Source organism: Pholcus phalangioides, unplaced genomic scaffold (genome assembly GCF_987345545.1).
Source record: "Pholcus phalangioides strain wild (caught in Gottingen) unplaced genomic scaffold, Ppha-v1.0 ptg000022l_1, whole genome shotgun sequence".
In the NCBI taxonomy this organism is placed as follows: Eukaryota; Metazoa; Arthropoda; class Arachnida; order Araneae; family Pholcidae; genus Pholcus; species Pholcus phalangioides.
In genome coordinates this window covers 25658889-25787259 of record NW_028301615.1, presented here as the reverse complement: position 1 = coordinate 25787259, position 128371 = coordinate 25658889, and the positions used below count along the sequence as shown (strand labels likewise).

At 37.9% G+C, this 128371-nt stretch overlaps 5 protein-coding genes across 7 annotated transcripts; 2 read left to right on the top strand and 3 right to left on the bottom strand.

Moving 5' to 3' along the window:
- Positions 1 to 11533: 11533 nt before the first annotated feature.
- Positions 11534 to 32212, bottom strand: LOC149070083 (uncharacterized). Of its 2 annotated transcripts, none has more exons than XM_089249909.1 (4): positions 32100 to 32212; positions 24257 to 24474; positions 23332 to 23443; positions 11534 to 12384 (listed from the first exon to the last, which is right to left on the bottom strand). In XM_089249909.1, the coding sequence occupies exons 2-4, from the start codon at positions 24416 to 24418 to the stop codon at positions 12191 to 12193; spliced, it is 468 nt and encodes a 155-aa protein (XP_089106035.1). In that variant the 5' UTR covers positions 24419 to 24474; positions 32100 to 32212; the 3' UTR covers positions 11534 to 12190. The 2 variants fall into 2 exon arrangements, with proteins under 2 accessions (XP_089106035.1, XP_089106036.1); XM_089249910.1 differs by lacking the exon at positions 32100 to 32212 and adding an exon at positions 27688 to 27939.
- A 6319-nt stretch (positions 32213 to 38531) lies between these two features.
- On the top strand, positions 38532 to 42496 carry LOC149070082 (uncharacterized). Its single transcript, XM_089249686.1, has 2 exons — positions 38532 to 40169; positions 41702 to 42496. Exons 1-2 carry the CDS (start codon positions 38670 to 38672, stop codon positions 42368 to 42370), a joined length of 2169 nt encoding a protein of 722 aa, XP_089105812.1. The 5' UTR covers positions 38532 to 38669; the 3' UTR covers positions 42371 to 42496.
- A 1703-nt stretch (positions 42497 to 44199) lies between these two features.
- LOC149070081 (DDB1- and CUL4-associated factor 7-like) lies at positions 44200 to 73921 on the bottom strand. Of its 2 annotated transcripts, XM_089249687.1 has the most exons (9): positions 73394 to 73893; positions 71359 to 71528; positions 69660 to 69860; positions 67486 to 67599; positions 67102 to 67234; positions 65978 to 66129; positions 61517 to 61634; positions 61225 to 61391; positions 44200 to 46199 (listed from the first exon to the last, which is right to left on the bottom strand). In XM_089249687.1, exons 1-9 carry the CDS (start codon positions 73434 to 73436, stop codon positions 46194 to 46196), a joined length of 1104 nt encoding a protein of 367 aa, XP_089105813.1. In that variant the 5' UTR covers positions 73437 to 73893; the 3' UTR covers positions 44200 to 46193. The 2 variants fall into 2 exon arrangements, with proteins under 2 accessions (XP_089105813.1, XP_089105814.1); XM_089249688.1 differs by lacking the exon at positions 44200 to 46199 and having other exon boundaries at positions 60944 to 61391; positions 73394 to 73921.
- Positions 73922 to 76110: 2189 nt separating this feature from the next.
- Positions 76111 to 94894, top strand: wap (DDB1 and CUL4 associated factor wap). Its single transcript, XM_089249468.1, has 8 exons — positions 76111 to 76692; positions 78896 to 79096; positions 80072 to 80185; positions 83156 to 83285; positions 84625 to 84776; positions 89859 to 89976; positions 91418 to 91626; positions 92877 to 94894. Exons 1-7 carry the CDS (start codon positions 76546 to 76548, stop codon positions 91588 to 91590), a joined length of 1035 nt encoding a protein of 344 aa, XP_089105594.1. The 5' UTR covers positions 76111 to 76545; the 3' UTR covers positions 91591 to 91626; positions 92877 to 94894.
- A 6619-nt stretch (positions 94895 to 101513) lies between these two features.
- Positions 101514 to 124164, bottom strand: LOC149070079 (uncharacterized). Its single transcript, XM_089249588.1, has 2 exons — positions 123768 to 124164; positions 101514 to 102739 (listed from the first exon to the last, which is right to left on the bottom strand). The coding sequence occupies exons 1-2, from the start codon at positions 124119 to 124121 to the stop codon at positions 101741 to 101743; spliced, it is 1353 nt and encodes a 450-aa protein (XP_089105714.1). The 5' UTR covers positions 124122 to 124164; the 3' UTR covers positions 101514 to 101740.
- Between the last annotated feature and the right edge of the window lie 4207 nt (positions 124165 to 128371).

Here is a 128371-nt window from a genome sequence, read left to right as displayed (position 1 = left end):
AAAAGGCCCCTCGGTCATAGGAGAGCCGCGGTCCGAGTGTATTGTCACCAAAAATGTAGTTGTGATTCGCCGGTACGATAACATTTATCAAGGAATCTTCTTTTATACAGAATTGTAGTAATGTAGTTGTCTGAGTTACGAGTGCTTTATGTTTGGCTGGTGCTGCCATCTGTCTTCCATATTTCCGACATGATACAAAATGGTGTCCTGCTTGCTTGTAACGGATGTCTGTAAATCAGTGTGTGTGTGTGGTTCCCAACCATTTTTCCTTCCCTCACCTTCAGAGCAACGCGACTTACTTTCCCGCACCCCCTTGGATAATACGTTTTTTTATCTGTTAGAAAATTCGGGTTTATTTCTTTCTGTAACTCATTACATTAATATTATCCAATGATTAATTAATTTCTATGAATTATTTTACTTATTGTTTACTATATTTTCGGCTATGGATAATATTTAATTTTGACTTCATTTTTTTCAAATTAATTCAAAACGAAACTAAAAAGTAATGACTATTTTTTAACATTTGGAAAAAAAAAAAGATTCATTGAACAGTCCTTCACTTATCGATTCCAGACGTAACAACTGTAAAGTAATGTTTCTTCGACGTTTTTCGTTAGTCATGTGTGTTCACGACAGTATCAAATTTAAGCACAACATGCTAATAACACGAGGGACCAATGTAAAACATACCACGAAATAGTTTAGGCAAATAATTGTATTTTTTTCTCAACCGAAATGGAAAACAAGTACGATCACTAATCGAAAAAGACTTTAACAGCGAAAAATTCATACGACACATTTCTGCCAATCACACGTCAGAAGAGGAGGCGCCAAAAATGAAGATGATGTCACTCTACGCTATCCATACAAAGGTTTTTAACAGCTTTAAAACGCGAAGATACATTTTGGAAAGAGAAAGAAAATTCAACTGCCCCTGCGAGGAACGCACACACGTTCTTTAGGACGTGGGTTCGATTCCCCGCAGGGGCGCAGTTGAATTTTCTCTCTTTCCAAAATATATCTTCGCATCAGCCAGCTGTTAAAAACCTTTGTATATATGTATGATTCATAATTTTTTAAAGAATTGTGAAAAATTGAATTTTTATCATCATTTCAATTTTCCCGAATAAACAGTTGAGTTTCAATATTTTTTCCCCGCCTCGCACCCCCAAAAATGCTCTCCCGCACTCTCCCGGTTGGGAACCACTGCTGTAAACAGTACGTATGTGAAAAATTACGAACGCATGGGCTTTAAGAAAGATGTATCTGAGCGGTCTTTGAGAATTTGAATTTTCTAGATGTTATAGAATATTTGGAAAGAAGTGATTTGTCTCCCCCGGGAATCGAAACCCGAGCCTCTCCTTGCATACCGGGCAAGTGCGCTAACTAATACACCAGTGACACTTTTTCAATTTTTTATAACACACATTATTAGCATGCAGCGCTGAGTGAAGACATCGCAGCTTCCCTTAACCACATCAATTCTTGCTCCAGGTGGTGTTTCGTAATATTAGATGATGTCTTTTTGGCCCGAAATATACGATTCCCGGATGAGAGAAATTACTTTTCTTCCCAAATATTCGTTTCAGCATAACATCCAGAAAATTTAAATTCTCAGTATGTTTCGGGCCGAAAAAGCATCATCTCTCAATACAAAACACCACCTGGGGCAAGAATTGCTGTAGTTAAGAGAGTCTGCAATGTCTTCACTCAGCGCTTCACGATAATAATGCGCGTTGTAAGGAATTGAAAAGTGTGTCTCTGGTTAGCACATCCGCCCGGTATGCAAGGGGACTCGGGTTCCGATTCCCGAAACAGACAAATCACTTTTCTTTTCAAATACTGTATTCGTTTCGGCATAACATCCATAAAATTAAAATTTTCAGTATATTTCGTGCCTCAAAATTTTCTTCTCTTAAACGGTCCAAGCTTGAATAATTTCCATCGTATATTCTTAAAAGGGGGAAATACCGGCATTTCATGTATTTTCGTATGGTCGGTACCCCCCTGCGATTCCAGTGATGACAGGACATTGGAATGGTTAGCAGATGTCGGGGGAGATATGGTCCCGTGGCTTTTCGGTCACGGGTTTTTAATTCGATGAGAGGGGGACCCAAACCTTGTAATTTCCGGCAGATTTTCTTTTCTAATCAGGCCCCGAAGTTTGTTCGTGGTTCATGGACAAAGAGCGATGTCGCGTGGCACGACGACGCGGCGGGACGGTGTTGTTCAAGTCACTATCATCATCATCATCATCGCACCCACAATGTTACCATACGGGATCGATTTCCCTCGCAATACGGGAAAAACCTATAAGAAGAAAGAATTTCTCTAGAAAATTTTTTGTTTCTGTTCCGGATGGTGATTTCGAGTGGCAATACGTCATGTGGGGAGGTTGAATAATTCGACGCGGCACAGAATAATTGCCCCAACAGGAAAGGTTACAACTGGCAAGCGTATATAAGAGAGTATCGTACCGAATCACCCTCCTTAATTTGTCTGTATCAGCGGAGGCCTTGATCCAACCTCGACATAGCGGAAGTTGCAACATTGCAATGCATTAGCACCACCTATGAATATCACAGCACCTGGTGTGCAATAATAATGATACCAGTAAATGCAATATGACATTAAAACGGTATGTTTTTGGTTTGAAAACGAGCCGATCGCATCCGGGTCTCAGTTGAAAGTCACCAGCTAGTAACCACAAGGATGATATCTTGTTGCCAGAGTTTATCGCTTTTTTCTCTTGCGATACTCCCATTATCAACTATTTATACATAACAAGAGAATATAATTAATTTATTGGAACATAAAGGCACATATTATGGGCAAAACTACCGCGATCTTGCATTCAAATAATCAAGAGCATTATTGCGAGACTTTTATTCAATCCACCAACTATAAGAGACGGAACATTCTATCAGGGGCGTAAGCAAGATCAACCATTGATGGCGGCACAACGGCTGGGGGGGGGGGGGATTTTCAGTTACCAACCTTCAAAAGACATTCTAAATTTATGTCTTTGTCCATTTTTTTTAAACTACTCTTTGCTCGAATTTATCACCCTGTGCTATAACCTGCTTGCTCCTTCCCCCCCCCCCCGATTTCTGCAAGTACACTTGCGTCTTTAAGGCACTCTTTCGGTTCACTATCATGCTCACACACTCTCTAAGTCACCCATTTAGTAATTCACATGCTTGCGCACTGTTTTGGCCACTCACATGCTTGCACACGCTCTAGGCAGAGGCGGATTTAACGGTGGGTGCACCGAGTGCGAGACCGGGACCCGGACTTCTAAAGGGCCCCGAAAAACACAAACTTTACACTTTTTTCTAATTTGGGGGGGGGGGCCCAATATTTTATTTTTCGCCCGGGGCCCCAACCAACTTTAATACACCACTGGATCTAGGTCACTCACATACTTGCACACACTCTAGGTCACTCACATATTTGCTCACACTCTAGGTCACTCACATACTTGCACACACTCTAGGTCACTCTTTTGGTCACTCACCGACATGATATTCCTTTCTTTATTATCTTCTTTTGATCATTTCCACGTTTACAGATGCTCTAGGTGACCTGGACAAGGCTATTCTTTGTTTTGGTCATTCACATGCTTTCACACGCTCTAATTCACTATTTTGGTCATTCACATGCTTGCATTTATTTGGTCATTCATATGGTACTCGGTCACTCACTGACCTCATCCCTCAATCTGTGGGCTACTCTTTTGCTCACTCACGTGCTTGCAAACTTTCTAGGTTACTCTTTTGGTAACTCACTCACCAAGTCCCCTACTGTCTCTGCAGAGGCGGATTTATTTAGGGTTATACCAATTTCACCGCCCTTCTTCCATTATAATAATTTTCTCGGCCAGTTATTCCTCAAATCTGCCGCGCTTCTGAACTTACCGCTCAGGGCTATAGTCCGCTAAGGCCCCCCCCCCCCACGTAAATACGCCGCTTTTAAATACCATCCCCCGTAAATACCTGCGCTAATCTCTGCGTTCAACATCAAATCAGTCACAGTCCAATAAAAAAAATATCACTTCAGAACACCTATAAAACAACAATTTTATTCATATCTCCTTTCGATACATAACAAATAAGAACGGCGCCGGAATCTTACGGCTCTCGAAGCACTACTCTCATTGGCATTGCTCAATAATACATTGCAAAACGATAATATCCCTACCGCGAAAGAGTTCAAGAACTTTAATACAAAAAACAGAAAAGAAACAACAAGGAGTTCACACACAAACGAGAGAACTTCTTGGAGAAGAAACGTCGTTATACTTCCGGCTTTTTTTTGAATACATTTTCGTGGTATTCAGTTCAAGTTAAAGAAGAAAAAGGGGAAAAAAAGGGGTAAAGGAGGGAAACCCTACACATGACCTAGCAGACGACAGCACATAATCTGCAAAACGAATCGGCCATCTGTTTATCGTCGATCCTCGCAGAAATACCCCCACGTGCATTTTCTTTCTTTTGGCTTCAGTTCAGTTCAATTTATTCCTTGTTGTGTGTGTGTGTGTGTGATTGGAGTGTGGGCATCATAATCTAGGCAAATTTCATGCAACAGCCCCCGAACGAAACTCGATCTGTGGGTGGACGCAATTGAAATGGCCGACGAGGAAATAATCATTACCTTTCGGTGAGTTTTCCCCCTTCTTTTAGTCTTAAGAAAATAAAAAATAGCAACTCTCTTATCCTTTTCACGAGCCTCTTCACAGAAAAGCTTCACATACCTATCATTTACATTTCTGTGGATACGAAACATGGACACGGAGGGGATGATGATACCTAATCATCAATCATCTTATTCGACATCTAGGGTGGAATGATGAATGATGGTTATTATTACCGATGCTCTCTTCTAAAAAGAAATCTGCATTTCATTTTCTTCTTGAATATTCTTCTTTGAAGTAATGATAATATAGCAAGGATAATAAAACTTGTCTTTTTTCTTCTTTTTTTCAGAGAAATTTTTTTTCTCGTTGAGAGCTTTTTATAGAATGAAAAATAGCATTTGGGATGATTCATTCAACAACAATCGATTTGGAGTTAAATGTCGCTGCTGCTGTTTCTTGTGGACTTAGTGTGAATTAGTCTCCAGTGAAACTTGAAAAGGAGGAGAAAATTTCTGTGCTCAAATGGTAAAATGTCATAAGTAACTTTTCACAAAAAAATTAGTTGTCCGCATTCTGGGGTCTCATTCGTCAAAATTTTAGAAGGTGGCAAAATTTGTTTTTTTTTCTCTTTCAGCTTATGAGGAAACAACGGGGAGAAATTGTAATTCGTCAAAAAGCCACAACATCGCATTTTGGCAAAATATTGTTCACAAATTCGCGAAATTTTGAAAAAATGACTTATGACATTTTGCCATCTCAGCACAGATCTGTAGGAACGTCCTAACGATATCATTGGGCACGGGGTTCGAGCATTTTCTTTGTATCCTTCGATTTCCCACTTGTATATGCTTATTAATAAAAGTCTTCAGTATTTTGGAGGTGTGCTGTTCGACTCGGAGCCCGTTGGCCCATACGTTACTACACCGCCTTAATTTGCAGATAAGATTAAGGGTATGATCGTGGTATTCGTTCTAAATGGCCTGGTGACAATTTACAAAAAAATGCCAATTTTCGATTAGTATGCGGGCTTACTGCCTAACCGTACATACACTTCCTAAACATTCCTTTAGAGCAGCTGTGGTTCTCAAACTTTTGTCACTCACGTCCCCCTTGCGCAATTCATGGTTTATTTGAGACTACCCTATATTAGTTTACTTTATAAATTAAACTTTTACTTTATAAACTAAATATTTTCACTTATAAAAGGAACACTTCGAAGCATAAAGAGGAACAGAAATCAATATCTGTAGTTCACCGCGACACCTTTGACGAAGGTTGGCGACGCCACTAAGAGCCACGACGCAAACTTTGAGAACTACTGCTCTAGAGTCTAGAGAATTTTGAATTTGTGCATTCAGGAGCTTCTTGTAAGAGGTGAACGTTGTTGCACACATATACGTGGCCCTAGCGTATTTACGCTGTCAGAATTATGTTCGTTTCATTTAATACTAGTACTGTTATCTGGCTTCAATATTTGGAAGTGGAAATATGAAGGCTTACTGCAAACCTTAGAAGAAATGCAATTTTGATCCGAGTTGTTACGGCAGGTGAATCTGTCAGCTGAATCTTTCAGCATAGTTGATGAAGAAAATTTTCCCATGAATGTACATTTTCTTCCATGACGAGTCAAATAATGCCCAGATACATTTAACTTTGAATGAAAGAACGCCAGGACTGTGCCACCGGACATATTCCGTTGACGAGATATCTTTCAACCTGGCTTCTTGGCACAGTCTGGAACAAAGCGTGAGTAACAAACAGTCTGAGTGCATATATGGTGATATTTGGTTTCTCGGTGCTGCCATCTATACTTTGTGCCGTTGTAGGCCTGTGGATCTCTGTGGCGAGACTTTTTAACAGAGAGTGTCTTGCGCCTCGAAGTTGAAAACCAGAGAAAAATGAAACTTTGTGAAAACTCGCTGAAAATGCATTATAAATAGAGGCACTAATAACTAATAAAGACCCTTCTAGGAATCATTAAAACAATTGAATCGGCTTTCAACTAACATCCCTATATCTATACAAGCCCAATCAACAGCCTATAAATTTTATTAGAGAGCAAATGAGAAATCATTCGTTCCTTTCCTGATCCACCAAGGATATTGATGAAATAACGATGCAAATAAGGTTGGAAAGAAGCGTTTCGATATTGTATGACTTCATGAAAGCAACTAATGCGAGCTGTAATTAGTGTTATAGGTGTTCAAAAATGCATTAGAGAACATTCTAGAACGGTGTGTCGTATCACTCAAGGATTCCATGAGTTCGCTCAGGGGGTAGCGCAAAAATTTCCATAATGAAATTACCTCGAACGTAGTAATATTGGCTTAGTGTGCTCTGATTTGAAATCAATGGGTCACTGAAATTTACAGTGAAATCCAAGTGTCTCGAGATGATAAGGACGTAAAAAATCCAGGACGAATCAAGTCCCGGGAATTTGAAGGATCACTTTGGGAGAACGCGGAGAGATATTTTTAAGAATGAACCTCCCCCACTCCGAGCATTCTATTTGATTTTTTTACCCACAGCTGAACAATGTTCAGAAAGCATAAAGACGCTCGTCAATGATAATTCCCAAATCGGTGACTCTAGATGCATCCGGGTTAGTAATACCGTTCAAATCGTAAGTGAAAGGTGGGTTGTTTGAATTAAAATGACCGACTATGCACTTATCAACACTAAACGTCATGCTCCATTCATTCGCCCGCGCTGCAATCATATTCAAGTTTGTCTGGAGCGTCTCCCTTCGATTCCTGACTCTCAGCATTAGCTTCACGTCATCTGCGAATTCGCTAACAATCCCGTCTCTGCCCTGGTAGAGTTTATCGGTAAAAGTGAAAAAGGTATTGGTCATCCCAATCACACAAGCTCACACAAAGTTCAAAAGCATTCTGGTGAAAAGTTCGGCGGACCAGCGATTGAAGAACACCGGTCTAGATGAAGGGCGTCGAATCCATACTTTTTGCCGGCTGTGAATGCTGTCTTTTCAAAAACTAAACTAACATAAAAAATTTAATGATATTTTTTCACCAGTGTTCGATGGACATTACACGTGCCTTTCGCAATTAAAGAGCAGCGAAAATATTTAGGCTCATTCTATTTGGCTTTAAGGCATTTCCAACAGTAGTTGAAATAAGGCAAAATTATGCATTTCGAGAATTCTTCTCGCACATACATCATTATATCTACTATTTAAAAATCGATATTTTCAAATTCATTCATTAAATAGCATTTTAAACATTCACGTGTTGATGGGCAGCTTATTTTTTCCTCATACCTTATTTGGAGAGTAGACGGTTATTGCCAAATTCTCTTCCTAGTCCTTAGAGTGGAAGAAAAAAAAAACCCGTAAATGCAAATAAGAAAAGCGTAAATTAGCCAAAAAACAAGCAAAAAAGAGAAAGAAAATTTCCAGTAATAATACTTATAGATATTCTTTTTTTTTTCCTTTCGTTCAAACTAAACGCCTTCTCAGAAAGAAACCCGCTGCATGAACACCTGTTCTTGGTAACCTTTGCATTTGTTGTTTTTTTTTGGAGAATCCATATCAAATTACCGTCCATTAACGTCGTGGAAAAAATAGAAAAACCTCTTCAGGAAAAGCTTCCGCGTGTACGTTTGTGGATTACCAGTTTATAAGGACAAAGAAAACCGCGTTTCTAACGATCACGGTGCGCGGGCGGTTCTTCTGAAGTGACGGCCAATCAAACATCGTCTTTTATTTGCAACCGACAAGATTCGGTATATAAGATCTTCTTTGGTTGGGAAACGCGTCTAGAGTAGGTCTGATTTTTGACGTTTTTCTTTTTTCCCCATGAGAGTAGGCGGATCTAAGTACGAAAAAGAGACGATACACACCTGTCTATTCTAATTACGATTTTTTGTGTTGCCTACCCTACAATTTCGGCTCCTTATAGAGAGAATGGTGGTGTCCCTTTTAATCTCAATCCATTTAACTGACGCAATAGTGAAAATAACGTTATAAGGGGGTGCGCCTACTTATATATTTTCGACCGCCGCCGCCGGTAGAAAATGAAATTAGACTTGGTAGCGAGTGAAGTTTTTTCTTATATTATTTAGAAAAGGATGATTATGGTGCGGAAGTTTTTACTAACGTCACTTAAACGAGCCGCGTTTGTGAAGCTATAATTTTGTGAAAGTGCATGATGCTATATATGGGGACTATAGGCCAGTGACTCCCAACCTATGATACGCGGGAAATAATTAGCAATGACGTTGAGAAAACGGGTAGAATAGTAAAAAAAGGAGTTTTTAGTTATGGCGTAATATATAACGGAGGTGAGCAAACCTACTTCGTGTTTCTAATGGTATATTAGCCTGAAACTTATGTCAAGGGTCTGAGGACCATGGCTGAGGGGTAAGCAAGCCTCGTACACATTCCTTCGCGCACGCAAAACGTGCCTTTCTCGTATTCTCAAAGATATATATACGATTTTAATATATTGTAGATGGGGAGTGGAGTACGCAATGCCGGTCTCTTACGCATTTCTAGTGAAAGCCTCCTAAATATTTCAAGGGTATGAACCTTGTGAGTTTTTCTACGGGTAAGTAAGTCTTTCACGTAAATTACTGGTGTGGATGCGGCGGAGGGGGGGATAAGCAAACCTCTTACGCATGTCTAGAGCAATGGTTCTCAACCTTTTCAAACCCGCGGCCCGGTATCATTCATTTTTGTGAGTCGAAGGCCCGGTCAAACACACGACCAACGGAAAATGAATGAGAAAAAATGAAACGGCTAGTCACTCGCGGCACGGTGTGAATGATATCAGGACCCGGCGGTTGAGAAACACTGGTCTAGAGAAGGGCAAGACATATATTCCTAGGGTTCTTTCTCCGAATCGTATTTCCAGGGATACATAAGTAAGGTAAGGTAAGGTAACATACTAAGGTATTCGCAGCATTTCCAGGGAGACATGAGCCTCCAACGAATTTCTAGGAATACGCTAAGTACACTTCGCATTTCAAAGGATTACACAAAATGTGTAAGGAACAACTCATGTCCTTACACATTTCCAGGGAGCAAGCAAGGCCCCCCACACATTTCAAGGGGTGGGCAAAGCTCCTCTCACGCATTCCTAAGGGTATTATCAAATACTCCTAGACAAAGAGATCGTAGTACGCAAGAGCTTTCTGTTCATTTATTAGGGGGTACGTTTCTATTAGAGCAAATTTCAGCCCGTTACTATGGGCTAAAAATTTCTATCAGTGCTCTATCTCTCTCTCTGTTCTATCGTCTTGATAAATGGTCGGGGACACTCGGAAAGATTTAAATACACATGAAACCAATGATATGAGAAGATAATATTTATTTACAGATTTTTTAAGAATAAGAAAAGGTTTATTAAATATACATCACGGGGAAATTCGTGGCAAAAAATAGCACGTGGAATGAATCTTGACATCCACCAGCGAAAATAGCGCTAGAAGAGAAACCACTCTACTGTAACTTTTTATATACAACCTGTACTTTATGTTGCACTGAAAGTTCTGAGCGTTTTTGGTATAGGAGTATGTTTCAGACACTGCTGGGGGCCATTGTGAGAAAACGAGCATCTTGGGCAATACGGGAATTAAAGGTCCACCGAGATTCAGTACAGCCGAATCCCGTTATAACCAACTCCAAGAGACCGGAGAAATCACTTCGCTATAACGAAATTTCGTTATAAAGGAATTTCAGGTTCTTGCATTGTGCATGTGGAAATTTATGTGGGAGATTAGGAAAGTGTTCGTTAGAACGAGATTTTTGCTATAACGGTATTCGTTAGAACGGGATTCGACTGTATTTACCGTGATCGGTGTTCGTTCAATATTTATACAGAATGTTCAGTATGGCCGGGATTACACTATAAAAAGTTTAGTAAAAGATCTTAACTTGAAAACAACAACCAATAAGCCTATTGATTACATTCGCTCGAATTTAACCGATACGCTTATTGGTTGAATTTCTCAAGTTTTACAAAAGAACTTTTTAAAACTTTAGAGTGTAATACCGGCCTTTGATCGAAAGTTGAATTTCAACAATTAATGCTGTTAGGCCGGGGGAATCACACTATAAAAGTATTATAAGAGCTCTTTCATAAAATTTGAAAAATGTACCAATCAGCGTATCGGTTACATTCGAGCGAATGTGAGCAAAAGGCTTATTTGGTTGTTTTTTTTTTCAAATTTTATAAAAGAACTTTTATTAAACTATAGTGCAGCGGTTCTCAACCGGTGCTCCGCGTAGCCCTTGGGGCTCCGTGTGCACTTCCCAGGGGCTCCGCGGCCACTCGAGGATAATAAAATAAATCAATACATTTGATAAACAAACAAAAAAAAAGAGGCCTAAAGGGTAGGCCTAAATAGCCATATAAATAACATACTTAAAAGGGCTCCTCGAGTTAAACAGGGCTCCGCCATAGAAATTATACACTAAAAAGGGCTCCGTGAGTCAGAAAATGTTGAGAACCGCTGCTATAGTGTAATAACGGGTTTATTAATTAAAAAATGAAGGTAATGTTACTCAAAGTTGTACGATTTATTCACGAGGTTTGTTTATGGAGATTGTACTACTTACGTGAATCAAGATAATTCGACAGTTTCGAAGGAAATTTTAACTTCGTGGGGGAGGGGATATATTTCAATCTAAGGCCGGCATTACACTATAAAAAAGTTATGAAAAAGCTCTTTAACAGAACTTGAAAAACGCAAACCAAAAAACTTGTCGGTTACATTCGAATTTCTTTAAGGACCTTTATGAGCAGTACAATTCGAAATGGATTTTTCAAAAAATGATTTTTCATTCTTTCTATACGTGCCAGTAACTACGGGAGAGTAATTTTTTATATCCCTGGAGGGACAGAGACTGGGTCGTGACTGGTTTGTCGGAGTAACTACGGGAAAAATTATCAGCTCTAAAAAAAACAAAAACATGCATTTAAGGTCCTAAGGCATCTAAGTCCATAACCACGAAATTTTTAAATCGACCGAAAAATAACTTGAAATTTGTGTAAAAAAAAAAATGGAATACACATACACACTTGAATGAATAAAAGGTCTTGAATTTCTTTTCTTTGCCCAAAAACTCTTATGAGAAAAACATTCAGAACTTTCGGGAGGACAAAATATTATACCATAATCAGCGCAGTTTGGTGTTCGCTATAATTACACTCAGCAACTAATTAAACATAGTCGAAAATAATTCAATATATGTACAAGCATATTTAAATACAGAAATTCACAAATCACCGAGTATGGACACCAGATTTAAATTCATAGGTATGAGCGTTCATATAGCATATGAACTGTGCATATTTGATTCCAGAATCTCCGGCAAATGAAATGAAAACATAACACAGTAGTTATCTTACATAGTAAACATTTCGCAGTATGAGTCACGGCTACTTGAACTGAACCGCCCGCAAGTAAAACCAAATACCGTTTCATATGCTTGAAGTAGAAGTCGAAAATTCATCTAGAAACTTATGCACGTAAGTCACGATTGCCGCAGACTATGGACAGTTTCCATGATATGTGAGATACACACTCGCTTCAACTTTCAAGTGATTGTCGACTACATTGAGGATTCTGATGGGTCCTCACCCTGAGTGAATAGCACGAGTTAATTGCTCCGTCTTCTTGATTTCTCCTTGTGCTGGAAGTGAATCGGTCGTCGATCAGTCTCAGAAAATAAGTCACATTCCTTCTCGGCTCGTCATTCGAAGGATCGGGAACGTTCGAGGAATCTGGAAAACGATATCATCATTAAACATGTGAAGAATGTATAAATAGCGTAATACAGCGTTTCTCAACCTTATCGAAATGGCATAGGTGGTCCACCGGCAGACTTGAAAGTTTAATCCAAACTGAATGAAAAATTATTAAGCAATTTCGATTGATATTAGTACATAGTAACGAGTATCATTAGTAGATATTAGTACATAGTAACGAGTACCATTAGTAGATATTAGTACATATTACCATTAGTAACGAGACATTGGGTTCAAATAAAAATTACACTTTTATACTTAGGTCATTGAAGAAAATGCGATCTTAAATACGGGATATATTACAAAATTGTGACGAAAAATGCAATTTATTGCCTTAAATGCAATTCGGTAATTACCATTGCTAAAATTGCTGAAGGGTGGGCAAATAAAGAACTGCTGCAAACCGCAATAAAAAAAATGTATTTCACGAAAAATATATTCATATGATCAAATGACCGTATTTCACTGGGGAAAAATACGGTAAACTCTGGGATCTAAAATAGGATAAAATACGGGACATGGTCAATTGTGTGATCAAATACATTTCCAGAAGTATGAACAATCATTGTCATTGAAATTTCTGAAAAATTGTAGAAAAAAACGTTGAACCCCATAAATATTTGAAATGAATATTTATTTTTTTTGCCATAATTATCATAATATAATCTATATACAGGGTGTTTCAAAAAGAATCATCCGATTTAAAAAAATCATAACTATTCAGCTTTTTTAATCCGTTTTGATTGAATAATGTATTGGTAGAAAGAGGGAATCTCAAGTTTCACGCAGTTGCCAACACGTCTCGCTAACGCTTTTGCTTCGGCCGCCACTTCAGTGTTTGTCAATATTGGCTTTTCCCACACTTAGAAACCGATTCGTATGACTTCATTTTCCAGCAGGACGGGGCACCACCACACTAGAGCTTGGACGTTCGAGAATTTTTGCACAATCGCATTCCTCAACAATGGATCGGCCGTACAGTTAAACATCACTGGCCTACAAGATCGCTGGACATCGCAGGGTGCGATTTCTTCTTGTGGGAGGTTTATAAAAGACTGCGTTTATGTGCCTCCCCTTAATAGCAGCAGTGGATGCAAACATGCTCGCAAAAGTTTGGGACGAATTTGACTACCGTATATAGACATATGCCGTGCATCCCAAGGTAAACATATTGAGCACCTTTAATTTGGTTTTTAAAAAACTTTGATTAGCCATGTAATATAAAATTAATCTTAAGTGTCTCTGTTCAATATTTTTCGTAATACAGTATACGCATTTCAAATCTGGTGATTCTTTTTGAAACATCCTGTATTATGAAAAACACTGTATTCACGATAAAAAGTAAATATTAATAATCCAAATAAACGTGAAACACGGGACAAATGTATGAAAAAAATCGAAACAACCAAAATTATAAGAATGTGGGGCAGAAGTGGTCCGTCAAACTGTTTCAGATATTTTACTGGTCCTTGTTTCCAGAAAGGTTGAGAAACGCTGGCGCAGAGAGTGCAATACTAGTCCAGTGACGTAACGCCGTCTTTATACACTACCCCAGAAATTTGAAATGTAACACCTTGAACGCGTTGCGCTAGATGTTTGAAATTTTTACTAGAGATACTAAACATGTAGATGAGAAAATGATCACAAAATCAAAAGAAAATATGTTTCATTTCATGTTTTACAGAGGGCTCATTCCATAACAAATACACCAAAAATATTGAAAGTCAGTTGTATGCCGACTTGAATTGTCTTCAAATTTGATACCCGTACTAGAGTGTTACCGAGGTATGAAAAAAAACAAAACCCAAATTTTCGACCACCTGCGACTACAAAATTAAAATTCAGTGGCAAAAACAAAACTATTGAAAAAAACCGATTTTTTTTTGTTTTTGTTATAAAATTGAAAAATTCACGTAGCTCCACAAATACGCGGAGCAGATCTTTGAAAATTTGGGTATTTTCCTACACCGGCAGTACCTCTGTAGGTGTACCGAATTTAAAGAAAACCCGAGTCGGTCACACGCAACTAGCTTTTAATAATTTTTGGTCGATTTGTTATGGAATGAGACCCCTGTAAAACATGAAATAAAATATATTCCCTTTTGATTTTTGTGATCATTTACTCGTCTATACACACGGTTTCTATCTCTGGTAAAAATTTCAGAAATATAGCCCAACGCGTTCCCAAGGGGTGGTGTTGCATTTTTAATTTTTAGTAGGTTAGTTTAAGTTTCGTTGTCAAACGAAATAATGGATATGATTGAGACATTTCTTTGGGCAAAACGAAGCTTTGGATTGAACCGCGTATAGTATAAGCACAGGGTGATTATAATTAAAGTTCCTTTACTCTGTGTAAGTTGCTATCCGAAAAAGTTTTAGGATATCTTGACGAGACCGTGGGAGAGTCATTTGTGAAATAAAAAAAATTAGTTTAATTTTCGAGCACTAGGTGAAAAAGTGACGCTTTCTTGCTACATTTTACATTTTCCCATGGACCACACATACCAAGGTTAATTTTATTTTAACCAATGGAATACGTCCTACAGAAAAGGCGCTACGTAGGTCGGAGTAGTGTCAGTATACTCAGACCTATATAATGTCCGTTCTGGTAGACGCATTCCATTGAAACTCTGTATATACGATACACGAACCATGGGGAAAATGTAACATGCAATAAAAAAAGCGCCACTTTCTTCACCTGGTGGTAAAAAATTGTATTTTTTAAATCGCATATAAATCTCTCTCCTATGGTTTCATTATGATACCCTAAAAATTTGGCTGTATTCGGATAAGCAGTTTTTGAGCAAAAGCTACTCAGAGTACGGGAACTTTAATTATAATCACCCTGTACCTATAAAACTAGTGGCTATGCCGGCAATTTTAACATGGGGGGAAAAAAAGTCAGTTTTTTTTTTCGATTACCAATTACAAAAGGAAGCTTTATGTTAGACTTTGACAACATATAGCGGGAGTTTAAACGAGGAAAACCCATCTTTTTGATGTCCGTATCGCGCTCAACATCATCAAAAATGAAGTGCCGACTGCCTGAAGCATATTTAAGACTTTTTTGGATACTTTTCTTTTCTCACATCAAGTATTTTTTTTAGATCTCTTATCTTCAAAGTTAACGAGAAAAAAAACTGCCCCGGGGTAATTTCTACCAACTTTGAATCTTCCTCCGTATCAAGATTCAATCAGAAAGAAAAACGGCCGTCTTGTGAAAAAGGAAAATTCATCTAATGAATGTCGACATTTTTCGGTGCGTTTTTTTGTTTTTTTTTTAGCCATCGTTACGTGAATATGAACATGGTGACATTTGGCACACTGATGTCGTGTCTTTCTTGAATAATGTCGGAAGGAATGGCACAATCAATCTGCGCTCAGAGGGTGACCAGATTGTAATTTCACTAAACCAGGGGGTCGTCAACCTGTCAGACATTGCGGACTAAATCAAACTTCCTACGAACCCCGCGGGCCACCAAGTCACACCGTGGTATTCTCGGTTATTGAACAGGGCTCTCCAGAGTAAATAGAAGTGTTTATTGAACACTTTTATTTACTCTGAATTTGTTTCTTTCATTAAATTTGTATTTTTAATTCCTTTTTAAATAATTTCCTTTCATTAATTTATTCTTTTATTCATTTTTAAATAATTTCCTTTCATTAATTAATTCTTTTTTATTCATTTTTAAATAATTTCCTTTCATTAATTAATTTTTTTAGTAAATTATTTCTTTTATTAAATCTGATATTTGTTCCGATAATTCTGAAATTATTTACATATATGATATATGATATCATGGAAAGAATTAAACGTCTAAAATGGAAATGGGCTGGATATATCGCAAGAGGACAGGCCAACAGATGGACCACAAGTATTCTAGTTTGGTACCCCCGTGGTATTAAACTTCCGAGAAGGCGTCCCGACGCTAGATGTATCGACGAGATCAGAAAAGTGGCTGGAGTCAACTGGATGGCAAAAGCATCAGGCAAAGCAAAATGGAAAAATTTAGACCTTCTCATCCAGCAGTGGATTGAGAATGGTTGTTGATGATGATGATGATATACGGTACACAGTAAGCGAATTGTTTAAAGCAATTTTAGTATAGATTTTCCATGACTGGATAAATAAACCTGTGAACCCGGTAAGCGGATATTATTCGGAGAAGAAGGGGGAGGTAATTCTTTTAGCGTAAAATTCCATGGAAGACTTTGAACTCGCAACTAAAGAAGCTCATTAATAAATCAAACAAGTTCGCTTTCTATTCTGTGGTTCAGTCACGGTAGGGCAAATTCACCAACGGGTTTGTAGGTACGCAAGCACGAGAAAAGAATCCGAAACTCGATTATTAGTTTAGAACGAATACAGTAATAATATACATTCAAAAAAAAATCCTTCATAACGAAAAACACGAGGTTCATTATACAAATGTTACGCTTTCGCCATTCCATTCTATGCTTGTATCGTGAGAAAGTGTTCGTCTACCACCTGTTGCTGGTGTTTCGCAGAGACTCGTGTATTGGAATCGGGATCTTTTAGATGATGATGATGATGTCCGTCCGTCCGTCCATTCACCCTCCGTCCGTAAAAAAAAAAAAATCGAGTTTATCGTCCTTGTCCAATTGATAAATAAAAAGAACTTTGGGCGGGTTACGCTTTCGTTAGCCGTTAAAAACATTATGAATACTAGAGCGAAGAAATTCTGATTTATGCTGCCCATATGCTGTTTCAGGGATTAATAAGAGCGCGTTAACCCTGCGAAAGCACGTAGGCTCACTCTGGTGAAGTCTTTCGAATTGGGGTTCTTCAAGCGCTGGTCCGCGGACCGGTGCCGGTCCCTGAGAATTTTTTGCCCCCCTGCGAAACATTTCGACTGATTTTCGTACAGCCGCTAAATGATTTTAGATTTATTTAAATATTATGCCGGCTCTATATTGGTTTTTATGTCTGTCTTAACCCTCAGCAGGATTATGAATTATAACTACAGTCGAATCCCGTTTTAACGAAAAAAAAAATCTCGTTTTAACGAACACTTTTCTAATCCCCCCAGATAAGTTTATATAGGGACAATGCTAAAACGTGGAATTCCTTTATAACGAAATTTCGTTATAACGAAGTGAATTCTCCGATCTCTTGGAGTTCGTTATAACGGAATTCGACTGTATTTGTTTTTGCGAGCCCGCAAATTATTTCTACCATTTACTTTCAACTTATTTCTCCAATTTGTTTATTTTTTTTGTCGGTCTTAAAATTATTTCTTTAATTAATTTTTTGTCGTACCTCAAATTATTTAATTAATTAATTATTTTTTTGTTCCTCAAATTATTTAATTAATTAATTATTTTTTTTGTCGGCGCTCAAATTATTTAATTAATTAATTATTTTTTGTCGTCCCTGAAATTATTTAATTAATTAATTAATTATTTTTTTGTTCCTCAAATTATTTAATTAATTAATTATTTTTTTGTTCCTCAAATTATTTAATTAATTAATTATTTTTTTTGTCGGCGCTCAAATTATTTAATTAATTAATTATTTTTTGTCGTCCCTGAAATTATTTAATTAATTAATTATTTTTTGTTCCTCAAATTATTTAATTAATTAATTATTTTTTTGTTCCTCAAATTATTTAATTAATTAATTATTTTTTTTGTCGGCGCTCAAATAATTTCTTTAATTAATTATTACTATTATTAGTATTTTTTTTTTTTGCCCTCAAATTATTTTTCCAATTTGTTCATTTTGTATCAATTCTCGTTTACCATCAGAAATGGGAGAAATAATTTGCAGACCGGCAAAAAAAAAAAAAAAAATGCAAGAAATCATTTACGGACCGGAAATAAATAAATAGGAGAAATATTTTGGGAACCGACAAAAAAATCAATGAATGGGAAAATTTGTTTGAGGACAGATAAAAAATAAATAAATTGGGGGAATAATTTTTTTGGGACCAGCAAAAACATGAATAATCGTGAAAAATAATTCAAGAACCAACAAAATATAAATAAATAGGAGAAATATTTAAAAAACCGCCAAAATACAGTCAAAACTCGTTAGTTCGTCACCCGGTTAACACGTCACTCCGCTTACCGGATCACTTTTTGGAAGTCCCAGTTGTCCTCATGTACGAATTTGCACAGCTATTTCTTACTCCGTTTAACGAGTCACTCCGATTACTAAGTCATATTTTTGCTCTTCCAAGAGTGACTCATTAACGAGGTTTGACTGTAATTCACGGAACCGACAAAAGAATAAATGAATGTGAGAAATAATTTGAGGACTGACGAGAGAAAAAATTAATAAACGGGAGAAATAATTCGCGAACCGGCAAAAAATAAATAATTCGAAAGAACCAACTAAATTTGAATAAGTAGGTATATACAGTCAAACCTCGTTAATAAGTCACTCTTGGAAGAGCAAAAATATGACTTAGTAAGCGGAGTGACTCGTTAAACGGAGTAAGACATAGCTGTGCCAATTCCTGCCTGAGGACAATTGGCACTTACAAAAAGTGACCCGGTAAGCGGAGTGACGTGTTAACCGGGTGACGCTCTAACGAGGGTTGACTGTATTGCATTCTAATTTGATAAATAAACACCTGATATAGCAGAAAGTAAAATTGATGATGGCATTGAATTAGGAATATATGATTATATATACATAATAATTTGTGGGCCGACAATTAATTCATTAATTGGAGAAAAATAATTTTGGGACTTTCAAAAAATAAATGAAAAGAACCCGATAATTCGCAGACCTGCTGACGACGAAGATCAAAATAAAAACCAATATGGAGACGGTATACAATATATAATATTTAATTGAAGCTGAAATTATGTATAGACTGTTTGAGCGGACCGGTCGCTGACCAGTGGTCAAAAACTCATCTAAATCACGTAGAGGTTAAAAACTTCACAGCCAACGTCGAAAACGCACTTTATTAAATTTATACTAAAATAAATATATTTCCAATGAGAGATTTTCCTCCGTGCATCTCTATAGAGAAACTCCCTTCATCTCTAGGGAGGGCCCCCCGCATGCATTCATTGATTTGCCCCAATTTCGGTTCATTCAAAACAATAAATACCATTGCTGACAGTTATTATGCCCTTTAAGAGTCCCTCCTAGTTTTTACCCTCAAGAAGGATGGGGGGGGGGGGCTCCTTTCGGTACCTTTACGAGACTCCTTATTAATATAAGGAGCCCTTTCAAAATGTTCAGTCACCTGTGATGAGAGAAGAATATGGTTTGGGGGGGGGGGGTTGCCTTGGAATAGAAATATTTGCTGCTGAGGATGATGATGATGATATTCACCTGCACACCTGTGCGTGAAAATCCATTTAGCAGTACAAAAGGAAAGACACGTTCATGCCTCAGGAACATTCTTTAGACAACGTGTGAGAAAATATGAGGATAAATTTGGGTAAATCATTGTTATAGTCACCTTTGTATTATTTATAATAATGTTGGGGGTAGGTATTTTTTGGGTCAAGGCTATCAGGTTTTTTATAGACTCAGTCTTTTTCCAGGTACCGATGCCTTGATACTTAAACATTAGCTGTGATTGGTAATTTTATTTTACTTATTTTTCTTACATTTAATTTAACACTGACTACTGTGTTTATCCAGAGAAATTTCATGACCACGATGTTTTAACAGGAGAAAATGTACAATGATAATCAGGAGTTGACGTCTCCTTCTAGTAATCTAGGTTCTTGGGCTACCTGTTTGTCGAATGCAGTTATTCTGAAACTTTGATGCTTCAAGTCGTCGTCCCCCCCACCTCCCCACGGGAAATGCGTAACTGGTTTGTGTGCCCTACCAACACCCACTAGAGAATTTTCGGGTTGATGTTATCTGTAAAAATAAATAGTAGTATGTGTGTGGTATGACCAGTCTGATTGTTTGCACAGCAGACATCTAAACGCAACCGTTGATTCTGCAGAAATATGCTTTCAATTACAGAAAGTTTTCAAATACCTGCGGTTACTCGAAATGTCTTGAATTTCCCAAGGGGTAATTTATATAAGTACAAAAATAGAAAGATTAAATTTTTATGTAGACACTGCACGCTAAAACTTCCAAACAGTGAAATGTCAATGTGGCTTCGAGAAGTCATTTACAAAAAATCGCACATATTTGAATGCAATGTTAACGGTGATATGGGACTTTGAATTTTCCAGTATTTATCACCAATGATTGAGGGCGTGGTTCTCACAAAATGCAAAACGTTAATTAAATTCAAAGCTGTACAAATTCTGTAATTGTCAAAATAATTATCAAAAAATTTTCATTGTGAATAGAACAATAAAATAGAGTTGAGTTCATTCTATTTGTGTACAATTCCTAAAAATTGCAACTTTAAAGCTAATGAAAACTTGCCAACAGAGCGATAAGTTGTTAAAACATCGTGAGATTTTATGTATTTAATACATAGGTTCCCAACCTTTTTTGTCCCATCGCCCCCTTCTTGAGAAATTTTTTTCTCCCATCGCCCCCAACGCAGTCTAACCCATAGGATCCTATGTTATACCCGTAGCTTCTACCGCCCCCCTGGGACTTTCATCGCCCCAAGGGGGCGTTAACACCTACGTTGGGAATCACTGATCTAATATCTTGATAAATATTGTATTTAAAAATATGAATTTTTTTGCAAGTGACTTTTCAAAGTAGAATGTACATCTCAAAAACTGGAAGTTTTAGCCCAAGGAGACTGTATAAAAAGTTAATTTCTTGATCTTTTCATATTTATATGACCCCTTCGGCAAATTTTGAGATTTTAAATAACTGCACGTCATTTGAAAACTTTTTTGCAAATTTTCCATGTTTGTTGTACGTTTCTCTACAGCAGGGGTTCTTTATCTATGGGTCGCGACCCAAAGTTGGGTCGCAAGGGGTGTCGGAAAAAGGGTCGCACAAATCCACTAACAGTCAGGGATTCTTTGATCATGAGCCAGACATGATTCATAATGCTTCTGAGATGGGTCGTACAAATTCACTTACAGTCCAGTTGTGAATGCACTTATTGAGTCGCTGGTATCACTAATTTCGAGAAACAAACAGTCCTTTGGGTCACTAAGCTGACCTTATTGTTGATTTTGTTTGACCTTATTGTTGATCGTGTTTTTTTTGCCGGTTCACACACACACACAAATTGCTTCTATTTTTTTGCAGGTCTGCAGTCATTTCTCTTATTTATTTTTGCTGGTCTGTAAATTATTTCCCCCATTTATGTATTTTTTGCCTTTCCACGAATTATTTCTCCTATTCCTATCTCCATTATTTTATTCTATTTATGTTCGGTCCACAAACAGTTGTCCCACTTATTCCTTCTTGTTGGTCGGATTACTTCTCCTATTTATATATTTTCTGCCGTTCCGCAAACTATTTCTCCTATTTATGTATTTAAGCGCGGTCAGCAAATTATTTCTTATATTTATGTTTTTATCGGTCAGCAAATTATTTCTCCAATTTCCGCCGGTTGTTCCCTTATGTCGGTAACTTTTCATGCGCCTTTTAACATCATACGTATCCCAGATGAACACCATAAGCAAGCCTACTACAAGTCTAATGAACAGTCCTATAGGATCTATTTGATACCACAGGCAATATATGTTTTTTTCCATCTCCTAAAAATTCACGTATTATTCCTCATGGAATATTTCCCCTGGCATAAAACCTATTTCTCTTGCGTCACACGCACACACACACTGTTCTTATCTCCTTTGCGATCGGAAAGGACATTCCATAATGTCATCTAATACCGAAGTTTCTCAAAGTAGGAGAGAGAAAGAAAGGAATCTTGAGGCTGACATCTCAGTCCCAGAATACGCGATGTCACTTTGCCGTGGATTTGAAAAAGAAAATGGAAGAATCTCATCGTTAGAGATAGAAATCACGTGAAATCATGACAAGGGAAGAGCGCATCAAGAAGAAAGTAAGGGCTTTATCGAGCAAAGTGTCGTATATCATTGAGGTCTGAAGTCGAGATTAGTTATCTGAATTTATCCCGGGGCCTTCATGCGGACGATGCAAAAGCCACATTTGAGTGTCATGGGTAGAGTCCGGATTATATGAGCAAAATATGCACTAAAAGACTGAAATATGCACCAAAAAACTCCGAAAAATGCACTAAAAAAACTTGCATCAGAAGAAGAATCTGAAATATGCGCTAAAAATGCTGAAATACGCACTATAAATAAAGATAAATCTGCATTTGCGTGTGTCGAGATATGCCATGGAATCAAAAATATGTGCGAAAAATGAAAACAAATCCATATCTAATAATGACAAAGTGTCACTAAAATGAAAAATATCCGGTTAGAACCCCGATACCCTCTTTGCCTACATCAATGCATCAGATGCACCCCTCAGACACCCCTCTTTTACGGCCAAATAATAATAAAATTATGCACTTTAAATCCCTGATTAACGGGCACCCTTCTTTTACGGACGAATCTTTTTGTCCCGCCGGTTAGGGCCGTCTTAAGAGCATCATCAGCTTCCGGATCAAGTGATTTTTCTGAGGCCCTTAAAGACAAATTCTCGAAAATTTCAATCAGATCTCATTTTTGTGAGGCCCCCTCGTATCTAGAGGCCTTCCGCTGCCTATCAAATAGCCTTTTTTTTCCCCTTGGCGTTCTGAATTTGAGGGATTCTAATCAATTTTCATGAATTTTCTTTACATATCGTTTATTTAAGCTTTAAGGAAGGAAAACGCCAGTCCTTTGTAGCCTAATGGTGGCGTACTCGCCCGGTCCGCGAGGGTCCAGTCTTTCGTACTGCGGTGTACTTCCTTTTGATCCAGTTAAAAAAAAAAATCAAATTTTTACTGAACGGCAGTGTCTGAAGTGAAGTGGCGTTAGTGCTACGAAAAATTCTGTAACAGAACCAAAACGGTAAGTTAGGAAACGGTCACTCACCGCTGGTGGCACTGGATAGCGTTTCCATTGGAATTTCTTTCGATCGAAGTTTCATCGCTACGGCTGCGTGAAGCTGATCGATGTACTTGACGGCTTCTTCGATGACGGTCACCTGAATTGAAACGCACATTAATGTTACATTAACTCGATGTTGAAACCTTTTCCGTATTGCACTTTTGAGCTGGGCCGCGAGGCAGAGACGGATTTATATGGTTTCGCCGCTTGTGGGCTATTCCAGTTTTACCACCTTTCTTTTATTTTAGCTCAATTTTCTTGAATTCCTCAAATTCGCCGCTTCTCCGAACTTGCTACCCTGGGCTATGCACCCCCCCCCTTATTCGCATGTTTTCATACTATTTGTTTCACTCACACGCTCATGCTTTCACACCGTTTCGTTCATTCACATGCTCATGCTTTCACACTGTTTCGGTCTATTCGTAACTTCTATGCTTGCAAAATCTGTAGTGGGGCCGGAACTAGAATGAGCGCGGGAGGGGGAAGGCAACTGTCCCGAGCGGCAGTTTTAGGTGGGAACAAAGAACACTGTTATAAAATTATCTAATTTTAAAGTTGTGAGGGGGGCGAAAATCCTAGAGAGCAGGGTCGTATCTAGCTTATTCTCTCGGTTGGTCTTGACCTGATCCACTTTTTTTGTCACTCATATGCTCGTACCCCGAGGTGGTCACTCACAACCTAGCCACCTCAGACTAAGGAAGGTGGATTCATGGTTTTTCCGCCTTTCCCCCATTCTAATCTAATTTTATTGGCCACTCTAATTTGCCGTCCCTCAGTACTTGCTGCCCTGGGCATATAGCCCACTTAGCCCCGTCTCCTATAAATGCACCTCTGCCGTGAGGTAAGTTTTCGTTGAAAAACACTAGGAAAAACGAATGGTACGTCACATCAATATGAAATGAATGAATACCTTAGAGACGTACGGCTTTCCAGCAATACAAGGCACCATGGTCCTCAGCTTCTGGTATTCTTTCATTTTCAGCACCTTCAGCTGGTGCCTCACCAACTGCTTCCGTCTGGACGAATGATCTCGCTTTGCTTTGCAGCATCCAAACGTTGAGTCCGCTTTCATTATCACTAATTGTATTTTGTCTCAGTCTCTCGTAATTATAATATAATTATAGTCCTCTGGAAAAAAATTAATGATAATCAGTTGAACGTAGGGCTGGAAACAACATAAAGGCATGGGCTCTAATCTATTTCATACAGCCTGTTGTGAAATAGATGAAAATATTGTAATGTGATTGATCATGTTGTCCCGATACTAAAGCGTCTGTCCATTATCGTCAGTCAGAGTTAAACAGGGTTCGAAACCAGCTCATACAGTGAAAGGGAAACTTCAAAGGGGAAACCAAAAGAACTTGAAGCATTCTTTTACTCAATAACAAACATATGGAGCTCTCAAAAACAAGCCCTCAAAATGGAAGGGGGGGGGGGGGGTTGAGTTTTCGACGTGTTCCCGTAACATGTCAGTTGCCCTCAGTCTCTGATTTTCGTCATTGCAGGTCAGTGGCTCTCAAACCTTTGTCACCCGCTGCTTCTCCTTGCTCTATTCATGGTTCGTCTGCGGCTCCCCAGAATAGTTAGTTGGTATTGTGCATTCATAAAAGAACCACTTCAAAACGTAAGTAGGCACACACGTACACATCAATATCTCCACTTGCTTGCCGCGACGCACACTTTGAGAAACACTGTTGTAGTTGATGGAGGTGTGGTGGGGTTTGAAACTTCTCAAACATGTTATTTAACCCTTTCAGACCCTGGAGTTACAAATGCATTGGGATTGTAGAATTTTTTTCTTTTGACTTCAGAAAGTTAAGCCCTGACTTATAAGATTGTGTAAGTTTTTAGTTGAAAATATGGTGAATATGAACTTTGAGAGGCTTTCATCTGAGGGCAGTACTTAAAATTGAGTAGGGGGGGGGGGTTTAAGATGGCTTCCAGGAGAAAGTGCCTCCGGGAAAAGTGATTTATTACATAAAATTTAGCAATAAAATTCTAGAAAAACTGCATGTGAAGATGAATATGCCCTGCATTATCTTAGCAGACAAAAATTTGAATAAATTGAATTTTTTTCACAAAAACAAATTAGAAAAAAATTTAACTGACATTTACATTTTTAATGTATTCTGTGAGCATCAAAAATGCAAAAACATTTCCAAAACTCCAAAAAATGAAATTGAGTGTTCGGGTCTGGAAGGGTTAAGTAACCATTAAGTAAAGTGATCATTTTTATAAAATTAAAATTATGTGCAATTTGGTTACGAAAAACTGATAAAAAAATTTATGTTTTTACTAGCGTCCTCTACTGTTGACTTAAAACATTAATTCCTGAATTGATGCATATTACAATGTTATGTTATTTTTTTTCTTTAGGACAAATTTATGTTGTAAGTTATTATTTCGAACAACAAGCTCGATGATATAGAAATTAGATGTAGCTTCGTCAATTTTTTTTGTGTTGGACAAATATTTATTCGTTTCAAGATAATTTCAGTTTCGATATTCAATGCGTACAAAAACAAAAATTAGTTTCGTTTTTCAGAGCCATCTACCATCAGACTTAAGATGACATCTCTTGATATTACACTTATATATTTTGGTGATATCTATATACTTCCTTTTACAGAAAAATCATTCCTCAATAATTTACACGATACTTGATTATATTGATAGGTAGCAGCACCCACGCTTGGTTACCGTGGTTCCCTAGCAATGCATTTCAGACGTGTATAACTGTATATGCCTTTACAATGGTTTGTCACTTCTTTAACGCTGCCAGTATATTTATAATAGTTTATGCCTTTACAATGATTTGCTACTTTTGCAATCCCCCCAGTAAGGAGGCTTTTTGAATAGACGTCATAATCATCATGAGGATCAGGCAAAGGGAAAAAGAAATCAGTGTCATAGAAAACCTCATAGAAATCAGTGTTAAAATTGCCGATTTTACTATGGAATGCGGAAATTTTGTGGGGTTTTCTGTCACATAAATAATTTTAAAAATTGTATAGAATTCTCGATTTTTGAAATATTGAGTTCGCTTAGAGATATACGAAGTCCAGGAGATTAAATATGAAGTAATTATCCGGACATACTTTTGAGTTGGATATTCGTGCAATAACATTGGTTTCTACTTTTTATTTATATCCTCTCAAGCATGAAAATTAATGTCTCCGTATTGTCTTTTGATATTAAACTGCATAAATTCATGTAGTTTAGGATGTTTTAAAACTAATTATGGGCCCGTGAAGTACATCGAACAAATTCCACAGCTTTAATTAAGCATTTTTGGAAGCTGAAATAGGCAGATGGATAAGTTCAGGGGGTAGGGGGGGGATCGAAATATTTAGCACCCCTTAAGAAAGGGGAAAAAAATATTTTCATTTCTACATTTCTTTAAATCTAGATTTGTTTATTTCTCGAAAGTCGCCATATTGGTGAACGTGGACACAGTTTGCATGTCCCTGAAAGAAAGAGGGAGATACCCCGTGATCCAAAAAGTCTTACTGAAGAAAAACCGGGCAACGCAGGGTATTATAGCTAGTGATTAATATAATATTAACGATTTAAGGAACCCGGTTACCTTGGAAACGTTATTTTGGAAGAAAATATTGATTTTAATTTTTATGAAATCTCTATTCTTTGTTGCGTTTTTTTACTTACAAAAGTAATATGGGAATAAAAACTTTTTAAACTTGTTTTACGAAGAATGATATTTTTGACATTTTACTTGAGTCTGAAACAAGATTTGTAAAAATCTATCGATTGTATCATTACGAAATTTTAATATGATATTTTGCTATATATTGTTGAGGTTTATGAACCAAAATCTAAGGTCTATCACATATATTTGCGTTATAATATTATATAGACGGTATGTGGGAAGAAATTTCAAAAAACTCACACGTACATTTGAGTGTAACTTTATGAGCATAAAATACAATTCTTTAACTTTTGGTTCATAACCTGCACCATCACATGCTGAAAGTACCAAGAAAATAACAAAATATTCCATTCATAGAATTTTTTGCAATCGTATTTGGAACACGAATTTTGCTTAAAGTTTGACGTTTTCATAGAAAATGACATAGGTAGTCTAAAATTTGTTGTTGCTTCCACCATTTTGGGACACTTTATATCAAAAAATATTATTGAAGTTCAGTCCAGTAGCATTTTGAAGGAAAAAGACAAGAAAGGTTTGTCGGATAACCTTAAACGAATAATATCATGCAGCATAAAATGCATTGAAAAAAACAATTAATCAAGTTAGAAATTAGTTAAATTTTAAGAATGACATTTTTTTTTTGCAAAGAAAAACCGAGAAGCAATCGAACTTACTTAGGAAATGCGTATCAAGGAAACAATTTGGCAAGCACAAAAAATAATAAATGTTCGGAGAATAGGCGTAAAGGTTATATATACGATTCGGGTTTGAGTCGTGGTGTTTGGATCCAGTCAGAACTAGTCCTTAAAAAAAAAACGCATCAAACGGATCCAGACAAACAGAACAAGTCCGATACTTCAATCGGGCCTAAATGGCTCTTAACGCCGTTTGAAGTAGGACCGTCGTAATGGCTTCCTACAAACTTACATACGCAAACGCACACACACACTTAAGAAATACAGTTAATAGTTATCTTACTTTTTTAAAAAACAAAAAACGAGCAGAGCTTCACAAATAGTCGGTTATTTTGTTGATGGAGGAAAGATCCGATTTCAAAAAAAGACTTTCGGGTGGGAAAAAAAGCCACATGTGGGCTCTGGACTGTATGTTGCAGATCCCACATGGCATGATATATCCATTTTCCCTTCTGCTTTAATCGCATGTGCCACATGGCCACTTTCACATGAACTAGATATTTTACTCTTCTGTAATTTTTTTTTTTTTTGTCACTCTTTACTTTTTTCTTTTAAGAATGTTTGATATGTTTGATACACAAGTACTGTATATGTAGTCGGTCGGTCGATTGAATGAGTCGTCGGCAACTGCATGACTCTTGACACTGGCAAATTTCAGGCCTATGCCGAAGACAGAGAGAGTAGAGTGTGGAGTTGGCCTTCTGGCTTTTGTTTGCTCTCACTTTTAACTGGAAAAGTCGGGCTCAAGTAGGCGTTGAAGTGGCCAATCCTTTCAAAGAAGTCCTTAGCATCAGAAGGACTCGAAAAAGGCATATGGCCAGCTCAGATGATATGAAAAAAAAAATTGCGATTAGAGAACGGAACTCGGGCTATTAATAAGATCTAGACGCAAAAGCGCGGATCCAGACGGAAGTGCATGGGACCATCGCCTCCCCCACAAGAGCCGGATAATAGGGGGGGGGGGTTTGTCTACCCTGTAAAATAAGGGATGATCCAATGCTTCTAAACAATAAGTCTCTTCTCCGACACATTGCCTTAGATCCACCAGCCTCCGCTTCATTCGCCTCTGGAAATGCCCACCTTTGCCCCCATTCGAAACTGGAGATATCTACCTCCACTCCTTTCACAGCTGAAGATGTCTGCCCCGGCTTCAATCGCTGATGAAGATGTCTGCCTTCTCTCAGGAGCGGATCTGGGGTTAGGGATGGGGTCAACAGAAACGATCGCCCCTCCCAAGAGTCGAATAATATGGGAAAAAATTTCTGTCCCGTAAAATACTGTCCAAATTTACGCAATTTACACAGCTCGCCCCTTCCAACCCATCGTCCTGGATTCTCACCTGCCTAGACGGCTCAGTCTAGGGGCTTAAGCTTTTGTGTTCCACGGGGACATTCCCAGATCACTCAAGTGAATCGCTGTATATTTATAAATCACTTGAGTAACCCGCGGCACATTTTCAGAGCATTTCAGTGATTCCCGGTGCATTTAGAGATCATTCAAGTGACTCGCGACATATTCAGAGACCACGTAAGTGACGTGTAGCACAGTTCAGTTCCAGAGACCTTAAGTGGCCCGCGGTGCAGCTCCACATCACTCAAATTACCCAAGGCACAGTTTTCAAGTGACTCACGACATATGTGGTCTAAACAACAGTTCCAGATCATTCAAGCGGCTCATGGCACATTTCCACATGACTTGACCATCCTGTGGCACAGTTTTAGAGCATTTATAAGTGATCCCTGGCACATTTACAGATCTCTCAAGTGGTCCGTTGCACGTTTCCCAACCACAGTGAATAATTGGCCCGCATTCTCCTAAAGGTTGGGCACCCTTGCTCTACAAGTATTCCTTCCTGGTTGAGAATCAATGGCCTATCAATCGGAGAAAGGGCCATCTTAACGCATGGACCTCAAGTATAGGGGAAGGAAGGGGCATGGTAATGTGATCTAAAAGCCAAACTTTTTGGTTGATACCTCCATCCTGGAATGCTGGGAGGAGGGAGCGGGTGCAGAATATCACTTGGACATTGGACCCATGAAGAGGCGTCGGAAAGTGTTTTGGACCCGTGGGAGCCCGACTTTTTTTTTATGCAAGAAATTTTTATTTCTAACTTAATTCTTGGGTGCTCAATACCGTACTACGAAATACTCTGGGTGCTTTAGCACCCACTGCACCCCCGGCTCCGACGCCACTGAGTCCATGAGCTTATTAAGACGACCCTGACCGTAACAACAAAGGCTACAGAGAATAGTCTGTAAATCACTGTGGTACTGTACTGTATTTCGAATTGCAAGATGTTTTCCAAATTCACAAGTAACGCTGCATATTTGCTACATTACCAAGTCAGTCTTAATAGGTTCGAGGGCTCCGGGAGCCTCAAACGCTTTTTTAGGGCCATACTCCTGATTTCATATATTTCAGAAGGGAAAAGGCCCTGATATATAGTATATACCGTATATAAGTATATACACACTAAAAAGATAATTATTTGGAAAAAAAATGAATACAAGAGAATTTTTATGGTGACCATACGTCCCGTATTTGCCGAGACAGTCCCGGTATTTTCTGTTTTTTTGGCTGTCCCGACTTTTTGGCAAAAGTGTCCCGGTTTTTCCCGTATTTTACACAAAGCCTACTTGGCATTTTATTCTTTATTGAAGTCAAAGATTGACACTATTTTTCAACTCATAAATTATTTATGATAATTACATCTATATATATGCGAATACTAATCTCCCACATTTGCCTTGGTGAACGTTTTTTTTTCAGTGTAATACATTTTAATCCACTGTAATTTGCAGTAATGCATCATTTCCCGCCATTGTGATTTTTCCGTAATTTCAACAATATTTGGCAACTTTGTTTAGTTTTGGCGATAATTGGCAATGTCCCGTATTTTCCCGTATTTGGAATCCCAATGTCCCGTATTTCTCTGGAGGAAATATGGACAGCCTAACCTATACAGTGGATCGTCATCGGGGGAACCCCATGCATGGTTAGAAAAGAGTAAGCTTTTCTGAAGGGTGTCTATGCCTGACTACATTAAAAATTCCAACCCTTGTTTTTAGGCATAGCCGCCTTTCAGAAACGCCTACTCTTTTCGAACCTTGCATGGGGTTCCCCCGATAACGACCAACTGCACAGGTTCTATTTCAAATACAAATACAAGTACAACGCCACAACAGGCAAAATGCCCAACGAGGTGGCTGAGAAGTCACCTTTGCGTTTCATGCTAGACCATGCATTCTTCGATGACAATTGTTTGTATTGGTGTATACTATCACCTCGTGAAGTTTTCCCCATCTTTTCTGGATTACCCTGTACATAGCAGCTGTATGCGACGAGAGGGGAAAAAAGAAATTTGAAAGAAAATATATAAAAATTATTATGATAGTTTTTTTGCTTGGGCTTGCACAATGTGGTGGGGCCCGTGTGCAAGCATGTTAATGGCCAAAAGAGTGTCATAGATAGTGTGTGATCATGAGCGCGACCTAGAGAGGTGTATGAGCATGAGAGTGACCAAAAGAAGGACTTGAAGACATGGTCATATTTACAAAAACTATATAGACATATAGTTTTTTTTTGCCAAATTTTGGAGAGAAAAAAATGATTACCGCATCATGACTGCGATCTGATTGGTTGCCATAACTAACGTGGACATAATTATCACGAAAAAATACGTTAACTTTACGATGATCCCCCGAATCATGTTTTTTTTGTTATCAGACTTTGGCTAGGGATCACCGGCCGACTTTGCGAACTGACCGGTCAACGTCCAAAATTCGGACACTGTCCGATCAGTTCGCAAAGTTGGCCGGTGATTCCCTAGTAGGACGTCAGTCGAAATTCGGACATTGTAAGGGTCAACATTTAACGAAATCGGCCATTTCGTGGCCAATTCACGAAATGGCCGACCCCGTTGCGTATTGGCCAATGTCGGGCTTTGGCAGTAACATATATACAGTATACACAGGGGCCCTCGTCGGAAGTGTTTTACACCTGTGGGTGCTCAGCTTGCAACTGGTGTAGAGAAATTGTGGATTTCTGAATAAACACTATTGGGGGTGGTCAAATCAGAGCTACCAAATACCGGTGCTGCTCGAGCACCCACAGCACTCCCGACTCCAAAACCAATGTGTATATATTTGGAAGTAATAATTAGTAAATTATTTGAACTTCTAGGTGCTATTTTTCAAATTGAATCTCTATTCCAGTGCTTTTCACTTAATAGGGGAATAATTAATATACATACTAAATATATTTAAGTTTAAAAAGAAAATCTTTTTTTTCGAAGCGAATTTAATTCATCTCATGTGAGAAATTCAAGATGATAATTTATTTAAAATTTTTTCCCAAAAAATATGAATCAAGTGAATGGAATCTCATCATACCTTTAGATTATCCCAGCATTGCACGTAATGAATGCGGCCGCTAAAGCAGTGATGACAGACTGACTGACTCACTCCTCTTGTTGTGGATTAAAGAATGATGAAAGTGCGCGTGTGGGGTGTGTGGTCCTTGTTTGTAAACTCCGCCACGCGCTCGCGCGTGACTTGCCACGCCATCTGTCGGTATAGCCTTGAAACTCGCCAGGTCCGGATATCGTCTTTTGAAGTAGCAGTAACAGTACCTGTAAGTGACGCATTTACAGGGGGGTCTTATAGCGGGCTATAGCCCAAGGCGGAAAGTTCGGAGGGGCGGCAAATTTTAGGTACGAGTGGCTAAGAAAATTAGTATATACTGAAGACTAGGTCAGTGAGTGACCTAGGGAGTTTTCAAGCATGTGAGTGAAAAATAGAATAACCTAGAGCAGTGTTTCTCAACCGCCGGGCCTCGGCCGGGTACTGGGCCCTGACATCATTCATACCGGGCCCCGTTTCATCATTTTTTCTCATTGATTATCCGTTAGTCTTGTGTTTCACCGGGCCTTCCACTCACAAAGTGAATGAAACCGGGCCGCGGGCTTGCCAAGGTTGAGAATCACTGACCTAAAGTGTGTGCGAGCATGTGAATGACTGAATCGTGTGCGAACATGTGCATGACTGAATCGTGTGCGAGCATGTGAATAACTGAATGAGTGGCGCGAAGCTTGTGGGGCAGGGCATGTCAATTACCAAAAGAGTGACCTAGAGCGTGTGAATGACTGAATCGTGTGCGAGCATATGAATGACTGGATTGTGGACGAGCATGTGAATGACTGGATTGTGTGCGAGCATGTGAATGACTGAATGGGTGACGCAAAGCTTGTGGGGTAGCGCATGTCAATTACCAAAAGAGTGACCTAAGGCGTGTGGTGACCAAAACAGTGTGCACGCATGTGAATGACCGTATGCAATTGTATGTAGAGTCACCGAAACAGCATACAAGCCAGTGACGTCTTAACGCATGGGCCCACCCGGTCACGGTCCGAGAGCTTCAGGAGAAAAGGACCTCACAAAATGTGATCCGGTTGAAATTTTCTAGAATTCACAAGGTAGGGCCTCTGAAAAACCACTTGGCCCGGGGGCCCATGATGCTCTTAAGACGGCTCTGGTGCAAGTATGTGGTGGCCAAAATGGTGTGCAAGCATGTTAATGGCCAAAGGAGTGTCATAGAGAGTGTGTGAACAAGAGAGTGACCAAAAGAAGGACTTAAAAGACATGGTCATATTTACAGGTGAGTGGCTAAGCGGGTTATAGCACAGGGTAGCGAATTCCAGGGATGAATGGTCAAGAAAATTAAATTACAATGAAAGAAAGGCGGCAAAATTCGGGTAGCCCGAATATTCGGTAGCCCAGGTGGCAAACCCATAAATACGCCTCTGGTAAAAGTATGCATATAGAGTATACTGTGTATACAGCAAGGGTGAACAACCTTTACGAGAATGCGAACCACTTCATTGATTTGCGAACGTGTCGCGGGCCACTTTAGTGATCTAGGAATGTACTGCAGGCATAGCTCTACATGTCAAAAGGGGGTGGCTGACGGGGCTCCAGTCCGAAAGCCCGTGACAATTACCATACTTTTTTTGTTTTTTTCCACGCTATAAATCCACCATAGAAGGGGCCCATGAAAGTCTGGCTCGAAGGACATTGTTATAGGTTGTGGGAGCCGTGGCCGCGTTCCACTTGAGTCATGTTGAAGTGATCGTCTTGAGTGATGTGGAACTATGCCGCGGGTAACGTAAGTCATATGGAACTGCACCACGGGCCGCTAATCTGCTCTGGAACCCTGCCACACGTCAGTGATTTGTAAATATGCCGCAGGTCACTCTGGTGGTCTGTAAATGTGCCGCGAATCTCTTAGGTGATCTGGAAATGCGTCACGGGCCCCTTGTTTAGTGCTCTGCAACTGTGTAGCGAGTCACTCAATGATTTGCAAATATGCCACGGGTCACTTAAATGATCTGTAAATGTGTGACTTAGTTATCTGATGTTGCCCGCGACCTCAAACCTAGTTTTGTTAAAATCAAGTCTAATATATATAAAAAAACGAATTAGCGGGACATTAAAAGACCACTTATGTGACTAGTGGCTCAGTTCCGCATCATTTAAGTGACCCGTGGCACATTTGCAGATCACCCAAGTGAGCCCCGGTGCAGTTCCTGATTGCTAAAATGACTCTTGGCAGGTACATTTATAGACACACTTAAGATTTAAGTGATCAGCGGTGCAATTCCATATTACTCAAATGGCCTGGGGCACATTCCCAGATCATTTGAGCGGTCTCCAAAAGGCGGCCCGGATTTCAACCTATTATTTTTAGATTTGATACATTTTTGAATTTTAAATATAAATTTGTTTGTACAGTTCATGCCTACAATTGTTTACTTAATACCCAACAACCAATCCCCATTTGTTACTAGGCAGAAATAATTGATAATTGATAAAAACTCATTACCACAAAACATTTCTGAAAACTCTATTGCAAGAAACATTGTTAGAAATGCATGGTTTGTGGAGGCAGTGTTTTGAAAGCCTATTGGAGCAAGAGTCATTGTTCAAAGTTCATTGTTGCATGTGAAGCATTGGCAAAAGTTTATTGTTGCATGTGAGGCATTGGCGAAAGTTTATTGTTGCAAGGACAATCATTAAAAGCATATTGTTGCAAGGACAATAATTAGAAGCATATTGTTGCAAGGACAATCATTAGAAGCATATTGTTGCAAGGACAATCATTAGAAGCATATTGTTGCAAGGACAATCATTAGAAGCATATTGTTGCAAGGACAATCATTAGAAGCATATTGTTGCAAAAATCACTATCGAAAACGTATTCGAAAGGAACGAAGATGTCTATCTTCGCTCCATCCCCATCCGAAGATATCTACTTCGACTTTATTTGCAGCTGAAGATGCCTGCATCCGCTCCATTGGAATCTGAAGATGTCTGCCTACGCTCCATTCACATCTGAAGATATTTATTTCAGTTTCATTTGCAGCTGAAGATGCCTGCATCCGCTCCATTGGAATCTGAAGATGTCTGCCTACGCTCCATTCACAGCTGAAGATATTTATTTCAGTTTCATTTGCAGCTGAAGACACCTTTCTTCACTCCATTCGAATCTGAAGGCTTTCGCACCTCAACAGCTGAAGATATTTACTTCAGCTTCATTTGCAGCTGAAGACACCTTTCTTCACTCCATTCGAATCTGAAGGCTTTCACACCTCAACAGTTGAAGATATTTACTTCAGCTTCATTTGCAGCTGAAGATATTTACTTCAGCTTCATTTGCAGCTGAAGGTATTTACTTCTGTTTCATTTGCAACTGAAGATGCCTGCTTCCACTTCACAGCTGAAGATATCTACTTCGGCTTCATTTGCAGCTGAAGATGCCTGCTTCCACTTCATTCACAGCTGAAGATATCTACTTCGGCTTCATTTGCAGCTGAAGATGCCTTCCTTCACTCCATTCGAATCTGAAGTTGTCTGCCTACGCTCCATTCACAGCTGAAGATATTTACTTCGGCTTCATTTGCTGAAGTTGCCTGCTTCCACTCCATTCACAGCTGAAGATATCTACTTCAGCTTTATTAGCAGCTAAAGATTCCGGCATCCGCCCCATTCGAATCTGAATATATCTGCCCACGCTCATAGGCGGAGATAGACTTAAAAGTCTGGGGGGGGGGCGGGCACGGTCATTATTGCTAGGGGGGCACGATGATGATGATGTCAATTCATATGTACATATTAGTCGACTCCACTTTTGACGCTGGGGGGGTCAATGCCCTCCCCCGCCCCCACCCTGTATCTCCGCCCATGCCTACGCTTCATTCACAGCTGAAGATGTCTGCCTTTACTCAAGCGAGGATCCGGGGGGGGGGAAGAGACAATTGCCCCTTCCAAGAGCGGTATAATATAGAAAAATTTGTCTGTCCCGTAAAATAGGGGATGATTCAAAGAATTTACACAAATAGCCCCTTCCCCCTTCAGCTTCGGCACATCGCCCTGGATCCGGGGAGTCTCTACTAATGAAAATTAATTCGATGACGATAACATGCATATTCATTTTAAAGGTACTGTACCCTTTGTACTAACCAACTTCTTGTTCAGTCGCATGTGAAGAAAGAGATCCGAAATGTTGGTTCAATTATTAAGTATTATTTTTTTTAGCGATAATCATCCCTGGATAAAACATAACAAGATGTTGCTCGTCTTGATACTCATTCAGACTCACGAAGCTGCTGGACAAACAGACTTCGTTGCTTTCTTTGTTGACGACAAATATCATATTTATTTGCAAGAAAATAGATTTACGTCAAACAGTTCGTATCCATTCAAAGGGAGGAAGAAGAAACTAATATCTCTAAGGATCAGTGGCTCTTAAACTATGGGTCACGTGGGTCGGTGGTTCTCAGCCTGGCGACATGTTGGGAGAGGACAACATATATGAGGGAAAGGAGCTTTGCCCGTTAGTTTTTCCTGTTCTTTCATAACGTTTCTCCGATTTTTGAATTTAAATATCTTGGCGAATATTGCACTTGAAAATATGGATTTTTTTTTTCTGCTGGCCTCGGGAAAGACAGGGTTACAACTTTCTAATTGGAAGTTAGAGAACAATGGGGACCGCGTAAAAATTACGATTTTTTTTATTTTGTTACACATTGTATTTTCACTCTCAATACTGGTACACAGTAATTTTTTAACGCCCGTTGATCATTTTTTAAACTGGAATTGTACCTCTACAACGAACGATTGATGAGATAAAAGCCGCATTAGCACTTACAGGACACCCTGTACCATAACAGACACCTTCAGTAACGGACAATTATTGAATTACGTCGATGGGACTCGATGTATTTTACTATCCATTAACGGACAGTCCTCGTTAGGGGACAAAATTTTCCAGTCCTACAGGTGTCCGCTATCGAGATTTTCTACCAAAAAATGTCAAAGTGAATGAACAAGGTGGATATATTCCCCCTTTTTAGTAGAAACGAATAGCTTTACATTATAATTTTCCCCCAAAATATTCCCATTGGAACAAACCCTGTTGCATAATCGGATAGAGCTCATCCCAAAGATTCAGAAACCGTTGAGAAATGAATTTCGAAACAAAAGGAAAAATGTTCCCGTTTGAAAATAAGCTCCTCAAATGCTCTTTCTGCGTCACTGATTTGGTAGAACAAACAGTTCTCATGCGTCTTTATTTCTTTCTTTTCAAATCGAGCGCAACTCTAGTCTATCGCCCTGGACAATTTACGTCGGAAGTGTGAGTGTGGGTATCCAAAACAGTCTGAGTGCGTGTCTAGTATTGTGCGTAAGTTTTTAGTGCAGCCATCTATATTTAAAGTTGTGAGTGAAGTGTAATGATTGAATATTTGTACCGTTTGTAGGAATTTGCTCTCTGTGGCAAGACTTTTAAACATGGAGATCGGCTCTCATATTCGCGCCTCAAAAAATCCCATGGGTCTTTCTTTCTTTCAATCCGAGCGCAACTCAGGTCTATCGCCATGGGCAATTTACTACCTAGTGAGTTATGCCGGAAGTGTATGTGTGTGTACTTAACAGTCTGAGTGCTTATCTAGCGTTGTGTTTGAGTTTTCTGTGCTTCCATCTATATTTCTGAAGTGAAGTGTATTTCTGATCGGCTGATCGGCTCGCATTCGCGCTTCGATGTTGAGAACCATGGAAAACCAACTTCAGCGGACCCCATTGCGGTACCAGTAGGGTTCGAACCCGGGACCTCGCGATGCAAGTCCGTCACTAAGTCCCATGGGCCACAAAGTTGATGTTGTTGTTGACATTGAGTCGTGGCTGAAAAAGGTTAAGAGCCCCTGAGCCAGATCATATATGCTCAACCCATGACCCCCTGGCCGAATGTGGCCCTCGTAGTCATCCGATTTGGCCCGTAACCTCAAAATTAATTTTGTAAAAATGAACTAAGCGGCATTCACAGATCACTTGAGTGATATAAAGTGCTTGGTTGAGGCCAAAAACCCATAGTGCCGAAACATTCTTGCTCGTGCAATATAAACCGAATACCGAAAGGGTGAGTGAATAAACGAAAACGTTCTCTTCAGCAACATTAGCATATTCACTCACTTGAAGCTCAAAGCAAATACGAAATAATGAGGGGGGGGGGGTGTAATACACTAATTATCACCTCACAAAATTTGCTAACGAATTTTGTACTGCAAGGATTTCCCAATTTTCGTCTGAAGGGAGATGAACGAATGAAATAGGGGATCGCGCAATCAACGCGTTACCGGTCCAAATGGTAAACCTGAGCATACAAAAGTATCCCTCAGCTGCTTGTTATTTAAACTTACATGTTGTTAGTATTCCCCTTTCCTTTCATCCCAGATATTTACTTGTTGCGATCAGAGGAGAGGTCGTCCGACGTCTTGATATAATTCTCTGAATTTGATTTCGAGTAGAAAGTATGGAGAGTTGAAACGATGAATTGTCGTCAATAATGTCTTACGTAACCCGTCTGAAACCGGTAAGCCTCATAAGACAGCGCATCGCGACGAAATAATAATGGCCGAAGAAACGCATCGCAACTCGCAGAAAGTGATTTGGATCGGTCTTTGGAAGACGGCGAGATATCTCGTGCCGGTGCTCATCGTACTTACCTTGCTGAATTACTTACAGGTGTACAGTATCTCGGAGATATCTAAAGCAATTTTCGTGCGTGAAACCAAAAGGCCTAAAGGAGCTGCAACATCCACTGATCGATCCGAGTATCTCATCGATACGCCGGGATGCCGGATACCGAAGTTCGATCCTTTCCATCCCAGCGTAGCCGCGTATTACAAAAATATAACTGGCGAACTTGGCAAGTGTTACAAAGATAGGTACCTGTGGATAGACGGAAACCGCATCTACGTTAATGCCACCCTAGTGAAGAAGGATTTCAACACAACGAGGTTGAAATGTTTTTATCAACCCATAAGAAGACCCAAAGACGATAAGTCACTCACGAAGTCGGTGGATCTAGTCACCAATGTTCTGCCGCAGATAGAACTGGATCTCGGTGCCCCGATGACCGAGGAATTCGTGCGGGTCACCTGCTATTCCAAGGAGACGAGCTTCATGATCTTCGAAGATTACCTCGCCTTGGCGATCCTGAAGCCCGAGGTAGAAATCCCCCGCACCAAAGCCGCGACAGACGCCCTGTCCGAGCAGCCTCTGAACGTGATCCTGTTGGCCATCGATTCCGTTTCGAAGCTGAACTTCATACGACAGTTCCCAAAGACCCACGAGTTCTTGAAGGAAGTCGTGCAGCCCTTCGAGTTCAACGGCCACACGAAGGTCGCCGACAACACCTTCGTCAACATCGTGCCCTTGCTGACGGGCCGATTCGTGTCCGATTACCGCAGTTCGAAGAACATGTACAACACGTACTACGACGATCTGGATTTCGTGTGGAAGGAGTACGCGCGAGCCGGATATCGGACCCTGTACGCTGAAGACTATCCCGATTGGGGGACGTTCGTGTACCTGAAGAAAGGTTTCCTGAAACCACCCACGGACTATTACGCTCGACCGATCGTCCACGCGGTCGAATCGACTGACTGGAGAGCAAAACGCGGTACTTATTGCTTCGGTTACATTTCGGAGCCCGAGTTCTATTACGACTATCTGATGAGGTTTGCGAAAGTCATGGATAAGAGACCGTTCTTCGCTTTCACGTTCGTCTCGAGGATCTCGCACAATTACCTGAACGAGGCAAAATATCTCGACGAGCCCACCTTCCAGCTCTTCCGCAACCTGCATGAATCGGGTGTCTTGAACAGGACCGCCGTGATTTTCTTCAGTGACCACGGAATCCGGTTCGGGGGCATCCTCAACACTTACATCGGCAAAATCGAAGAAAGGATGCCGTTCATGTTCCAGTATTATCCGAAATGGTTTTTAAAGAAACATCCAGATGCGGAGCGAAGTCTGACAGTTAATCAGTTTCGTCTGACAACCCCGTTCGATGTCCATAAAACGATGCAGGATATATTAGTTCGATCACTCAAGGGTCGACGTAAGGTAAATGTCTTCAAGGCCAGTGTTCAATTTAACGAAATTCACACTCGTTAGGTTACCAGTATAAAAGCAATGTGTGTAGCTTATAATACTCTATATCTTGCTGATTTTTGTTTTGCAATTTCTTCTCCAAATTAGTCATTTTATAAGCAATGTAGACAGAAACTTCCCAAAAAAAAAACAACAACAACTGAATATTATTATACTTTTGATCCGTAGGCAGACACGTCGTGCCACTGGCCCACAAAAGAAAATTTTCCCACACCGGGCCTCCTGGGTGAGAGCTAGGTATCCTAACCACTACACCACGTGGGAATTGTCATAGTTCTGACTTTTTAGGCAATGGTTTAAACAACAAATGCTTTTAAAATATCCGAGTTTTTTTAAGAAATATTTTTGGTTACAAATGAGCTTTAAAGCGCTTGCTCTTGACAATAGTGACTTATAAGCAATACTCTTAGCAACTATGCGTTTTTAGCAATGCTCTTAGCAACAATTATTTATAAATGCTCTTGACAACAATTGTTTATAAATGCTCTTGACAACAATTGTTTATAAATGCTCTTGACAACAATTGTTTTTTTTTAAATTCTCTTGACAACAATTGTTTTTTAAAATGCTCTTGACAACAATTGTTTATTAAATGCCCTTGACAACAATTGGTTTTTAAATGCTCTTTGCAACTGTGGATTTTACAAGTTTTTTTGGCAACCGTGGATTTTACGTAAGCTTTTGGCAGCTGTGGATTTTACGTAATTCTTTTGGCAACTGTGACTTTTTAGCGATGCTCTTGGCGGCTTTGACTTTTTAGCGACGCTCTGGAAGCAACGTCTTTTGAATGAGGTTTTTGATGCCAGTGACTTTTGATTTTCTTGGTAACAGGATTTCTGAATGATACTTCTGCCAAACAGTGGTTTTCAAGCGATGTACTTGGCAACAGTGACTTTTGAAGGGAATTTGATACTCTTGGTAAATGTAGGTTTCACACACACACACAAGTGATGCTCTTGGCAAAAATAGCTTTCCATTGATACCCATGGCAAAAGTAGCTTTCCATTGATACTCTTGGCAACAGTGACCTTTCAGCAATGATCATATCGTAATTTGGAACATTACGTGTTTTCTTAAGCAACTATGTTGGTGACAGATGCTTTCAAGAATGATGACCTTGTGAGCAATCACTTTATAAGTGATACTCTTAACGACAATGATGACTTTTTGGAATGCTTTCACTTACAACGAAGTCTTGTTTTTGAAGAATGATGCATCAACACTGATTTTCCAATGGTTTCAACCAAAATGACTTTAAAAAAAAATGGTTTTTTGCGAACAATAATATTTTCAACTGATTCCGGCAACTAGAATCAATCAGCAACATTAACAAATGAAGGATAGTAATTCGGGGGGGGGGGGGGTGTTATTTAATAATTTCTTTTTTTATTGTTATTCGTTTTCTTGCAAATAATTCTTAGTAACAGTAACTTTTGAGCGATGGTCTTACTTACAGTGAATTTTTTTGTCACTTTATTTTTCAGGAAAACTTCACCGGGTATGGCCAAAGTCTGTTCAAGGAAATATCTCCGAAAAGGACTTGCAAGGACGCCAAGATCCACCCTCACTGGTGCACGTGCCACGATCGCAAAGAGATGCCAAAAACGGACATAAGAACAGTGCAGGCCGCTTGGACCATTATACAAACCATCAACGACTGGACGAACAGCACGTTTCGAGAGAGCCTCTGCTCAGAATTTTACATGGCTGAAATCATTGATGCCTACGTCTCGTCTCCATCACGAGAAGAAGTCGACAGCAATCCCGACGTCGACGATCTCGAGTTTAAAGCCCTAGAATACTTCAAAGCAACAATGGACGACATAGTCGAGGAAGAGAAAGGGCCACTGCGTTCCAGTGACGTCAAGTGGTCGTTAGAGACCTATCTGGTAACCGTCAGAGTCAATCCCGGGTCAGGCGTGTTCGAAGGCACTCTCGTGAACATGGGTGGCGAGTTCGTCGTGTTGGGCGACATCAGCAGAGTCAACAGGTACGGGGATCAGTCGTGGTGCGTCGATGATCAGACTCTCAAGAAGTATTGCTATTGCAAAACCCCGAAGAAATACGAACCAAATAACCGACCCGCTAGGCCGTGGAAGCATCCGGGTGACGTCATTGTCGCAAACACGGTTAATTTGACAATCTCTAGGTGATTAATCAACGAGATCCCGGTTACCAATTTGGAGCAGGACTCGCACTTAGGAACGGACCTAAGTATTTTGCGGCCAAGTGCAACAAAAACAGCTTTTCGGCCCTCTGAAATTAATTTTTTCATTCCTCCCCCCGTGTTCGTGGGCACCCTGGTGCACCAAAGGTTCACACTGACATGCGAGCAGTGCTATCCGAAAATATTATTTCGAGTTGTATTTTCATTCCTCTCCCAAATTTTAAGGTGTAGTTTTGGGGAAAAAAAGGGCTATTTTCTTATGAAAACAGAGAAATAGGTCCATTAAAAATTTACCTAAAATTTGAAGGAGTATGTTCACTCCTCGATGAAAGTTGGAGTGAAATTGAATTTTGATGCGTATTGGCGGACGCTGCACCCGAGAATGACTGTCGAACTACTTTTTCATGTTAATAAGAAAACCATTTGGCAATAAATTTGGACAACAGTGCCTGCTGCCCTGGAAGCACTGAAAAATCAGGCACAACACTAAATACTCACTCAGACTGTTAGGTACAAACTCACACTTCTAGCACAATTCATTTATTAGTGAATTGCCTATGGCGATAGTTCGGAGTTGTACTTGGTTTGAAAGAACGAAAATGCCCGCCGTGCCCAGCGAAATAATTACAAGTGCGCCTCTGAGTCCACTGCTCTATTATATCTTTATGCAGGGAACCATAGGACTGCCGTGGCTAAACAACCGCTCATATTCCCAGGTCCGCAACTGGATACTCTTTCAGCCGCAGGCATTTTGCCTTCCCCCGTGTAATTTTTAATAATTGATTGAGGGAAGAACTTAGTGCCCGTCCCTCCTTTTAGTCCAGCACCCGGAGCCATGGACGGAAATACGGGGAGGAGGCATTGTTTCCCCACCCTCCAGCGTCAAAGGCGAAGCGGCCTACATATATATGAACTGATATCATTATCATGCCCTCTCGCAGATATTTCAAGTTCACCTCTGCTTGTGCCCGGAACACAAGATCCATCCGCGCACTCGTCCCCTTGGCATATTTATGGTTGTCATAATTTTTTTCATTTTCGTCCTTTTTTCATTTCGAGCGTCCTCTTACATTTTAGTTTTAAATTCACTCTTTTGCCCTTTTTTCCCCCACTCTGAAAAGCATATATATCTCTTCATTAACATGAGTGTTTGTGTTTACCACGCTTTGACCAATCACCGTCGAAATTTACAGAATACAAGAACCCAAATTTCAAGCAAGCAGCAGAAACGAAACTAACTACGGCCCAGCTTGCTATAATAGGATATTACGAAAGACGGAAAAAGCAGCTCTAGAGGAAGAAAACCGCGATGTTCATTTTAAGAATATCATTGTTCACCAGCATATAATGTAGGGTTACCAGACGTCCTCTTTTAGGAGGGCATCTATTCCTATACCACCCAAAAGGGGGGGGGGGAATTCAAACACCATCTGTTATCAAAGTAAAAAAAAAAAAAAAAAAATGGTTATTGATCGATATATTGAAGGAGGGGGAAAATAAAACAAGTCTCTCTTGGCTCGTCATTGACGAAATATGAGAGTTTTAAAGACGCGAGAGATTTTAAGAGATACCTCGTTAATACCGCCTCGCCCTGAACAAAAAAAAGCTCCATCTCCACGTATGTATCCAAGTTCAACCTCATAAGAGCTTGTGACAGATATCCAGATTCCAGGAGCAAATAATTTCTTGTGTTAAAATAAAAAGCTGCCTATAATTTATTTTTCAGCGCTGTGCATCTATACACAGAGAAGTATTTATACACAGTCCGATAGTTAAATAATGAGACTGATGTCACAAAACAAAAAGAAACCAATATACAAGGATTGTACGTGATTTTTATTCGAAACATATTTCCTTTGTGCATCTATACAGCGAGTGGCAAGATCTAACAAAGACTGCAATGATATCGTCAAATCTTCATCGTCATACGAAAATTGCATTATAGTACGGCCTGATGTCACAATCGTTTAGATTTCTTCAACATCGTTCAAAATGCGCCCTCCCAATGACAACTGTTAAGGTAAGGAGCGACAAATAATCGGATAGGGAGGAATCAGGATAGATGAATGAGCACATACACGACACACACACACTTTCATTTTTTACCAAAAATTTCTCAGTCGAACGGGCACATTATCATAAAGCAATGACCAACTGCTGAACACTAGTATTAGACAGGGAGAATTCTCTTCTATGGTCGTTTTAGATGACGCTCCAGCAAAGTTGTGAAAAATTTCCTTTCTGTAGTAGAAACTCACTAACATTGTCTTTAATTCTGAAGACATTTTTTTTTTCTTTTGACGGGATTGTGGCTTTTTTTGACACTTTAATGTTTAGTTGCAGGACTATAGAGGAAAACACCATGTTTTTTTCCTGCCAAAACTCCATTTATGAAGTTATTTCATTGGACATAGTTTACATGTTGAACATAGTGATCATCAGACAAATAGGATCTTGTCATCAGACAAATAGGATCTTGTCATCAGACAAAATATATGGCACAGAAACAGTAATGTGCCAACGAATTGAATTTTCAATTCGCATGCCATCATTCTCAGTCAAGCAATAATCTTTTTTCGTAATTGTTTTTTGACTTTCGAATGACTTTCTCATTGTCAACGAAACTAGACGTTCAAGTCTGGATGATTCTTCAGTAGTTTCAAACTGATCTTCGAGAATCATCAATCTTTTTATATCCCTTCTTTGACTTATGTCACGAGTTTCTCATTGCTAACAGTATCAGCCTGAATGGTTCAACTGTTCCAACACCGCGCAACTTCTTACTTCTAAGTATATTTTCTGTTCTCTTCTATTTGTGTGAGTTTCTCATTGCCAACAGAAATTCGACATCAAAGCCTGGATTCTTCAATCGTGATTTAACGCCAGTTTTGAATCTTCAAAATTTTTCTGATGAGTTTGTGTTTGGCCAACATTCCAAGCTTGAATTCATCTTTATTACCTTCTGAATCGTCGACCTTCTTGCATCCCTTCAACTGTGACTTTAGTGATGAGTAGTTATTTTTTGCCACAATAAACTGTATGTTGAAACCAGGATTATTATTTTAACATCACTTTTGAATCGTCAATTTTGCTGCATCCATTCTTATACTTTTGAGATGAGGTTCTCATTGCCAAAGAAATTGGAAGCCTGACTTCCAATTCCTTCAACATTTTTTGAATCGTCGATCATCTTGTATCCCTTGACCCCAACTTTTCTGATGAGTTCTCCCTTTGCCAACAAATATCCTAGACTTCTAGGATTCTTCTATTGTTTCAACCCCATTTTTAAATCAGCAATCTTCTTATATCTGTTCATTCACTTTTGTGATGTGTTTCCTCTTAGCCAATGATCCAAATCTGAATAAATCTTCAATAGCTTTAACACAATTTTTAAGTTATCGATCTTCTTACATTTGTGAGTTTCCCTTTGCAGACAGAAATCAGCCAAGCGAATTGATCTTGATTGTTTCACCAAACACACTTTTGAATCATGTGTATCACTTAGATATTTTTATCTGATAGACCAATATATCCCTATAAAATTCTCTCTCCAACTGTCTCACTTGCATTTTTTTTCTCAAGTTTAAAACACATTTAGATGCACCATGCCACTTACGTAACAACATGCTCTCTTGAGTCATATGGAATTTCACTTTCCAGTTATGTGGAAAATATTGCAGAGTCGCCGGTATATAGATGAATGTTGATAATGTGAATGACGAGAGTTGCTTCCCAGATGAAGTTTTTTATTTCAGCCGCAATAAAGTCAAGTCTCTTTATTTAATTTTCGGACTGTATATATTTCTGGTTCAGAGCTACGGGGTAAATAGAAATAAAAATTTTGAAACACTTTATAAAGAAAACAATTTTTACAATTATTAGATCTTTTATTGATCAGAAAAAAAAAAAAATTTAAATAAGGACACATCACATCCAAATAATTTTATAGTATTCATTATATAATTTTATTAAAAACAAAAAAATGAACACATCATCAAAAATCGACATAAGTACAGAAGGCAAAATTAATACTGAACCAAAAAAAAAGAACCAGTTATGAAATATTCGATAGCTCTAAATTCTTATCGTAATATTATATCACCAAAAACAAATCATTCGATGAAGTCTAAAAAGATGTTTTGCTGCATATTTCTGCACAAGGATTTTGTCAAACACATTCATATTTACACAGATCCCTGCTATTTAGAATCGTTTCACTGAATTTCATACAGCATTGAAAATTTCATGGATTTTCTTACTTCCAAGCGCAGAATCACAAAACGTTCATCCCTACATAGATTCCCCTCTTAAGTGCACTCTCATCAAGGACATGCAGAGACAATCCATGCATATTGACACAATGGTTTTTGGCCATACACGTCAGGTCCATACTATGTATACAACAAGACTAATTGACAAGGATGAGTTCTCATCATAATCTCTATTTGGTACAGTTACATAAATCTTCCATCAGTAAGTAACCAGTGTGAGGTTTTTTTTTTTTGGGCAGGTTTTTTTCATTCACTGTAGTAATTGCATGTTCCTTTAGGGGTTCTTAACCTTTTGTGTTTTACAGCAGTGTTTCTCAAACTTTTTCAGCCCAGGTCCCCTTTGAACCATATTTTCTTCTCATGACTCCCGTTTTACACAGCCCCCCCCCCTCCTACCCTCATCATATAAGACCCTTGCTACTTATTGAATTTAATCAAACATAAATTTAAAAATTTTATAAATAAGATAGATCTCTGGAATCCTGGGCCAGGCACAGACACAGAAGGTGGGTGATCACTCCTCACAAGTAAAATCATATGGGCGAAATAGGTCTGCATAAATATGGGATGAACAAACCAACCCATACAATAAATTGAACCTCCGATACATCACCCTTGATCCATGCCATGCCTACCCTAGGCTAGGGTAGTAAGCTTCCTCCTTGTGGGGATTTTATGCATGGCTGTCTCAACATAGTTGGGCCCCATGCAAAGTGATGTGTGCATGTTCTGGGGGCCCTATGCTCAGCTGTAACTAGCAGCTTACATATTTACATTTGAAAAGCATAGTACCGGATCTCAATGTGCAGCCCCCCCCCCCCGCCATGACTGAGATGCCTCCTATCATATCCAAATGGGCACAATGGGTTAAGATGGCCCTGGTTCTATAAGGCTCTGCTAGAATCTGAAAGTTGTCTCAATTTTTCCCATCATGGGAAATTTTCACCTGAAAGCTTTATTCATTTACAGTTCTCTGCGGTGCCCCTTTTCACCCATGACACCCTTAGAATATCCCTGCACCGCAAGGAAACCATGTGGCCCCAGGTTGAGAACCACTAGCCAGATCAGGCATCTTCAATCTTTTACTGATTTTCACCCGTGCCCCCCCCTCAGAATATCCCAGAACTGCAGGGGGGGGGGGGCATATGGCCCCCAGGTTGAGAAATATTGTTCTACAGACCCCCTGCCCATGTCAATAAAATGAGGGTCACAGATTATAGTACTCAATATATAGCAATTTAAAACAATGAGGTGATTGAGAGAAATGTTATTTTCTCAGCCTATAACACATCAAGAAAGAGCAGGGTTCTGATCAAAATCTGCTCGATCATTCCCTGACTGAAATTCAAAAATTTCCCTGACCAAACAAAGGAAAATAATTCAAAATCTTATCCTTCCAAATGTTTTTTTGAGTCAAGATTCAAGTCATTTCTTTTCGCGGAATTTTTTATTGACTTTTGCCAAATACTTTACATTTCCCTTGACCATTTTTCACTTCCCTGACTTTCCAGGGAAATTCACTTTCCTGACTTTCTTGATATTAATGCAGAGATGAACTTTGAAAAGTAGTTTAGTCTCTGCCAGGAATTGAAGCCTAGTCCTCTTCCAATCCAGGCAAGCACTCTAACCAATATAAAATAGAGACACAACAATTTCTTTCCTTAGACACATACAGTAGTGTAATGCACAGAGTAGAGACACTGTAGCCTTCCTTAGCTCAGCGATAGGCCTTCGATTGGTAACAGAAGAGAGAAAAAGAGATGTTATTTTCTCAGCCCACAGCACATCAAAGAAAGACTTTCTGGATATTAATGTGGAGACAAACTTTAGAAAAAAAGAGGCACATTGGGCTTGAGCTTTGAAGACTTGATTTTTTGAATGTGTTTACATTGGAAGAGTGCTGGTGTTGGGAGGGATATGATTGAAGTGTTTATAATTTTCAACGGGATGGATAGGATGGGCCATGAGTAATTAATACAAGGTCAGTCAACTGCTTCAACAAGGGGACATCAGTATCCTCTAATAAGGGATAATTCTGGCTTGTGGTGTCGCAGGGAATTTTTCTATAATTACAGTTGTAAATAAATGAAACAGTTTAACCTTGGGACTGTGCATTCTAACACAATTGACATGTTCGAAAAGAAATATGATAAACATATTGGGATAAATCAAGAAGCTATTCATACTTAGATAAGACAACCTAAGTTTTTATAGGCAGCATACTTTATTTTGTCTCACTAATAATTTATTTTATTAGTTTTACTTCAGTGTGTATTTGTTTTCTTGTGGTAATTGCTCTTATTTTGGGTTGCTGCATTTTAGTTATATTTGATATCCATATTTTTCGTGGGCAATCTATTTTCAGTCACCTGGTTGGGCTTTTTGCCTATTGTGGTCTTTGTATTTGTATTAGAGTTCTATCTTCCTATAAACCAGTGTTTCCTAAAGTGGGCAACATCATCCCCTTCTAGGGTGGGGGGGGGGGGAAGAATGGTCTGGCGGCTGGAAGCTACAAGGCTATGGGATAAGGACCAAACACATCAGTCTTGGGCTGATCTCTCTGTGAGTATAATATGAGTGAGATCTTGTGGGCTGGATTGAAGAATGGGATGATGGAAGAAAAAGTTTATGAAATTATGGTGTAAACTAAGATATTCCAGTTTTGAACACTTATACATTGTCCAAAGTTGTAGCCAAAAATCAGTCAGTTATAGAGTTGAATAATTGATTAATTACAATTTTTTTCTACAGATTGATTAGAGAGTTGATGTTCCATAACAAATAAATTTAACACATACATCGTCCAGGAATAGGGTTAAACAAATAAAATAAAATTTTTGAAACAAAATAATCCTCAGATAAACATTAATGTACGTGGAGAGAACTAGATTTGATATAAAGGAAACCAAATTGTTCACGTGCTTACAGCTTCTCTAAAGATCTTAATTTGCCCTGATCTCTGTACAAAGAATCAAGATTTTTTTCTTACATATAACAATTAAAAGCTATTTAAAATCTTTCAAACTAGGAATTTCTGTTTCATCATTCAAACTACCATGTTTAGCCAAAAACCTTTGTATCCCAAAAGCTGCATCTGGACTTGACTCAGTATGACCTTTCAAAGGATTTTTAAATGAGTCAAAATCCTTTAAATAAAATTTGAAATATACATCATGAAATGAATAAAACATAATCAATATAATTACAAATTTCCATGGATAGAATAAATTTTAAACAATTTTTTCCCAGAGAAATTTCATTTACAATGGCTGAATAAATTCTGAATTCATACACTGGTACAAGGTGGACTGAAAGTTTTGTCATTTCCATTTAAAAATATGATCTACACTGTCTACTTGGTTTTGTTGTTTCAGGCACAAATCCTGCGTGGAAGATATCTCGGCAACAGGATAAGTCTAGTGGCTGAGTTCTATCGTTCATGCTGGTTTGAAAATTATCATCTTCAGATCAAAATAGCATTTAATCCACTACAAAGTGAAAAAGCTAATCTTCGTTTTCAATGTTCATTAGTTCAGTCAGCAGGGAATGAAAAATAGAAAAAAGTTTAGGTGTCAGCAAGAGGCATTCATATACAAAGGTTTTTTAACAGCTGGCTGATGTGAAGATATATTTTTGAAAAGAGAGAAAATTCAACTGCCCCTGCGGGGAATTCAACCCACGTCCTTTCACTTTCCGGGTGAACAGCCTAGATCACTAGACTACAGAGGCAATGATTATCTATCTTTCCCTGGAGCTCGTGTGCACTGAATGCGACCGTACATGGACGGTCGGACACAACAATTGCTGATGATGTGACCAGATGATGACTTATCCGAGGATGAAATCACTCTCCGCTATCCATACAAAGGTTTTAACAGCTGGCTGATGCAAAGATATATTTTTGGTTGAATATTCTCTTTCCAAAAATATATCTCCACATCAGCCAACTGTTAAAAATCTTTTTATGGATAGCGGAGAGTGACATCATCTTTGGCAGAGTCATAGAGAATTTTTTCCCCAAAAAAATCTGTCTAAAACAGTGTATTCATTGACTTATCAGGGACTTACAGATCCCTTTCCATGGTAGCAGACACGCTGACATAATTTCTGATAATTTTGTGTTGTCCTTAATTCAGTTCTCATACATAAAGAAATTAGGTACAATTTTCTATTTTGTAGTTGCCATGGTGACTTTCATTATATTTATCTAAATATAATGAAACATCAGGTTTTTCCAAAATGAAGATGAGGATTTCCCTGCAATATTTATAAAAATTACTGTATTTCCCTCCATATAATCTGTGGATCATCTGTTAAAAAAAGTGATTTAAACATTAAAAAAAATGCAGATTATCTACCACTGTGGACAATCTATAGAAAATGATGTTATCAGCCTGATGAGTATTCTGATGAGTCTGAATTTGAAAGTTTTTGATTGAACTGTAAATTATGTTTTGTGTGTAAATAATGCTATTTTTTCATGAATAAATTTCATTAATTGATATATGGATTGATTATTGAAACACGAGGTAAGTTTAATTACCATTTTTAAAATCCTACAGATAATACGGCACTACAGATTATGTTTTTTTCCTTTCTTCAAATTTCGCATGCGGATTGTGTGCCACTGCGGGTTATACACAGGAAAATACAAATGACAGAAAAATATTCAGCATACAATGATGTAAGAACAAGTTAATTATTTTTTTTTATCCAAGCTCATTGACCCCCCTTCCCATGAAACCTCTCCAAGGACACTCAAGGGGTAAATGGACCCCTGGTTAAGAGACCCTGCTTTAGGAAGACCATATCAGACTCTACCACATTTCCAAGCAAATAAAAAAACTTTCAGCACACTCTCAATACATTTTTCTCTTATTTACATACAAACACATGCACGCACAACAGTTAAAATGACCGATTGCAAAAACCCCACATATGCACTCAACCATTAATCCACATCACACATGATATTTTTTTTTATGAATTCAAAAATTTTTTTTTCTTCCTCTTCTTCAGCCAGCAATACAAAGTTCATTCAAGAAGTACAAAAAAGATCCAATATAAAATATTCTACAAAGCACCATCCATCATGTGCCCATCGCCTCGAATCTAAAAAAATCTACATACAACATGACTTCAATAAGCTCAACCCCCTACAAACACACAAACACACACACACAATTGCAGTTACATTTAAAACACACTCAAAAAAGGAGAAACAAAAAAGTCATATCAAGCACAATACTCTGTAAATGTCAGTTCAACTTTTTTACATAGGCACATATATGATTTGGTATAGGTTGGACTTGTTAATCGATAATGCACACACACAATGAATATCCCAGTATCTACAAGTACATGAAAGACATTGAACTATAGGGGAGGAAAAATAGGCCATTGATTAGTAGATAAAAGTAGCACTATATTTTTGAACATTACGGTGTCAAAATGATTCTCGTTATCAACTTTAACTTTCTATACAAGAATAAAATAACAAAGATTCGTTCATCCTTTTCCACCCACACTTTCTAAAATTAAGCGGGACACTATTAAGTTTAAAATAAACTGAAAAATCATAATAATACAGTGGAACTTCACTTTATGAGTAACTCAGCTTAGAAGCATTTTGCAGGACGAGCAAAAATTTAAACAACTTTTGACTTAATTAGCAAGTGATGTCTCGTAAGAAAAATTTTAGAATTTTTCAACAGATTTTGACTTGATAAACGACATATTTCTCATGATACGAGTATATATATCCTACATATACTAAAGACTCCTAGGTTAACACTATAACTTTGCGTATTAATCTTGCCTGTTGAGCATCACATAACTACAATTAAAAAGCCAAAAGTTCACTTTCTCTCACTGCAAACAAAGCTGTCTAATGACTTAAGAAACCATGCTTGAGGATTTATGGGGGGCTCTTTTTTCATAATATTTCTAAAAGACAAAATTATAAAAAATACATTGTATGCACAAAATCTTTGACCAGTTCAACATTTCTATTTTTTTTTTATCCAAAGAAAAGTTATTTAATTGCCGACACAATAAATGTGTCGGCAATACAGTGGTGGATAATACAGTTCAAAAAAGTCCTCTTTGGACAAAACTCAGTCAAGTCGGCATGCAAAAAAGAAGAAAAAGATGTGGCTCATTCAGTTCCCAAAAGAGCATTGATTGATGTCTTCACTACTCACGAGAGTTTGTTGTCAAAGGGACACGTAGAGATCTGATTAATTGACACAGAATCTACAAATATACTAGGATTCATCGAGAGTAACAGTCGTGGGCAATGAAAAAAAAAATTCAGATATACATAACCATAATTTATCTGATGGTTTGGCTGTGTTTCAAATAATTTTAACGTTCAATTTGATGCTTTATGAATTTATGGAGAGTTAGGGAATACACAAAATTACAACATGTCACCATATGGAGGGTTGAGCATCAAAGTGGTCTAGGTCATGGGAGAGCAATTTTTCATAACAGAGCATTCCTTCCTGAAAGCTCCCAAAAAATCAGTTTTCCTTCAAATGATTTTTTGCTTGTAAGACACTTTATACTCTTAAGTGTCCCATGAACAAAAAAGGTATTTCAAGGAAAACTGATTTTTTTTTTGGGAGCTTTTTTGAAAAGAACGCTTTGTTATGAAAAATTGCACTCCAGTGACTTGAAACCACTTTGATTCGCAATCCATCACATGGAAAAAAATAATTACCACAAGAATTTTCAAGCAATAACTCTACACTGGCAGATATCACAAATAGAAAATACATAATATATATATATATACACACACACATACTCACGAATAATAATACATCAATTAACGCAAAAACCACATTGAAACTATTCAGCTATCTTTTCATTTATACAAGCAAAAACACATCCAAGTCTATTTGAATATAATACAGGGCGATCTAAAAGTCACGCAAGTCACCCTTTACAAAAAAATTAATTTCTCAGATTCTATTGACTGTAAATGTGAAATTTTTTTGCAGATGGCAACATTATACTGTTCAAGATGTAAAATCTTTTTCTTTAAATTTTTTATGTGCACCAATACTCCCCCATGGCTCTTTGTTGTATGATTGAAATGGTTTTACGCCAGAAGCAAAGAATCTTTATGTTTGACCAATATTTTTCAACGCATTCGTTTAAAGCTGTTATTGAGTTGTTCAAAAATGAATTCTCAAATGTTTCTGTACTGAACAAGACAACTATTCTGACTGGTGTCCCATTTTCGAGAAATGTTGAAGACCACAAGCGAAGTTGGCATCTCTACTGAGCCAGCATGGAATACGTGAACAAAATGGTCACATAAGTGCCAATTCTCAGACCTAAAAAATCGGTAGTTTGTCACGTGACAAAATATTTACAGAAAAAAAATACACAAAAAAGTGTCATACAGGGAAAATGAGAATTTTCAAGGGAATGCATAAGGTGACCATATTACCCATTCCCCCCCCCCCCCCCCGAGACATTTCAGTATTTTTCCTGCCTGTTCTTTTTTAGATGTCCGGTTTTCCTGAATTTTCAACAAAATCAACTTGAGTTTTTATTCTTCACTAAAATCAAAGTTTTTAACATGCAACTTACAAATTATAAATTAAAACCAGGCAAAGTTTCTAATTTTTTGTGATAATATAATATTATACTTGTATGACTATAAATATGAATATTTATCACAAGTTTGTCATGCTAAAACTTTTTCTTTGTTCTGTGTGGAATAATTCCATTCATTCTTTTCATTTTAATCTGCTGTGATTTTCACACTTCATTTCTTGCCATTCTAGCAATAATTAGCTAGTTCACTCACTTTTGGCATCATTTTGGTAACAATAGACGATCTCCAGTTTTTTGAAATCTAAATCTTTCCTGATTTTTGCCAAGGAAACATGGTCAGCGTACAACTGCAAGGACTGAAAGAATTTCTTTACAAATTTTTCATTTCTGCAAAACAAACAATTTGAGGATTTTCAGGAAGTGTACAAATTTGCGCAAAAAATCGGAAGAATTTGGTTTCCAACCAGAAGATTTTGATAGGGCTAAAAACTGGAAGGCTCCCAGGTAAGTTGGAAGCATCAGCGCCTATGTGGTCACCTTCAAAGAGTGCAAAGAAGTTGGCATCACAGATGGATATGTCATATGGGACTGCTCTTAGAGCCCTGAAAAAATTAGAGTTTAATGCCTATTGTGTTCCAGTTGTTCAAGAGTTGTAAGCTCCAGATCAGATGAAATGTTTGAGTAAATATCCATGGCTTAGATCCTTCATTGATGAAAATGGTGCTGATAATCTTGATTCTATGTCCTTTACAGATGAATTTCAGTTGTGTTAACTGCCAAAACAGCAGAATTTGGTGCACTGAAAATCCACACATCTATTATGAAATGCCTCTGCATTTGATCAAAATCAGTGTGTGCTACACTTACGTGAATGAAAGTGGCCAGAAACCTGGCAAAAAGAATACATGCTTGCATTCACGCCAAAGGCTCATATTTTGAACACAAACTTTGTTTTTGTATCCATAAATATTGCTTCATTCAAGTTAATATAGTTTTCTGATTTATTTCTTAATAGCATCTTAAAAATATTTTAAACTAGGTTGCATGACTTTTTGATCACCCTGTATATTAAAACCTCCCGTTATCCAGACAGCAAAATGATGTTTTATTTTTATATTTGTATTTTGACTCACGTGAGCTGAAAGGGTTTACATGAAATAAATTATGTACTAAACAGAACGAAAAATCTCTCTTCAGCTATCTTTTAAAATTTTTTAAATACAAAAAGCAAATTTTTACAATGTTTCACTTTTTATCAGCTTCAAAGCTTTTTGCCCTTTTTTACAGCTCTACCGAGATATTTACTCTCCAAATTTTTATATTTAAAATAGATACAGACAAAATGCCTTTATTTCAGATATGGGAGGTTCTACCGTATTCTAATATATAATGTGTGTTTTAAATCTCGATAATGGCTAACTAGGACGTCACAATCATTATGACAAGTGCATATACTTAAGATACCATCATCAGCCGCCCTAGAGCCGTCAATGATAAATTTGAAGGGAGGAAAAAAAGTGAAAATTTAACTTGTGCAAATACAGCATTATAATTTTTGGTTTAAATATTTGTACGCTAACTGTTAAAGTAAATAAACGTGGTGCAATGATGTACAGAATTGACTAATTTACTCCAGTGTTGTACAATATATATATAAGGACAAATACACACTTTCACACATAATTTTTTTTCAATTTGTGAACACTTTAAACAGACACAGAAAATTAGATACCTCAAATTTATGCACGGTCATAATAGTGATGAAGATACTATTACACTAAACACATTTCACTAGAAATAGTATGTAGGCTTTTACAGTGGTGTTTAGGTAAGAATGTCACGTTCTATCAAAATAAAGAGTCAGGGTCCAGAGGAATCATAACTTTTAAAAATGTTTCTTTACATCCGCAACAAGAATCTTCAGTAGAGAAAAGCTAACTCAAAACGATCTTTACTGTCCCCAGAGATGATACAGATTAACGACAGAGTTGCACTGGTATTTAAAAGAATGTCTAGTTCAGACCAGGTCTATAATTTCTGTGTTTATTTGTGTCAAAAATAATATACGATTTACAATACAAGACAGACAGATGTGACAGGGCTCCAGCAAAGATGAATCTATGAAAATGGTTTTCTTTTCACCCTATAGTTCAGCCATCTGTGGGCTTCACAAATTTTGCAGCTTTTGAATCTCTCATTCGTCTGATTTTTCCTTGCCTATCCATTCCTTGAATTTGCCATTCTGGACTAAAACTCACTTCGTTCCTGCTCCTGCAAATACACCTGTGTTTCTAAGTCACTCTTTTGGTCTCTCACATGCTTGTGTACTCTGTGGGATGAGTTGTGGGATGCTGAATCAGCCGGACAATGCAAATATCACGTTTCACATTTTCTGTAAAATTTCACGGGTGTGTTGTTATCACATTCTATATACATAGCAGATAAAATACCCTGCGATTTCATACAGAAAAATTCAAAAACTGCCCACAGCTGGAGGTTTAACAAAGCCTTTTACTGAAATTTCCCACATGTACGTAGCAGTAATTGTATCATTGCAGATGATAAAGGACATAAGTGTTAAAATTTCCTTTTTTTTCAAATTCCCACATGGGGCATGTGGTCGAGAGAAAAAAAATACATGCCTGATTGAAATTTTTACATGCCTTGGACATGTCAGGCAATAGATTTGCCCAGCCCTGGCTCAGAACGCATCAGACTGTGGACCAATCAAAGAGGAGTTGGTAAAAAAAAAAAGAGAACCATATAAATTCCTTCAAATATCAGTGCAACTATCATTGGTCTCAGTCACTGCTGAACAACTGAGAACTTTTGTTTAACTCAATACTGCAGATGTCTACAGTAAATGTTTATGAAATAATTGGAAGTCATAATTCCACTGAACCACACAGCCTTTTATCCCTGAACTTTTTCCCTCCATCATATTCAGCTTAAAATACAATTCTAGTCTACACAGAGAATGATTTATAGCTGTTGTAAAATTATACAATATAACTATACAATAGAGGAGTGCAGTGAAAGAAAAAACTGTACACAACTCGTGACTGGTGGGAAAAAAAGATAAAATAAGAAACCTGAACATAGAAAAATATGAAAGGCAGTAAAGAATTAATGAATACAAATAAGGTAAATCAAAAAAGATTTTTGTCTGCATAAAATAAAACTATTTAAACTATAGGAATTTACAAACAATAAAAAAAGAAGAATGAATGAACAAAAATTATCAAAATGTTAAAATTTCCTTTTTTCAAAAGTACCTCAAAACAGGAAAAAAAGTACATAGATTCATTCATTAGAGAGAAGTCATCAGAAACATGTGAAAATACAGATGTTTTTTTTTGGTTTTTCAAAAACACGAAATAAAGATAATGATTCCAAATGCATGTATGAAAAACAAACCTTCGCAATTCATGATTTTAATCCGAAATATTCCTCAGAAGTCAATTTCGGTTCAAGAAGTAGAGTAAAATGCAAGAAATTTTAATGTCAGCATTTGCTATAATTTTCTTCTGCTCTCTCTCTCCACAGAAACATACTATTTCTTAATATACTGGGTGTGTAGGTAGCAGGGAGTATGGTATTTTACTGGCGAGCAATTGATCCAGGTATACTTCCAATCAGAAAAAGTTTACAAACAACGTGTAGTAAGCACATGTCATTCATGTTTCAAGGGGTTGTATAATTATCGAAATAAAAACAATTGACTTTTTATACCGTCCAAGTTTGCCCAAAAATCCAATTCAAAAATTGTTGCCCTGTTTTTCCTGATGCCAACTAAAAAAATTCCATGTTCCAAATTTGAAAAACAGAGGAAAATTAGATATAACTAGCATTAAATGTGAGAAAACTGTTTTACAACATTTAATGCTATTTTTTCCCAAATTTCCTGTTTTCCGAATAATAATATCTCAGTGAATATTACGCTTAGAAACATGGAATTTTCTTTGTTGACATCAAGAGATAGGACAACAACTTTCTTATTGGGTTTTGAGATACAACAGGACTGTATATACAAAGTTAATTTTTTTATTTTAATAACTGTACAACCCTTGAGTTGAGTACTACATGTTATGTGGATACTTTTTCTAATTGGTAGTATGCCTCTAGGATCAATGGTTTGCCAGTAAAATGCCATGCACCCTACATAATACATTAGCATAGATTTTCTTTTCCAACTAAAATGATATTTTTAGCTCATTCAACTGACAATGCAGCTTCTAGCAGAATATCTGCTTTCATGGTCTGTTGTTATACAAAGAAGTTTCATGACTGAGAAGCTGTGATCTGGAGAAAATTTCTCTTTCACTGGAGAGCAGAGGATATCACATGCTATCCATTCAAAATTTCCCTGAAAAAAAAGATGCCCTGGGGACCACCAGCCAAATTGGAAATGCCAGGCTCCCTATCTCTATAGAGATGGAAAAACCCTTCTGTGTGTTATTTATTCAATGGGACGTCCCATCCTTCTTTCCTCCCATAAAGTTGGGAATTTTTGATGTATGAGGTTATTTTTATTATAAGGTGAAGATATATTCTTTTTTTAACCTCAGGAATTTCAGCCCTGATTTTAAAGATACAGTGTGTGTTATTGTTAAAGTCGAGGCTGAATCCCCAGAAGTAAAAAAATATCTACAGTGAGAAAAACTATTAAAACACAACCCTCACATTTGTTAGTTCTGGGTCTTGAAAGAGATATGCCATAAAAAATATTTTCTCCAAATTTTGGTCTCATTAACATGAGACCCACTACGTAGCTGAACCTCCTAATTTTTTCCTCCAGTCCCTGCTTTAAAACAGCCAAGGTTGTGAATGAAATGTTTCAAAAAATAAATTTTCTGTGTCAGTTAATTATTCCTCCTGCATGGTTACACCCTTTGACCAGGGCATTGGCTGAAATTACAGAACAGCAATAGAGCCTGTAGGCCACATTGGATCAGAATAAAAGGAAGAAAAAGCCCTTCTTGATCTTGAAAGAAATTTACCAACAGCTTGAAACAGACTTTTGTAACATGAAATTCCTTGCGAGGGTTTTCATTTTCTCTCAATACATTCTTCATCTTAAGCAAGAAATCAAATATACAGGGTGTCCACAGGATATTAACAACAGAAAATGTTTCACTTAGAATTAATTAGTCATTCACAAATCTTAACTCATCAGTTTATTTCGCAGGTTAAATTCTTTTACTTACCATAAAAACTAATCATAAACTGAAAGAGTTTGTTCCATTAAAGACAACACAATATGTACAGTGAAACCTGAATGAAATGGAACATCAAAGGACAGAAATATTTTTCCATTTTAGACAGTTTTCCATTCCATAGAGGTACATATGCAAGCACTAATCATAGACAGGGACTATTTTATTGATTCTGTTTAAGACAGGGTTCTGTCACATAGTGTGTCTAATAGTTGTCTTAAAAAATTTCACTGCATTAAGCTAACTTCCTGGAGGAAGTGCTCTGAACAGACAGTAGTTATAACAGTAAAGTTGCAGACATGGTTCTCACCAGATGTGCGTTTGTGAATGTTATTGAAGAAACAAATGGGACCAGTATCATATGAATGCACTTTTATCATGGACATGTTATCATAGTCAATGAAGTAGCCAATACCTTCCGATTTTCCTTGTGCAAGAGTCAGACAGAAATACTTGCATTACAAATTGGCAGACATCAGCAGAATGCTTATAGTGTGCCTTTGTATAGCTGATGCAAAAAATGAAATTTTTAAAGCATAGCCAGACTGGTAATCATGCAGCAAAGACAGTCTTTTCAGACCAAATCACAATGAAATTCAATGTAAGTGATATGCAGTAAAATTTGGGATTACAAGTAACTCGATTTATGAGTGTTTTGCATAAAGATAAAAAAAAATTATCTTCAATTCTGACTCGATTGACAAGAGATGTCTCGCAAGACGAGCAAAAATTTTAGAATTTTTCAACAGAGATTTTGACTTGATAAATGAGATTTCTCACAATACAAGTGGTACATGAACCAAAGACTTCTGGGTGAACACTATAATTTTGCATATTCATCTCATCTGTCGAATGCCAAATGATGACAACCAAAAAGCCAAAGTGGCAGTTTGCTTTCTCTCACTGCAGGCAGCAACCTATGAACCTATCTTAACAAATTGCAAGACCAGGTTCAAGCATTTTTCGGAGGTCCTTTATTATTTTAATGAAAGATCAAATTGGAAAGTTATATTTTCTGCATTAATGAAACCCTTTAATAGTTTAAGGACTTTTGTTTGATTTGGGCTCATTTGTCAAGATGTTACTGATTACAAGAGTGTGCTGGTTGAGATGGTCACATTGCATTTGCAAAGTCACTCTTATTTTACATTAGAATACAATTTACTGTACCATGCTAATTGATTTTTATACAAGCATTACTATTTTGGGAGATATGAAACAGATAAAAGAGATCTCGTTTTAAATGGAAAAACTTTAATTTGAGATAAAAAAATTTTGTTAGATAAGTAACATTTTGAGAGAAACAAATTAAACGAATGCATTTTGATGTACAGCATTTCAATTTTTACTGGATACGCATATAAATGTACACACATGCACAAGACGAGTATTTTGCTAGATGCAAATACGATTAGAATCAAAATTACCATGTCACAACACAGAAATTTAACCTTCATGAGGGTGGAATTTTAAAAATATAAGTTGTAGCTTTTTTTTTTTCATTGATGTCAAAGAAATCTTATAATTTGACGTTAGTAAAACTAATTAATGGTGAAATCCTGTAGACAACCTGATATAAAAGATATTTCTGAGAAAAAAAATTTTCCCACTTAAATTTTGGTGTTATTTGCTCTTATTTAATTATCACTTAAAAAATTTGTTCAAAAAAATGCATCGAATTCCTAAGAAACAATATCGAAAATGCAACCAACAAAAACAAATGACCATTTTCACATGTTTCTGACATTAATTATTTTGCCCTAATATCTTGTTTCCTATACCCTCAGTATCTCCAAACACCTGTTGTAACAGATAGCAATCCAGTCGGGCTGCGAGCTGGCCCACTGAATCTGGTTGATCTCCCCGTCAGCTGTGTAGGCCAGGATTGGATCCTCAATCGCTCTAGGCATTTGTTGGATATCCCATATGAGTGCCTGCTTGTCATCAGCTGGAAAAGATACATTAAAAAAAACTATTCAAGAATGACACAAACATCAAAAATACCTTTTATTTCCTCTCATATAAAAATTCTGCAAAATTAAAAAAACAAACAAAGAAACGCATGTACAGTACCTGCAGTACAAATGTGACAAGCTGAATGTGGAGCCCATGCAATTCCGTTCACACAAGCTCTGTGGTTGTTTAAGCGAGCAACTGGGTGACAAGGAACTCTGACATCAAGAATGATGACCTAAATTAGATATAAATAACTGGTTACTATTTAATTATATTGAACCAAACCACATAAAATCACACAAAATGGTTTTGCCATGTGCATGTGATACAAAAAGGTCTGTTAACCCTCATTTTAGTTTGATTTTAGCACTTACAGCCAAAAATATGACCTTAGGAAAACGGAACTAATTTTACTGTCATATCATAATTATTTTATGAACAAATGCTACAGTATTAAAAATTATTTTTAATAGTCTCTGCTTTCTCTGAAACCCGGAAAAAAACTGGTTAAACTTCAGACTGAAGTGCCAGCTACCTTGACAGTGCAATAGTTCAGCAACACAAAAATCAATCAAATAATCGATTCGCCTACGTTGAAACCTTTCAACCATTTCTCTAATATTTCCTATGGGCTTCAAATCAATCTGAGAGTGGAAAAAAATGTGGAATGAGTAAAACCAGATTGGGCTTTATGATACCCCATGGAAAGAGTCTATACCCCTGATTCCCAACGTGGAGCCTATTGCCCTATGGGGGAGGGGCAATTAGATTTTTTAGTGGGGACAATCAAAATTAATGAATCAAGTAATTAATGAAAATAATATACCGGGTTCATATTTAATGAAAATAATTATCTCAGAATGAATAAAGTTCTTCAATAATGTTCCTATTTAACTTGGACCCCATTCAGTTCACGGTGCCACTGTATGAATAGAGATATCACTGTAAGACTTGTTGCCATTGGGCCTCATGAATTTTTTTTCTGTTAGCACTATTTTAGAAGTTGAAAACCCTCCCTGCTTCAGACTGGGTTAATAATCTTTTGGACTTCCCTCACAGGAATAGGAGATCCCGTTTTTAAATAATTACAACTACAGTAAAAAAACCTCTTTTACTGAACATTCCCCTTTACTGGACACCTTCCAATAAGATACTTTTTTAATTACATTGACAAGGCCTCAATGTGTTTTGCTATCCATTAACAGACAAAATTTTCAGTCCCATGGGTGTCCGTTATCAAGAGGTTATATTGTACACATAGGAGCCAGAACCTGATACTGTTTGAGACAACCCAATAAATTTTATGAGGGGGGGAGGGGTTGAGCCCCCGCCAATAATTAATGAGCATACGATGCAATGCACCCTTTCCTCCTGCATGAGGATTTGGGTCCTGTATATATATTTTCTTCATTTCAGCACTTTTGATTGTATATGTCAAGCATAAACATAAGATTAACTAGAATACGTGTCCTATTATTTGGTCCCCTTTTTTGAAGTACGAACCACCCACGTGATGAGTTGAATAACAAGAACAGGGTATCCATAACTTGGCATGCTATTTTCATACTTGGCAATACATTCCTTGTAATGAGTGAAGAAAATTTAGGTTCGTGTTATTCATGACTTTTTTAAAAGCAGAAATAAAACATATTTTAATATACAAAAGTAATATGTATACAGTACCTAACTTTCACAGATGAAATTCCTAATCGAAATTAGTGCGGTAATTCTATTTTTGTAATATAAATTCATTTTCTCCCCTCTTACTTTTTTTTTTCATGGTTCATAATACAGGGGCATACGCAGGATCGGCCTTTGGAAAGGACACAAAAATTTTCTTCCCAAGAAATTTTGAGAGTTAGCTCCCTTCAAAATGCATTTAAATTAACAGAAATTTGTTAAAATTGTGCATAGGTTTTTTTTCTCAATATTTCAAATTTCTTAATCAAAATATTAATTATTTTTCTCTAATTTTTGGTTGGCTTGGGGAGGGGACACGAGCCTCTGATGACCCCCCCCCCCCCCTTCATGGCCATAACGTACCTCTTTGAGGCCCTGTGGCAGATATTTTCTTGGGGCCTCTCAAAAAAGAAAACAATTCTGCAAAATAAATGTACATTATTTGTGAGGCCCCCGCCAGCTTGGGACCCTGGCAGTGTTCCGGTTGCCCCAGCCGTGCCGCTGTGGTGGTCGAGTGGTCATAGTGACGGACTCGCATCACGAGGATCCGGTTCAAACCCCACCGTTGGTTTGGTGGTGGTCGGCTGAAGTTGGTTTTCTGCAGTTCCCAACTTAGAAGCGCGAATGGGAGCTGATCTCCCCATTAAAAACTCGTCGCAGAGAGCAACAGGCCTACCACATTATACTTCACTCTCTATGAGTTGAGAAAAAACTCAAGTTTAAAAAAATTGATTGCAGATGGCAGCACTACACATAACAAACATTACACAGAAACAAACTTCACATAAGATTCACTATACATACATGCACATTCCAACATGTACCAATTCCTTATAGTTGCATGTCTGGTTTAGTAGTAGTGGTTGCCTCAGCATAGTTACGGTCCAGCCCCCCCCCCTCCCACACATACACCTCTGGGTCCTAGGCCAGATTGGTTCTAGAGACCGTTTTGTGATTTTAAGTCAGAAAACCAAAAAATAAATAAACGTGAATTTTTCCAGGCTCCCAAACTGGAACCCTGCGGACCATAGCCAGAGAACATCAGGAAAAAAAAAATTGGATGAGTCACAGCTAAGAATTAGATATTTGAAAAATTAATTTTCATGGACATTCCATACCCAGAATATACACACATCTACAAATGGTCTTTGACAATTTGTAGATGACCTCACCAACTTCGCGCGCTAAACATATTTCTCATTTGAAGACTCAAAATTATCAATTTAAAAAATCGTAATATATTAATTTTAAATCAACATACAATGACAATAAACATTCTTATTTATCTAAATAATGTACTTCAATGCATAACAAAGCAAATAAAGCTTCATTGGAAACGAAACTGTGTGCAAATCCTCTATCTGTGGGGACAATTTGCGGAACAAAATATCTAATTAATAAATATTAATACAAAAAGGAAAAGGAAATTTAACTCGCCTGTGAAAGATAATCTTGGCCACCTTTAATAAATGATACATTTTTGCAATGATACATTACAAACAAAAGCACAGCAGGATTTCAGCATATCGAGCAATTTCTTAAACACTCACAGTGGCCACTGGAAGTGGACATTAGAATAACAAGGTATTTCTTCTTACGACTCATGAAAGTACCCACTCATCACGTGGTTAGGTGTAGGAAACTAAAAGCAACATTGCATGCGTGATCTACAGTTATATTATATCTATCATGTCAAGAGACAGAAAGGGGCATAAGTAGGGTCTACCTTTTTTGAAGGGGAGACAGAAGAAAAACGCTAGTTTGAGGGGACAGAGAATTTCTCTAAGGAAATTTTTAGTTTTTTAACCTTCAAAAAGCACAAAAAACATTTCAAATTCACAGAAATTGATTGAAACAGCATTTACCTTTCTTTTCCCCTTCAATATTTTAACTTTCTTACAAATTTGATTTCAATCTTCAATCGTCTTGTCTGACACCCCCCCTCCTGTGTCTCTTAAGTGAAAGGCACCAAGATTTTACAAGATCAAGATGCTTAGGTGGGGCACGGTGAAAAAAAAGTTGAAAGCACTGGTTTATACTACCTGAGAGGCAAATGTAGAATTCTCTGGGGTTATTTTTATGCTGCCTTGGATGTCTTTCATGGTCTTGCAAATAATTTTTCTCGTTTGATCTTTTCCATCATGGTCTCAGGTTTTTCTACCTTGGTGCAACAAGGAAATTTCATAGGATCCTAAAAATAGGGCTAAAAGGTTGAACACCCCCTAAAGAGGAAGATTTAGTATGCGGTTGCTAAACTGGTTCTCAGGATTGCATTACCTAAAACAAGAATCCCCTGATACATTACTTGCTCATTATTTTTAACCATATATTGACTGCATATCAATTCTCAACGAAATGTGTTTTAATATTGAGTGTCACAATATAAATTGCTTATTTGCCGTCAAGTCATTCAAAATATTGGTAAATACTGTGCTGTAAACTGATTTTCTGACTTTTATAGAGTTTCCTTGACATCTGGATATTTTTCATTCATCTGTTACAGACTTTAGAAGATTTTTGTTCTGATTGCGTTGTATATATCTTTTGTGCAGAGTTTTGTATTTTGTGTATTTTATTATTTATTCATATTCTGTGCTAATTCTTATTTTTATTGCAAGCTATGGTTTCATTCTGTTGCTTTGTGTTTTGAATAAATAAATCTGAATCCATTATTATTCTAAGAGAACCATATTAAGTAAGAGTGATTTCTCAAATAAAAAATAACCGGCTGTACACAAAAGGCTGAAGGTATTTTTGCAGTGAATATAATTTACAAACAATAGAACAATGTTATGCTACTCATTTACTTCATTTTCTCACCCTATAGTCATTCTATGCATTCTGAACATTATTAAGTAAAAAAATACTAATAATAATCAAAAGCAAGAATTGAAGTACTTCAGAAGCATCCATGGCAAAAGTAGCCAAATAGTTGGGATCTTGCTTGTTCCATGCAAGACGGAGCAATGGGTGATGCTGTGGATCTTCATAAATAATAGTTGAGTGCTCTAGATGCCTCAGATCAAACATCCTAACAGACCCATCAGCACCTGAGAAACAAAAAAAATTAAAGATTATTATAAACTTATACTCATTTTAATGATAAAATATAAAGTCAGAAAATACTCTAATATGTTTTAAATTCCTCAAAACAAAGCTTAATGATGCAGAGTTCAACATTGCATTGTATAAGATACTTACACATTGTATAAAGCCGGTATTACAATAAAAAGTTTTTATAAAATTCTTTTATAAAACTTGACAAATATCACCGATAAGGTTATCTGTAGCATTTGATTGAATGTAACTAATAAGCTTATTGGTTCCTTTTTTCAAGTTTTATAAAAAGACTTTTATAATACTTTCATAGCATAATACTAGCTTAAGACATACATACGGAACGTGAATACCATTGTTATTTTAGGTGGGCCTTTAGATCTTCAGACCATAAGAGTTTAATATCTTTCCATTTTGCTGCCGATAAAAACTTGCCATGTGTAGATGTTGTTCTTGAAGCAACCGTTTTTTTCCCGAACCGCAGTTTCGTGATCAAATGATGCTTAATGACTATAACAAACATTTATAACTCACTACAAAGACCGCTCTATAAGAATAGTCGGACAAATTACCTACAAAATACTTTTGTAAGCTTGTAGAGTCCATGGCCCATCATAATCTTTCAGTTCTGGGTGACTGCAGGAGATCTACTCATGTATGGTTAGATTGTATACCAATTCAGCTATTTGAGATATCATTAAATTGGAATTATGACAAAATTTGTGATTATAAATATGCCTGGTACTTAAATATATTAGTGTTGTTTGAATGAACTTGAACATGACATCTGTTTATGTATTAAATTTGAAAAGGATCACTCCTACAATAATCTTTGTTTTTTGAACTTGGTATAATTTTCAGTTACCTAATGGATTTACATGTTTTTAGCATTGGTTCCAAAAGCTAATTAGCATCATAAACCATCTTTACTAATTAAAACAAAATCACATGAACAAAACTCTTACCAACACTGGCAAACATGTCTCTGCCTCCACCAGCTCTACTAAAAGCAATGTCGTATACCTCTTTATCATGAGCGATAAGTTGCGTCTTAACATGTCCTGACACCTGATTGACTCTGCCTAGAACTTGCCCAGTCTAAAAAAAAATAGGTTGTTCCAAAATTCAAAAACTCATCATGTAGCTTACAAGAGATATGTTTTCATGATAATAGAAGCCCACAATGTGAAAAATGATGAACATTAACTGGAAAATAAATTTGTTGGCCAACATGAAAATTACTAAAAAAGTAGAGTTCTTTTTTGCAGCAATTGTAAATTCGAAATTCAAAAATTATATGGTAGTATTAACATACAAATGTTAATGATTAAAATAACATAAAAATTCACCTCTAAGCCCCATATAGTGCATGTTGTATCTATACTAGAGGTTCCAACCAGATTCGGTTCCACTTCATTCCAGTCAAATGACGTCAAAGGGGCGCAAAAGTCTGAGTTTTTATTCTGAAAATTTCAACAGAATGCTCAAAATTATACTATGAAATAAAATACAGTAATAAAATGTGAAAAAATAGTCTGACACCACACAACGTATACTGATGATCAACATGTTAAAAAAAACCTCAATGATTGAAAAGTTATGAGCAGAAGCATTATCAAATGATATTCATTTCACAGAAATAAATATCAGTATCAATGAGTTTAATAGACAGCTAGGTCTGTAAGTAGTTTTTTTGTGGGTGGGGAGGTGGGGGGTGGTTGCAAACAGAAATTTTTTATCTCCACCACTGTAAAATTTGATGATTTTATAACTGTTGTTGTTCCTCAAAATTTGCCATCGGGTACAGTTGCTTTCCCCTCCTTTAGTTCTGGCCGTGATTAGTGAATTCAGTTCAATAGTGAAATATTCAGCTGTTTTTTCAGGCTGTGGTTGGACACTTGGAAGAACACAGACACCTGGGGATCCACCAGTGCTTTGTAAGAGATCCCTGTGATTTTTTTTCATTTAATTCCACTGCATGAATTCATTAATGCGGAAAAATTCTAATTTATTACCTCAGTTTTTATGACAAATTATTTTAAAAAATTCTACATTTTAGGCTTTATACGAGAAGGGGGTCCATGGTGCATTGACCTTCACTACAAGGGGTCTGTGATATCAAAAAGAATGAGAAATACTATAATAGAGCTCAATTTTGTAATTGACTGAGAGAAGAGGCATTTTTGCCCCTGCCCACTTGTGACTATATTTTAGATATACTGGGGAAGTTGGCATCCAAAACGACATAAATTCTAACAGAATTTACAGAAATGCCCCAAAACCGAATGTCCTGCATTGCTGTGCAATGAGCCCCCTCAGCAGACAAAATATTTCACGGTGAAGATTCCCATAATGGGGTTTTGGCAAAAGAATTCTTAAAATTCCTTGCAAGATTACTCTGTGAAATATGTTGTAATTTTTGGTATATTCTACTTTGGATTGGGAATGCTTAACGACTTCAAGTATAAGCTTTTGGCAACAAATTTGGATTACCTCTATTTGACGAATCTGTGATAAATCTGGTAACCTTGTTCTGACCTAACTACACATTAGAAAAAGGAGGAGGGGGGGGGGGGGAAAAGAAAAAGTATAATATAAAAGGTAGGTAGGTTTTTGTCTTTTTTCACCCTACATGTTCTCTTTCACTCTTACATGTATATAGTAGAAATATACATTATATATATGTGTGGGAAAAAAATCATTAACAGCAGTATAGAAAGAAAAGAGTGAAAGAAAAAAAAACTTCTATGGATATGGTATCTAATGCTTTGTGATGGTGAAGAGAGAGGAAAGAAGACACAGAGAATTTTTGTTTGAATTTATTTCACTGGTGTTTGGATGCAATATTATGCCTTTGATTGTATAGAAGTTAAAAAGTATCTGTACAAAAGTAATAACACTCTAAACAAAAATTAATAATTAAAAATTAATAATTTCAGAACAAAACTAATTCAGAATTGATAAAAATTCAAAATTAATCGAAAACATGGTTTCAGTATGAAAGAAATAACTTAAAAGTAAAAAGAAATAAAAATTCCAGAATTGATAATAATTTGAAACTATTGGAAATAGTTAAAATTAAACAATTTCAGAATCAATAAAACAAATAATTTATGAATTAGTGCAAGCTTTCAATAACTTTGGGAGCCCTGTTTGGCCCCACCCGATAAGATGCCACTATCCGTGATTCTGTAATATCTGAACTATGAAAGTTCTCATTGGTGTCACAATCAGAGCCGCAACTAGAAGCTTGGTCTGCTGGGGCAAGCATGCATTTTGGCATCCCCTTGTAATGTTGCAGGAGAGGTTAAAGTCTGAAATTTGCACCCCACCCCCAGTCTAGTGCCCGGGGCAGACCTGCCTGCTCTCCCTAGTTGCTGCCCTGGTCGCAATAAAAGCATATAAAATGTTAGAGCATTTTTACTTGATCACAGTATATTGTCTCTACAACAAGGATTTGATTTAGTTCAAGATTCAATAACTAACAATGATTGTTTTCAGACAGGTATATTCAAACACTCACATTATTTAATAAGCATTCTATAGTAGTTTCACTCTCTCCAGCTCTCCAAACTCTTAGGTAATCCCCGCTGGTTGCTAGAAGATCTGGGTATATACCCTGACTATCTGGTATCCACATGATCTTTGTTGTGGGGTAAGGATGTTCGAAAGTGCTTTTCGGTGTGAATTCTGAAGTTTCCTCATCCAATGATACTAGTTGTACCTAATAAAACAAGATCAGCTTCATAGTTATGCACACACAAATATATGTTAAGAAGAACAGCAAGCACTTTAATGTATTGGCCTAAGTCAATATTTTGGTACTGACTGACATTCAAGCATGCCCCTATCACCCACGGATGATGATCATAGCAGTGTGCTCCATTATCCTGAGATGATCTGGATTTTTTTTTCAAAGGAATATTTTAATATGAAGTGATTGAAGGGTTTGAACCCAGGATTCTCTATTTGTATCTCACCTTCTTTTTTTTTGATTGTATTGTACTATGAAATCTGTACGAATGTCGAGACTGTAGTATACCACTTTAGACAGGTTTCCATTTTATAAAGGTACACACACACACACATATATATATAAAAGCATTAATCAATGAAAGTTTTCAGTTAATAAACATGATTCTGGAATGAATTATCTTTGTTAGTCAAGGTAACACCGTATTTGCAACGTATGAGTTTGAGTGGCATCTATCTTTTACAATACTAAACCACACATGCACCTCATCCATATTCCTCTGCGGAACCTCTAACGAATTAGTACATGCGAGAATGTGTGTGTAGCGAAACCTGACGTGAATTTCGTTTCTGTGTAATGCATGTTATGTGTAGTGCTGCCACCAGTTTTTCTAACTATTAGTGAAGTGTAATGATTGAATAATTTATCGTTGTAGGCCTGTTGCTCTCTGCGGAAAGACTTTTTAATGGGGAGATCGGCTCACATTTGCACCTCAAAGTTATAAACCACAGGAAACGAACTTAAGCTGACCACCACTGTGGCAAAGGTGGGGTTTGAACCCGGATCCTTGTGATGTGAGTCCGTCACTATGACCACTTTACCACCACAGTGGCAATCTTTCACAATAGACAACTGGAAAAAAATTTATGCAGAAGTTTTGAGAGTAGCTTTTTTTCAGACTATTCTTACTGCTTAGGGGGTAAAGGATGAAGGGGAGGAGGGCACTTCCAATACCCGTATACTGGTATGTAAGCTCGTTTTCGAATTTATTGTCAGAAATGGTTACTTCATTAACTGCAACGTGGCTTGAAACCAGGGCCATCTCAAGAGTATCGTGTGCCCTCGAGTGAAGTGATTTTTCTCAGTCGCCCCCTGGCTAGAAATGCCTGCCTGCCTACATAACTAACATGTTTACTCTAGAAAGTTTTTTTTTTCAGATCTAATTTTCATGAGGATAGGCCATGATCTAAAGCCATGCATTAAGAAGCACTGATTGCAACTCATTAGTCACTCAGGGGTGTGAAGAAAAGAGTAGCAGGCACTGGTTGGTCACTACTGTATTACACATATATATATGAAATGGGTCTTTATTTCTCTCAGTGCGTAACAAAGTTGTCCTTGGGAAGTGATAATTGAAAAAAAAAACTAGACTACACAAGCACAAAAATATGAAATGATCAAAATATATATAGCTTTATTTCCATAATGTTCGAGAACTAATTTTTACTGGCAAAAGACACAAACTCACCTTGTTTCGATACTCTTCAATAAAACTCCCGATCGCAAGCCGGAAACGCTTATTACGCCTTACGCTCCAATTCATACTATACACAGTCCATTCAGCTTCATATTTGTAAATTTCTTTCCTCTTTGGAGGTGGGGCTGAATGAACAGCCATCTCGCTTGTGCTACTGTTAGCTAATATGGAAAATGAAGGTCAATTCCAACATATATTCATTTATATATGATACTGATGGATATGTAATAAAAATTTACATAAAATGAAACCTATATGATGATTGACAAACTCAGTTACTGATCATTAGTTATAACTTATTAAATGCAATATCAGATAGGTATGTTGCATAACCAAATATTAAACATAACTTTTAACATAACAATCAAATCATATAATGATGAACGTGACATGACCCCTTATGATTTCTCCCATAAATTTTCTCCGACTTCATTCACAATAAATGAAAAACTGAATAAATCCTACAATTTCTCCGACTTAAAAATTGTTAATTATTAGAGTGGGGTCTTTCAAATACTCACAGAATATCTGTATCACTCGTACTTTTCATATACGTCAATATACATTGCTGACAACTGTGGTATGGCAATAAAACACAGTGGATCTTGTTTAAGAACTTCCCGCTTGAGATGTTTCACATTTAGGATTCTTTTCTCTAATCCCAATTTTCCCTCATAGAAAAATTTCCCATACAAGAAGTTTCCCCACTTACTGAATCTTTTGGCGTATTTACCATGGCATTTAGATTGCAGAAAACAGTTTGTAAAAATCTGCAGAGCTTAGGGTACTTTTAGTTTTTGAAAAACACAACCCTCAAGAAACTGACAATGAAAACAAAAACAACAGAAAAATATCAATTAATTAAATAGCACCTGAACTGCTCAAAATTGTTTCTGAAAATTAGCTAATATTTTCCAAGGAAACAACGATTGCATGATAGTTATACTTCATCCTGGAAAAGTGCAGTAAATATGCAGATGTGGTGCTGACATTGAATTTTTCCCCCATTGTATCCTGCTACATGGGTATAAGCATATGCACCCATGTGGTGGATAGGCCAGGAAACACAACAACACATTTGCATCAGTGGAAAGAAAAGAGACTAGTCCGAAATTCTTAATTTCAGATATGTTTTACATTTAAAAATCGTGTAGGCTTTATTGACTTTGAAAGTGTTTACCAATGAAGGAAGACTGGTATAGTGCTGCTCTCAAGCTCAATGTTTAGATCTACATTTATTAAATCGATTCATAAAAAAAAGGCAGAATTTGCACTTGTACTGTTCTTTTTCTCTCACCTATTCATTTATATCGCATGGCCCCCGCTACAACAGGTTGGGCAGGATCCACAGTGTATTTAGTCACCCTAACAGACATTTACTCATGCCTATTGCTTGGAAGACATTATCTTGGCTAAAAATTTACTATGCAGAAGTGAAAATCCCATATAATGGTAATCACTCATGTAATGTGTATTATTACTCTCTGGTCCCCAATGCTCCCCTTTCAGTAGTTGCAGTATGCTCAATCTCAATAACCTCTAGATAACGAAACATTTCTCTGGTCCCCTCACTTTTACTCCAGAGTTCTATAAACCTTCCGCTGAATTTTTTAGTTGCCATGGCAATCTGGTGCATGGGATTTGTCCAGCCCTTGCCTAGATATGTCAGTATTTGTATTTTTCAGTAGCTGTTACCAAGAAAGAGTTCTTGTGTTAGCATCTATCGGTAGCGGAGAGAATGGTCTTGGTAAGTATATCGCCAAACAATATCGAGTGGTAAAGCTACTTTGTGAGTGTTACTGGCAATTTTATCTGCTTTTGGAAAGGAATGTGGCTATGAAAAAGTCATCACATTTTTATCTGATAGCATATTCACATCGGTATCCACAAGGATATTGGAAATCACAAGCGTTTCTCCCATAACATTTACCATGAGAATTAATGTTATAAAAATAGTGACAATTTTATAACTTATCACTTGTAGAAACACACACACACACATGAATATTGTAACAATATTACATACCTAGATGACCTATTTTATTTTGCCCTTGCTTGAAATTTTGCATTCTCTACAGCCCAAGCTAATAAATGAATTTTTAATCTATAATCAACTTAGTTTATAGCCATTACTAAATACTTTTTACAAAATATTCAAACCGTGAAGATGAACAAAATTAAAATTGAGTTTGTTTTTTTAAACGTTGTTATTTAAACTTACTTTTTTTTTATTATTGATAATTCAAGTCTCTTGTGTTTATATTGAGAGAGGTTTGATATCCGAAACTTTGCTTTTTTTTTTGGCTCAGTACCAAGACATAAGTTTCACCATTGCCGTAATAAGAAAAATTACGATCCTATTTTAAATCATTTCTCTTAATTTACGATTTTCTAGTTCTTACGAGCTCTTTAAAATCTTAAAAATACTATAATTTTTCAAGCACATCGCAGAAAAAACGTCAATAAAATCATTTACGCTGATGGATTAGTTTTTATGATTTCTCTCCCGCTAATAAAAATGTACACACATAAAAAAAAAAAAACTTTCATTTTTCTGGTGTACTGCGAATAGTTTATACAGGACTTTTCGCTATTTGGTTGTCTACCTGTTCGTAGTATTGCTCCGTGTCCGTGTCATCAGATAAACTATGTTTAATTGAACATAATTAAGGACGTCGATATCCCAAATACGGAAAAAGCGTCAAATTTGAAAAGAATGAAAACCGCTTCATTGATACGAGCTTTATCATCACCACATTGGTGGACTTTCAAGTCTGAGGTTAAACGGCAGAACCAACACTATGAATCAAACCGCAGAAAAACTCACCTGTTCTCTGCGTCTGCCTTGAAGTACTTTTTTTTCGGGTTCCTCCCATCGAGGAGAACTATTAGTTCCTCTCTATTTTTCCTCTAAAGGTTCCTCCTTGGGCGTCGTGAAAAGAGATGAATATTTTGCATCATTCAGTTCAGTTTATCAGCTTCTCCCCAGCGTGGTCCAGCCCCTTGGGGTAAAACGCTTGCATCCCTCTTGGGACAGAGCGTGTACCATGTCTGGTCTTACAGTTTATCAGCTTCTCGTATATACGAGCTGAAATGAATGAAAATTTGTGCTCCATTGACACCATATGAGACACTTTTAAGTCTGACGTCAGATAACAGCACTGATACCATGGATCAGAATGCAGGAAGAACTATTTTCACCTCTCGTCTGCTTCTCTGGAGATACTTCCTTTTCAGTGCCTTCTTATTTTTTCAGTGCGGCAAAAAGACCTGAACTTTTTGTTTGATCTAGCTCAGTTTATCAGCTTTGCTTATCAGAAGCTGACCTGAATGAAAACTTCTGCTCTATTGACAATATATCAGTCTTTTCTAAGACTGAGGTTAGATGACAGCACGAGTACCCTGAATCAAATAGTGGGATATATTTTCACCTGTCATCTACTTTTCTGGAGATTCTTTTTTTCAGAGCCTCCTCAAGTGCCGTGACAAGAACTGAAATTTTTTTATCTAGTTGAGTTTATCGACTTTGCTTACCGGGAGCTGAAATTAACAAAAACTTCTGCTTCATCGATCAGAATTTGATAATCACCACATTAGTGACGTCTAATTTTGAGGTTAGACAGCAGCACCAACACTCCCGAAGAAAAATTTTTCTCCACAACCCAGACTCGACATGACTTTTTTATTACAGTGATCTTATGCAATCTACACTACTGGACCTTTGATTTTCTTGGAGTTTCCCAAGATTAATTTCAAAGACCCTCGCATAATTCATTTTTGACAAAAAAAATTATTAGTTTTTGTTTGCTAGATGCTCAGATGATCGTTTAGCTGGAAAAATAAATTGCCCAGTGTTCTTGAGTCACTGAGCTCTCAGTAAACTTCACTTAAGACGGGTTTTCCTAGGAGCAGGTTTCCTGTGCCGCGCGCAACGTGATTCGCCCACGATCACAGTGGACGGCGTTTAAACGCCGTCCACTGTGATGGACTGCTTTTCTTACTGGTGAGTAAGAAAAGCAGCATGACTGTTTTACTACAGAGCGCAATACGGCTCACGACAGCGCTTTACGTTGCGCATTATTGGCTGACTCCTATACTGGAGGAGTCAAATGCGTCGTGCGTCGCGGTTTTGCCGATATTCTCTTGACTCTTGTGTTTTATTTCCCTTCCCTTCAAACCGGAGCATGCAGACGACAGAGTAGCTGATGCCAAAGCCTTATACTTTATATAGCCACCCTGATCTGATGCGCCTCGCTAGGAAAACACAAACGCGTAGCGTGATTATGTAACTCGTTTCTGTCGGCGCGAAATTGTCTAATTCGGTTCACGCTGCGCAACAAACCTATTCCTAGGAAAACCCGGCTTTATAGCTCAGTGTCTTGAGTACACTCGGCTGTTTGGTGTTCAAATTTCTGTACAAAGCAATGCCATCTCTTGAGGAATGTAAGAAATACATTTTTGCATGCATCTGTATATGCATACCAGTTGATGCTGCCATCTGCATTTGAAGTTAAGAGCTCCTCTCTGATAGATGTGCGTTCCATATTTTAAATTTTGAAATACGGCATCACAAGATTCATTAGTGCTGTATTTTAAAATCTTGTTAATTTGAGACAAAAAATGTTCGACCTCAGTAGGAAACTTGCTTTAGTGAGTTTTATTATGAAATAGGAAAAAATAGATTATTGAAAAATCGATTCAATCACATTTTTTTGTTATTTTATGATTCTAATATTTGGCAACAGTGTTTCCAAAGTTGTGATTTTTTTTTTGTAAACAACTTATTGGCGTGTGTTAAAAACTTATATAAAATAACAGTTTATGTTCGGTTTTTTGATAAAAATAGTGAAATATTAAAACGTGTTTTATTTCCCTATAACAAGAAAGAACTAATACTTATCCATGTTTTGATATTTTATATGTGTTGCGGATCATTCTAGTATCAAGATGGGATTTTACTATTGTATTGATTCAAATACCTTTAATCTTGAGAAAATCCATTGATTTGTGTGTGCCGAGTGAATTCACTACCTTTCCTTGATAAGGAATTGCTTATTTTGTTTTATAAACTGTGTATGTTAAACGCCACTGTATGTGATAGACTCAATCAAACACTAGTGTAAAATTGTGAGTGGTGCATTGTTTAAACTTTGTTTCGAGCGGAACAATTCAAAGACAATGGCCAGCCATACCGTTGCATCAAAGAGAAAAGAAATATACAAATATGACGCACCATGGACTGTGTACAGTATGAACTGGAGTGTGAGGCGCAATAAACGTTTCAGGCTCGCCATTGGCAGCTTCATCGAAGAGTATACCAATAAGGTATATTGGTTGTTCCCACATTATAGTTCCATTAATTAATGACAAAACTCAGACGTGAACAGTTGTAGTATAATCCCTTTTGGCGATTTGTTTTTCTTTAGCGAGAAGCATGCCCGAAAGTATGACGAGAAATTGCCAAGAGGGAAACGGCGGCATACTTTGAGATGTCATTCTTGCCCGAGAAAACACCAGCGTATTGCCAGAAGGGAATTGCACTATAGCTGTTGAAAAAGTAAAATAATGTTAAAAAACAATAGCAAAACAATACTCTTGCACTAAATAAGCAATCAAGATTAAAAATATAACATCCTAGACAATATAGGATTATACAGAATTCGAAATAATTAAAAACAAGCAACACTCTTAAATAATAAAAAAACATTCTCTTTTTAATAATATAATGGTCGGTAGAAAAAGCTCTGGGTTTGGTCTAAAAAAGTCATGAATCCCGCAAAAAACATGATTGTGGGTTTAAAATCATAACAGCTAGTGTGAAAAAAAAGTTAAATAGAAATGTGTACAATGTGAAAGAATCCATATGTAATCATGAGAATAAATAACATACTGGGAAAAATGGTAAGTATGATAAAATGTAAATGAACAAAAAAATAATGATTAGCTCTGTAAATGTGTGTGCGCTTGTGATAATGGAATCGATAAATTCAAATGCTGTCCCCAGTAGCACAATGATATTGCTAGGTTAGGACATCATACTGATACCGCTCCAACATTGAATGAATATTGAATGTCAGAAAAAGGTTGAAATTTGTACGTGTACAGTATAGAACAATATAGTAGGAATGTATTCACTCAATAAATTCCGAAATATCTTTTTTTTCCCCTCTAAAATAGTTTTACTTTAATTTTTACAGTATTTTGTTTTGAAGGAGAACATCTTATATGATAATTGGTTCCTTTTGAAGTAATCCAAATTTCTGTATATCGTCTTATACATTGAACAATATCAATAACGACGTCAAACAATATCGAAATCTCTACGTCGTTCTATATTTGTGTGCTAATTAAGCCTATTATAATTACAAATGAACTTCAAAAAGTGACGTCACCTGCAGATGGTAATGAAGATAAAAAATGGAAATAGTAACCCAGAAGTCAAAAGAATAATAATAGCGAGCAGAAAAAAAGTCAACTGAAGAAAATGGCAGACCTTCACCAACCAGGAAGAAAAGCAGCAGCAGGCTAAGAAGGAAATCACCCAGAAAATGAGGGTTTATACTATAACTGTTCCGTATGTTTTTTAACATTATTGGGCATTCATGCACCTTAGTGAATAGTGCTGAATCGGGTCTCGTGATAAAAAAGTAGTCACCAAACAGTGTTTGCCCATTGGAATTTACCAACTGAATTATAGCTGATGAGAACATTCAACAATTTTGCTCCAAATCATCAGTACACCCCAGCTCCCATTCTGTAAGTGATCCAACCAATGAGTTTCATACAACTGATTATGCTATGTATATTCCTTTATGCATTAGCCCAGTAATTCTTGAACTTCTATTACTTGTTTCTCCCTTGCTGCAGGTGATGTTTGTTTATTCTGCAGCTCCCTCATATAGCCTAGTCTTGCTGATCTCTCCTATACTCAGGCATTTTCAACTAATTGCTCACGATCACCACTGTGCTCCCTGAAGCACCTAGAGTGTTTGATGTTCATGTTCAATTTCATGCTTGCAAGCGCTTGCTTGATCAGCGTTCCAATTAAACTCCTTGTACATATAGCAATCAAGAACGAAAATCATTCTAATTGCATGCATTTGTATGACAAACTTGCTGTAAAGGATCTTTTTTTTTATGATGGATACAGGCAATGTTTGTGAGTAGAAAAAGGTCGAAGATCTAAAGTATAACTGAACAGACACACATTAATGTTTCTGGCTCGGTACAGACACCCCCCTCAGAAGATGCAACATCTATAACTCTTGTTAAACTTATAAAGCGATGTATATTTTTATCTATGCTATAAAATGATTCACGTTTAAATAGTTTACCCTGATAATCTTGATTTTTTTTGTTTGTCAAAACATGTTTCTATCTGACTTAGCTTGGATTGTTAGAGTTCTTGTGTCATTCTGTGTTCTTTGTGCTTAATGTTTTTGCAAAAAGATCAAACAAGCAATTTCAAAAGTACAAACAGTTTTTTATCATTTGATTTTTACATTATTTGACTATTTGTGTGTTCTAGGTTCAGCTAGTGTCCTTAGATGAAGAGACATCAGAATTCACAGCAAAAAGCACATTCGATCATCCCTATCCTACTACGAAAATCATGTGGATGCCTGACAGCCAAGGGATATACCCGGATCTATTAGCAACTAGCGGGGATTATCTCAGAGTCTGGAGAGCCGGCGAAGGAGAAACCAGGATAGAGTGCCTGTTGAACAATGTGAGTTGTAACTGTCAAATTCTTGTGATGAATGGTTTGTTTGATGATAGTAAAACTCTTGTACACACACATACAGTCAATTCGTGATAGGTCGAACTAAGCTAACTCGAATATCTTTTAAGTCGAAGTTTTCACTCAGGCCCAGAACTTTTTCTGTAGTTTAGTGGTACAACTTTCTTTAGCTTGAAGTTTTCTTCCTTTAAGTCCCCGTTTTTGGGAATGAGAGTAATTAAAAAAAACTTTAGCAATAATAGAATCTGGCAATAGCATTCAGCAATGGAATTGCATTTAGCAATAGCACTCGGCATTTTACAACAGAATTTAGCAGATTCATTTGTCTCTCTCCTTGAAAAAAGCAAATGACTTTCTCATGAAAGAAGGGCAAAAAACAGAGACATCGAAAAATTACCTGCATTTTCTGGCAGAAAACAGTCTTGTATATACAATTGTATTTACAATTTGTTTCATTTATACAAGTATTATGTATGCATCCGTTTGCATAATACGGTATGTACATCGGATTGATTTCTAAATATTCTCATTCCATAATTGAACATGATTAAATTATACTTTTCAAATTTCTTCATCTAAAGTAGTTTTACTATACGATATTCATAAATAGCACTGTTATTTTAATAATTCTATTTTCCCCACTCTGAAATCAGAATTTTCGATAAGTCGAACTAAGGATAACGCGAAGTTTTCTTTTTGGTGTTTCAGATTATTTTCTCTATTACTTTGAGTTTTTTGACGTTATTTATCAGACGCATTCACAGACAGTTTAAACTACAATCGTAGGTGGAAGGATTGGTTAAAATACCTGAATTAACCAATCTTGTGTCGACCACCAATCCTTTCAACTGCAATTATACTTTAAACTCTGTCTGTGAATACAGCAATGACTCTTTAAGTTTTGTTACGAGTACCGCTTTGACATGTTTCTCAATCGAGTCCCTACATTTTTTTTTTTTCCAGAATAAAAATTCAGATTTCTGTGCACCTCTGACATCTTTTGATTGGAATGAGGTTGAGCCAAATCTGCTAGGTACTTCCAGTATTGATACGACATGTACCATATGGGGTTTGGAGGTGAGTAAAAAAAAATTTTCGGTATGGTATAATTTATTTTTGTCTTGCATGCATAATTGACTGTTTTAAATATACATAAAAAATGATAACTAGACAAATTGAAAACAAATTTAGGCGCCAACTAAATCAAATATTTTTTTTGTCCAAATTAATGCCTATTCACACTTTTCCAGGACTTGCACCATCTAGCATTACATCATCTCGTCCTGCAAATTACTTTTTTTTTTCCATTAGATGCCTTTTGCCTTTGAAGGTTTTTTACATCACATTTGTAGGGAGAAATGTTTTCCTGTCGCATAAAAAACGAAAAGACAAATGAACGAGAAAGAATAAAGAAAATATGTGAATTTACTTCCCTTCTACTCCAGAATGGTGGGATGGAAGCATTACCATTGGACGAGTTTACTTTGACTCACTGTTTTTTTTATACTCATTTCATGTCTCAGAATGAATTACTGATGTAAGTCAGGGTATCTTACTGTACTTCTTTCTGTGTTGGTTGGTACACTGACATAAATTCCAAAAATTGTGTATCATCCTCTGACTCTGATGTAGTAATCACACAGAAAATTTTAGGCACCAATCAACACCAATATTTTAGTTTTACCCATAGTGGCATGATGCTTGTCAAGCCTTGTAGTAGAGAACAAGCGGCCATCATCGTGACTTCCATTTAGTGAATAAATTTGTTGGTTCCACCTGATGTGTTAAATTGTTACTGTTTATATATATTATCACCATTAGTATCCTATATATCAGTACCATATGTCAACAGTGGAGGTGCTACATTTCATCTCACTTATGTCTGTGGAATCTTAGGTAAAACTTAGGGCCCCTCATGAGTAGAAATACCCCCATTGGAATATAATTTTTATTTGTCTTATTTGACAAGCTATAGTGCTACGATAGCGCGATCGGTTTAGGCCTGACGTGAGATACATAGGGACAATCCGGAGAGAAACCAGGTTCGACTCCGACCTGCGCCAGAAAGTGATACTTTTAGCCGCTGTGGTGGTCGAGTGGTTATAGTGCCGGACTCGTGATGCGAGGATCCGGGTTCGAACCCCACAGTGGTGGTCGGCTGAAGTTGGTTTTCTGTGGTTCCCAACTTCAAGGCGCAAATGCGAGCCGGTCTCCCCGTTAAAAAGTCTCGCCACAGAGAGCAACAGTCCTACAACGGTAAATCATTCAACCATAACACTTCACTCATAGTTAGTAAAAACTGGGGGCAGATGACAGCATTACACATAACAAGCATTACACAGAAAACACAACTTTACGTCAGGTTGCACTACACGTACACGCACATTCCCGCATGTAACGATTCGTTGGGGGGTTCCGCGGGGGGGGGGGGTGTAGCAGTAGTAGGTAGGGGCTCGGGGATGCAGCCACCTCGTGGGCAATTTGCCTGTTGTGGCGTTGTATTTGTATTTGTATTAGTGTGTCAGTGATTAAAGGGCTTCACTGACTGATATCATTGCAGTGCAGTAGAATCTTGATCACTTTCATTCAGTTACCAATGATGTCACTCTGTTGTAACTCGTTTGGTTCTTGGCACACTGGTTTTTCAAGAAGGTTCTTACCCAGTAAACGTATACTGTGACATGCACAAATTTAATTTTTACGCGTAAGTCCTGGTATTTGACCCCACCATTCCACCACACTTAGAAACCTTGCTTTAGATTTAAAGTATGGGTGATATGGAATTTAACCCTGGATAACTAAACTTAAATCAGTGTTATTCAGTAACCGATTCATTCGGTAGTCCATTAGATGATCGTTTAGTTATCTAGGGTTAAAACTAATATAAGAGAAAAATTGAGATGCAGACATAATGAAAAAAATGGAATTTTACTTTAACGATGCAAATGGAAGAAATTCATTCCAGCTCTCCATGTTTTTTCATTATTGCAAAGCTTTATTCTAACCCCCATGAATGGAAGTCTTTTTTTTTTTCCCCTGTTCTTTCTATACTCCTGTTTAGTGATTCCCCTCCACATAGTGTATCTTTCTACTATACACATATACTGTATATAAGAGACAGAACACATGGGGAGGGTGAAATAGTACTATTTTTTCTACATATGTACTGTGTACTGTTTTTCCCCCTTTCTTCTATTTCTTTCTTTTCCCATTCTTGATTTAACATGGGTAAACAAGGAAACCTTTTTTTTTTTTCAGAATTATCGCTGATGAAGTAGAGCCTTGAAAATCTGAGCCGAAAGTTTGAGTTTGCAGATAATCTGAGGCACTAAAAATTTTCAAATTTCTTTCTTGAGACCCTCTTTCTCTCTTTTTATTCCAAGAACTCAACTTCTTTATTTTTTTCTCAGGAATACTACATAGTGCATACGTATTGCACAGTAATAGACTCCCTTGAATGTACATAGACCGTTTTAATTTTCGGGGGGAGGGAATTGCTAATAAGGAGAAGCAAGTTTGACTGTTTTCTTAAAATGGTGGGTAATTGCTTAAGTAAAATCATTGGAAAGGCAGTTGCAAGCTATCTGCGTCTCTGTATTGTTCGCTATCAATTCCATCCCCAACTCTCCTCAATAGCCCTTTTTACATTCTTCATTTTTTTTAAACATATCCTATGGTATCTATATCTCATTGAAGAATAAAAATACAGTAAGCATGCTAGTACTGCTTTTGCTTGTCTTTTTTTTTTTAATGTAAAACCAACATTTAAAGCATTTTTTATTGGTTTTTTTTTTTTTTTTTGATAATTCGAGTGTTTTGATAATCTGAGTTGAATGGGACCGAAGCCACCTTGGATTATTGAGGCTCTTCTGTACTGCAGATAGAGATAATTCAAATTTGTTGCCTGTATGTGAATGGTTAAAAACCATATTAGAGCTGATATGGATGCCAAGTTTATTGCATTGGGAATTTAAAAAAAATTATTTCAATTACTTAAATCTGTGACCTTGAATATTTAGTACTTATTACTCTTTTCTTTTCTTGCAGACTGGACAAGTTCTAGGACGAACGAACATATCTGGACATGTCAAGACACAGTTGATTGCGCATGATAAAGAAGTATATGACATTGCTTTCAGTAGAGCTGGCGGAGGTCGAGACATGTTCGCGAGTGTTGGTAAGCATCATATTCTTTATGGATAAAAATGCCACAAAAAATCAGCGAAAAGTGCTACCTTTGGTTTTCTCAAATTAATTTTTTTCTGGTAATAAGGTTAAAAATCTAAAAGAAACACGGTAGAATCTTTTCTGTGAGCATGAAATCAGATGTATTTTACATCTGATTTCATATGCCATTTATTTGTTATATACGATAAATACTCAAATTTAATGAGCGGAATTCACTTAAAGCAGCTTTTCTCAACCTATTGTCCGTAAACTGGAGGTGGCTCATAAAGATAGGTCAAGAAGTCCTTGGGCAAACTTAGTAGAACATGCGCGCACACAAACAAACAAAAAAAAGCATTACTCAATGAAGGAACTATTTTTGATTTCATCGAAGACATGTTTCCGCCTCATATAGGTCTTAGATAGGTTTCACTAAACAGCGATATCTTGACTAAAGAATGCCTCTGCTTACGAAGTTTCTGGCTAATGAACGTGATTCAAGAACTAATCATCTTCATTAGCCGAGGTAATTTTTATCACTGTATTTGCAGTGTATGAGTTTGAGTGCCATCTATTTTTCACAAACGACACTGAAAAAAAATTTTTAAAAATTACACAGCTGTTTTGAGAGCAACCTTTCTCTTAATATTCCTGCAGCCTAGGAGTTAAAATGAAAACTGTTTATTTATTTCACAAATTTTAATGGTATTCGCATTAGTTTGAATGAAATGTTAGACCCATATTCTGTAAGTCAGTAGTTCTCAAAGTGTGTGTGTGTCTTGCTTCTAGGGGCGTTGCTAACCTTTGTCAAAGGCAAGCTATTATGATATTGATGTCTGCCTGCTCAGTGTTATGAAGTGGTTCTTATACTGTTCTGGAGATTCTTGGGGTTCACAAACAAAAAATACTAATATAAACAAACCTGGTGTCGTGCCAATCCTCTTTATTCGGGAGGTTCTGAAAATGCAAACATAACCAGTACTATCTATAGCTAGAGATCGCCATTCAGCAAAAGGTGGACTGGCAGAACTTGCCCATAGTTTTCTCTGAATAGTATAGTAGTACTTCATATTCAAACTTCATTTCTGAGAAAAAGAACGTTCAATTTTATGAAACTTAATCCTGTGAAAGAAATTATGTTCTTGTCAAAAACTTTGTTATGTCCAATATTCATGGATATGGCAATTCATTGTAAACAATATTTTTACATTATTTTGGTATTGCAGGTTCAGTAGGACAGAGAAAAAAATTATTGTAATCGATACTTCTTAGTATGCAATGTCATTATAAGTGGGCTCAACTGTATTTTAAAAATTTGTTGTAAGAGTAATTTTTTCCCCTTTATGTAGGTGCTGATGGGTCAGTGAGAATGTTTGATCTGCGGCATCTTGAACATTCAACAATTATATACGAAGATCCGCAACATCATCCTCTCCTTCGCCTAACATGGAACAAACAAGATCCAAATTATTTGGCCACATTTGCAATGGATGCATCTGAGGTATTTGGTTTTAGTTGAAGGAAGTAAACAGATTTTGGTTGAAATTGATATTTCTAATTCTAGACAAACTATCTCTCACTTCTCTTGAACATTGCTTTGTGTGCATGTGTGCGCACACTACAGACAGAGAGAGTGTTCGAGAATGGTGAGAGATTATTCATCCTTAGTATACTCACACACACTTAGCAACAATCAATGTTATATAGTGTACGCCGTTTGATATGATCATATGAACACTCGGGAGTTCTAATCATCTAATAGTAACTAGGGCTCAGATTTTTATGACATAAAGATGAAATGTCTTCACTTATAGGTTAAAAACATAAATTTCGTTTTTTTAACTGATCAGCAACAATGTTTAATTTTTAGGTCGTAAAAATCTGAGCCTACTAACGACTATAACTGATTGATAATTGTGTCAGAAAAAAATCCTTTGTGAAAGTACAATGACCATATGTCCTGTTTGGTTGAACAGGACGTATGAAAATGTGACATAATTTTTCTTCCCCACATAACTGATTATGTTAAATCATGCTTTTTTTTCACTGGTTCTGAATTAAACACCCCCCCCCCCCCTTAAGCTAAATGCCATTTTTTAAAAAAATTCAGAAATAGTGAGAAATTAAGAAGTGGAAACTGTAATTTGTACTATTACGAATTGTGCAATACTTTTTTACAAGCATGTCACGCTCAATGGATTTTGCTCATGAGAGTCTTTTAGCCGAGGAACTGCAGATATAGTCAATTGAAAGAAACTATCAACTGAAAAAAGGGGACGGACTTTACCTTACACGTTCCCTCACAATAGGAAAGCCATTGTAAAAGAAGCATTAAGTGTATATGGATCATAGTGGCTATTATGGCCACATTGTGAACTGAGTATGGAAGGTTTGCCAATAAGGGAGCCTTCTGACCTACATAGTCTTGCAGATTGATAAGAATAAATTGCACAGAGAAACTGAGTCTGATTCAATCTTATCTTCAGGATATGCAAAAAGAAGAAAACACTTTCTAAAGGAAAAATTAATAACCTAAACCAAAATCCTGATAACTATAAACTATTTTTTCCTCATGTTATGATATTGGTCTGTTCCATACTTAGTGGAACTCTGATAACAATACCTGAATGATAACATTAACCATGATTCCAATAAATGGCATCTATTGTATATACCAGGGGTTTTCAAACTGTGCACCTACAAGAGCGGTGACTCTGACAAATGGTTTTCCAAGAGACTCTTTGTTAAACAGCTTTGGGGAGCCAACGAAACTCGTGGATAACCATTGAATAGGGTAAATGGGTGCCGCAGGTGGAAAATTTTGAGGACCTCTTGTACTCTCGCTTCCCAAAGTTAAGCTTGTGACACAGCTTTAACCGTGTTCATCTGGATTGAACGGTTAATGGAACACAAATGTGGGGTACTCTGGCGAATAGTCCCTTCATGTGGAGCTTTCGGCACACAATACTGGCAAATATTGTCTTACCAAGTGATGCTGCAATAATGGATGTAACAGTGGTGAAAGTCACTTGTGGATTCTGCTTGGGTACTGTAGCAATATACCAATCATCAGATGGGGGTGGTAACCTTGGTTGACTGGACCCATGTCTCTGGTCAGCAGTTTGACTTGCTTAGGAATGTGAGCAATTAAATTTAGTGTTAAGGATGTTGTAATTAAAATTGCAATGTCCCTTGTGGGAGTTGCTTGCCCGGTTTGAAATATCCAGTAATTTGTAGAAGCAAACGACAAGTGGAAAATTAACACAACTCAACTTTCGCAGGAAAATGTTATTTATTAAGTTCGGACTAACGTTTACACAAATCAAATATTAAATTTTTTAACACATAAAACCCTCAATTCAAAATTGACAGAATTGTATAATCTCATGGGTTTGTGGTCGGTCAATAATCAGTCAATTTATACGTCCATAAACTACTGGCGAGACACTCGATGTAAGAAGTCTCTCTGGTGTAGCCCAGTTACTCAATTCTCAGAGTCTCTCGGTTGAGAGCCAGATCAGCACCAGGGGGCCTCTTGGTTGAGGGCTGGATCAATAAGATGTTACGTTATTGCACATACCCTTGATGAGGCCAGCTCCTTTGTTATTTTTTGTCCGACGTCACTTAGAGAAGGTTTTTCATCTATGAAAATAAAGCAACTTTTTGATTCTGGACCTGCCAGGAAACAGATTTAGACAATTGAACTATCACATAATGAACAAACTGTTGGTTTTTTTTTCAGTCTAAGGCCAGATGAAGTGGTTGTATGACAGAAAACCGCCCAACTAGAGGGTTTTAGTTGAATGAGTACTACAAAGGAAAAGAGTTGACTAGCCAAAAAGGGAAGAATTTATACACATACATTTTATAAAAATTTAGGACCACATATTCTCGTTAGGCTTTTCCGTCTCAACAAAAACATCACATTTGCATATTCATGCATTTACAAAAATAAACATCACACAAAGAAAATATTGTATCAGAAACCTGGCAACATGACGCAATCTGGAGAGCTGATCAGACTCTCCAGACTATGTCAACATTAAATGAACAATACTGAAAAATAAAGTGTTCCGACGGAGGTCTGCAACCCCCCTGCTGAAGGGAGTTTTTCACGAATCAGACATTGTAATACCTCCCTTGGGAGGTCCCTTAATGAAAAGTAATAAAATATTTGAAGACACAATTAACCCTCGTCTCAACTATATGGGAATCTGAACCAGATCTCTCCACAAAAATAGCGACATCGGCATCATGAGGGAAATTAATTTATATGAGACGTCAGCAGCCTGACCTCTGGCCCGTTCTCGTTTGACAGCTGTAAGACCCCACCTGCTGAACTAAGCTGCTATTCTGGTCCTTACCGGCCAGTGGGCCCTTGGGTGGTTTCCAGTAGCTGAGAGTTTACTGAGGTCTAAAATAAGGAGGAATTTCCCACATAGTGACAAGATCACCATTAATGTAGAGGGATTGGATCCGCTACGCTACATAGTAGCTACGCAGAATTGATGAGCGACCTCCACAACTGTTACTTCTAGGGTTGCAATATTGCTTGGATAGACACTATCTGCTGGTAGTGATTGCCGACGACTCCATGTGAAGAGCCTGTATGCACTCATACCACGCGTTTGTGTTCCACTAACCGTGTGATCTAAAGGGGCAAGATTAAAGTGGTGTCGTAATGTTATATAAGACGTTGCGGGCTTAACTTTTGGAAGCGAGTGTATATACTGTAGTGTTCGGAATCATTGGTGGTTCACTGGTCCAAGACTAGTGATTAAACAATCGGACCACTGAGAAAAAAATTGTGGTGGTCCGCTGACCAGTAGCAAAAGGCATTGCCAGCCAGTTTGACACCTCAAAATGTCTTGTTTTTTGCTGAATATGCTAAAAAAACGTGCGTTTATGTAAAGATATTTTGTTTTAATTATTTTGTAATCAATGTAGCAAAAAAGCTATTCAGGATATTATACTTTTTTATTAGCAAATATCTTGTGCAAAGTGTTAAAAATGTTATTTAAAAAGGTTTCTTCAAACCTCCACGCTTTTTTGTCAATAAAGCCACAGAATCAACAGTAATGGCTTCATGAGGTTTAGCTACAGTTCTAATTGTTTTTTATGGCACCTTTTCTGTAAACCTTGGTGATATATCACTTTTCTAAATGGCAATATATTGAAAAAAAAATCCATTATTATTTCAGAAGATATTTTTGTTTAGCGGACCACTCATGATCTCTGCAGATCTGTAGATTCTCGTATTCACTGGTCCGTGGGACAAGTGACTTTTATGTTTCAATTCTAACGCTGTACAGTGAAAGTCTGATATAAAATGAATCATCTATAATGAGTGATTTACAAGATATTGTCACAGAGTTAATTTTAAAGATACAGATTCAGTTAGGTTACACAGTGAAACCTCTTTTTTGTGGACACTGACGTTACAAAAACAATTGTCCATAAAAGAGGGGTGACCATCAATCGGGTTATGCATGCATACTTTTAATGATTTATACAAATAAATTATTTGTAATAAATAAATGACAAACAAATCAAATAAAATATGAATAAATTGTAACAAAGAAAAATTTTTATTTAAGAGGGGTTTTACTCAAATATATTCGGTTAGAGCAAGTTGAAAATTTGAAATCTTTTGCTGCAACGCCAAAATATTTTTCGAAAATTCCAGTTTTTTCCTTTTCTTTTTTTCCTTTGAAAATTAAACTAAGGATGACACTTATCACTAAATCTGAGGCTATACACACACAGGATATATGATGATCTTATTCGACTTTTGTCTCTCTCTTAGTGACTAAGTGACGTTGGTCACACCAGGGGTTATTCGACTGGAAAATACCAGGGTTTAAGCTGGATAAAAAATTCCTTTCGCAAAAAAAGTGAAAATTGGAGGGAAGCTTTAGCAAAATGCTACTATAATGCTAATGATTGATGGTTTGATGTCTACTCATTTCGTACCTCCTGTACACATTTTTGCGAAAGTGGCTGCTGTTACTTTCGCATTCTACGATTTTCTTTTGCATTTTGCAAAATATGCAACCGTAGCTTAAACCCTGGAACATACAGTAAAATGTTGTTCCAAATGGCTGAACAAATACAAAAGATTTCAGATTAGCGGAAAAATATTACAAATTCATACAACCATGAAAGTGGGCAGAGATATAACAATAGAATTTTAATCGCAGGTTTGGTTTATTAAGTTGCTTTGATAATAAAAAAATTCTATTGAAAAACATCCAAGACAATCATCAAAAATCGATTTCACTAATGGGGTCTGATTCATTTGGGGACAAAATGATCAAAAAGGTTTTATTGCAGATATAGTACCAATTTTTAACAATTTATAACCTGACAGAGCAAAAAAATTGACATTTCTTCATTTTTATTTTTGATTCTAAGCTCTCGTTATATCAGACTTTTACTGTATTTGCTACGTTTGTTTTTAATGACTGCATATATATAAAATATTATTCAATAAATTTCTAGTTGTATCAGTTTACTGTATCTTTGCTTTATTTTTCTAAAGTAACTTTTGTGAAAATTATTATTTTTGTGTTCTTATTCGAAGGTGATCATTCTCGATGTACGAGCTCCTTGTGATCCAGTGGCTCGTTTGAACAACCATAGAGCATGTGTAAATGGAATCGCATGGGCACCACATTCTTCATGTCACATTTGTACTGCAGGTAAGAAGAAAAATTCTTTGATTTACACATGCAGTCAAACCCTTCTACAGTGGACCTGGCTTATAATAAATCTTTGTATGCAACAAACAATCACAAACATCAATATATGGGAAAAGTAGATAAACTTTGCCCAATAATACTCAGAAATCACAAACGAAATGGCAGATAAATAGAAAAATATAAAACTCGTAATATATTTTGATACACAGTGGGTGTTGCCTTCAGAGAAAAATATATAGCCACTAATCACGCTGCCATGGATCCCACTTGGGTTGGTTAACCAAATCTTAATTTGTGGTTGCTCTGCAGAAAAAAATATATCTGTTCATTTCTCAAATGTTGTGGTCAGAATGAAGCTGTAAGCCTGTGTGTGTCTGATGCAATGCCCTGATTGGTGGCTTGCAAATTGTAGCTACCCGACTGGTCTATTCGAATTTTCTTAAAATTTCTGCTCGTAATCAACCCAAGCCATGGTATTGCAAAGGCATACATTATCCTTTCAAAAATGTTTTAGTAAACGATAATAAATCAACACCATCAATTGCAATGGCATGACTTAGGTTCATTAAGGGTTCATTACTTGGGTTCTAAAATTCTAATAGACTAATCAGGTAGCTACATTTTAAAAGCAGCCAATCAAGGCATTGCATTAAACTTATATGCAGACTCTCAGTTTTATTCTGACCACAATGTTTGAAGTGAACAGGCATACGTTTTTTGACAGAGTGACAGAGCACACCTGTATAAGCTTCAGATACAATATGACATGTTGTGGGCTTCTTTGGCTTGTCTGCTAGTTTGTAGGAATTTATTTTCTCTCAGAAGAACTGATGGACGGGGTGTCTGTAAGAATTTTGACTGTGTAAATTTTGTCTGTGTATGAATTTTGTACCTGACAAATGTTTAGAACCTATTCGATGCAATGTTCAAGAGCATTGTGGTGCCCCCCTGACACATTTAAGAGTTCTTGGTAACAAAAAACATCAAAAGATTATTTTTCAAAGCACTGTGCATAAAATAATCTTTGAAGCATCACAGACTGTAATACATTATGGCAGCTACACACATTCAGATATACCTGTCAAGTATACTGGAACATGTGTAGCAAACTGTACAGCATTTCACCTAACTTTATCCATTCTATCTTCATTGTGTTGTACAGAAACTGAAAATAATTTTTGTGAAAACATAATTTTCACCATTTATGGCTTTATTTTATTCAACCTGAAATTAATGCAAGATCTGTATTATTCGAGGTAGATCTGGTCCACATTAGCTTGGATAATCTGGGGTTCCACTGTACTCTTGAAATTTTCTTAAAATTAATGAACTCTTAGAATGGTGTTCTCAGTAATGTAGTTTTAATGTAGTTTCTCATACAGTTATGTTTCTTTCAAATATAAAATCATGCTAACATTGTGAACTTTAATTTTTTTGACAGCTGATGATAAGCAAGCTCTCATATGGGACATTCAGAAAATGCCTAGAGCTATTGAAGATCCAATCTTGGCTTATACTGCTGATGGGGAAATTAACCAGATCCAGTGGGCTAGTTCTCAGCCAGATTGGATTGCCATTTGCTACAACAGATGCCTGGAAATACTAAGAGTATAGGAAGCAGGTCATTAGAAGAAATGCATTTGTGTGTGGGTATGTATAATTCCATTTTAAAAAGAATCATTTTATAGTACAATAGCACCTCATTATAATGAACTAGTAAAGGCTATAAAGGTTGTCCGTTTTAATGAAAGTTTGGTTTATAACAAATAGTTCTAATAGGGATGTAATGCAACAAAGTGTACATTGCACACCTTGCTGTATGATGTACACCGTATATCAATGAAAGTACAGTGGTTATAGCTATGAAAAGTGTTTATTATGTATCAAATAAAAACAGACTTCAACATTCACTGAATTAGTACACACACATATATACTGCATTAATCTTAATTTTTCTGGCTGGAGAGTATCAGTTATGAAGTGCATTCACATGTTTATGCAAACAAGCACAATAATCGGTGTTTAATCGTTTGCTTGGAAATGTAAAGCTTTTCAGGTAAAAATAAACACCCTTTATTATTACTACTATTTTTTTGGTGGTCCATTATAAATGATGTTATGATAGTGTGTGTTTATAATGAGGTTCTACTGTGGTTATTTTACCAATAACTTGCATGATTGCCTTGGTGAACTTGAGATGATTAAACTTGCAATCAGAACAAGTCTAAAGTGAATGCACTGGGCCTTAATGTACATTGATTATTTATTTCATTTTGACATAAAACTTCTGAAAAAAGCCACATCGTGAAATTCTATCAATATTTTTATGTGTCATGCAAAAAATTTGTGTATTATGCGTTGTTGAGAAACTCAATATGCAGACAAAGACTCTCTGGACTAGAATTTTTGAAAAAAAAAATATATATATATATATCTGGTCCTGTTATAGCCTTGCGCTGGTCAGGAGTGATGCTGACTCTGGTATTGTAGAAGGCTACCAAAATTGGTTTTCTGCATCGAGCTGCAAAAAGCGTATGCTTTTCCAGATATGTGCTTAGTTTGTGTGCAGGTTTTTCAAAAAATTTCACAAATTCAAGTTTTTTCAGACTTAATGCATTTTTCTCCCATAATCAAGTATCCCCAGTTAGTCGAAAATGGTTTGAGGTAAGATAGGGTTGGTTGGGTGGTTCATATTCCACTTAAGGTTGTCTATCCTCACCCCTCCTCCTTTTATTTAGCAGAACAGGTCATGTTCACCCTGCATACAGTACATACAGTAATTGGTGATCTGGAACCATCTTCATTTATATGACCAAGGTGCATAAATTTCTTATTAGCATGTAGGGTTTTAGACGAATAATTTACTAGAGTATTTTACAATCTCTTATTTTTATTTCTAGGATGTCTGACATTACGTATCCATTTCATTTATGGACTCAACTCTTTGGTTTTTAAGCCTAGCTTTGTTTTTCGAAAAGGTATCTTGAAAAGAACCTTCAGAACAGCCACTTGCAGGGGAGTATGTGTAAATAGTGCACCAACAAAGATTTTTTGAAACCTGACGTATACATATTGACTCGATGTATCAGTAACTATGCATTTATGTATTTGTGTGAGCTTGTGTTGATGAATCGAGATGTTTCAAGTTGAAACTATGAGCGGTGCTTGTTGTGGAATTTCAGTTTTTGCTGAAGAAAGAAAGAAGAATATTATTAATTTTTTATTGATTATGTGAGTGCCTAATGCCTGTATTGTATCATGGAATTACCTAATGAATGTAAGTATGCACCATGTTCTGAAAGTAAGTACTGTTTTGGTATAAGAAATTATGCATAATTTTTTTTTTGGATAAATTCAAGTTTTATGAGTAGCTTGTACAAGTGTTATCCAAAAACTTTCCCTATGGTACAAGTAAAATTTGAACCCAGTTCCAAACTAAAAAAACCCATACCCATATACAGGGCTTGATATATACCAGATCACCATGGTGACTATAAAATTGTATTGATGCCTAAATTTTTCTATCTTCTATTGCTAAATCAGTCTACAATGACACAGAATTTTCTGACTTCATAATGATGTGTATTTCAACATGAAAAGGAGTCATGTCTGAGAAAACATTATTTATACCTGTCTTTTTTGAGAGAAAACTATTGTTAGCTCTTGAGAAATGTGTCTGGTGTCTAAATTTTTCTTTGCTTTGTCAAGCTCTGCCTATATATCACAGGAATAGAATGTTATAAAAAATTTCCTGGCTGGTCTGTGCTTTGACGGTATTGAAAAAGTTGTGTAGTTTTTTGTTACTTCTGGTGGGGCCGTGCGATATGAGGACTGCATGGGGGGGGGGGGACTAATTTTCTAGTACGGCAAGTGATTTTGTAATTGCATGAATAGTTAACGCTGATATGAAGAACATGAGAGAAGCCAAAGGTTGCCAGACATCCATATGTACTGCTTTCAAGAGCATTTGTGGGGGGGGGGGGGCGGCTGAAGTTTAAATGTTGTAAGAGAGTAGTTCAAGGTGGGCTCTTTGAAATACCAGGCTGACTCATTCGCTTTGAGTAGAAGTGTGACGTAAGTATTGTCGCTAGAGTCAATTGCTGTTCTCTATCATGGCTTTTTTATTCAATGATTTCAGAGACATTAGTGTCACTGTTTTTTGTTCAAAGGTGAACAATGCCTCTGCTCTTCTTTATTTTTGTCTCCTTAGCCCTTCAATGGATGAGGCTGCATATATCCTGGTCAAGAAAAACTTTTCTATTTTATCAATGACAAGCTCAGATATTTTTTAAATTTAGAAAAAAAAATTATGCTTAACTTCTTCTAATAAAATAGTATTTATGTTTCAAGCATGCTATGTAGAACCTCGATTATATTTGATTGATTAATAAGGCAATTAAGCAAATTTGTGACCAAACTCTCATCATATTGGAACAACTTGAAGCAATTATTTCTGTGAGACATGCTGGTTATGAAACATATCCAGTATACAGTCAAGTCCATATACAACAAAGTCGCACAGGCCCCCATAAATATGTTCATAATATTTGATATCATTATGACTAGGGTTTTCATGCTGTAAAAACTTCTAAAAAATGCTCTATAAAACATGCATTTATGCTCTTAAAAAACTGTAAATATATGCCGTATAAAACAAAAAATATGTACTAAAATATTTTTCATTCCTATCTCAAATAACATTACTTTAACAAAATAATATGATAATGAAAAGTGTTGATGCTGTCTAAACTATTTTGAACCATTACTTATTGTATGAACAGAAATTCTTCGTTTTACTAACTGATGTCGAGCTAAATTTTCCCTTTTCAGCAAGTTTTCCCCTACAAATTCAGAATTAATGTGCTGCCATCTATAGGTAAAAATACCTAGCCAAGTAGTGTAGTTAACTTTAAAAAAGAGCAAAATTAAAAAAATATATATATATATTATTTTTATTTGATAAAAACACTCAAAATTTCCCTCAAACGGTAAAAAATTCTCCCATTTACCAATTTTAGTTAATTTTTCCCACAAGTTACCATCACTAAAATTAATCTATTTACAGCCACATACCAGTGTTATTGAAGGGCTAATATTTTTATGCTCTAACAATTCAATGTCATTGCTGGTTGGTTGAAAAACCTGAATTTTAGGATTTTTTACCGATCAGCAACAACGCTTCATTTTTAGTGTATAAGAATCCTAGCCCAGAGAGCTCTTGTCAGAGGCGGGAACCGCAAAAACCAATCTGAAGTGGGATTGGAATAGCGAGGAAAAAATTCACTTTTTATCGAAAATCATGAAATTTACGAAGTATGCCTTAAAATTTTGAAAATATGCAAATATGCTCTATCACATAAAAATAGCTAAATATGCACAACATTAAAAAAAATATGCAAAGACATAGAAATCCGGACCCTAGTTATAGCCATTACAAATTATCCATATGGTTTAGGCTGTATAATAATATACTAAAAACTAAAACTTTATCATACAAGCGAAAAACAAGTACTTTTTTCAGATGGTCAAATTTGCTATACGTATTGAAGCATATTTTATAACATGAAAATTCTACATATTTAATTTTCTAGTGTCTTGAAATTCTCACGACAATCGTTGTTCTGAGCTTTGAAAAAAAGCCCCATGTTTTCGAGAGAGTGTCTGTCTATTGCAGATTTTGATGTCTTTAATTTTTTATTTTCTTCAATTGTGATGTGTTCCAGTGTTTCTCTTTGAACTGTTCCCCCCAGATGTATTTTGCAATGTTATTGATGCAATAATTTCTCATCTTTCTGCATGTATCATGTGACAACATAATCATTGGTGACATCCAGAAGTGTACCTGAAAATTCTGCTTGCTTCTAATGGATAGGTTTTGGTTGAAAAACAGTCATGTGCATCACTTAAAAATTCAGAAGCAATTTTTACCAAAAGATCCAGATTGACTTCAAGATTGAACGTACTTGTCTGATATTTTGTGATTAGCACTGACAGAACACACTCATAACTTATCTCAGAATAGTACATACAGTATTTTCGAAAGAGAACTTTAATTTCTGATCTTATATATATAGAGCTGTCTTAAGAGCACCATAGGCTCCCAGGCCAAGTGATTTTACAGGCCAATATGAACATTTATTACATTAATTATACATTACTTACAGCAACAATCTATCGGTAATTTCCGGAAATGAAATAATCACATTGACTGTTTACGTTAATAGGAGTTAAGTCAAAATATCACAGTCGTCATTGAAATTTTTGCACCAATACAATGATCAGGAAAAATATCCACATGACTAGAAAATCTATTAAGTACACATCAAAGCACACAAGTCATTGCCATACTCGACACCTTTAATTCACACAGGACCACATTGTGGGAATCCAATTACTGCAAGCACAGAGATCCAGGCAGCTGTCATATCTTCTCATAGGCACAATGATCGTTTCCCAAGAGACCAGTATAATGGTATGAAATACGGCACTGACATGATCATCTCTACAGAACTGGCGAGACAGTGATCGAAAAGTGGCCACAACATCGGCTGCTTATCCTTTAGGTAGACACACACTTGGCACGTTTATCGCGAGTTAATTCATACTGCAAAAAAAAAAAGTGAGAGTGAGAGGATAACATGCAACTGGTATTTGAGGGAAACTTTCCCAACCACGCAGGGTCACCGGATCCAATCAGATTCAAGAAATAACACCTGAATTTGCATAACAGAACAGTTAAACAATCTCATCTCAAATCTGGCAACAGCATGAGAATCAGCCACTATTACTGAAACATGATCATCGAGACTGATCTCAAAGAGAGCAAAAAAAGGTAAATATTCAATAAATATAACTAGATTTAAAAAAAAAACTCTCTAAAAATGGTTTCTCTGCTGGGTCCTAACACATATGTTACACCGGATGGACCCATGCATTAAGATGGCACTTTATATACATATCATACTAAATTCTATGTGAGAAATTAGATACTTACCAAAAAAACTTCATTGTATCCAACATTCATAAATTCGAAAAACTGTGAAATTTAGTTGGAAACAGGAATCATCACTTCAATTGTCATCCTCTCAGTCCCCTAAATCCCATCAAGAGCCTATGGAACTTATTATATTGGTGTCTGATGGACGGGTATCTTGTGGCCAACCAATCTAATATTTACATGTTACTAGCATCATTATCATCACGTCCACAGAGCACCCCCTCAGCCTTTGATTCTATCATCTTATCTCTACTAATGATGTGCAAGTATCTGTTGAATGTGTTGTGGTGCGTATAAAAGTTATCAGATTACAGATTTTTTTCAGGTATCCCCCCCCCCTCCCCGAATCCCATCGATGTGTAGGTGTCATAGAAACTAAGACAGGTTGAGGCTGTTGCGCTAAAACAGGGGTGCACAACCTCTGGCTCTCAAAAGCTGTTCTGGTAGAAAAGTAACGTTAATATGATCTGTATTTAGGGCTGACCATATCCTTGATAAAAATGTTGGAAATCAGGAAATGTGTGACATTGCAAATTATTGCCAAAAAACACAGGCAAGTAAAATTGCCAATTATAGCCAAAAAAGATTTGTCAAAGACACGTTAAGTTTCCAATTGTAGCCACAAAAATTGCTTTTGAGATTTCACAATCAAATTGTCAATAGTTTGTAAAGTTTCCAACTATCGCTAAAATTGCTGAAAAAATCTAATGATGGAAAATAGAAGGCTACTGCGAATTTGAATTGAATTCAGAAAAAAATTTGTTTGACACGAATATATTCATATGACTATGGGCAATTGTTATATAGATTATATTATGGTAATTATGGCTCTATAAGACATTGAAATAATCTTAATTCTTAATTTCAGTAAAGAATAAAAATTAAAGCAAAAGCCTTAAATTATTGAAAAAAGGAACATTTTATAAAACGGCTTTAGATGGCCAAAATTATGGGAATGTTCCATAAAATACACAGGTCATATGGTCAGAGCCGCAACTAGATACTTGGTCAGCCAGGGCAAGTACATACTTAGGTGCCCCCTCGTAATGCTGAAAGAAAGGTTAAATTGGCACCCTCCTTTGTTCAGCGCCCAGGGAAGCAGATCCGCCTGCTCCCCCTTAGTTGTGGTCCTGCATATGGTCACCTTTTATACATATATATATATATATAAAAGGGTTATATAATATATATATATATATATATATATAATATATACAGGTTTCTGGCCCGTGGACTACGGGCTTACTTAGTATGCTAAAGCATACTGTTTGTGAAAAGTTTGTGGTTAAGAAAGATTTGCTTTGTCTGCCATCAGTTCTGGAAAAATGTTTCGAATGCAAAAACTCTGGCAAACACCAACCGTGCTTGAGTTCATCTTTGACTGCACTGTAACAAATACTGTTGAATCCTGTTATAACGAGCTCCAAGAGACCGAAGAAATCACTTTCTTGTAATGAAATCTCATTATAAAGGAATTCCAGGTTTTTGCATTGTTCTCATGTAAACTTATTTGGGGGGGGGGGGGATTAGAAAAATGTCCATTAAAATGAGATTTTCGCTATAATGATATCTGCCTGTAACACTGTAATTTCTTTTTTGCGGTTTGAATTATTCTAAAAGCTAATCAGATTTGAACAATCGAGGTTCTACTATAGTGAAACTCCTAATATGCTGATGCTCAAGGAACCCTAGAAAAGTATTGTTAAACAAGATAAATTGTTATAGATTGAATATATTAGCACTATGAGATCATTATATAGGAGTTCCACTGCATATCAATTTGAATCGGTGATTTGTTTCTTTTATTATTATTATTATGTTGTTATGCGTAGTCTCAGTTTGTGTGTGTTCATATTATTGTATGTAAATGCATTTCCTCATGCATTAGTGTCATTCTGCATTCCTTGGATACATATTTTTTTAAATCCTCAATCATTCACTTTATTGGAAATCTATCTGATCGAATTGTCATCATGTCACAGATTTGTATTTGATATAATATATATATATAATTTTTTTGTACATGCAGTACTTTATGTTTAATTTCTTTTCATGTTTTCATGGTATGAGACTGCACATAGTATGGGCTCATTAGAACTTGAATGTTTTGTGGGAATACAGAATGTTTTAGAAATGGAAGGAATACATTCGAGCAGGCAATATACAAAACTAAATACATTCGAACCCATTTATAACGAAGTAAAAAAAAAAAACAGTGGAACTATTCGTGATATGCAACTTTGTTATATCCGTACCAGCTTGAAAAGTAATGCATATAAGCAAAATGAAACCATCATTTACATGCAACGGAACATGATTTTTGATTAAATAAGACCTTTACTAGTTTTTAACCATTTTTCAACAGCTTCACTGCCAACCGAAGCACTGTAGCCAAAAATTAATTTACATGCGATACCATGGCGGTCATTAAATCTTTGTAACCATTCGCGTTAAAATCATGTTTGTGTATTAAGCATACAAAATGTAACGCTTTTTATTTCAGCAAGGGGACTACTACTTCACCAAACACCAACTCTGGCCATATCGCTATATTGCAATTTACTGCCATTAGTGAGATGGGTTGGAAGTGAAGGCATTGTCTATCGGTGGTCGCCTCAAGTTTGTTAGGGAAAATATCAGCAAGGGGACTGTCACTGGAACATTTTTCTGTTTCACTTCTCCAGACACTGCCGTCTTAACGTATGGGCCCACCCGGGCACCTCAAGAGAAAAGGGGCCTCACAAAAATGAGATCTGGTTGAAATTTTCAAGAATTTGCCTGGTAGGGCCTCAGAAAAATCACTTGGCCGGGGGGCCCATGATGCTCTTAAGACGGCTCTGTCTTCAAACCCTTCGAAAAGAGCTTTTTCCACATCAGCATGAGCTCCTTCTCTGAATCTCTTCTTGGAGGTGGTCAGCTTACCATCTGAAAACTTTCTTTTCAATTCTTCTGTCTTCAAAATTGTGGGTATCAAACTTGGAGCATGGGCGGAGATACGGGGGGTGGGAGAAATGCTTCCCTAACAGCGAAAGTGGAGTCGACTGATCTAATGTATGTGTATATATGAATTGACATCATCGTGCCCCCCCCCCCCCAGCATTCGAAGTCAACCTCCGCCTATGACTTAAATGACTATGACCTCCGCCCTGACCGCGGTTCTCAACAGGTGCTCCGCGGCTGCTCGAGGAAACTAAAAAGACGTTATAGGCATACTTTGCTGAAATCGGTTTTCATTATAAGCAATCAAAATAACAGATAAGCACTTCAAAATTTTCTCAGAACATGGGAAAACTTTGTTATATCCGTGTTCGTTATAAAAAAGTTTGACTATTATACAGTTTCGGCATTTACAATAGCTTTTAATTTCCGGAAAAATTCTGAAGTAAACTGCAGGAGCCCAAAAATTTTGTTCACTATATTCAATTGACTAAGAGAACCCCCTTTATGAAGGGAACAAAATTTTTGTTCGATATAATTTGGGTTTGAGTGTAATGACTGGGATTTTTATGACAAGTCATTTTGGGCATTTTCGAGCTACTGGTCATATTTTAAGCTTTTTCAGACAATCAGTCATATTTTAGGAATTTTCACTCAACTGATCGCGTTTTTTGCTCATTTTTATCGCCAAAAATTTTCATTTGAAGGCATTTTTTTCGTTACGTTACTTACTTTGCCGTTAGATGTCTAGCCCAGTGGTTCTCAACCTTTTTTGGCCCATAGTCCCCTTTGAATAATTTTTTCTTGTGGCCCTTCTCATCGTACCCAGGTAAAATCCTGGGTAAGATGACCCTAAACTCATTCAGGAGTGACCTGTTCTACTTATTGAATTGAATCTATTCAAACTAAATTTGTAATGAACAAAAATTTTATATATTAGATCGATCTCTGTAATCCTGAGAAAGGCACTGATCCTGAAAAGGGGGGGGGGGTGATCATCCCTCCTAAGAATCGAATTATGTGGGCAAAATAGGTCTATGGGTAGGTCTACGGGATGATCTAACGAACCTTTGATAACCCCCAATAAGTCACCTGTCTGACACATCACTAATATGGGTCCACATAACATGGGTCCTGGTGGGGATTTTTCTATGCATGGCTGTCTCACCCTCGTGGGCCCCCAAGTAAAATGATGTACTGGGGTCCTATATTAAGTTGGAAGCAATCGTAACAGCTTGCATATTTACATTCGAAAATCATGTACCAGATCTCATCATGTAGGCCCTATGGATACGATGACTCCTAAGCTATGTCCACACGAGTTAAGATGGCCCTGGGTCCATGGACAGCTCTGCTGGATTTTGAAAGTCACACTTTTCCCAACCTTAATTTTCAATTGAAAGCTTTATCTCTTCACATCTCTCTGTGCTTCATCTCGCAAGGAAGCCCATCCCATATGGGCCCCAAGTTGAGAACCACTGGTCTATCGTTTGCTTTAACGAGGGTAGTCTTCAGATCAAAATGTGAATCCTCTATGATCTGATCTTTGATGTTTTGAACAAAAAAAAAAGGATTAAATAGTCAGGGCCACACCGTGGGGGGGGGGGGGCAGGCTGGTCTTGTGTCCTGGGCGCTGGATTCACCGTTTAACTGCTCTTTCTATACTACACAGGGCGTGGTTACGTCGGCTGACAAAATACTGTATCTGTTTGCGGTCCTGGAAACACCATAAACGAGGAACCATTTTCAAATGTGTTTTAATTTTGCAGCACAAGTCCATTAGGATCATGGAATCACGGTGCAGTTCTTCCTTTTATTGATGGTTTACCATCAGTTCTGCTTAGTATTAGCAGTCGTTTTGATGGTTTTAGACAGCAAAGTCGAAGCTCCAAGCTCTTTATCGTAGTTTGATAGTCTCTTGGGCAACGGTGGCAACCGGAGTTCGTCCCTGCTTATGGGTGGTACTTCGCTGTGCCACTGGCCAATGTTTCCCTGATGATGAAACGTCGAAGAAAAAAGGGAATTGCGGTCTTCGGTCGCTGTGAGTCCACCGAAAGTGGCATTCAACCTGTCCACGCTCGACCGATAATGATGGTGCTGCTGCGATCCGTGGATCGCCGTACTTCGCCCCGACGCGAAAGGACCGTCATCCGAAACCCCGTCGGATTCGTTGAGGCTCCTGCTGCCCGTCACTGTCTTTCGCGAACCAGACTTGATTTTGTGGCCGCTCGCCCCGACGTCCCACTCCCAAGGGTCGCTGCTGAACACGTCCACGCCGGAAAGGGACAGCAAGGGTAAGATAGCTCCCTGGGGTATAGTCTTCTTGCTGCTAGTTTTCTGGATCGTTGTCTCGACTCGGGGATCGGAAGTTTCTTCACGGTCTACCTTGGCGGTTTTATTGTTCGAAGACTTGTCGTCAATACTTGGAAGGTCCGTCGTGTTGTCCGCGGGGTCTTTACTGGTACTTGTCGGATTATCGGAATCTTTTTCGTTGTTGGCGATAGTTTCCGAGCCGTCTTTACCATTGTCTTTGGTCTCAAAGGAGAAGTTCATGAATGAAGTCAGTTTCGATGAATAGAGTTCCTGTGGATGTTTAGCGGCGAGTTCGAGAAACTTCAAGATTTCTTGCCGTGACTCGTGGTTCGTCGACGCTGCATCGAAAACCGTCTGTTCTTTGAGATTTCTGTGCTCGAGGGCCATCGCTGCCGTACCATACTGTCGTACGCAAGCGTCCAAAATTTGTGCCAATATCTCTAAACTTCCCGTTTTGGCGGCGTGCATAAGCGCAGTGTTACCATCCTGGTCAGTGATTCCACAATCAATCTTTGACTGAAAAAAAAAAACACGAGTGTATAAATTTACATGGTGCGAATACGTACTTTTATGACAAATATACGGCATTTAACTACAAAAATTATCTAGCATATTTTTGTGTTGTTTAGGAAGTCCCTAACCGAGCTTCCCAATTCGGTTAGGGATTGCCAAATTATAAACGTTTACGGCCCCCTGAAGTGTCGTGACGTACTGATTGGGGGAATCACAACCGTTCGCTCGATTTATCAACGAAATATGCAGCGCACTTCCTAACCCATCACTAACCATAACCTTTAAGAATCACTGTGCTAGATTATAGTAAATATGTGGGAAAACACCTTGTCCAAGGTATTTACGAATCAGGGAGACCGAGACTGAACGTGGAGACGTTTCAACAGAATCATTTCTTGAGTGAAAATGTAACTACAGTAGATCATCATTTTCCAAACTTTTTGTTCCATCGCCCCCTTCTTCAGAATTTTTTCTCTCTCATCGCCCCCTACTCAAGCGAACTCATAGGATCCTATGTTAAACCTGAAGCTTTTATCGCCCCCCCCCCGGACCATTCCATCGCCCATTTTGAGAAACACTGCTCTAGACTATCCGGTCTGATGTGGTGGAAGGATAGGCCGGAGTTCACTAAATTCTCATTTTTTACCTCACCCATGGCCCCCCCAAAGGGGGGTGGCTGAAAGGGCCCAGGACAATTTTCATCATTTTTTGCTTTTCACGCTATAAATTAACTACAGAAGGGGCCAGTGAAAAATCTGACCGGGGGGGGGGGGTGGCCCGCAAAAGATCTCAGCCTTGGGGCCATGATCCCACCCATACCATTAGAAAAACACCCTTTTTAGATCAAAAACCTGTTCTTATTCATATTTTATAACCTTTAAGTAGAGGCCAGTACTTTATAAATATTTGTTACGTACCGCGTACACACACACACCACTGCTCAGTAGCGTAAGCAGGTCTTTCTTGGAAGGAGTGGTTCATGTTTTTTGTTTTTTTTATTCTTTCCCGGTGTTTCGTTTTTTACTGAAAAAAAATGCACCATTTGTAAATCCCCCCTCCCCCTCTCATATGCTTATAGCAGTAGTTCCCAACCTCTTTTCCTTTCCGCACCCACAGTGCAGTGCGACTTACTTTCCCGCACGCCCCTTGGATAATAAGTTTTTATCTCTTAGAAAATTCAGGTTTTTTTTTCTCTCCTGTAATTGATTACATTAATTATGCAATAATTAATTAAAATAATGATATGAATTCTTTTGCTTATTGTTTAATGTCTTGGCCAATGAAGTAATATTTAGTTTTGACTTCATTTGTTTCGAAAATTAATTCGAAAATGAAACTAAAAATAAAGTTACAAAATTTTTTTTGCTATTTGGAAAAAACGATTCAAATTCTTCACTTTATTGATTCCACAGCCGCAACAACTATAAATTAATGCTTCTTTGACACTTGACTGAATTTTTTATACTTTTTCAGCATCACGACAGCATTAAATCTAAGCACAACATGCTAATAAAACGAGGAACCAACGAAAACAAACAACGAAATAGTTTAAGTAAATAATAGTATTTTTTTCCTCAACCGAAATGGAAAAAAAAAGGTGCGGTCGCTAATCGGAAAAAAAAAAAACCTTTTACAACGAAAAATTCGTATGACACATTTTTGCGCGAGCGGGGCCGTTTTAAGAGCATCATTGGCCCCCGGGCCAAGTGATTTTTCTGAGGCCCTACCTGACCGATTCCCGAAAAATTCAACTACTCGTTCTTATGAGGCCCTCTTCTCCCGAGGCGTCCGGGTGGGCCCCATGCGTTAGAGGCCTTTCACACGGAGCGGGTCCGGAAGAAGTTTTAACAATTGGAATATACTGCGCCTTTCAGACGAACCGAAAAATCTCCGCACCTATAATTTTTTTTTTTATAGGAAATGTTCATGCGGGTCCGGACGTCGTCCGCATGTGTCAAAACCTAAGTGCGGGCTCCGCATCCACACATAGAAGTTTTGACAATAGGTTTATTCGGGGCTATTCACACGATGCGGATGCGGAGAGAATTCGTCCGCATCTTTGGCTACTTTTTAAAGCTTATTTTGCACTGAATTTTTTTAATTATTTGCCATAAATATCCTTAAAAACACCATATGAGGGTCCCTGTTCATCAAATATGATGTACCCACATACGTCTATCCCTTCGTTTCCTTCTGAGATGGAGATATAGCAACTTTAACTGCCTTTTGTCCATATTTCACAATTTTATACAATAAAACCTGCCAACAACGGCCACTGACGGGACCAAAATTATAAGCCGTTCTGTTCATTACGAATATTTAATTGAGTACATACTTTAATAACTTTTAAATTTAATTTAAAAATTTTAATTTTTTTCTTTTTAAATTTTTAAAATTATTTAAAAATATAAATATCTGAAATATTATTTTAAATATTTGTTATTTTTTAAAATTTTTAATCTGTTAATTTTTTTAAACTTTAAAAAAAAAAACTTTTATTAAACAACGTTATCCACGTACGGTGTTCACTCAGGGCCGGATTAAGTCGTTTGAAGGCCCTAAGTCCTAAGCACTTGAATATTTTTGGTGGTTCCCCGATACCTACAAGTATATTTTACTCGATATTCAGTCTATAAACTGAAAAGAATGAAATTTTATATTTCAGAAGTGAGACTGATCTAAGGATGGGATTTCACTCTAAAAGGTTTATGAAAGTTATTTTATAAAACTTGAAAAATGTAACCAATAAACACATCTGTTACATTCGAGAGAACTTAACTGATCTGCCTATTGGTTGCATTTTTCAAGTTTTATAAACGAACTTTTATAGTGTAATCCCGGCCTAAGACAGAATTGTGATGTGAATATTTCTAAGCACAGGCATTTTGAAAGTCTCTACCCCTTCCCTTTTTTTATACTTGCAAATTCTTTGATATCTCCTGAATTTTTTTTTCTTTTTTTTGGAACATCGAATGTTTTGGATGTTTTTAGATTGGATTTTTCGAACATTGGATGTTTTTGGAATTTTTCCGAAAAGACGGATTTTTTTTCTTCAAAATATTTTGAAAATATTTGAAGACATTTTCTCCCATCGACTACTTGTGAGGATAGGAATGAAGACATCTTTATTCCCATATTCTATGTGGCTCTAGATTAAACCACCAAAGAATGCCTGTAGGCTGCCTATGGGCACTGAATCAGGGGTGAAGGAGGAAAATAATTACAAAAATTGCGAAAAAACAGTTTTTATGCACGAATTTCGAACTAATTTTGCGGACGATTCGTCCGCATCTTCAGTGCTCGTTTGAAAGGGTATGCGGACCCGCGTCCGCATCCGCTCCGTGTGAAAGGGGTCTTAAGACAGCGCTGTCTGCGAGCGGAGGTCAAATTATGATTCATATTTTTCTTTAGGAACTGAAAAATTCAATTTTTATCATCATTTTAATTTTCCTGAATAACCAATCAATATGTAATTTTTTTTTTCCATCTCGCACCCTAGGGATGCGTGCAACCGCGGTTGGGAACCACTGGCTTATAGTATTGTACGTTTTGAAAATTTATTTCAGAAAAATTAAGTCCAAGAATAAAAATAATTGCACATATTTTAAGATAAATTTGACAATATCTAAATTGCAGGGAATATGAAATCATGAAAACTGTACAGTATATAAATACAAAACTTTTAAATTGAAATATTAATGTAGACTTAATTCTTTCAAAAAATATTCAAGTTTATTTTACTGTTCATTGATAAATGATTACACAAATTGATAACGCTTGAAACTCCTGGACAAAGTAAAATTATTTCTCATTTTATCACGGATAATTATTATAATGGTCCGGATAGTGCGTTGTCCTTCCTTCCTTTCTTGAAAACCGAGCACAACTCAGGTCTATCACCATGGGAAATTTACTACCTAGCGACTTGTGCCAGAAGTGTAAGTGTGTATACCTAACAGTCTGAGTGCATATTTTAGTGTTGTGTCCGTGTGTTGTCCGAATAGTCATGAGCCGGATAATCGAGAGTCTACTGTATTTGAACCCAAATATTCCTAGAAACCTCGCACACAGGTATTTCAGTCTGCTGATCGGACACTTCCGAAGACGAGCACTACTACGCCGAACCAGGCGAGATATTATACATAGGCTGACCATATTTCCTCGAAAGAAATACTGGGAAATACGGGACATCGCCAAAAATGACGCCAAAAGTAAATAAAGTTGCCAAATATTGGAGAAATTATGTAAAAATCAAAATGGCGGGAAGTAGAGCATTACTGCAAATTGGAGTGGATTTAAATGAATTCCTCAAAATAAAACGTGACACTTTCGCTAAAAAGTCGGGACGGCCAAAAAAGAACAACAAAAAACCGAACCTGTCCCGAGAAATACGGGACGTATGGTCACCCTAATTATACAAGACGAGAAAGCAAACGCGAATCAGGGACTATGTGACAGGAGGGGTGAATTCCGTAAGTTCGTTTGAGCGTCCTGTATTTTATGGGACAGACAAATTTTCCCATATTATTCGGCTCTTGGGAAGGGCAGTCGTTCCCGTCTCCTCCTTCAGGTCTCTCGCCTGAGTGAAGGCAGACATCTTGAGCTGCGAATGGAGCGGATCCAAGCAAAGCCTCCTAGATGTAGTATCGAGGAGGCTTTGATGCTACCGGTGATCTGGTTCGATTCATCGAGTTCGGCATCATCAGGATCTCCGACACTGTCCAACCCTTTGGGAAAGAGCACAAACAATCCCAAGATGGTCTTTCTGGGCGGTCATGACTGCCTGTCTGTCTGCTGATGGACATGCGAGATGACTATCCGGCCACAAACTGGAAGTACTTATCGTGTTTGTATAGATCATGGGCGGAGATATCGGAGGGCATGGGGGGTGTGTCAAAGATGGAGTCGAAACTGATATAATGTATATGTGTTATGAATTGACATCATCGTGCCCCACAGACTTTCAACTCTATCTCCGACTATGGTATAGATTGATGTTTTTCCCCTTGGAAACGCCTTCCCAGCAACTCCATCTTAACACATCGCAAGTGGGGTACTGCGCGCCAGAGCTACACTTAAACATTTCACGTACAAGTTTTTGGCAAGATTGCATTTTTGGATTATCTCTGATGAATCGACGATATATCTGGTAACCTTGCCCTAACCTAACCGCACGTTAGAAAAAGAGGGGGGGGGGGGGGAGGGAGAAGTCCGTCTATCTTTTAAAGCCGAAACTAGAAACGAAAAAAATATTCTTATGAATGCAATTTAATTTATAAATTTGCCCAATACACACTTGGAATTTTTAAAATAATTTTTTGTCACATCAGTTAATATCATGTAGTGACAAAAGGAGTGGTCGATGTCGCCTACGAAAGCACATTTTATACACTAGCAAGCCACCGTAGGCAACGGACCACATTGCTCGGCTGTCTCCCCTTGGATTCGAACCTTGGTTCTCCCGCATGAGAATCGGACGTTCTACCAACAGACCACCGAGACCAATCAAATAAACTACTAACTTTCCTTAAATGTTTTCAATCAACAATATTTTTTTCAAACCATGTAATGCTCCCCCATCGAAAAGTTTCGCCACAGAGAGCAACAGTGCAGTGCCAACAATCAATCTATGCGGTTTCTCACTCACAATTTAAAATTCAGGTGGCAGCACTAATTTCACATACATAACGCTATATATGCATGCATGCAGACTCTTGGGTTCACACGCATTTTCGCGGCACAACTTTTCTACCTCCGGAAGGGAGTAAAATGGTAGTGAATGGCGACAGACTGGAGTTGTGCTCGGTTTTAACCCCTTCGCTTACAAGGTTTCGGCAAGATATTCGGATGATTTCTGTTTGCCAAATGGGAGATAAATAATCTTGTCCTAACCCAGTGGTCGGCAAACCGCGACTCGCGAGCCACATGCGGCTCTTTAGCCTCTCGTGTGTGGCTCTTCCACAAAATACCACGTGCGGCGCACAAAAATTCCAAGTTTTTGCAAAATTGCAAAAGGTTTACATCACTCTTATTTTCCAAAGAGAAGATCGGCTCAGTTTTGTTGAAAAAGCATTGCGTGTCTCAAGGGGTCCTTGGAGACATCTTAGTGGGTGCATGAGCCTAAATGAGAAAACAATTCACTCACTGCATTGCTATATACTGAATATTATTTTGTACAGGCTCTCCTTGCAAGAGCCAGATAATATGTGAAAAATTGCTCTGTCAAAGGCGCCGACACGAAGAACCTTGAGGGGAAGGTTGAAAGTTGCTGGCCGTCCCATATATACGGGATTCAAGTGCGTACGCAGGAGACGGAAGAGCAGCAACCAAAGCTGCATTAAGAGTCAAGTTAATCTTTCAAGCGGCTTTGCACTGAACTAATACTTCCTTATCTAATCATCTACTCTCTCTGTACCACCCTTGTTTCTTCTTTTTTATTTATTTTCCTTTCTTCCTTTTTTTAACGTGCGAACATGGGCGGAGATACGTGGAGGGGCATTGCCCCCCCCCCCCCCCAGCGTCAAAGGTGGAGTCCACTGATCTAATGTATATATGAATTGACATGATCATCATCGTGGCAATAATGAGCGTGCCCCCCAGACTTCCAAGTCTATTGCCGCCTGGCAGTCGAGTGGTTAGGGAACTAGCTTCTCACTGTGCAGGTCTGGGTTCGGGCATGGATGTTTACTAACACTAACAAATTCCCTGGACGGATCATGCTGATCCCTTGAGAATACGTGAATATCACGTTATTATTATTATCTCCGCCTATGCGTGCGAACCAGGCCACCACATTTATCGCCTGTATACGTCTAATACAGATCATTAAAATTTATCGCCAGCTTCTTTCTTGTACGGGAAGTAGTTAGTGGTGGAACCTAAACATTAGTTACCCGTCCCGATACATCTCCCTGGATCCGCACCTACCGTGGCATTCAAATCATCTTCCCCAATTCATCTGGCACAATGTGGGTCCGCCGAATACTAAAGATCAAGAACCCCCTGCTTTCAGCCCCCCCCCTCCCCTTTCAACATCACACGGGGGTGCCAAAATGCGTGCTTGACGTGGCTGGCCAAGCATCTAGTCGCAGGCGTTTTTTAAATCTTGACGGTGTTTTTCAATGTTGTCGGAAACGAAATATAAGGAAATCAGTCTGATGATAAACACATGGACAAAACATGAATAAATGATCCGATCGAAATCAGATCTCGTTCAATAGGTTTTATCTGGATTTTTTTCAATCCGACCGACCTCCCTATGATTAAATTAATCTTTTTCTTAATATAGCAAAATATTCGGTTGATTCCTATTTAACACGATGTTTTTCCAGACACGGAAACGTTTTTTTTGTCTGTCCCTGGTAACTGTTTCCATGACATTAATTCATGGTATGTATACACAAACAAGTCGCACCCGGCATCATGATAATAACAATAATAACAACAATAATATTATCGGATTTATCGTGTTTGTTTGATTGCTGTGACTAATTTCAAACGTATTCTCCGCCCGGTAATAGTTAACCGACTGGTCACGATACGCCATTTGTACTGACAGGTCGTTAAACCTTTTTTTACCACGCCATTTCCTGTCGCGTCATTTATGTCCCAACCTTGGGCGAAGATGTATTTTTGGGCCACCAATTAGCTTTCTTCGAAGCAGGCCCGTCATTTAGGGGGGAGGGCAACGGTCCGCCTGCCCCCCCCCCGGCTTTTGAAAATACACTACAAATGGTATTATATATATACATATATATATATGTATATATATATATGCGTACGTTTAGTACATGCTCTTTGCCCCCCCCCCCCCCGGAAAAAGTTGAAATGATGGCCCTGCGCTTCGAAGTACTTTTATATGTAAGGCAACCATATTTCCTCAAGTGGAAAAAAAATACGGGAAACCCTAAATATACACACTACAGTAGAAAATTTTCACCAAAAAAAAAAAAAAATTGCTAAAAAGTAATCAAAATTTGCCAAAAATCGCGGAAGAATCGTCAATAACGGGCAATCGCCAGTTGTCGGCTAGAACGATGCTGAAGGTAAAGAAGGTTGCCAATTATTGCTAAAAAAATTCATCCATGGCGAATAGTGGAGCACTGCTGCGAACCGCAGTGAGTTTAAATGAATTGCTACGAAAGAATTTTTGCGACGCCCCCATAAGTGATCGAAACAGCCCATGGAAGCACATTTCGCACTACTATGCATGTCTTTACTTCACTACAAAGCCACCGCAGGCATCGGACCGGTTCGCGCGATTGCCTCCACCGGGGTTCGAACCCGGGTCCTCTCGTATGTGTTCGACGTTTTACGAACAGGTAACCGAGATCAGTCGAATATAATACTAGCTTTCAAAAATGTTTTTAATGAACAATAATTTTTTAAACCATCTAACAATCCTCACTAAAAAGTCGCAACAAAGCCTATATAACAGTGGCAACAAATATTCGATCAATATACGTTTCTCACTCACAATTTAAAATTCAGATAGCAGCACTAACTTCACATACGCAGCAACAATAGCTATGCATGCAGACTGATAGGTTAGGTATAGATTATTAGGGTTACCACAGATTCGAATACTGCGGAAGGAGGACGCCTGCATGCGCAACCTTAATGGCGTCACTTATAATTTCTACTATAATAGATGGCGCCGATCAATAACACACACACACCGGCCACAAAAATAATTTTTCTCAACACAAAAACAGGGCTGCTGAAAAAAAGCATAAACAGAGAAAACATTCTGGGAATTTCGACGGCTATTGGTGAATGCGTATGGGAAGGGGGGGGGGAACCACAAAAACATTCAAATCAATGAAGTATTTCAAAGTAGATATTTTTCCCCGCAAAAAAAAAAAGAAAAATAACTTTGAAAACCTTAAAAGGAGGACAAATTTTCCGAAACGTAGGTGGACGCTTAAAACGACATAAAAATGGAGGACATGTCCTCCCTAAGGAGTATGGTTGGTAACCGTAGTATATTATTTTTTCCGCCTCCCCCAAAGCAGGTAGAACGGTAGTGAATTATACCAAATAGCGAAAGTCCGTTTTACAAGGGAAATAAAATATCCCTGGAAGTTACCAGTAACAGGGATTTTCGCTACAACCCGTTTACATAGTGTTTAGTTTATGCCGGAAATCGTCACTGGTCACGTAGGTTGAACGGAAGTGATTGATTCGCGATGGCTGACGAAGGAGCTGCGGCGGCTCACCAAAGACTGTGGCCAACGGTCGCCAAGTGCGGGGACTGCGCGAGAGAATTTTTTGTGACTAGACAGACCTGAAGATAACGCTGATTCAACATGTTATGTTCTCGATGATACAATAAAAGTGGGCAGTAACAGTGGTGACCTAGACCGAAGCAACCTTCTGATGACATAAAGATGACGAATCTACTCAGCCGAAGCCCAATGTGTGCAGCACCGCCGATGCCATTAAGATCAGGGTAGGACCTTTTTGTGATCGCTCTATTTTGTTTGGTCAGGATAACAAATGCTCTTATTTTTATTTTCGCAATTATATAACTAGATTCGCATAAAAGTCTGTATCCAAAAATGCCTAACGATAACTCTCCTAACCCTTCGCCACCTGACCCATCACCAGAAAACTTACAAATTTGTCGCGTTGCCTTGAAACTCCCGCCCATATGGCGGCAAAATATAAAGTTATGGTTCATTCAAGTGGAAAGTTGTTTTTCAATATCCGCCATAACTAACGACGCTACCAAATACAATAACGTGATTGCGGTTATAGATCCAGAAACGCTCGCTTCCGTTTCAGATATTTTATTGAACCCACCCGAAACAAACAAGTACGAGACTCTTAAACAACGGATAATCGAAGAATTCTCTGATTCTAACACTTGTCAAGTACGCAAGTTGTTGTCCGAACTACAGTTGGGGGACAAAAAACCTTCACACCTATTAAGGGAAATGAGAGATTTAGCCGGCAAATCTGTAAGCGACGATTTTCTAAAAACTCTATGGTTCCAACGTATGCCGTCAGAAACACAGGCCATCCTATCAGTTAGCTCAGAGAGCTTAGAGACATTAGCGAAAATGGCCGACAAAATAATAGAAGTTAGTAAAGACACATACAACAACAGCATCTATGCCATGGGGAGAGCGGAACGCACAGGGACCCCGCAGCTACATGTCAACAACGTTGAACCCGATAATCCCTCCCCTCTGACAGAAATGAGTGCCATGAGAGCGGAGATAGCTTCTCTTAGCAAAAAACTCGACCGCTTGTCTAGAGAGAGAGAAACAAACTATACGAGACGGAGGTTCAGATCTCCTTATCGTCGTTTCACTCCCTCATCACAAACAACCGGCTATTGCTATTACCATGCTAGATTCGGCAACAACGCCTTCAGATGTCAACAACCGTGCTCTTTTCAAACCAAGGAACAGGGAAACTAAACACGGCCGTCGACTATAATATATCGGCGACGTCAACACCGATGGCCGTGAAAACTTGTCGCCTTTATGTATTTGATAAAAGATCCCATTTGAGATTTTTAATTGATTCAGGATCTGACGTTTCTTGCATTCCACTCACAAAACATTACACAAAAATAGTTCCTGATTCATTTGAATTGTTTGCTGCCAATAACTCTAAGATACACACTTACGGCACCAAAGTTCTCAATGTTGACTTTGGATTAAGACGTTGTTTTGAGTGGAAGTTTCTCATTACAAGCGTACCAATACCGATCATAGGCGCACATTTTCTTCTCAACTTTGGACTTTTAATTGATCTCAAACACCGCAGATTAATGGACAGTGTCACGAAACTTTCGCAAATTGGAAAAATTGAATATAACTCTGAAAACTATTCCATTAAGGTAATATCCGAAACTTCGGAATATCACAAAATCTTGGCAGAATTTCCTGAACTGATAAAAGTGTCGCACAAAGTGAAGCCTGTTCAGCATAACACTGTACATTACATCGAAACCACCGGCCCGCCTATACATAGCAAACCCAGGCGATTAAATCCCAAGCTCTATGATGCTGTTAAGGAGGAATTCCAATTTATGATGAATCAAGGAATATGTAGGCCTTCTAAATCGCCCTGGTCATCACCATTACATGTCGTATCAAAAAGTTCAGGCAGTATTCGTCCAGTGGGTGACTACCGCAAACTCAATGCCTGCACGGTCCCAGATAGGTACCCCATTCCTCACATTCAGGACTTTTCAAATGCATTACACGGTAAAAGTTGTTTTTCAAAACTTGACATTGTGAGCGCGTATTTTCACATTCCTGTTCATTCCGACCACATTCCGAAAACAGCTGTTTGCACACCTTTCGGCTTATTTGAATTTCCTTACCTGAATTTCGGCTTGTGTAATGCTGCCCAATCTTTCCAACGATTTATGAATGAGATTCTTGGTGATCTGAAATTTTGTTATGTCTATTTAGATGACATTTTGATTTTCAGTGACAGTGAAATTGAACATAAGGTTCACTTACGCACTGTTTTGCAACGGCTCAATAACTATGGCCTCACAATTAATGTTTCCAAATGTGTCTTCGGTGTTGCGGAGATATCATTCTTAGGCCACTCCATTTCCAAACAAGGCACCAAACCCTTGCCAGAAAAAGTTGAGCCGATTCTCAATTATCCAAGACCAAGAACAATTAAAGAACTACGACGTTTCCTTGGACTACTCAATTTTTTTCGTAGATTTTTACCACACGCAGCACATACACAAACTACACTGAATAATTATTTGAAAGGGTCAAAAAAAAACGACAACAGAGAAATTGCTTGGACTGACATAGCAAATAAGGAATTTCAAAATTCCAAAACACTATTGTCCAACGCAACCCTTTTAGCACATCCGAAACCCGATGCCAAACTCGTACTTCAGGTAGATGCATCCGATTTTGCCATTGGCGGCGCACTGTTTCAGGTGGTTGACAACGAGCTTCAGCCTCTTGCATTTTTTTCTAGGAAATTATCTCCCGCGGAATGCAACTACAGCGCGTACGACCGTGAATTGCTGGCTGCATATGCTTCTATAAAGCAGTTTCGGCATATGTTGGAAGCTAGGGACTTTTCTTTACTCACGGACCATAGACCACTAACATATGCCTTCAAGCAAAAATTAGACAAGGCTTCCCCTCGTCAATGCAGGCAATTAGATTTTATTGCCCAATTCACTACTGACATACACTATATAAAAGGTAGCGAAAACATACCCGCAGATGCACTTTCCCGCATAACATCAATTTCAATGCCCAATCCTATTGACTATAACGAAATTTCAAAAGCACAAGAACGCGACCAAACTTTAACTGATCTTTTACAAAATCCACGAGGATTACAGCTCAAAAAAGTGACTTTGCCAGACTCAAATACTTCACTATTTTGTGATCTCTCCACTGGCACAGCTAGACCATACATACCAGAACAGTTTCGTAAGCAGGTTTTCGAGACCATTCATAATATTTCCCATCCAGGAATTAAAGCTACAACTAAATTGATTCGGACTCGTTTCATTTGGTCTTCATTAAATAAAGATTGTAATAACTGGTCCAGACAATGTATACCTTGTCAAAAGTCCAAAATAACACGACATACGAAAACCCCATTAGGTTTATTTCCTGACCAAACTGAGCGATTTGATCACATCCATCTTGATATCATTGGTCCTCTTCCTCCTTCTGGTGGCAATGCCTATTGTCTAACTATGATCGACAGATTCACACGTTGGCCGGAGGCGGTCCCGATTCCAGACATCAGCGCCGAGACTGTAGCTCGCACATTCTACGCAACATGGATATCTCGCTTTGGGGTGCCATCCAAAATTACAACAGATCAAGGCCGTCAATTCGAGAGCTCCCTCTTCCTAGCACTGGCAAGAGTACTAGGAATTCAACGAATACGATCCTCACCATATCACCCGCAAGCAAATGGACTCGTAGAGGAGCTACACAGACCCCTCAAAGCTGCCATCAAAGCTTATAACACAGAACACTGGTGTACTGCTTTGCCCACTATATTACTCGGTTTCCGTAGCGTCTTCAAAGAAGATCTGAAAGCTACCACCGCGGAATTGGTATACGGCACTAGTCTCAGACTTCCCGGAGAAATATTCGATCCCACTCCGAGGGAAACATCATCAAAAGAACTTATTGAGACTATCAAAGAACATTTTACAAAATTACGACCGCGACCAACATCTTGTCATGCACCACAAAGTATTTTCGTCCACCCTCATTTGAAAGACTGCTCACACGTATTCATTCGGCACGATGGGGTGCGAAAGCCGCTTCAAGCTCCATATGACGGACCATTTCAAGTGATTCAACGACGTGAAAAGACATTCGATATCGATGTCCGTGGAAAAAAAAGAACAGTTTCTCTGGACAGACTGAAACCCGCCTTCCTGGCTTCAGACGTGAACGATTCCAGTCCGTCACCAACAAGAATTACCTTACCTACGCCTCCCGCTCCTCAGACAAGAAAAACACGTTCCGGACGAACTGTCCATTTCCCGGACCGTTTCGAACCGTAAGTTCGCTACTGGGGGGGGGGGAGTGTGCGGCGGCTCACCAAAGACTGTGGCCAACGGTCGCCAAGTGCGGGGACTGCGCGAGAGAATTTTTTGTGACTAGACAGACCTGAAGATAACGCTGATTCAACATGTTATGTTCTCGATGATACAATAAAAGTGGGCAGTAACAGAGCTAATAGTAGTTTTCACGACACAAATGGTTATGGGAGAGGCGAGAGATAAAAGCCCCGTTCACATGTGTAAGATTGGGGGTCGCTTTGGTGATAATTACCGGCATGGCAAGTTTTTTCCCTCGTGGGGAAAAAAAAAGTGGGAGAGAAGCTCATCAAAAAACCCATCTTTCTTGGAGTGGATTGGTGGTCGACACCGACCTTCTCTCCCATAATCCTTTGCGCCGCGAAAACTACTGTAACCTCCGTCGTCAGCCATCTTGAATCAACCACTTCCGTTAAACCCACGTAACCAGTGACGACTTCCGGAAAGAAGAGGGGGGTTACCGACATAAACTAAACGTCATGTGAATGGTTTGTAGCGAAAAGTGAAAGTGAGTACATGTGAACGGGGCTAAACAGAGAGGTTGGTGTCACCCACCTTTATTCCGCAACAAAGATGGGCCTCTTTCGAGATGTATCTCCGCCCCATTTTTTTCCACGAGAAAAAAAAGTTGCTAATGCAAATAGGAGACAATAATACAAAGTAACCCCCAATCTTACTCATGCAAAGGAGGCTTTAAAAGATAATCTTTCGGAGGCGGGAGAAGCGCAGCGTGCGCGCGTTCATTTTATTTTCAATGTTTCTTCAGCGCTAGTGGTTGGCATCATCAGGAAGTGTCGTCCCGTATGATTGGATACTGAATTAGAAGATTCGATGGTTGTGCTCTGGTTAATAATAACCACTATTTCGTTCATCATACGCGTTGTTTTCTGAAATAACAAGATTGATGACGTTGCTTTCAATCGTCGAAATAGTTTCCCGTCACTTCTTTGGCGAGATGGCAACGGATTAGCTCCAAATTCTCACTTGAATATTGTAGGTTCTTCCCTAATCACATCCAGGTACTTCCCAGTTCTATATATGCTATGTAAGGATTTATTTTTTTCCATTCGTCTTTTTTTAATATCTCCCACTTACTTCTGCTAATAATCCGACAATGACTCATCCTCTCTATCTCATTAGGAGATAGATACAAGCAGTATTTCCAGATGGACGTGGGCCACACAGTGGAAAAGTAATATGGTCCCGCTGTGCACGACGCATGGTCCTTGGCGTTCGCAACCTGATGCACTACCAGATACTGATCTAGACGAAATACTACTAAGCAGACCAATGCGCCATCTTTGAACAAAAGTGCGATGACACTATAGCTAATCGCTGTTCCCTATCAAGTTTTCATTTTTAACGATTTCTGAGACATCACTTGGAGTGGCAAACCTTGGTTCAAATATAGATGGATCTACCTACTCCCCCCTTTATAGGTGCATTAGGTAAACCTAGATAATCAACCAACCAATAGGCTCCCCTTATCCTCTTCAATTTATATTTCCGTTTTTAACATTGAATATTCTTCAGTAAAGTTAGGGCCACACTCGCGTACAGCCTGGACCAATTAGTCGTACGCAAATATTTACTAAAAGTCATATGGAGCAATCATCACTGAGCCGAACTCGTAGAAGCCATGAGTATGATATTTGGTCAGCATTATAAATGTATTTCATAATGTAGACACCCAGTAAGATGGGATTTCAGAAAGTTCATTCCTGAAGGTGATCATGAGGGGGAATCTCATTGTCGAGTAATTTTCGGATCACCAAATCCACGCGACCGAGGCCGCGGGAAACAGCTAGTTTCTTATATTTTATATCGTGTTTTTGTTTTTTATCTTATGCTGTGTGAGTTTCGTCGTCACTGTTTGAATCTTTTTATTTTATTTTTTTAATATGTGTTTTATTGTGTAATGTTGTATTGTATACATGGGCAAACAAGGAGATAGATACAAGTAGTCTATAAAGCAGTCAATAAAGCACCCGACACCACCATGCCCTTAATCAGGGTAATGGCTAAAATTGGTGATTTTCGATAGAGCTAGGACGGTGTACGAACTAAAAGTGAAAAGTAAAAATATAGCTTCCATCCTCCAACATTTGCCAATGGTGAAGCGGCCACGCTACTCGGCCAGGACCCAAAACTTGGAACGTATTGGGCGAGGCTGTACACGAGTGTGTCCCTAGCTTCAGCGATGTAATCAACAGCAATTCGTGTTGTAAAGCCACATATCGACTCTTTCCTGGTTGAATACCTAGTGGAGAATCTGGATGGCTGGTACCACTGATTTCTTCAGCGTACCCTGGTACTACTTGGCAGAATGTCAACGCTGTGATGTCAAATTTAGACAACAGGATTCCAAACCACCTTCCTCTCACTGGAGAGAGTTTTGCGGCAGTTGTAAATTATTACTTTAGGAATATTGCAAAGTCTCTCAGTTTAATATAATTTTCAGTTTCATGTCACACGAACATGAAGTCGAATGTCTGACGGAGGGCGTTAGCTGGAATTTATTGCCGTTTAAACCAGAACAGCGTTTCTCAAACTCTCTGAACCCAAGCACAAGTAAAATGAACGAATGGTTGGTATCGACGGAACGCTATGGACAGATGTGAATATGTGCTGATGGTATATTTATGTATTTATATTAAGAAATTCCGAATGTACAGGAACGTGTACGAGGTTGCATGTATCATGTTTGAATTGTCAAATCTAACTGCGGACCATAGATTGGAGAACGCTGATCTACAAGCCTTTGTCGGAATTTCGCAGCAGGTGGCCTTAATTCAATATCTATTCCTGTATTTATAAATTTGCCCAATACACACTTGGAATTTTTAAAATAATTTTTTGTCACATCAGTTAATACCATATAGTGACAAAAAGAGTGGTCGATGCCACCTACGAAAGCACATTTTATACACTAGCAAGCCACCGTAGGCAACGGACCACATTGCTCGGCTATCTCCCCTTGGATTCGAACCTTGGTTCTCCCGCATGAGAATCGGACGTTCTACCAACAGACCACCGAGACCAATGAAATAAACTACTAACTTTCCTTAAATGTTTTCAATCAACAATATTTTTTTTTAAACCATGTAATGCTCCCCCATCGAAAAGTTTCGCCACAGAGAGCAACAGAGTCTACAACAGTGCCAACAAATATTCAATCTATGCGGTTTCTCACTCACAATTTAAAATTCAGGTGGCAACACTAATTTCACATACATAACGCTATATATGTTATAACAGACTGTTGGGTTCACACGCATTTTCGCGGCACAACTCCCCTACCTCCGGGAAGGGAATACGTACCCTCCTCTACCGGAGGGCCAAATGGCGACAGACCGGAGTTGTGCTCGGTTTTAACCCCTTCGCTTACAAGGTTTTGGCAAGATATTCGGATGATTTCTGTTTGACGAATGGGAGATAAATAATCTTGTCCTAACCCAGTGGTCGGCAAACCGCGACTCGCGAGCCACATGTGCGGCTCTTTGGCCTCTTGTGTGTGGCTCTTCCACAAAATACCACGTGCGGACGCACGAAAATTCCAGGTTTTTGCAAAATCATGTTATGACACGCATTTTGGCCATTTTGTTCTCGCTCCATTCCCCTTCCAAGTGAATCATCTTTTTCACGGGTTTTTGCCGAAAAAAAAGAGTGAAAGCCTGACGCTGCTGTCACGTGACACTTCCACGACCAATCAAAACTGGATTTTGGGTCGAAACCGGGAAGTTCGGGAAAAAGTTGTCGAAAATGAGGCTTTTTTTCCTAAGGTACTCGGGGTAGATAGACGCAAAAGACAAGTCTCCTCTCAGAACAAGGGGGACATGCAATGCTTTCCATACTAAGGAACGTCAACCTCTACTCTGCCAGATCATAGAAGACGATGCTGCTGGACCACCACCTCTTATTACGGCTCTCCCGAGGCCTACTGTCTCCAACCAACGTCGTTCAACACTGCTAGAAGCTATCCACCAGGGGCCACACATCTGAAGATGACGCTCCTGGACCAGCACCTTACCACCTCTCATGACGACTCTCCCGTGGCCACCTCTCTCTCCATCTGCATCCAACATCGGTCATCGCTGCTGAAGCAATCCACCAGGAGCGACCATCCGAAGACGATGCTCCTGGGGCCTCTGCTCCACAAGACGCACTTGGCACTCTACCTTGGGCTTTAATCGACGACGTCCTCCGGCTAACATCTCGTCGGACAAGCTTACAGTGAACCCGTCTTCCGCACATTTCCCAGTGAAGGGAGCCAGATATCCGTAAGACAACAAGTAAAATAATAACTTAATAAAATTAAGTTTAAGTTAATTTTAGGGAGCGTTGTGGAGTGAAAGAAGATGTAGTGTCGAGGATTGAAAAAGGTATGTTGAGAGATGGTGTGGATGGGAGAGTTGGAAGGGGTCGACCTCAGCGAACATACCTCAATCAGATCGAGGACGTTTGTAGCAAAGGCCAGCTGAGGAGTACCTTAATTAAGTTAATAACAATGTACCTACCTATATAGTTCAAGTTTGAAAAATTTCGCTCTCAAAAGAAATGTCAATCGTTGTGCTGTTGATATTTGGCTCTGTTCACTAATGAGTTTGCCGACCACTAGACTAACCCAACCGCACGTTGGAAAAAAAGGAAAGAAAATGAAGGTAAAAAAAAAGAAGAAAAGGAAGGAGAAATAAAACAAATGAAAGGAAAACAGAGTATATAATAGATAAGAAAAGATAGAGATAACACAGCAGATAAAGGTATACGAACTAGATTTCTCTCTTTCCACCCTCACGCTACCTGCTATTTTTCCCCTCTTATATGCATATTGTCAAAGGATACATCATATGTAGAAAGAAAACCACTAATAATTGTATAGAAGTAAAAGAAAGGTAAAAAGAACAACTTCTCTGAGGGTTACAACAAAGCATCACGATGATGAGGAGAAAGGAAAGAAAACAGAGCGATTGTTTGAATTAATTCCACACGCGTATGGACGCAGAATTACGTCCTTGATCGTAAAGTGGTTAAAGAAACCATAAAAAGAAAAAACAGAAGTTTGGTGATTGTCATTTTCTTCTGAACGTTTTCTCAACACTAGTGGTCGACATTATCAGTACTAGGCCTATATATCTAACAAGGAAAGGGTCCCAAAGTGACGTCTTCAAAAAGTTCACAAAAAAATACCACTGATTCTGCTCACTTAAATATGCATAAAAACACGAAAAAATCGGTGGAATTATCATAGGTCACTCAGAAAAAAAAAAAGAAGTAAATATTAATATCTTGAACGCCAATAGAGCCAAAAATGAATTCAGAAATCCCGCAACCCTAGAGCGACATCATTCAAATAATACATGATCAGGTTCAGTATTGAAAAAAAAGAGAAATTACTAGTTTCTGGAACAAAGAAGCTAGAGAAAAGACAAGGAAAGATAGGGAAAATAAGTTTTTTGTAGATATCGTCAAGAAGCGCGAGAGGTGATGAGTAGCCTGATATAATTTTAATAATTTTTTGCGGTTTTGACAATTGCATTCCGCTGCTAATTTCTTTATATTTATGTGTTTCTGGGTGAGATGAAAAATTTACTTGAATTCTTTGAGGACCTTGGGACCCTTTCCTTGTAAGTGACATTACCGAATACTGGATAAGAAGATTCGTTGCATATGCTCTGATTGATAACGTGTGACTTCTGTTTCGTTCATCAACGCGTTATCATCTGAAATAACGGGACTGATGGCGTCGCTTCTGGTTTTTGAAATCGTTTCCAGTCAGTGCTTTGGTGAGATGGAAACGGATTGGTGCCAAAATTTTCGCGTCGAAAGTTAACCCCAAATCACATACAGGCACTTCTACGGTCTGTATACTATACGCCAGTGATTCTCAAACTTTTCTCACCCGCCTTTCTCTTGCCCAATGCATGATTCATTTGCGCAGGGTCGCCCTTAACAAACACGGGACCCCAGTGCGAAAATGATAGTGGGGCCAGAGGCGTCTTAATAATTTCAGGTTCCCCCCGAAGCCCGATTTTGTATATTCTGTAAGGAGGAGGAGGAATCGGCAAATCCAAAAAAAAAAAAAAAAACACACACACACACACATTATAACAAAATATACAGGAGTGCTGAAAAATTTCCATACAGAAAAATATAAACACAATTAAATTTGAATTGGCAAAAAAATTTAATGAAAATTTTGTTCAGAAATTGTTTTTTAAATTGATGGAAGAAATAATTTCAAAACCATTGAAAATAGGGACCCGCTGAAAGAAATTGTCTGAGAACTGATGTGAATTCAGAACCGATGTATCAAAAACGAGAAAAATAATTAGAGATAATCCCAGCACCAATGCAAATTCAGACGAAATGAAAGAAATACTCTTCCACAATTGATGAAATTTCAGAATTCCCGAAAATTCAGAATTTGTGAAAGAAATCATTGCCGTAAGTGCGCCCTTCACAATAACGCGAGCCCCGGTGTGACCGCACCTGTCCCCCCCCCCCCCCCCAAGAGCGTCTCTGTATTTGCGGCTCCCGCGAATGATTAGGTAGATATTTTCCCACACAAAAGAACCACTTCAAAGCATTAATGGTCACAAAAATTATATTATCTTAAGCTCGCCGCGACGTCCCTAACAAAAGTTGATGACACCCCTAGGAGCCACGAAGCACACTTTGACGTGACGTGTCACATCACCACAGTGAGACCGCACCTACTGAAGACTAGTAGGTGGAATTTCATATCACACGCATGCCGCGTGATCCCACACGTGTAGTAGCCTGTGGGCACCATAATTTTCGGTGCTTACGAGCAACAGGTTGAAGATGCCTGGGTATACAGGGTGCCCTGTAAGCGCTCTACTGCAGCCTTTATCTCATAACCGAGGCATAGTTTCAATTTAAAAAAATGTTCAAAAGGCGTTCAAAATTTAGCTTGTACCAGTTTTGAGAGTAAAAATATAGTGTATAACAAAATAAAAAACAATCTCAGTGTATAACAAAATTTTTATACGGTGCCCCTTGTCCTTTAACTTCCAATTAGAAAGTTGTTGCCCTGTCTCTCCTGAGTCCAAAAAAAAAAAAAAAAAGAAATCCAAGTTTCTAAATGTAATATCGGAAGTTTTTTTGCTGATATTTCATAACTTTTCTCTGATTTTGATTTCAAATATCTTAGTGAATATCGCACTTAGAAACTTGGAATTTTTTGGTTGGTCTCAGAAGAGACAGGGCAACAACTTTCTAATTGGAAGTTAGAAGATATGCAAAAAATTTAGATTGTTTATTTTTTAGCACAGTGTATTTTCATTCTCAAAACAGGTACAGGGTAATTTTTGAACGCCTTGTGAGCATTTTATAAATTGGAATCATACCTCTACGACGGGCAGTTGATGAGATAAAGGCCGCATTGTCACCTGCAGGACACCCTGTATAACAGACGAAGAATAAAGAATTATAACTCACGTATTCCAGCAATAACTTGACCGTTTCAACGCTCCTCGTGGCCGCGGAGTGCATCAAGGCCGTCATCCCTTTCCAGTCCTGGGCGTTGGGGTCGGCACCGGCGTCCAGGAACAGCTGGACGAACTTGAGCCGGAGCTTCGGATCCTCGACGTGCACGCAGGCGCTCGACAGCGGCGTCCGGCCCCCGTCGTTCTTGCCGTCGATCTGGACTCCGGCCTCGACGAGCAGCAACGCCTGTCGGTAGCGCTGGTGCTTGATGGATTCCAGCAGAGCGTACTGACCAGGAGGTGATCTACCGGCCTTCAGGTGATGATCTTGACTCATCGCTGCGATCTTCAGCGTGGACAGGGACATCAGCTGGACTCCTTCCGGCCATTTCTAAGCGGGAATCTCCAAGAGAAGTTAAATTAGTGGAGTTGAAGTTGAAAAGTGGTGGGAGAGAACCACTCACAAGTGTCATTGGCTAATAATCCATCATGACCAAGCACAGACAACTTCATCCATGGGATATTATTCACTTGACCCTCCCCTCCATGCGGGAATAAAAATTTTGTTATCATCCACACAGGGAATATTGGGAAAAACATTCGGCATAATGGATTAGTTTTTTGGGAAAAAATAATGAGCTTCGTCTCTCTGTTGTTGTTCCTTGAATATAAAGTAACCTTATCGGAAATCGTTTACGAAGCTTTTTCCCACCAGGTGGCGGGAGATACGACATTCTGTTTCGTGACAAGTTCAATGACGCAATTTGATTGAACATATGCATGTCCAGCATATATATCCACACACATCCTAGTCCGCTAGCGTAGCCGTAAATAGAAGGCTGGATTCCACTCGAGTGGATATGATATAAATTTTATGGGTAAAAACAGCAAAATAAAATTACTATCGTTGGGCACGCGGGTCGCGTTCTTTGACATCCCCGTTTTTTCCATTAACAAAAAAAAAAGAGGATAACAGTTAAACGATTCATCTCGGCACGATCACGATTTTCCGCCCTTCATTTACTTATACAATATTACTTACATGAATATTTGACTGGATATGCCAGTAATGACGGCACTATCCCGAGAGCGGGGGCAAGTCATCTAGATATTTTCTGACGTTTCGCGAATTCTCCATAAAGACCCTTTCTCTGTTGGAAACTATACCCGGTTATCGATTATTTAGAGTTATTTTTGCATGTCACTGTGAAATTGATTGACTTGCATAAGCAGGGTAGGACTTTGGGTAGTTCTGCATGAGACTGAAAAATATAAGGGAGCCCAGAGCCACCCTTAGGCAACACCTTCTCTGTTTTAGAAGGTGTTGGCCAAGCCCCGTGCTTTGCAGGGTCCAGCACTTACGGTATTAGAATTGAAAAAAAATATACGTACTGTGTATCAAATGCATTTTTTTCGTAGTAAACAAGGTGTCTGAATGTTTCAACTGATTTGATTCTGAGATTTTTTATTGATTCTGGAATTATTTTCTCATTAATTCTGGAATTATTTTCTCATTAATTCTGGAATTATTTTCTCATTAATTCTGAATTTGCATCGATTCTGAACTTTTTCTCTCGTGTTAAGTCTGGGATTCTTTTTTTTCTTGTGAATTTTTAATTTTTATCAATATTTTGGGATTTTTTCTTTTATCAATTCTGATTTTTCATCAATTTTCATTGATCTGGAATTTTTCTTTCATTAATTCTGAATTTTCATTAATCTGAGATTTTTCTTTCATTAATTCTGAATTTTCATTAATCTGAGATTTTTCTTTCATTAATTCTGAATTTTCATTAATCTGAGATTTTTCTTCCATTAATTCTGGATTTTCATTAATCTGAGATTTCTCTTTCATTAATCTGAGATTTCTCTTTCATTAATTCTGAATTTTCATTAATCTGAGATTTCTCTTTCATTAATTCTGAATTTTCATTAATCTGAGATTTCTCTTTCATTAATTCTGAATTTTCATTAATCTGAGATTTTTCTTTCATTAATTCTGAATTTTCATTAATCTGAGATTTTTCTTTCATTAATTCTGAATTTTCATTAATCTGAGATATTTTTTCATTAATTCTGAATTTTTTGATTAATTCTGAATTTTCATTAATCTGAAATTTTTCATTAATTATGAATTTTCATTAATCTGAATTTTTTCTTCCATTAATTCTGAATTTTCATTTCTCATTAATTCTGAATTTTCATTTCTCATTAATTCTGAATTTTCATTTCTCATTAATCTGAAAATTTTCCTTCATTAATTGTGGGATTTTTCCTTCATTGATTCTGAATTTTCACTGGTGCGTAGATATTCTAAGATAATACACGAATTGTCGATGCCAAATCCTTTTCCCACCCGCAAAATATATAAAATCTGTGCTAAGGAGCACCGAAATTATTTTCGCACCGGACCCCGCGTTTGATAAGGATGACCCTGAGAGCGCCTTAAAATACACTGATTACGAACAGCCAAATTACGTCATCCATTTATAACGACATTGAAGAGTCCATGAAACAGGGGCGGTCTTGGGGCAGGCAGTTCGACCGGTGCAATTGCACCGGGCGCCAAATGAGAAGGGGCGCCGAAACGCGTTATAAATATACATTATTAGAATACGTATTTATAAAGAAATAACTATAAAATATGCATGAAAAACGACCGAGATGAGAATTTCTTTTTTCAAAAACAAAACAAAAAGGTTTGAGTGCATATAAAATACAGTTATTTTTATTATGTATTACAGTTATTTTTCGAAAAGAAAATAATCGATGGGCAGTGCACCTATATACGTACAGTACACAGCGATTTTGGTCAGATAAAAATATACACTCTCTCTCTCTCAAGCTCTTTTCGTTTACCCCTTGCAGGAGATTTTGGGGGGGGGGGGGAGACATAATTTCTTTCTCTTCTGTTGTGCAGTAAAAAATTAAAATAATGGGGGAGAGAATGGCCCTCGGCCACCAAGTTTTTCTACTAACGAGAGCAAAAGTGTTTTCCTGTGTTGTGGGGAGTATTACAGGAATTGAAGGTGTCTTCTGATGTGGGGAAGCCTCTTTTTCCCGGCTTGTAGATTATTAAAGACGTAGAATCGAATCACCAATACAATACAGCATTTCGAAACTATGAAATGAATGAAATAAAATCTATGATTAGCTGACCATTTTAAATAGGGATCCTGCACTTGGGCCTCGTTCCTACCTGTCACACGAGGAGAAACAAAAGTGTTCTCATACGAGAAAACCCATGCACTTAAGCTTCCCCGATCACTGACCAGTCTCCCGACTCACCAGACTTTCCTATTAGTTCAACCAGGGGCAGCTCGGTGGCACTGGGTGTACTCTAGAAGGGCGTCAAATCCGAAATGAAAGGGCAAAACAAAATTTGGAAAAATTATTTGTGCCCGTTGTAGGAGGGGCACCAAGTCTGAGGTAGAAAGGGCGAAAAAAAGTTAGGGGAAATGATTTCTGCCCCCTCTAGTAGGAGCGCCAAATCCAGCGTAAAAGGGTGAAAGAAATTACAGAAATTATTTCTGCTCGCTTTAGGAGGGTCGTTATGTCCGAAGTGGAAACGCAAAAGAAAATTAGGAGAACTTTTTTGCGCCCTCTCTAGGAGGGCCGTTAAGTTCGGGGTAAAAGGGCGAAAAAATGGGAAATGATTTCTGCCCGCTCTAGGAGTAGCGCCAAATCCAAGGTAAAAGGCCAAAAGAAATTCGACATATGTTTTGACATAAAATATCGCTGTTCCTTTGAACGCATCAAAACGAGAAGCGATTGAAACAAAAGTTTTTTTTTTAATTAGGGAGGTCAGGGGGTCCAAAAATAGATCCCACTCGGGTAGAGATTTCGTCTCTAACCGCCCATGAGTGCACGTATGTGTGTGTGGAAAATTTTAACAAACCGTACACATACGCAACTGAACATATTTTCGGAGTTTCATGGATCTTGTTCCAGATGCCCGGTGAGTAACGGTAAAGCCTCCTATGAGAGGCTCCTAGACATTATCTCTGTCTATATAGGTAAGGTGTGGCCACAACGGGACTCTAAAAAAGACATCTTTTTCCTTTCAAGAAACTTATGAAGAACGTTTGTTGAAAATTCAATTTGATTTTTTTTCCAACCGACTTTCAAGGAGGGCCGAAAACCTCAATATAAATTCGATCGAAATGAAAATCTAGTGTGTGATTCTAGTGAAATTTTCGATTTTAATTTTTGTTGCATTAGTTTTCTATAAGATTTGTAAGAATTTTAATCATCTTAAAGTCATTTTGAAGGTTCCTCGACGTTAATGTTGAATAAGAATTAAACAAAACCTATCGAATTTTGCTGCTTATAATCCCCAGATGCAAACTTCGCTAGTTTGAGGGAAAAAAAGGCGTCCGCAGCGGTATATAACCCACATAAGAAAATTTCATTTATCTATATAAAATCGCTCTCAAGGAGGTGGGGGGGGGGGGTGTTTAACACGGTTTTGTAGAGAAAATTTTAAATGTTGTACTGGCATCTACACAATCTATAAATATTTTAAAAATATATGTTTTTGTTAATAAATTTTTAACGTAACTATAACCAATGAAACCTCTCTCGGAAAAAAAATAAAGCCGTAGATAAGACGCAGTG

Excerpts from the sequence above, each read along its gene's own strand:
- LOC149070083 (XM_089249909.1), bottom strand. The coding sequence starts at position 24,418 with ATGAAAGCGGACTCAACGTTTGGATGCTGCAAAGCAAAGCGAGATCAT. Across the intron at positions 23,444-24,256 it reads GAAAGCCGTACGTCTCTAAG|GTGACCGTCATCGAAGAAGC; the intron begins GTATTCATTCAT and ends GTTTCAATTCAG. Across the intron at positions 12,385-23,331 it reads GCTATCCAGTGCCACCAGCG|ATTCCTCGAACGTTCCCGAT; the intron begins GTGAGTGACCGT and ends ATCGTTTTCCAG.
- LOC149070082 (XM_089249686.1), top strand. The coding sequence starts at position 38,670 with ATGGCCGAAGAAACGCATCGCAACTCGCAGAAAGTGATTTGGATCGGT. Across the intron at positions 40,170-41,701 it reads CACTCAAGGGTCGACGTAAG|GAAAACTTCACCGGGTATGG; the intron begins GTAAATGTCTTC and ends TTTATTTTTCAG.
- LOC149070081 (XM_089249688.1), bottom strand. The coding sequence starts at position 73,436 with ATGCAAAATTTCAAGCAAGGGCAAAATAAAATAGGTCATCTAG. Across the intron at positions 71,529-73,393 it reads AAATAAAATAGGTCATCTAG|CTAACAGTAGCACAAGCGAG; the intron begins GTATGTAATATT and ends TTTCCATATTAG. Across the intron at positions 69,861-71,358 it reads TTGAAGAGTATCGAAACAAG|GTACAACTAGTATCATTGGA; the intron begins GTGAGTTTGTGT and ends TTGTTTTATTAG.
- wap (XM_089249468.1), top strand. The coding sequence starts at position 76,546 with ATGGCCAGCCATACCGTTGCATCAAAGAGAAAAGAAATATACAAATAT. Across the intron at positions 80,186-83,155 it reads GTACCATATGGGGTTTGGAG|ACTGGACAAGTTCTAGGACG; the intron begins GTGAGTAAAAAA and ends CTTTTCTTGCAG. Across the intron at positions 84,777-89,858 it reads TTGCAATGGATGCATCTGAG|GTGATCATTCTCGATGTACG; the intron begins GTATTTGGTTTT and ends TCTTATTCGAAG.
- LOC149070079 (XM_089249588.1), bottom strand. The coding sequence starts at position 124,121 with ATGTCCCTGTCCACGCTGAAGATCGCAGCGATGAGTCAAGATCATCAC. Across the intron at positions 102,740-123,767 it reads TCAAGTTATTGCTGGAATAC|TCAAAGATTGATTGTGGAAT; the intron begins GTGAGTTATAAT and ends TTTTTTTTTCAG.